Below are 138,696 nucleotides of genomic sequence, written 5' to 3'. Positions count from 1 at the left end.
TGTTTTTAGCTTCCTTAGTCCCTTATACTAAGGGATATCTCTAAGAACTACGAAATCAGGCCACGCTTCGCGATAATAGTAGCCTTTTTAAGCTTTACTCTTACTATAGTAGGCGTATTAAAAGTCCCTAAGCCTTCTTTATTATATTCTCGTATTTTATTATAAGTATATTTTTCCTAGGATATAAATATCTCCTTTCTACTTTAGTTTATAATTATATATATTCCTAAGAAGTCTTTTAGTTCGCTTAGAGGCTAAACCTTTATATAATCTACTACTTTTTTAAGTAGACTATTTATTATACCTCTATTAGGCCCTATTATTAAGAGGTTATCTACGTAGATTACTATCGCAATTTTATATTACGTATTTATAAATACCCCTTTATCTATAGGAAGGGCCGAAAATCCTATGTTAGCTAATATAGAGCTAAAATAGTTATACTAGAGCTTTAGGCTTTATTTAGGGCCGTATAATACTTTCTTTAATTTTGCTACTAGCCTTTTTTTTTTATATAGCTTTAGAAACTATAAATAGCTAATATTATACTTATACTAGTTTTTATTAAACTAGTCTTTAAGTATTAGCTCTTCGTAGCCTATAGGGATTTTTATATAAATATCTATATCTATTTAGGTATATATAAAGGTATTTTTTATATCGTATTATAGTAGAGTATAATTATTAGAAATAGCTATTATAAGTAGCATTCTAATAGAGTCCGTATACTACGTAGCGGGCTTTATATTTAATAATATATTATTATTATCCCGCTTTATTTTATAGACCTAACGGCCGCCTAGGGCCTCCCTATCGCTAGGAAGAGGCTTTAATTCCTAGGTATTTTAGTTTAAGAGCTCTTTTATTTCTAGAAATATTACTCTTTTCTATTCTATAGCTTCTAAGCTATTTATAGCCTATTTAAATGTTTTAGGCTCTATAAGATCCTTATTTTCTAGTAAAGATAGAATAATATCTTTACTTTTACTATTTAATATAGTATTTATTTCGGGGTATACGATATAGTCTTTATAAAATCCGTTTAGCTTCTTAGGTATATTAATACGGATTTTTAGGTCCTTATTTAATCCCTTTTCTAAAAGAGGATTATTTCCCTTTTTTATAAAAGGGTTATCTTCCTTCTCTATAAGAGGGTTATTTTCCTCTTCTTCTAAAGAAGAGTTATTGCCTTCTTTATATATAGGTTCCCTTTATAAATAATTATCTAGGACCTTATTTATAGAAGGTAAGGTATTAAAGTCGAAGTCCTTAAGGTCTTCTTCCTTTTAATTTTCTATAAATTTATTTTCTAGGATAATAATATCTCTAGAAATTATTACCTTTCTTTTCGAAAAGTTATATATTTTATAAGCATTTTTAGTATAGCCTATAATAATACCCTTATAAGCTCTTATCTCTAGCTTATCTAAGGGGTCTTTATTTTTATAATAAATAGTACTTCCGAAGGTTTTAATTTTCTCTAAGTCTTTTAAGGCTAGAGATTTATTTTCCTTCTTCTCTATAAGAGTTTAGAAGCTTATTCGTAAGTAAGGGGTCCTATTATATAAATAGGCTGCTATTAGAATAGCTTCTCCTTATAGATATTTAGGTAGTTTTGCCGTAAATAAAATAGCTTAGACTATATTTAAAATAGTCCTATTAATCCTCTCTATTACTCCGTTTAATTTAGGAGTCCTAGGAGGGCTAGTATAATATTTAATTCCCTTTCTTAAGTAGTAGGGTTTTATTTTATATAGGAATTCTTTTACGTTATCCGAAAAGACTTCCTTTATAGTAATATTATCCCGGTTATTTTTAACAAAGGCTTTATATTCTAAGAATTTATCTAGGCCTTCTACCTTAGATTTTATTAAAGATATTTCTAAATATCTTATCCTTATATCTAAAAAGGATATAAAGGAGGTATATTTATTATAAGTAGGGGTCTTTATAGGTCCCTAAATATTAATAGCAACTCTATTAAGGTAATTATATACCTTATTAGATAGGGATTTATTCCTTTTATTAGTTGCCTTTACTTTAATATAAGCCTCGCATTCTTTAATTTTTATAATATCCTTCTTAGGGATAGTTATATCTTTATTATATCTTTTAAAGGTTTCTAGTAAGGCTTTAAGACTTATATATCCTAGCCTTAAATACTATAAATAAAAGTTAAGGTCCTTTATATTATTCCTTATACTATTAATATTATATAGGAATGTCTTTTTCTTTAAGAAAGGAATTTCTAAAAAGAAGATATAAAGGTTATCTTACTATTTTCCTTTAAATATAATATTAGCCTAGTTATTTAGTAGGAAAATTTCCTTACTATTAATAAAGGTATAAGTATTTTTAAAATACGATTAGCTTATAATATTTACCCTTAATTTAGGTATAAAAAGGTAGTTTCTTAAGATAAATAGCCTTTTATTATTCGGAAATCTAAAAAGAAGATCTCTATAGCCTTTAATAATTATATAGGATGCCTTTCCCTAATTAACCTTAGTAGAGATAGTTCGAAAATTATAGAAATTTCTATTCTCTAAGGTTTTATAAGGGATTTCCTTCTCTTTTACCTTATATATAAGGTCTTTAATTCGAGAGGAATTTAAAGGTCCTATTTGCCTATTATTAAATACGGCTTTTTTAAGGATATTCGAAGAGATATATACCTCTGCTTCTTCTTCGGAGCTTTTATAACCTCTAAGGGTAAGAGGAGGAATAGAAAAATCGATTTCCGATTCTTTATCTATTTAATTATCGATTTCTATTTTTTCTACTTCCGATATATATAGAGAAGAGGGTTTTTTCGTCTTCTTATCGACGTAAGAGTCTAATTCGATAGGATTTCCTTCTATAGAAGGTTTTCTAAGCCTCTTAGAAGGTATTCCTTTATTTTAATTTTTTAAATTTTTAGAAAAGCCTTTAAGGGCCTTTTCCGGGTAAAGATAGTAGCAATCTTTAACTAGATACCCTTTCTTCTTATAGTAAGTATATTATAATATAATTTTTATCTTTTTTTAGGGCTTCTTAGTAAAGAAAGCTTACTTAAGAGGATTTTCTAGAGACTTAGTCCTCTTAAATTCGTCTATAAGACTACTAGAGAGAGACTTTAGATTAAAAGCTTCTAAGTTATTTCGATAAGCTTACGTTATATTAGTTATATAGCTAGAAAACGAGCCCGAAAGGCTGTTTAAAATCTAAGCTATAATAACTACTTCTAGAATTATAATATTCCGTGCTTTTAGCTCTTCGAATACCTCTTTTACCTTATTTAGGTAGCCTTCTAAGGATTCTAAATCCCCTACCGAAGTATTAAAAAGCTCCTTTATAAGTAGGTAATTTAAGGTAAAGGAAATAAGGTTATATAGGTTTTTTAACTTATCCTACGGCTATTTAGCATTTATTATATACTTTATTTAGGTTAAAAGACAATCTTTAATATAAAGAAAAATTAAAGTAAGTGCTTCTTTTATTTTCGAGTAATTTTCTTACTATATAGTAGTAGAAAGCTTTTCCCTAACTAAAAGAGCCTATATTTAAATAGCCTAGAAGGTATAGTTAGAACTACCCTTAAGTTTAGTAAATTCGAACTTATCCCTAGAGCCTATTTTAGATAATTCGAGGTCGTATAGTTAGTATTAGAATTTTAAAGTTATTACCCGACTTATAGAGAAGCCGGGCTTATAACCTATAAGAAGGTATAAGCAATAAGGGTAGAATTAGGTAATCGATAACGTAAGCGGAAAGAGCGGTCGAAGGATTATAAGGTAGGATTTCGTCCGGAATTTATAACGAGTATATAAGGGGCTAAATAATATATTAAAAGAATAGCGTTATAAAGGATGCTTATAAACTTACTTATTCTATCTACTACTCCTAGGGAAATCCTTCGTCTTTTATAGATTATTGCTCGCCTACTAGTAGACTAATTAGTTAGCTTTCTAGTATATTCTATAGTGCTTAAAAAGCTCTATCTATAGTATATCTTCCTAACTTAGTAGGTGGTCTAATTATAGCGTGATAGTTAACGTAAGACTATAGGTTCTAGTATAAGTAGTGGATTTAACTAGAATATTCTATGCCCTACCTATTCTCGTATCGCGGATATCGTCGGAACCGCTAGGCTAAAATAGGCAATAGGGTATTCGTTCTACTCGTAATTAACTTATGCATTTTATATAATCTTTTATTTATAAGGATAGGCTTATCCTAACCCGCTTTTCCTAGAGGAAGGTATAGATATCTAGTAGAGGTCTTTATCTTTTAAGGGTTATTCCCTTAGACTATATTATAGAGCCTCTTTTTACTAGCTTATTCTATAAAGCCTCCCTATGCCTATTATTTCTTTATAATAGTAAAATAGGAATATAAAGGTATATTTTTATATACTTAATTAAGAAGTTAAAGTATAAAAGATACTTTACTTAGTAGGCTTACCGCTTTAAGAGGTACTAGCGGGTTATAAAGTACTTAAGGTTCTTATAGTCTATAAAAACCTTAAAGCTCTTATAGCTTTAAAGCTCTACTTACTATTATTTAAGGTAGCTAATAATTATAAGTATCTCCTTATTATAAATAGCGTAATTCTACTCTACTAGGGTTAGCTTATAAGAGTAGAACGCTACTAGTTACTTCTACCTATTTACCTCTTAAAAGAGCGTTCCTTTAAGTACCTAGCCGCTATAGTCTACTTCGACTAACGTAGACTAGTTAAAGTCCTACTAAAGTAGTACTAAGGCTTATAAGAATAGGTCCTTAAGCGTATAAAACGCCGCTTCTTATATAAGCCCTTAATAAAAGGCAGTTTATTTCTTAGTAATCTCGTTTAAAGGTATTATAATATAAGAGAAGCCCTTAATAAATATCCTATAATAGTTCGCGAACCTAAGGAAGCTTTATATACTTATTTATATAGTTAGGGCCGCTTAGTCTTAGATCGCCTAGATCTTTATAGGATCCGCTTATATACCTATTTTAATAGGTAAGATCGCACCCCTATAGATATTAGCCCGTTAAAGGGATAAGACCCCTAGCGCCCCCCCCCCCCCTTCTTACCTACTTCGAAGTATACTTAAAGGCTTTATAAAGACCTTAATTATCTAATTAGGTATCTTCTAAAATTATAGTTAATTTAAATTTTTGTTTTTCCCCTTTAAAGTAAAGGCTACTAGTTACGCGACTCTAGTAGAGATAAAGAGGCATAGAGTAAAGAAATCTCTAAGACTTATATCTATAACCTAAGGCCCTTAGAGCTATATATAGGACCGATAATTAGATAATTGCGTAGTTAATTGCTCTGCTAATCCTTAGCTACGTACTACGCGTGCTTTAGGTATATACCCTTATCCCCGTTAAAACTAGTCTCTAGGGCGTGAACTCGTTATTCCGTTCTATTTATACGGCGACGAGTAGCTTTATAAAGCCGAGAATACCTAAAGGACGACGGTACTATTTAGAAAAAATAAAATCTAGGGATTTAATAATTAAAGCAGCAACTACCTTAATAGCTAGAGTTAGGGACCTAATAAGGCGATAGACTTACCGGGAAATAAATAATTAGATAATACCTTCGCTAGTAGTAAAGGAAAAGCAATAAGCTAATACTAAAAAACCCTAAGCTCTTATTATCGGGGCTACGACCCTTAATACTAGCGACTCGGTTAAGAAACTACGATCCTTATATAATGCTTTAAAAGATATAAATAATAATAATAGCGTAATCTAGACCGTTCTAGAACCCTACCGAGACCTCTTACTTATATACGCACTAATAATACTAATATAGGTACTAACGAGGGACACCCTAATAACCTTAACCTTAGCTCTCCTCTACGCGGTAGCTTATAGAGAACGCTTACCTCCCGCTAATAGATAAGAAAGCAAGTAATAAGATAGTTATAATAAGATATCCTCTAACTCCGAAAACTCTAACTCTAAATTTCGTAACCTTATAATCTATAGGCATACTATATCTAGAAACGCTAGCCGTTAAGAGGGATTATCTAATCCTACTACTAGCGATATAAAGAAAATTAAGGTAGATATTAATAAGATTGCTAATAGACTTAGAGATATACTCGCTAGAAGCTAAGATAACCTTATAGGAAGACTCCGCTAACTACGACTCCTACCTATTAGTAAATTTAACGGTAAAAACGTAACTAAATTCCTTAAGAAGTTCGAATAGGAGATATACGTTAACCGTATCTATAACGAGGATAAAATAGACTAGCTTAAAGTCTATATCTCCTCTATATAAGCCCCTACTATTAAAATTCTTATAGACGGACTTACCTAGGAAGAAGTAAAAAAGAGACTCCTTTAATACTACTACGTATATAATATTAAATAACTAGAAACTGCTAACGACCGCTTAGACTATTATAATACTAAAAAGCCTAAGACTATTACGGAAGTTATAGAATAGCTTAGTCTCTACTTATACCTATAGCGTAAGGTATAACCCGACGGCTAGAAAGAATCTATAGTCTAGTTATACTTTATTTACTATATAATGCTAAAGGAGCTTATTATTAACGTTATAGAGAGAAATAGGAAGATATCTAAAGTTATCTCGAAACTCCTATATAAAAGCCTTATCTATATAATTAATAACTACTTAGCACCTCGCTAGGACGTTAAGCGACGAGATATAGTATCTAAAGTCTATAATTAGAAGCTTAAGAACCTAAAGAAAGACTAGCTCTTTAGGGAAATTAACGAAGTAATAAAGGAAGCCGAATCTAACGAGGGCGAAGAAAAACTTCCTAAAGAGTTAAAGAAAATAGATAAGAAACCTAGATAGCCTATAAAGGAGATCTTAGACTTAATAAAAGCCTTTAAAGATATAAAGATTAACCTTACTCGCTAGTAAAAGTAGATATTTAACTAGCTTAATAGGGAATAGAGACGCGTTAGTAATAGAGGCTACTCTTTAAGTCGTAGATAAGAAGGTAGCGTAAATACTATTAGATTTTACTACTTATCTAATTAATATACGTAGTTTTAGGTTAATGCTTTTAACTAGCTTAAGAGATACTTCTATTATAGTAAAGAAGGATACTACCCTAATAAGTACGAGGTATACTCTTAAGACTACGAGATCGGATTTATAATATATAAAGTAGTAAATAGGACTCTTTACCTTAGAAGAAAAGATAATAAAAGCGTAATTCCCTTAGTACTTACTAATAGGTTTTCTTAAATAGGTATATATATTTAAAGGCTTATTATATACTAGGTAGATATATAGCTAGACTCCTTTATATTACTACTTATAAAATAGGTTAAAGCTATAGTTATACTATCTTACTTAAATTAGGCTATTAGTAAAAGAGAATCTAGTTTCCTAGACTAGTTTTAGAGATATAAAAGCCCGTATAAGTAGAAGCTAAGGAATCTAGAAGTAAGCGATATAAGAAAAAAAGTAGGAAGGATATCGGTTATTATAATTATAGATAATATATAATAAAGCGATATATATAATTAGATAATCTATATAACTATAATAGGGATTAATGCCTATAAGGGGAAAAGATAAAGAGTTAAAGAGGATATAAAGGAAATTAAGATAATAAGAATAGTAAAAACTAGCTTAAAGATTATCCCTATATACTATAGATATAAAGTAGATCTAAATAAGAAGTTCGATAGACTTATAGATAAAATCGTCGGAGAAATTATATATAAAAGAATCCTAATCCCTTTAAATTACCTAATTAACTTTATTCCCTAACTAGGCGAGAGACTTAGCACGAGATATATAGATATAGCCTAAGGTATAGAAAATACTAAATTCTAGACCTTAGAGAAAGTAGAGAGTAATATAAGACCTTATAGAGCTATAATAATAGTTATAAAAGTAGCCGAAGATAATATAAAGAGTAGTTTACTCCTCCTCGAATATCTATAAGGAAAACTCGCGGTAGCTTTAGTATAAGTTAAAGAATAAAACGAAGAATGCTAAGTTAAACTAATTAAGCTTACTTGCCCTACTTATAAAGAATCGGATTATAAGTGCCTTAAAGTCTAATAAGCACTAAAGGAAGTTAGGTTTATAACTAATATAATTAGCGTAACGTAACTAGCCTAAGGACTATTTAATTAATAAACTCTAGAGGTAATAAGACCGGAGAAAGACGAATTTATTATATAGGAAGTAGCACTCTTAATAAGATACTAAGAGATAACTCTAGAGGACCTTGTAGCGATTCCTATAATATATATAAATATAGTCCTTATACCTTTCCGCTCGCTTAAGTATATATAAGACCTACCCTATATTTAAGTATAGCTCGGTAGCTAGAAAGCTAAAGTTCTAAGCGCTCTAATCGATACTAGGTCCGAAGGAAACCTTATTACTAAAAGATACGTAAATATATATAGGCTTAAAATCCTACCGATAAAAGCATTAATAACGGCGTATACCGGGTCCCCTATAGATATAGTTAGGAAGGTAGAGACTAATCTCTATCTAAGCACGGCCTAGATACTAATCTATCTTTATATTACGCTAGATAGAGTCTTAGTCCCCTTTATCCTAGGCATACTATTTATTAAAGCCGCGCGTATATTATTTAATTATTCCCTAAGGAACGGCGATATATAGGTTAAATATTAGATCGGTACTATCTAGGTAGTTACGCTAGCGGTAGGAGCTATTAGATAGGAGCTTCCGGATAAGGTCGATATAATAAAATCCTTTTAGACTACGACCTTAATAGTTAATAAAGATATATATAAAAGACTAAAGCTTAAGGAGACTATATAGGAAATAGCTACCTAGCTCCTAAGAATTTTTTTTTAGGCTTCGGTAATAGAAGTTAAAGAAGATAACCTAGGAGCTACCTAATAATTACGGAGAGAACCCCTTATAGATACCCTAACGGCCGAGATTCTCTTACTAGGAGGCAAGATCCTTAGTTATAGAGGGGGCGCTAACTAAGTCCCTAACCTAGCCTACGCTAGCGTAAACGAGCCCTTAATAGTACTAGTATAATAGCAATTAATTATAGATAAAGGAGATAAGGCGATTCTAGCTATTAGATCTAAGATAGTAGAAGAGATTACTAAAGTTATAGTTATAGAGGCTATAGGAGAATTTAAGAAAAATATTATTAGAGCTAGAAAGAAGTTTAGAAAGATCTAAAAGGTTAAAGTTAAGATAGGGAGGAAACGACCTATTAGATTATATAATCTAAGAGTTAATACTCTCTTTAAAAGAAAAGCAGATAAAATTAACCCTATTAACGATGCTCTATTAGATAGCTCGACGCTAGAAGGGGACCCTAACTAAAAGAAGACTAAATAAAATACTATTAAAAATAAGATATAGCCTAGACCTTACCTAGAACACTTAATAGGAAATTTCTTAAGTATATAGAAAGGAAAGCGGCTAATATAAGAAAGACTTAAAGCAATTTACGAATAATTTAAGGGCTTTCTTATAAAGGTAGAAATCCGGATCTTTAATAGTATTCTATTTAATAGGGAAGTAGCGTTATCCTAGGACTTTATAGAAAGAGGTAAAGTCGACCTAGCTATAGCCCCCCTATAGGTTATTAGGATAATAGAATATAAGGCGTAGTAAGTAGCCTTAATCCTAATCTTAAAAGCGATAAAGTAGAAAGTTATCGATATCCTTAAAATTAAACTAGAAATAGGAGTCCTTAAAGAAGGGTATAGGCCCTATAGGAACCCTTTTTTTCTAATAGTAAAGAAAGATAAAGGACTACGCCTAATTAATTCCGCTATATATATAAATGCTATTATAATAAGAGATACGAACCTACCGCTAAATATAGACGAGTTTAGCGACTACTTCTTAATATATAAGATCCTTTCCCTCCTAGACCTTTTTTTAGGCTATAATTAGATCCCTCTTAATATTAGAAGCCGTAACTTAACGATATTCGCGATACCTATTAGCCTCTTACGTATATATATACTCCTTTAAGGGGCTACGAACTTAGTCGGCTAATTTATAAGGATAATATAAAGAATCCTATAAGACCTTATACTAAATATCTATAGGAATTTCCTCGATAATATAGGTATTAAGGGGCCCGATACGACGTATAATAATAAAGAGGTAGCGCTAGGAGTAAGGAGATTTATCTTTAAATACCTTATTAACCTCGATAAAGTCCTAGTTAACGTCGAACTCTCTAGTTATATAATTATAGGGGCTAAATCGAAATTCTATTAGTAAGTAACCGAAGTTATTAGTTATATCTATAGAATAAATAGAAGGTACCCTATAGAAGCTAAAGTTATTAAAATTAAGGAATAGATAAGATGCCTTAATATAATATATATTAGAGCTTTCCTTAGTATTATAGGATACTATCGAATCTAGATTAGATAGTTCGCTGTCTTAGTAAAACCCTTTATAGACTTACTAAAGAAAGAAGTCTATTAGGAATAAGGAGATAAATAAGTAAAAGCGATAGCTGCCCTTAAGGAAGCTATTACTAATCTAGTCTTTCTAGTATCCCTCGACGTCGGCCTAGGAAGAGGAGATATTATTCTAATATATAATACTAGTCTACTCGGCTAGGGGGCAGTCTTAATATAAATCGTCGACGGAAAGAGGCGCCCTATAAGGTTCGAAAGTAGAACGTAGTTATTAGTAGAAGCTAAATATAATATAATAAAGAGGGAGTATAGGGCTATATTAAGTACGCTTAAGAGACTAAGAATATACCTATATAGTATATATTTTATCTTAGAAACTAACGCATAGGTCTTAATCGATTAACTAAAAGGTGCCCTTAAAGACGTCCTTAGAGCTATAGTAACTTACTAGATAAGCTATATTTTCCTCTTTAACTTTACTATATAATACGTCGAAGGTAAGAAGAATAGCGTAGCTAACGGACTCTTAAGAAAGCCTAAAGGACCTTCTAACGTATTAGATAGGGAAATAGAAGGCGATATTAAAGAATTTATAGACTTTTACTTAAACGTAGTATAAGGGACTAAGCTATAAGGGGACTACTTAAAGGAATCGAGGATAATTATAGACTTCCTTTAAACGTTAAAACGGCCGGAGGGCCTTTCTAAATAAGACTATAGGAAGCTATGTCTAAAGAGTCTAAATTTCTACGTTAAAGATTAAAAGCTTTAGCGACTCCCTAAGAAGGAAGAAAGGGGACCTATACTAGTTATAGACGACCTAAAAGAACGGAAAAGGATTATCGTAAAGTACTATATATAAATAGGATATAAAGGACGATAAGTTATATATACGTTCGTAAAGAATAAGTATTAGTAGGCTAGCCTTTAGAATAATATTTATAGCGTAATCTCTTCCTATAAAGAATACTAATACTTTATAACTAAGAGACCCTAGGAAGTTATAACCGCGACCGCGCCTAGCTACCCTATAAGTAAGATTTACTTCGATAGCTAGTATATACTATCTAATTATAAGTATTCGTACCTTATAGAAGTATAAGACGACCTTACTAAATAGGTAGAAGTAACCTAGTTAAGGAAATTACCATGGAGCTATAACTAAATTTATACTCTCTATTATTTATAGGTATAGCGTAATACTATACGCTATAATTAATAGAGGGCCCGAAATAAAGAAAGACTTTAAGTATATCCTAGAGGATATAGGCGTTAAAGTTATCTAAACTTCGGTATATAATTTAAAGGCAAACGTAGTAGTAGAATAAGGGCACTAAAGGTTAATAATAGCACTTATAAAAATAGTAGAGAAAAAGGGTAAGTAGATTAAATACCTTAACTAAGTAATCCTTATAGACCGAATAGTAGTTAAAGAGTCTTATGGAATATTAGCTTTCTACCTACTATATAGATAGGAACCGGTACTACCTCTTAAGGTAGAATACCTAACTTAGCGACTAATCGACTAGGATAAAGTAAAGATAAGAGAAGAATTATTTAAAGTATAAGTATAAGTTTTAGAAAGGAAAGAAAAAGATATAAAAGAAGCTAAGAAAAGAGTAATAAGATATCGGAATTAATTAGTAGAGAGGACGGATAAAGCTAATAAGTATATAATAAGGAAAGAAAGCCTATAACCTAAAGACCTTATCTTACTATTCGACGTAAGACGATTAAATAATCTAAGGAGGTAAGCTAAGTATTAGATAAGGTAGAACGGCCCCTTTTAAGTAGTATCGCGCTTAGAGTAGTCTAGGGTATATAGGATTAAGACTTTAAATAGAATTATACTTAATAAGATAATCCTAGGAGAGTATCTAAAGAAGTTTAAAAAGGATAAGGAAGGTTAGTAGTGCTTTACTAAGGACGACTAGTTGCTCTAGGATAAGATTACTCTTAATAAGAGGAGGAAGGAAGAAATAATAGATAAAGTAGATAATTTACTACTCCTACTAAGTAAAGAAGCCTTAGATTAGATAGTACTACGGTCGCAACGACTCCGTAATAAACCTTAGAAGGATTAAAGCTAGGAAGAGGAAGAAGAGTAACTATAGATACCTAAGAAAGGCCTAAGGTATATAATTAAGGTTTAGCTACTATAACTTAGTAAAGTAAAAAAGGATCTCTACGTAAGAGCCCTAAGGACGCTAATTTAATAAGAAAAGGAGGAGGTAAAAAGGAGCTAGGGAGGAAAAGGCGGTAAAGATAAAAATCTATAACTATCGTAAGAAGCACGCTAGAACCTAACTAGTAACCTAGGCACCGTCTAACTATTTAATTAAAGGACGACTATAGTAGCTAAGATATTTACGAGCGACCTACCCTTTACTACCTTAAAGAAGATAAATAGAGATATAATTAAATAATAAAGTAAGAAAACGAATATTCTTATTACTTACCTTCTTTAAGAATAGGATTTTTTACTTCGTAGATAGGGACGTCTATTCTTTATTATAGAAGGAGAGACCTACCGTAGCGAAAATAAACGCGCCTATAAGATAAATTTTAATATATTTTTAACTTACTAAATTAAACGCGTATAACCTTAAGAGAAAAACTTTTGCCGCTAAAGATAGCGACTAAACGAGGCTACTTACTCCCAGTAAACCTACTATAGACTACTATAAAGCAAACTTAAAGACTATCTAATTATTACTTAAGAGAGAGCTCGTTAAACCTATATAATCTCTTTCTAGGTAAAATAGGTATAAGGTTAATTTCCTCCCCTTCCTCTAAATCCTTAGTAGGACTAAAGGGATTAGGGATATTATAAAGAAGATAAGGGGCGGTCTTATTACTAATATACTTATCGTAAAATTTATTAATCTTAAGGTCGGTGCGGAAATTATAACCGTATATACGGTTAGCGAATCTATTAAGGTCGTAAGTAGCCCTATAGTATCTAAGGAAGTGCCGCTATTTATAAATAGGCGCCTTAGTCGAATCCTAGATATAGTTAGCGTAAGAACCGCTAGTAGTACCTAAAAGAGAGATATACTTATAAAAAGGAAATATAACGTGCTTATAAGCGGAAGTTATAGTTATCTAATAAGTTTAAATATACCCTTAATAAAGGCAAGGATTACGAGTTCTATATAAAGTAATTAAGACTACTTAAGAGTATTCTTACCGCCCTAAACTAAGCTAAGAAAAGAAGTATCCGCGCGGATAAGCGATTTCTATAGGGATATAGGTTACTAGCCGACGTTTATAATAAAGGGTATAGAAGACGATTTAATTATACCGACTTAGCGTGCTTTCGAGAAAGTAAGAGAGAGGAGAGCGACCGCGCGCTTTAATCCTAACGATATTAGGAGCTTTTAACGGAACCTATAACTAAAAGGCAATTTCTATATAAATTAGAAACCCTTAGTAACCGATATTATTTCTACTATAGACCTAGGTCTCGAAGTAACTATAGATCTATAGAAGAAGACGGTTAGAACGAGCTAAGCGAGATTAAATAAGTTAGATAGTCGTTACTTAAAAGTACTCTATATAAAGAGGAAAGACCTTAGTACGATAATTCTAAGTAAGAAGAGTAGTAGTAACGAGGGAAGGTCGTAGAAGAGTAGTTAAAAAGAGGTTAACGATATCTAGTAGCTCTTTAGTTTCGAGCTTAGCGGTCTTATAAGATATAATAAGGAAGAAGAGGTAGTTATAAAAGGAGAAGATAAGAGGTAGCGGTCTAGAGAAATAAAGAAGATAGAGGAGAGAAGAGGAAGAAGAGGAATAGAAAGAGTAAAGAGGAGAAGAAAAGGGCGGAGATTAGATAGCTTACTAATCGATAACTAGTAAAAGAAGCTATTTAGGCGTAACCCCTAAATACGCCCGAGACCTTACTACTATAAAGGCTAGCTAAAGTAACTAATAACCGCGCGCTCTAATAACTATTTATTCTTCTTACTATATCCTCCTTCTTTCTTCTTTCTTCTTCCTTCCTTCTTCTTCCTTCTATATATATATATATATATATACTCCGCACGCTTCCTTACTTATAACGATCCCCTCTATTAATATAACTCTTATATATATATATAATACCCTCTTAGCCTCTTAGCGTTATAACTTAGAACTACTTACCTTAACTATCTAATCTTATCTTCTCCCTATCTTTCGCTTACTTTACCCTTTCCTAAGATATAGCGGCGAACCTAAATAGCATCCTAGGCCCGGCTATAGACCTCCCTAAGAATGCCGCTATCTTCTTTAGCGTACTACTATTTAAGAGTAAGAGCTTTATTTTGCTTACTTACTATAGCGAAGTTAAAGTAGAAGGCGGCGAAGGGCGCTTCTACGCCGAAGATAAGGAAAAGTTCGTAGACTAAGACTAACGAAACGTTTATAGGTAGAAGCAACCTCCCTAGTACGTCTATAGAGATCGTTAGCACCTAATACTAACGGGCCCTATTAGACAGCGGGATATTACCCTTAAAGACGCTTAGATAATATATAAGGGCGTTAAAAAGATAAACGGATTTACTAAGAATAAGGCCCGCTAAGAAGAGTATATCGTCGATATATATAACTTTCTCCGTAGAGCTATTAATAAACGATAGGCTATAAGCTTTAGCCTTAGCACGATAATTAAGATCTTAATAAGAGGTATCGAGAACGCGGTATACCCCTTACCTTACCTACTATCGGTTTATACCGACTACTAAGGGGAACCTATCGAAGATATAGAATATAGATATATAAAGTACTACGAATGCTTAAACGACGGGGAGCATTTAATTAAGTTTACTGCTCCTACCTTTAACCTTAGTCGCTTTACGTATAAATAAAGGTATACGACTAAAGTTATTAACTTTTCGGTAGGACTAGACGAAGGGGGACTCTACTAGGGAGCGTTCTTCTAGGACTATAAGGAAGGAAACTTAGTCGTTTTCGATGCTTAAAAAGAGGGACGGCACGCTAGACTCTATACGTTCTTATAAGTATAGCGGCAGTTTCTTTATATCCTCTAAGTCCCTTATAACTTTACCTATACGCTAGTCCCTTATACCGCTTAGTAGGAAGGGTAGGAATACGGCTACTTAGCCTTAATAATAATCTAATACTAAGTTAGAGGTATAGTTAAGCTATACCTTAAGATAATTAAGTAGCGATACTTAAAGGTTAAAGTAATTCTAGAGTAAAGGTATAGGGTAATATAAGAAGCCTCGTAGATAGATAAAATCTTATACTAAGACTAGTATTTCTTTAAGCCGGATAAGAGGATAAGTATAAAAGGCTATATCGATAGGCTAATATATAGAATCTAAGCTATCGCGGCGAACGAACTTAATTATATATAAGCGATATTATAGGGTAGCGGAGTTTCCTAGTAGTTTAATAGCGGGGTTAGACGACTATAAAGAATACTATCTAATTAAGGTTTAATAACTTTCGGCGGAGTCTTTCTTATAAGGATTCCTAGGTATAAACGGATTTATTAATATAACCGTATTATTCTAGGAGATTAAGAAGAATAAGACCTCTAAGAGGTCCTAGAGGTAGTTAACCTCTAAGATAGGCCTAGTAGATAGAAACTACTACTCTAAAAAGACATATAACTAGCTTATATAGTAAGGAGAGCAAGAAAAGAGCTAACTATACTAGCTACCCTTACGGAGTAACTTAACCCGATCGCTTAAGCTATACGCGGTTTCTTTACGAGACTCCTCCTTAAAAAGACCCTTAACTATTTAATCGCGCTAATAGGGATTAAGAATAGGCCTAGACCTTTATTACCTTAAGCGTTAACTAAATTAAGCTCCTTATCTAAACTAAGTAGCCTTTCCCTATGTAACCTTAAGATAAGATCCTTACCCTAGAATCTATAAAGGAGAGAGCTAAGCGCCCCTACTAGTCCCCTTATCTATATAGAAACGACGCCTTTATTTTCCCCCTTAAATATATAGCTAATTAGGCCTACTCCTCGCCCGCTACTAACGATCCCTCTAAACGTATAGAGGAGCGAAAGACTTATAACCGTACCCCCGCCGATAGCCCGATAAGAAGCTAGCAGGGAAGAAAGGTAGATAGCGCGGCTGCTAACTCGCCCTAGGACTCCGAAATTACTAGGCGCTCGGTTAATTACCCTAAGGCCGAAGACTCTAGTAACGCCTATAGCGCGCCCCGTTACTCCCTAGAAACGAAGTATAGTAATAGCCTCTCTAGCTATAGTCCTTATAAGGTTTATACCGGGCTTTAAACCCTCTTAAGTTAAAGGAGTTAAAAACCTAGGAATATATTAAAACTACCGCTAGGATATTAACGACTATAATTCTATATATTTACGTAGGATTGCTAGTAACGCGATAACGACTAGTCTATAAGACTCTATAGCTTATCTAATCTAGCTATACCTAAAGCTATAGACTAGTAAAGATACTAACTACTTTATTTCCTTAACGCCCCTAGGAATAATAAGCGCGAATACTTAAGAGCGTATACGAGGGGTAGTAGATAATTATCTAAAGAAGGAAGTACGCGAGTAAAGATAAGAAAGAGCTAAATAAGTAGCTTATAGGTAAAGGGAGGAATAAATAACGTAAAGGGAAGGGATTATAGTAAAGGAGAAAAGTTCTATCGACGGTTTATTTACTTACTTACGTGCTTAGGAAGAGAGCCTTACCTATTATTATCGCGCTCTTTCCGTTAGCATCTTAGGTCGGAAAGTCGCTAGGGAGGAGTTTAACGGGTAAGATCGCACCCTTATAGATATTAGCCCGTTAAAAGGATAAGACCCCTAGCGCCCCCCCCCCCTTCTTACCTACTTCGAAGTATACTTAAAGGCTTTATAAAGACCTTAATTATCTAATCGGGTATCTTTTAAAATTATAGTTAATTTAAATTTTTGTTTTTCCCCTTTAAAGTAGAGGCCGCTAGTTACGCGACTCTAGTAGAGATAAAGAGGCATAGAGTAAAGAAATCTCTAAGACTTATATCTATAACCTAAGGCCCTTAAAGCTATATATAGGACCGATAATTAGATAATTGCGTAGTTAATTGCTCTACTAATCCTTAGCTACGTTCTACGCGTGCTTTAGGTATATGCCCTCGTCCCCGTTAAACTATACTTATATAGATAATAAAGCCTAGGTACTTAACCCTCTTAACCTAAATTCGTACTTATTTAAGTTAAGGTAAAGCTTATAAAGTTAAAGGCGCTCTAAGACCTTTTATACTTTCTATATATAGTCCTTATAAGAGCCGCTTATATAAATAAGGATATTATCTATATATATAAAGGCGAACTTATTAAGGAAGTCTTAAAGTATATTATTAATATAACGCTAAAAGGTAGCGGGCGCTCTTAAAAGGCTAAAGGGCGTTATAAGCTACTCGAATAAGCTATAGCGTATATAGAACGCTATCTTCTACTTATTACCCTCTAAGATCTATACTTTATAGAACGCTTATTTTATATCTAGCTTTATAAACTACTTTGCCTTTAAGAAGTTATAAAGTATATCTAAGATTAAGGGTAAGGGGTAGCGGTCTAGCCTTATAATTATATTTAAAGCCCTATAGTTATAATAAAACTATATCCCGCCCCTTAGCTTATATAGGTTAAGCTTATTTACTTCCTAAAACTTAAATAGTAGTAGGAGGTTATAAAAGCGCTTTAGTATCTACTACTATAGCTTAGAGGGCGACTTTAGCTTCTTTATTTAAAGGGCCTTATTAATATCCGCTAAGCTAACTATATAGACCGCTATATTAGCCGCTGCCTAGCCTTACCCTTACTTTACCTATTATATAGTTCCTATAAAGATAAAGGTAAGGACTTCTTATACTAAGTATAAAGCTTATACGCTTAGTCCTATACTTATAAAACTATTATTATAGTAGACCTACTATTATATAAGCTTAAACTATAGCTTCCTTTAGTATAGAACTAAGTATAACTCTATATATAATAACTAAGGTTTCTTAAAGATTAAGGGAAACTTTAGTTAAGGGATTATATAGGCTATAATAAGCTTATAATAACCGTCGACCTCTATAGCTAGCTATATAATACCCTTAATTACTATACCCTTTATCGCGCTTAAGGCGCCTTTTACTTACCTTAGGGTAATCTTTTTTACTAGTACTTATATTTCTTATATAAGCGCCTCGTTAACTATAGCGTAGTACTAGTAGCCCTTATTTATAAGAGCGGTAATAAGTAAGGAGTTATTAGTTATAACCTATATTAAAGTAAGCTCCTCTTTTATATAAGCGGATAATTCCTCTTTTTCCTTTACTAATACTAATAATTAGGGCTTTAGAGCCCGATTTTACTCTAGAGCTACTCTTTTTCCTTTAGGCCTAGGGGGGCGGAGTCCTCTTTATCGTCTAAGGTAAGAAGCGGTTCTATCTTTACTACTTAAACCGCTATAGGCCGCTTAGCTAAAAGGAAGGGGTATTTTAATATAAAGTATATAGATATACTATAACGTAAGTAGCGGCTATTAGCTTTCCTCTTTTTAATTTCCTTACTTATTACCTACTTCGCCTACTACTTAGAGTATAAAGCGGTATAAGGGGTAGTTAACGGCGTCTTCTTACTACGTTTAGCCTAGTCTATATTAGTAGCTAATATTAAGGTATCCCTATTTATATTAATAGCTAGTTATTTATCTTATAAAGGGGCGGTAATCTTATTACTACTATATAGCGTATACTTATAAAGCTTTTAGAAATATAGCGTCTACTTATAGCCCTATACTACCTTTATTAACTAGCTTATATACTTACTATAGTTAGTAGGTATAATTATAAAGATAAGTAGCTCCTATAGGGCTAGCGTAATTAAATTCTATAGCTATATATACTTTACGCTATCTTTTTATATTATAGTCCCTACTACTTATAAGAGCGTCTCTTTAAAATTAAGAAGGAATTTACTAAAGGTTTATCTATCTTTTTACTTAAGGGTCTATAGCTTATCTTATACTTTCTCCCGATCCTATATATTACTAAACGTATATATAAGGTATTAAAAGAAGTCTTATAGGTCGCGTTTACCCTTAAGGCCGCCTTTATCTTAGAATCTAGAGATCCGCTATATCTAAGGCTCTAATAGTATATAAAGGAGTAAATACTATACTATATCGTAATAGCTATTTAAGCCTTATTTCTTATTAGTTATAAACTTTATCTATAGCCGGCTAAGGAAGAGGTAAAAGGACTCTAGCTTACTATCTTAAGTTAGCTAAAGGAGTAGCTTCTATATTAGTAGTATCGCCGCCGTAACTAGCGTTATAGAGGTCGTAAGGGTTAAAGCTAGTCTTATAGACGGCTCCCTTAATATAGCGAGAACCTTATCCTTCTCGCTAGCTATCGCGCTTTTAATCGCTTTTAAGATAGCTATAATACTTTCTATCTATCTAAGGAAGGGCGAAGTACTTCTTTAAAGAAGAGGCGCCCTCTTTAAAGAGAAATCTATTAAATCTATTAGTTAATAGCTTATACTATTACGGAGTAAGTAGAAGTATATATATAAGTACTATCTATAAGATAATATTAATAAGCTATATAAAGCTCTCTTATACGCGGCTAGCTTATATATATATATATAGGATCTAGCCCTTTATATATAACTATATAGCTTAAGCTATAGCTTAAGCCTATAACCTATAATAATTAAAGACTCTTATACTTATCCTTATAATTATACCTACTAACTATAGTAAGTATATAAGCTAGTTAATAAAGGTAGTATAGTATAAGAGTATTTACCCTTAATATAAGTCTAGGTATTAGCTTAGACTTTAGCTAATAGCGTTATAAGGTAAGGTAAGCTATATATATAAACGCGTATTTAGTAGTAGTAAGTATAGTATATAGTTAGATCCTATATAGCTTATTATTATAATATAATAAAAGGCACTTATAGTATAACCCTTTACCTACCTTATAATAATATAAGCTATCTTTATATTAAACTTAATACTAAAACCTTAGTAGTACTAGCTAAGGTAGTAATAGTAGTAGTAGCTACTATAAAAAGAAGCTTAGTATTAATAGCTATAGTAATAGGTAAAAGAGCTATACTAATAATACTTATAGAAAGAGGCTTAGTAGTAATAAGATAAATAAGCTTAATTTATAAAGCTATTCTACTAGATATTATAAGACCTAGACTAATAAGTAACCCTATACTAGATCCTTAATACCCTCTTAATACTAGTACTAATAAATACGCCCCCCGCTACTAAGAGGTTAGAGCGCGAGGCGGCCCTTAGTAAATAGAAGCTACTACCTTAGCTTACCTAAGATAGTAAGCTAGAGACCTTTTACTTCTTCCTTAACCGCTTAATAGTAAAATACTATATTAATAAGAAATAAGGCCTTAATAGCTATAAGGAGACGGCTTAGTTCTCGCTCCTCTATATACTACTAGAACCCTAGATATAGCGAGTAGCGGGCTTTTAAGAGTAAGGCGGTCTTAAAAAAGCAAAAGACCCTTAAGTATTCTTTAACTACTTAGTCTATACCTTTAGTAACGTATAGGAATAAGAGAAGGCATAGGATAGGCTATAGACCCTTACTTAGTAAGAGGGGTAGTCCTTTAAGGAGTTCTTACTAAAATTTAAAGAGACCTTAACCTAGGCGGCGGGTAATACTACCTAAGAGGATAACGCTAAGCTTACTTAGCTATAGAACTTAATCTCCTTAGCGCTCTAAGAGCTACTTATCCCTATTATAATACCCTTTACTTACGAGGGCTAGATAGTTCCTCCCTACTTAACCTATTTATACTTAGGCCCGCTCTTAAGTCGGCGGTCGATATAGACGGCGACGTTTAAATAGCGGCTATACGCCTTAGGGGGCGCGGTAGTAGTAAGACCCTAGCCGCTCCGCTAGTAGTATAGTCCGGTAAGATAGCTAAGTAGGTACCTTATAAGGAAATTAGTAAATAATATAAAGAGGGCCGCTATATATATTATAGTATAAGTATATATATAGTTAGGTCTTACCCCTACCTCTTAGTAAGGAGGCTAGTAAAGATATAGGTTACCCGCGCTTTATTAGATTCCGATAATAAGGGAGATAAGGGAACCTCCGCTATATATAAAGCGGAGGGAAAAGCTTAGCTCTAGTATAAAGGTAGGCCCTAAAGCCTAGTAAGCTAATACTAGCTAAGGAGGACTTAGTAAGGCGTATTAAAAAAGAACTTACTTTAATACTAGTTATTATTAACTAAACTTACCTTTTTTTTACCCTTATAAATAAGGGTTACTAGTATTACGCTATAATTAACGAAGCGAAAGCTATTAAGCTATACTTACTAGTAAAGAAGATTTACCTTAAGCGTATAAAGGGCGCCTTAGCCGCGATAGAAAGCGCGGTTATTAAAGGTATTACCTAGGTAGCTATAGAGGTTAATAGCCTCTTATAGCTACTAGTAGTATATATAGTCCCTTAGCTTAAGTTTCCCTTAATTCTTAGGAAGCTATAGTTAATATATATAAAGTTATATTTAATACTATATAAAAGGAGGCTATAGCTTAGCCCTATATAGTCCTAGGTCTAGTATTATAGTAAGGAGGGAGCGCTAAACGCCCTACCTAACTTATAAGACGCTTAGGAAGTCTTAGCCTTAGTATTTATAGGCACGATATAGTAAATCTATAAGCGGAAGGGGCCGGCTATAGCTATAGCGTTAATCTACGCGGTTAGCTTAGTAAATATTAAGAAAGCGCTATAACTAAAGTGCCTTATATCGGAAGAGGAGCTATAGTAAGCTATCCTACTATAGTTCTATAACTTACTACCGCTCTTTTAAAAGAGTAAGGCTAATAGGTTAAACCTATATAAGCTAAGCGTAGACTACTTAATACTACTTTATATAAAGGATAATAGTAAGGAGCTTCCCTTACTATTTAGGCTACTATATAGTATATTATAAGAGGAACTATTAGTATTAAAGAGGACCCTTATAGACCTCCTTAATAAGGGATTTACTAAGGCTAGCTCCTTTAAAGTAGCGGCTCTAGTCCTATTTATATAGAAGCTAAGGGGGGGGCTTTACTTTTATATAGACTACTAAGCGTTAAACGCGATTATATACTTAGACTAGTACCTCCTTTTACTTATAATAGAGACCCTCTATAACCTAGTAAAGGCGAAGTAGTTTATAAAGCTCGACGTCGTTTAAGCGTTCTATAAGGTATAAATAGTATATAAGGAAGAGTAAAAGACAGCGTTCTATATAAGATATAGCTTATTTAAGTAAATAGTTACCCCCTTTAGCTTAGTAGGCGCCCTAGCTACGTTTTAATATTATATTAACTAGGTACTTAGGGGTTTCCTTAATAAGTTCGCGTTTATATATATAGATAATATTATTATTTATTTAAGCGGGAGCTATAAAAACTATATATAGAAGGTATAGAAGGTACTAAACTACTTAGCGGAGTATAGCTTATACTTAGACCTAGATAAATATAAATTTAGTATTAAGCGCGTTAAATACCTTAGCTTTATTATTATTACGGGCGTAAGTATATAAGCGGACCTAGCTAAGATTTAAGCTATCTATAACTAAGCGACCTTAATATCGTAATAAGGCGTATAGAGCTTCCTTAGCTTCGCTAACTACTACTAAGTCTTTATTAAAGGGTTCTCGCGGATTATACTACCGCTTAATAAGCTAATAAGGGATAGGGCCCCCTTCTCTTAGGGACCTATATAAGTAAAGTCGTTCTAAGCCCTTAAGGACTTATATTTATAGGCCTTAGTACTATTATAATAGGACTTTAATAATCCCTTAACTATAAAAGTAAACTATAGCAGCTATATACTTAAGGGAACCCTATCTTAAAAAGTAAAAGGGTAAAAGAGGCTAGTAGCGTTTTACTTATATAAGCTTACCGCGGTAAAAAGGAAATACTTAATTTATAATAAGGAGATATTAGTAATTATTAGCTACCTTAAGTAATAGTAAGTAGAGTATCTCTTATACTTTTAATTTTATATTAAGTATAAACTAAGTAAGAAGGCTATAGTCTTAGACGCCCTCTTATAAAGGGAGTAAGATCGGCCTACCTTTATAGACCTTAATATATAAGATATATAAATAATCTTAGATAAAGCGCTCTAGACTTACTTTAGCGCTACTCTATTAAAGGCAGAGGGTAACCCCTTAAGAGCGGCCGGGGTCCTAGCCCCCCTTAAGGGTACGCTTAATATCCCTCGGCGTATCTTCTAAGATAAAGAGCTCTAACGCTTATAAGACTAGCTAGCGGTATAGGATAGTATATATATAAGTATACGCTAAGCTATAGAGGTAGGGGCGCGCTCCTTTAACCGCGGCCTTAGGTTAAAAGTCTAAGTAAGCGACTACTATATTAACCCCTATAGCTATATTTACTATAAGGGCAAGCTATAGGTCCTAGGAGCGCTAGCAATAATAGAGGCTATAGTTAGGGCGGCCTCCCTAAAAGTTAAGAAGTAGGATAAGTTAAGAGGGCGGATCGTATAGATAATATATAACTTAAGTATAATTAGCTATCCTAGCTACGAGGGTATACTAGTAGCGATTAGCTAGGACTTTTACTAGCTACTTATAGTACTATACGTTTACTATTTCCTTTATAACTATAATATTTATAGCTACTTAAAGATCTAATAAGCGCTTAAGAAGGGACTATTAAAGTTACTATTAGTCCCTAACTAGTTCTATATATATATATAAATAGACTTTATTATAGACCTCTTTTTTATAATAAGTAGTAACTATAATCTCTAGGTAATTAAGGACCGTTTAAGTAAGGAGGTAGTACTAAAGCTAATACTATCTATAAAAGTAAAAGCTTATACTAAGCGCTTCCTTTAGTACTATACCCGCTTTTATTAATAGCTAGCCTTAATTACTAGTAATAAGGGCACTAATTAAACCGGCCGCTTTTAATAGTACCTTTATAAGCTACTCTAAGTTACTTAGTTACTAAGTATAGCCTACTACCTATAAACTAATAAAGGGCCTAAACGCCTTAACTAAGAAGTATAAGCTTACCTTTAATAGGTAATAGCCTATAACTAAGCGGACTAAGATAAGTAGCTTCCTATAGCTTAGATAGCACTTAATAGTAGGTTAAACTCCTTTCTTAGTATATCCCTCTTCCTCGCGCTATATAGGTTTAAACCGCTATTAGTATAGCTTATTACTATAGATATAGGCATAGAGCGCTACCTAGCTAGCTCCTTAAAGGGTAGGGCGTCCGCCTTTATATAAAAGCTATAATAAGTTATAAAGTTCTATTAATCCTTAATAGCGTCTACCGCCTAGGACTAAGAGCGGTAGGCTAATAAGTTATAAGATCTTATAAATAGGTTTACGGTAAGAGATAAGGTCTAGCTAGACCTTTATAACTATAAGTTAATAAGGCCGAAAAAAAAGCTTAACTAGTTATACGATAAGTATATAGTAAATAAAGTACTAAGTTTATAGACTATAGAGCTAAAGGGGCTACCTTTTAATATCTATAGTATAATTAACGTTAACCTCCTTTATTATACTACTATAGACCCCTTACTAAGCTAAGAGATAGCGGATCCTTAACTAGCCGCTATCCTTATTAAAGGGGAGGAGGAGTTTTTAATAAAGGAATTATAAGTAGCCTATTAACAGAACGTAGGCCGCGGTAGGAGGCGTAAAGTCTTCGTTAAGTAGCGCGGCTACTAAGACCTAATATAAGAGCTAGCTTTTAAGTTTAAGGGCGCGGTAGCTCTAAATAAGTTTAAGGCCCTTTATAGGCTAGTAAAAGAGAACGATAGCTTAGTAATAGAAGCTACCCCCTTAGCGGTAAAGCGGCTAGTACCTTAAGATATAAGGGAGATTATATCCCGCCTTTAAGGAAGAGGCAGGGTACTAGGCCTACGCCGGTCGCTACGCTAGCGTAAGCTATAGGTATATATTATAGATACCGCGACTATAGATAATAGGCGAGGTATACTTAGGTCGGCGGCAGTATAAATAAATCGTATTAGCCCTTATAAGCGCGCTTAAGGGTATATAAACTAGGCCTAGCGGGCCTTCTTCTTTAGTAAGGTCTTAACTATTAAATAGTTATCCTTATCTTCCTCCTTATCCTCCTCCTTATCCTCCTCCTTAGTATAAGGCGCGGCCCTAGCCTCGAGGGCGCGGATCCGGCCCTCTAAGCTACCTAGCTAAGCGGCGATAGCGGCGGCGTTAAGGATAGCGGCGGCAGCAGCGGCGGTACCGGTAGTAGTAAAGGCGGCGGCGGCGGCGGTACTAGTAGTAGTAAAGGCGGCGGCGGTAGAGGTAGCGGGGGCGGCTAGGGCGGCGGCGATAGTGCCCTTAAGAAAGAGAGAGAGTTAGCGCTATAAAGAGTACGGTAAATAGAGCTTACGTACTTAGGTATAAGGGTAGCGCGCTTAAGGAACTATAAGTTATAGTAAGCGGCGGCGGTAGCGGTTAAGGCATGCTTAGCCTTATTTTAGTCCTTACCTAGCTCCGCGGCGCTCTAAGCCGCGGTAGTATAGGCAAGGATAGGCGGCGTAACCTTATAGGCGCGGCTAGCCTAGGCGTATAAGAAGTAGCTGCCTTAAGGGCGGCCGGCCTAGTTAGCGTAAGGGAGGGACTATAAGGTATACTATATATAGGAGGAATCGCGGGTAGCGCCCTAGGCTATAGCGCGCTTATATTAATATAGGGAGTTAGTAATACTTATAAGAATAATAATAGAGGGGCGTATAGAGGAGGGCGGCGAGGACCTATGCTTATTATTATTATCGTTATTATTATCGTCGTCGTTATCGCGGCGGCCGGTAGCGGAGAGCGTAGCGGGGGCGGCGGCGGCGCGGGTAGTAGAGTTAACGGCCGAGAAGCTAGGTAGCGGGTAGCGCGGAGTAAGGGTAGGCGCGACTAGGGCGGCGGGGGCAGTAGGTAGGGTAGCGGGCGAGGTAAGGGCGCGATTAATAAAGTTATCGATCTTAGTAAAAAAGTAAGATAAGGCAGAAGAGGATATATTAAATTATTTAAAATAACTAGCGGGGGTATAAGTTAGCTTATATATAGGCGGTAGCGTATAGCTAAGCGCTAAAAGACTTATAGTTATAGTTATAGCTACTACTACTAATACTAATAATAATAGTAGTTAAAAGGAAAGAGTAATAAGGGCGCGCTAGTAAGTTATTTACCTTTTAGCTATACGCTAAAGTATAAGATTAACGTTATAAGGGACCGCCTATAGAAAGAGGAGTAGGGACCTTATATAAAAGTATTTACCCTTAGTATAGGTCTAGGTATTAGCCTAAACCTTAGCTAATAGCGTTATAGGGTAAGGTAGGCTATATATATAAATATATATTTAATAGTAGTAAGCGCGGCGTATAGTTAAATCCTATATAGCTTATTATTATAATATAATAAAAGGCACCTATAGTATAACCCTCTACCTACCCTATAATATATAGGGCTATAAGTAAACGCTACTTTTTTAAAAGCTTTATAAGTATATACTATATAGTAGTAATAAGATTACTACCCCTTTATAAGAGGAATAACTAACTATCGATACTAATAAGGATACTTTAATATTAGCTACTTATATACACTAAGCTAAATATAGTAAGAAGTTATTATTAAATATCCTTTATACTATCCTATACTTTAAGTAGTAGGCGAAGTAAGTAATAAGTAAGGAAATCGGGAAAAGAAAGGCTAACGGCCGCTACTTATATTATAGCGCGTTTATATACTTTATATTAAAATACCCCTTCTTTTTAGCTAAACGGCTTATAGTAGTTTAACTAGCGAAGATAAAACCGCTCCTTACCTTAAATAATAAAGAGGACTCCGCGCCCTTAGGCCTAAAGGAAAAAAAGTAGCTCTAAAGTAAAGATAAGTAGATAAGCTCTAGAGCCTTAATTACTAGTACTAGTAAAAAAGAAAAAGGAATTATCCGCCTATATAAAAGAAGAGCCTACTTTAATATAGGTTATAATTAATAACTCCTTACTTATTACCGCCCTTATAAATAAGGGCTATTAATACTATACTATAGTTAATAAAGCGCTTATATAAAAGATATAAGTACTAGTAAAAAAGATCGCCCTAAGGTAAGTAAAGGGCGCTTTAAGTATAATAGAAGGTATAGTAATTAAGGGTATTATATAGCTAGCTATAAAGGTCGACGGTTACTATAAGCTTATTATAGCTTATATAATCCCTTAACTAAAGTTTCCCTTAATCCTTAGGAAACCTTAGTTATTATATATAGAGTTATACTTAGTTCTATACTAAAAGAAGCTATAGTTTAAGCTTATATAATAATAAGTCTACTATAATAATAGTTTTATAGGTATTAAACTAAGTATATAAGCTTTATACTTAGCCTAAGAAGTCCTTACCTTTATCTTTATAAGAACTATATAATAGGTAGAGCGGAAGGAAGGCTAAGTAGCGGCTAATATAGCGGTCTATATAGTTAGCTTAGTAAATATCGATAAGGCCCTTTAGATAAAGAAGCTAAAGTCGCCCTCTAAGCTATAATAATAAATACTAAAGCGCTTTTATAACCTCTTACTACTATTTAAGTCTTAGGAAGTAAATAAGCTTAACTTATATAAGCTAAGGGTAGACTATAGGATTATACTTTATACTAATAAAAAGGGGTAGGAACTACCTATACTATTTAAACCGCTATATAGTATATTATACGTAGAGCTATTAGTATTAAAGAAGACGCTAAGGAACCTCTTAAATAAGGGTTTTATTTAAGTAAGTAGCTTTAAAGTAAGAGCGCTAGTCTTATTTATATATAAACTAAGGGGCGGGATATAGTTCTATTACGACTATAGGGCTTTAAACGTAATTATAAGGCTAGACCGCTACCCTTTACCTATAATCTTAAATACGCTCTATAACCTCTTAAAGGCAAAGTAGTTTATAAAGCTAGATATAAAATAAGCGTTCTATAAAGTATAGATCTTAAAGGGTAATAAGTAAAAGACAGCGTTCTATATATACTATAGCTTATTTAAGTAGCTTATAACGCCCTTTAGCTTCTTAAGAGCGCCCGCTACCTTTTAGTATTATATTAATAATATACTTTAAGACTTCCTTAATAAGTTCGCCTCTATATATATAGATAATATCCTTATTTATATAAGCGGCTCTTAAAAGAACTATATAAGGAAAGTATAAAAGGTCTTAGAGCGCCTTTAACTTTATAAGCTCTACCTCGACCTAAATAAGTACGAATTTAAGGTTAAGAGGGTTAAGTACCTAGGCTTTATTATCTATATAGGTATAGGTATATAAGTAGATCCTATAAAGATCTAAGCGATTTAAGACTAAGCGGCCCTAACTATATAAATAAGCGTATAGAGCTTCCTTAAGTTCGCGAACTATTATAGGATATTTATTAAGGGCTTCTCTTATATAGTAATACCCTTAAATAAGATTACTAGGAAGTAAACCGCTTTTTATTAAGGGCCCGCGTAGGAAGGAGCGTTTTATACGTTTAAGGACTTATTCTTATAAGCCTTAGTAAAACTTTAACTAGTCTACGTTAGTTAAAGTAAACTATAGTAGCTAGGTACTTAAAAGAACGCTTTTTTAAGAGGTAAATAAGTAGAAGTAACTAGTAGTATTCTACTCTTATAAGCTAACCTTAGTAGAGTAGAATTATACTATTTATAATAAAGAAATACTAGCGATTATTAGCTACCTTAAGTAATAGTAAGCGGAGCTTTAAAGCTATAAACTATAGGAACCTTAAGTACTTTATAACCCGCTAGTACCTCTTAGAGTAGTAAGCCCGCTAAGCGGAGTATCTCTTATACTTTAACTTCTTAATTAAGTACTAGCTAAGGCGGGACTTTATAGTCCTTAACGCGCTTTCTTAAAGGGATTAAGACTAGCTAACGGGAGCGGATATTAAGGCCTAGGATCTATAGCTTATCCCGTAAGAGGCGCTATAAACTTATATAGGAGCTTCCTTAGTAAAGGGAGGCATAGTACTAATAAATAAGCTTTCCCTTATACCTTTACCTTAGCTTAATAAGGAGGGATAGACTAGCCTAAGGGCGTATATAGCGCGGGTATTCTAAGATAAGGTCCTTTAACGCTTATAAGATAGAATATTATCTTTAGACTATACCTATAAGTCTCGTAAAGAGAGATACGAGAAGTATATAAAAAATATATAAAGGTAAAATTAAAAGTAAGGGGTCGGATAGGTAGGGCAGAGAGATATAATTCTTATAGGAGCAGCAATAAAGGTAAGGGAGTGATTATTATATTGCCTTAATTATCCTTCTTTCCTCTATCTAACGCCCCTCTTTATACCTATCTAGCATCTTAATTAATAAAGAAGATCCTACTTAAAGAAGCTACTAATATCCTTTCGACTACCGAGCTTTTTACCGGTTTTTCCCCTCTTTTCTAGCCGTTGCCGGCATATCCGTCTTATCTTTCGCTACCTCTATAGGAAGCTATCGCTACTTTTGCTTCCCCTTATGCCCCTACCCTCCTTTCTATACCTCTTTTTAGCTCCTTCTTCCTTTTTCTATACCGGGTGTTTTTAGCTTCCTTAGTCCCTCGTGCTAAGGGATATCTCCGAGAACTAAGAAATTAAGCTACGCTTCGCGATATACCCCCTTAGCTATAGCCTGCCCCTTAAGGGTATAGCTAATACGGCTTCAGTAGTAATAAAGGAGGTTCTTAGCTCTATACTTCTCCCTTTACTTAAGGAAAGTAAGGGCCCTTTTAGGTCCCTAGGCTCTTTTAGACCTACTTAAGGAAAAGGGGCCTAAAGAGGGGAAAGTCCTATAAGAAAGGGGGCCTTCTTAGAAGGGAAAAACCTAATTAAATAGGGGGCCCTTTAAAGGGAAAAACCTCTTCCTTTTCTTTAGCTATAGACGTTACCTTCTCGTACGTACTATTAGCTCCTCTCGTAGACTCTTAAGGCGGGCCTCTAAGGATAGCTTCTCTCGAACGTCTTTTAGCCTAATTTACTATAAAAAGACAGCTAGCTTCTACTTCGGTAGGGGCTTCGTAAGACCGTCGGCTTTTATTAATGCTATTAGAACCTAACGGATAGAAATAAGTCCCCTTTAAACCTCTTAGCGTAACTAATGCTAGTAGATATCGATATACTATAGCCGGGTTAATAACTTACTGTTTTCCGTAAGAATTTATATAGTTTACGTGTTATCGCGTTCTATAGCTAATAGGGACGGAATTTATAGTCGTAACGATATTAGTAGCCGGCTAAGGAAAATCGCTTCTTTTAACGCTTTTAAAAGAGCTAGTAGCTCTGCCTTTATACTCGAAGTCGTAACGGTAGCCTACTTCGAAGCTTTCTAAGCAATAGTTCCTCTAAAAAGGGATATAATATACCCCTATAAGCTCTTTCTATCTAAGGAATTATCTATAAAGGACGAATCGCTCGAATAAAGGAAGATTTCGGTAGCTTGTTTCTTCCTTTCTAGCCCTCCTAGGCGTAGACTATATAATCTCGTTAAATAGAGATAAAGGATAGCTCTGTCTGCTGCTTCTTAATACCTAGGGCTAGGATTCTAGTTATACCTAGCTAGCCGGGAGACCGTAAAATAGATATCCGGTCTAGTAGAAATAGCTAAAAAAAGTAGGGAGCCTACCTTTTATTAATATTAGTATTTCTCTTACTCCCTAGCTTAAGAGGACGGATTAGGTAAAAGCTCTTCGTTTAATATAGGCATAGAGGGAAGCTTCTTATCGAGGGAATTAGGGAGGAATTTATAAGCGACCTTATTGATATAGGCGTCTTAGGTAAGCTAGATAGTCCGTTAGGACCTATTCCTAAGGATTCGTATCCCTAGGAACCACTTTAGCTCCCCTAGCTTAGTTATCTTATACCTTTATTATAGGCCTCGTATAGCCTCCCTTATAGTAGCTTCTTCATCTTTTAGGTATACCTAGATAATATCGTCGACGTAGAAGAAGACCGTGATTTTACCCTTCTATATTATATATAGTTCCTAAGGGACTTTCGTAAAGCCTAGGGCTTCGAGGGAACCTATTAAATACTATTACTAAAGAAGGGGTAATCTTCGTAGTCTATATAGAGCTTTCCTAAGCTATAGAACCTTTCCTAGTTATTAGAAACTAAGAGGAAGTTATATATAGATAACTTCTTCTTCCTTAAGTAAGCAGTTAATAAAGGCGTTAACTATATCTATCTAATCGAGCTCGAGGTCGAATTCTGCTACTATAGCTATAAGGGTCCGAAAAGACATCCTAGCTAGGGTGGTTGCCCTAGTAGGAAGATCCCCTTTTTCCTACTAGTTCCCGCAGACAACTAGCCGGGCTTTATACTTTTAAAGGAAGCTATGTTTATTAGTCTTATAGATAAAGACCTACTTATAGCTAAGGACCTATTTTCCTCTTACCTTTTCCTTAAGGACTTCTTCGAAAGACCCTATCTCTTCGTATAAAGCTAGGTAGTCTTTCTAGGCCTAGAAAAACTAGTCTCTAAAGGGGTGTTTTTCTAGCTGCTTCTAGTTTACTAGTAGGTCTAGGAGGTCTCTTTTATATACCTTCCTTGCTAATAGTAGCTTAAAAAGCCGGCCTACTATAAACGCTCCGTAGGAACCGTCTTCTATTAGCGTTAAGTAGAAGTCGGAAAAACAATCGAAATAAGAGAGAGATTAGTCTTCTTTAGTATTTATATCGGGCCCTATACCTTCCTTTGCTTCTCGAAGTAGGGATAAAAAGGCAGCCGGGTAATCCTTCGAGAGAGGTGCCTTTCCTACCCCCTTAGGGGCCGAGATAGGAAGACTAACTAAAAAAGCTACTTCTAGATCTTCTTCTTATTCCGTAAGAGGAGGCGTAGGGAGGTAGGCGTATTCTAGCTCTACCGCTTTCCTATAGTCTCCTTCTTCGTCTAGATTATCTAATCTAGTAGCTTCCTCTTCTTCTTCTTCCTCGAAGTTAGCGTTATCCTTTACTACTTTAACGTCGGTTTCTTCTTCCGTTTCCTCGTCTAGGACCTCTTCTTAAGACTATTAGGAAGGGGGGATTTAAATCTTTTAAATTAGCTAACGTTAAGAGAGTAAGAGGGGCTATTAATCCCTCTTTCCGTCGAAGAAGCTAAATTCATCGAAAATTATATCCCTAGTCGAAATAACCTTCCTTAGAAGAGGAATCTAGATCCGGAAGATATTCGTAGAATTATAACTAACGAGGTAACTAATAAAGGCTCTAGGATTAAGCTTTCTTTTCTTCTTCCTTTTTAGCTATATATCGGTAGTTATTGCGTATACCTTATAGCCATAGGCATAAAGGTAGGCTAGCGAGGCCCTCTTCTTCGTAAAGAGCTCGAGGGGGGATTTCTAGTCTATTCCTTAGTTTAGTCCCCTAGGGTCCTTAGGGTCCCTCGGGGTCCGGTTCCGAAGGTAATAGGCGGTCTTAACGACTTCCCTCTAAAGGTCGTATAGAAGCCTTATAGTAAGTCTTATCGTATAGGCCCTTTCTATTATAGCACCCCCTAATCTTTCTGCCCCTCCGTTCTAGGCCTAGGTATTTAGTGCTAACGGGAGGGGTAAAATGCCCTTTTTTTAAAGCTAATTTAAGATATCCTTTATAAATAGCTCTCCGTTAGACCGTATCTTCTTTACCTCGTAGCTAAAGTAGGATTTTATCTAGTTAACGAAGTCCTAGAGGGCAGACTAGTTATACTTACTTAAGTAAGTCCGTAAGAAATAGGGGAAAACCATCCCTAAAAAGGCGTCTATAAAAAACATTACCCTAACGAAGCTTTCCTAATCCCTAGAGACGTCGGTCTAGTCGACTTAAATTTCCTTATACGGCTAGTCCGGCCGTAAAGGCGTTCGTTTAGAAATTCGTCTCTTAGTCTTTCCTTAGCCGCAGTGTTTGTATTCGACGGTCTTTAGGCCCCTTATTCGTACGCCCTATTATTAGCCTAGCTTATATAAAGCTAGGGGGCCCGGGTAACTAAGTCGTGCGTGCTAAAGAAGACCGTCTCCTTAGGCTGCTAGAAGAGGGTCCTTAGATCCTATCCTCCTAGTAGGGAAAGCTAACTTCTTAAGTAGTTCCTTCCTAAGGATAGGTCGGAATTCGAGAATAAATTAACCGAATTTTTCCTCGATAAGCCTAATCGTCTAATTCTTCTAGACTAGCCTCGTAGGCTTAGACGTCGTATCCTAGAAGATTCCTTCCTCTCGAAGAAGGCGGAAGGAAATTAGGCTCGTTAAAAAATAAGGGCAAAAAGCTACCCTTTTTTATCGAAGAATTCGTATAGATCCGTTAGGCAATTTTATTATAAAATTTACCCTTCCGTATCCCTCTATTCGTACGGTTAATTCCCCGGCAATAAGATATTCCCTCCGTGCTTTCTTAAAGGACCGGAATCGTAAGAGTATATTATAGATATCGAGGGAAGCACTAGAGTTAAGGATAGCTAATTTTCGTAGGGGATAGTCGGAGGGTCCTAACGGTTAGTCTTAGCCTTATTAATCTATAGGGAAGACGAAGGCCGGATTTACTATACTAACGATTTTTCCTCGAATTTACAGCTCGAATAAGGGCAGCGGCGTTATTAGTTACTATTTCTTAGTAACCCGAATCTTATCTATCTTCTTCTATAACGAGGGGTCCTCCTTAAGAGACTATTATACTATTTCTTATAGCCTCTTTAAAGGGTTAATTCCTTTAGGTCGGTTTTCCTCGAAGACCTACTAGCAGTCTTCTAGCCGATAGGGCTTTTTGCACGCTTAGTAGGTCGGTCGATTCCTCCTCGTACGTTGTTTCTTCGAGGAGTCCTCGTCCCGGTCTAGAAGGTCTGCTTAAAAACCCCCCCTTTTTACCCCTTATTGCTAATTCTAATAAAGAGGTTCGATTTCGACTAGTTCCCTAATTTTTCGACTAACGGGCTAAAAGGTCTATTAGGGGACTAGTCGGGCCGGTCTAACTAACGGGACCGGGGCCGGGCCCGGAGCAAGAGGCGGAGCCGGGGCCGGGCCTAGGGCCGTAGCTATAGTTAACGACGACGTTAAGGCTCTCGAGGGAGGAGGAACCAAAGGAGCAACAGCCGCAGCAGCAGGGGCTATAGCAGCTATAGGGGCAGTAGGTCGAGCCGTCTAGGTCGAGTGCTAGCTACGAAGGAATAAGACTGCTTATTATTATACTCGAGTAGCCTCTTCGTTTAGTTCCCGGCTAGCCTCTCGAAAGATAGTCGAGTAACCGTTACTAATAGGCTTTATTAGCAGAGATATATCCCGTAGCTACTAGCTAGAAAGAGCTGCTATAAGGAAGTATTAGTTAGCTTCCTCGAGGATTTCTTCCTACTTAGCTAGCTACGAAGAAGCTAGCAGGTTCCTAGCAGAAAAGGCTCCTAGGTAGGCCGTATAGGTCTTCCTAATACGGTTAGTTATATAACCTCTCGATAGAGCTATCGAGGTCTCGAGCTTTAAAAGCTACTGCCTAGGAGTCTTTTCTTCTCGAAGAGTAATTAGCTTTACGGCACTAATAGATTCCGTTATCGCCGTGCGTGCAGCAGTTAATAGCTTCGTCTCGTAAAGGTATTCCTTACGGTAACTCTCGTAGTTACCTAAGGCAGCAGAAAAAGCTCTCTATTATATAGAGGTTAGCTCGGAGAAGAGGGAAGCTCCCTCTATAAAGTCCGTCGCCCTAGGATAAAGAGGGGGCTCGAGAGGGTCCTACTTATTAAAGAAGACTAAATTATAGATAGTTCTATCTATACGAGCCCGTAGCTCCTTTACCTATTTATCCTAATCTTAGGGCTCTATAAGAATCGTCCTATAGACCGTAGGGACGGTAGAGGAGTCGGTTTTCGTTATCGTTGCGGGGAAGGGTAGAAAAGTCGGTTAAAAATCGGCTTTTCTAGTAAGAGGGGTAAAAGGAAGCTACGAGGGATATAAGAAAGGTGCCTTTTATAGTAGCCGGAAGGTATAGGAATTCTATTCCTCCCGGGCTTATAACTCTCGCGAAGAGAGATATAAGAAGTATATAAAAAATACACGAAGGTAAAATTAGAAGTAAGGGGTCGGATAGGCAGGGCAGAGAGATATAATTCTTACGGGAGCAGCAATAAAGGTAGGGGAGTAATTATTATATTGCCTTAATTATCCTTCTTTCCTCTATCTAACGCCCCTCTTTATACCTATCTAGTATCTTAATTAATAAAGAAGATCCTACTTAAAGAAGCTACTAATATCCTTTCGACTACCGAGCTTTTTACCGGTTTTTCCCCTCTTTTCTAGCTATTGCCGGTATATCCGTCTTATCTTTCGCTACCTCTATAGGAAGCTATCGCTACTTCTGCTTCCCCTTATGCCCCTACCCTCCTTTCTATACCTCTTTTTAGCTCCTTCTTCCTTCTTCTACACCGGGTGTTTTTAGCTTCCTTAGTCCCTCGTGCTAAGGGATATCTCCGAGAGCTACGAAATTAGGCCACGCTTCGCGATAATAAGAGTATATACCGCGCTATTAAGTCTAGCGCTTAATACTTTAATCTAAAGCTAAAGTTAAAAGTATAAGTAGCTAACTATTATATTAACCTATAGGGGTATTTACGTTAGTAGGGGAGACTATAAGTACTAGGCGCGCTATATATTATAGAAGCTAAAGAGAAAGATAGACTACTAGAGCTAAATAAATAAAATAAGCTTTAAAGGAAGCTAGTTTAGCTTATTTATAACTTTAGTATTATAGGCTACCTAGGTTAGTAAGGTATAGTAGTAGGCCTTATAAGGGATTTTTACTAGCCCCTCTTATAGTACTATATTTACTACTTCTTTTATAACTATAATATCTATAGCTATACTAAGATTTAAAGGGTATAGCTTAAAGGGCTACTTAAGTAGCTTTTAGTACTTAACCGGTTCTATATATATATATAGATAGACTTTATAATAAACCTTCTACTTATAGAAAGCGGCAACCGCTATATATAAGTAATTAAAAACTATCTTAGTAAATTAATAGTACTAAAGCTAATACTATCTATAGATATAAAAGCTTACGTAAAGCGCTTTATATAGTACTAAGCTTACTTATATAGCTAGCTAACTTTTATTATAAGTAATAGAGGATTAAACTAAACTAGCCGCTTTTAGTAGTACCTATACTAGCTACTTTAAATTATATAGCTACTTAGTATAGCCTATTACCTATAGACTAATAAGGGACCTAAGAGGGTTAACTAAGAAGTATAAGTATATTTATAAGTAGTAGTAGCTTATAACTAAGTAGACTTAGACCGCTAGCTCCTTATAGCCTAGCTTACGTTAAATAATAAACTGTAAGCCTCTATTAAGATAGCCCCCTTCTTTACTATATATAGCTTTAAGCCGCCCTCCTTAATCTTATTTACTATAGATATAGTAATAGAATAATATAATAGTTTATCCTTAAAGAGCTATGCTTTTACGTTTATATAGAAGCTATAAGAAACTATAAAATATTATTAATCCGCGATAGCCGCCTTAGTATAAGATTAAAAGTAGTATACTAATAAGACTAAGGCCCTAGTAGATAGGTTTATAGTAAGAGATAAAGTATAGCTTAACCTCTAGAACTATAGGTTAGCGTGGCTAAAGAAGAAGCTAGATTAGCTATATATAAAGTTTTTATAAGGAACGGTGTTCCTACTATAAATAAAGCAGCTATAATATGCTCTCCCGATTATATAAGCTAATAAGTAGTATATTAATTATAGATAAAACCTTATCCTATAGAGTAAGAATCGTTCGTTATTTTACATGTTATTATGCATTAAACGGGTTGCCGGTTATCGTATAATCGGGAATCGAAGGAATAGAGCTAGCTTAGAATGCTAGCTAGGACCTCTTAAGAATACCGGCACGACCAACCTCCTTTAAACATAAATATTAGAGGAACTAAGACACTTCTAGATTCACTCGAGGTATCACGGAATTCCCTAGTCTTAGGGCTATACGGCAGCCTAAATCTGGTCCCGAAAGGTTCTTCCGTTTAGCTATAATTGTCTATATAAGACAGCATGTCCGCTAGTAGATAGAGATAGAATTATTAACTTTAACACCTCTTCTATATACTAATACACTACTAATAAATTCCGTTGAAAATCCTACCTTATACTCCTTCTTCCCCTCTATTACGTAGTCTTACGTGATTCCTTGATTTCCTAAAATTCCGCGTTTGCTTATATACCTTAAGAAGTTTATAGTATAAAGGGTTATTAGCCTATAAGTAGTAAAGCTCGATAATCTTTTAATAAGGGTCTATAATAAGATTAACGTTAACCTCCTTTACTAAGCCTCGTTTAACCCGCTACTTAGATAGGAAGTAGCGGACGCTTAACTGCCTACTATTAAGGTAGAGGGAGATAATAAATTCGAGGTCGAGGAGATATAAGCTATACGCTAAAAGAAGGTTAGCTAGGGAAAACGCTAAGAGGTTCTCGTAAAGTAGTATAGGTACCTCGACTTAATATAGGAACCTATATATAGGTTTATAAGAGCTATAGCCCTCGATAAGTTTAAGGCCCTATATAAACTAATAGATAAGAATAATAGACTAATAAACTACTAGTAGTAGCCTAGGCTAGGACTATAAAGTAAGTAAAGTAAAGGGGGTAGTTATAATAATATAAGTATAATAGTATAAGTAAAGATAAAAATAGCGTTTATTATAAGGCAGAGCCCTTAGACTACCTAAGCTTATTCCTTATTATTATTATTACCCTTATTATTATTATTATTATCCTTATCCTTATTAGCTTCCTTCTTTTTATTAGCGGCGGCGGCGCTCTTTAAGGCGCTAAGGCAGCCCTCTAAGCTTATAAGCTAGTTAGTGGTAGCGGTAGCTTTAAGGGTAAAGGGGTAGCGGCTAGCGTTAATAGCGGCGGTAAGGGTAGTAGCGGTAGTAGTAGCGGGCATAGCTAAAGGGACCGCTAATAAGGTAATAGAGGCGGTATCCCTAGCGCTAGGTATATTAAAGGCAGAAGTAAGGGAGTAAAGGAGTAAGGACTTACTTATGTATAAGGCCCTATCGCTTAAAGGCGTAGAGGTTACGGTATATAGTAGCAGCGGCGGTAAGGCGCTTCTTAGTAGCCCCCCGCGCCTACTTATATAAGCCGGCCTTCTAAGCTAATACTATAGCGAGTAGGACGGGAGGCGCTGCCTTATAAGCGCGACTAGCGCGCGTATACTAATAGTAGCTACCGCCGCGGCGGCGCCTAACTTAGTTAGAGTAGTTAAGCTCTTATAATATATAATATATATAAGGGGCCGCGTAGGCGGCTCTAGCCTATACTTAGCGTTTATACTTTAAGAAGTTAGCGGAAAATAGCTACTACGCTCGCTAAGTAGCGTACTTATAGGGGTAGTAAAGGTAGAGGTAGGGGTAGAAGGGCCGGGCGTTATAGCTAGCGGCGGGGATAGCGTCGTTACCTAGAAGGGCGACGTAGAAAAGTAAAGGCAGCGGCGGTAGGCGCGGTTGCGAGGGCGCGGGTAGGAGTAGTAGTAGCGGCGGAGCTATCGTCGGCCGTGCTTAAGATAGCGTTAACGAATAACTCTATACGCTTTAAGAAGAAGGAAGTAAGGGAGGAGGAGGTAGATATATTTATCGCGGAAGTTAATATTATAGATTATAGCCTCCTACTTTATAAGGTAAGGAGCTTACTAGTTAAATTTATTATTATTAAGGCTATTATTACTACTATAGCTATTATTATAAGTATATATTAATAAAGCGGCCTATATAGCTAAAAATAAATTAATGCCTTAAATAAAGTAGAACTTACTTATTACTACTATTACTATAATTAAAGAATAAAGAAAAGGAAAAGAAGGAGAAAAAAGGGGATGCCGCCCTATATATTATAAAGTAGGTAGAGGTATAGGCTTAGGTATAGTCCGTTAAAAGAAGGTTAATAATTTATAAAGGGGCAAAGGAAGAAAAGTATAGGCCTAGCCTATATAAGCACGGAGGCCGCTTATATATAGACTTAGCCTAAACCTTAGTTTAAGCTTATATAGGGCAAAAGCCCTTATATTATACCCCTACCTAGCTTTTAAAGAAGCGCGCCTTTAAATAATACTTAATACTAGGCTTAAGGGGACGGAACCTTTACGCGGACTACGTATACCTAGTCATAGAAAAAACGTTAGTAAATAACGTATAATACCCTCCTAAGCAAGCTTCTCGGATAAACTATATTATTAGTAGGGGCCGCGCCTTAAGAGTCGGGCTTTAGTACTTCTAGCTAAGAAGTAAAGGTAAGTAGAACGACGTATAGCTAGCTTTAGTAAGCTTATAGTATCCCGCCCCCCTTATATTAGCGTACGGTAGTAGCTCCTAGTACTATAATATATGGGATAGTACTTTAGTATATAAGGCTTTGCTCCCTCCTATATAGGGCTATATAGGCACTTCCTTTCGCTATAGTTATATTATATTAGCGGCCTTCCTATATCTTAGCCGCCCTTTTAGTCGCTATAGGTATACGTCCTATCTATATAGTAGCTACTACCGTACGCGAGGGGACGCTAATAAAGCCTATAAAGGTATTACTAAGATTACTCGTTACTAGAGTCGCTATCGTCGAACCTAACCTCCTTTTTATCTTAGCGCGTACGCCCCTCTACTACTTAGAGTACGTTTACCTATACCTCCTAGCGTAGGCACTTTAAAAACTAATAGGATTTACTACCGTAGCCTATATAGCGACCCTCTTATTACTATATCTTTCTATCCTTAGTCTTCGAGGTAGAGCTAGAGATATCTATAGTATTACTAGCGTTATCCTTTTCTTATACTATAAAAGAAGATAAAAAAAGAAACTTATTACTACTAAGCTCGCGAAGAAGGTAAATAAGATTAGTATACGTATTTAGTAGTATAGATCTTTTACTTAAACGGGTACGCTAATCTATATTTAAGCTTATAATAAAGTAATTATACTTTACTACGTTAAGCTAGCTATATATATTTACTTAATAAAGCACCTCTTTAAACTATATAAGGTAGGCCGGAATAGCTTTACTCTGCTTTTAATAGAGCGTTATAAGCTCTTAGCCTACTAACTTAGCTATATTAGGTTCGCTATAATTAGTATAGAGCTTTACGAGGAGGTTAGCTAGTCTATTTATACTAGTACGCGTAAATAGTAAGAGATACCTTTATAGGTATAGGGATAGGCTCGCGTAAAGATAGTTAAATTAAGCGCGGATATCCCTTATTATAGCGCTATTAGTATAGAGCTTTACTTTTATATAAATTAGCTATAGCTCGAGCTCCGTAAAGGAGCCTTCGAACTTATTAAGGTATAGTAGTACCGCTCTTAGTTATATAGAGCCCTACTATTATAAGAGGCTCTTAATTACCTAGGCGAACTAAGTATTACGTTCGCCTTAATTTTAAAACTATAAGAGTATAGATATTTCGCGTATATATATACTAGTATAAGCGGTTTAACTAAACTAGGTAATTAAACGTCGGCTTTAAAGGCAGCTAAAAATAGCTATTTTATATATAGGGATATAGAGAAGGTAAAATAAAGGGTAGATTATACTATCGCGGAGTAGGTAAAGGCATAGGCTTAGGTATAGTCCGTTAAAAGAAGGTTAATAATCTATAAAAGGGAAAAGGAAGAGAATTATAGGCCTAGCCTATATAGGCGTAGAGGCCGCTTATATATAGACTTAGCCTAGACCTTAGTCTAGGCCTATATAAGGTAAAAGCCCTTATATTATATACCCTTAGGTAGAGGAGGCTACTTAAGGCTAAGGGGATAGGTAACCTAAGGCTTATATAGGTCCGGGCCGGCCGCTAGCTACTTAGGGGTATATATAATAGGTTATGCCCCTATTTAAATAGCTAGCCGGCTAATAAGTATAGAGCTTAGTTCCGGCTACCTAGGCTAATAAGCGCGGGGATAATAAGACTAGTAAGGCTAGTATAATTAATAGGAAAGGGTAGGGTAGAGCTAGCGGTATAGGCCTAATAGTATAAAAGCTATTAATTAGGTAGCGCCGCGCCGCGCTTAAGGAAGGGCATTATATAAGAGTCTTTAACTATTATAAGTTATAAGCTTAAGCTATAGCCTAAGCTATATAGTTATATATAGAGGGCCGGATCCTATATATATATATATAGGCTAGCTATATATAGGAGAGCTCTATATAGCTTATTAATATTATCTTATAAATAGTACCTATATATACGCCTCTACTTACTTTATAATATTTAGGCTAGCTATAAGTTCTTTTAATTATCTATTAATAGGCTAGAAATTAAGTTAATCGTTAAGATAATCTAGCTATAAAAAAAATTATAAGCTTTTTCTTTATTTTATAAGACGCGATAATAAACGGCTCGCTAATACTAAAGAGTATTATAAAGACTATAATCTTTATAGACTCCTAATATAATATCTAAAAATATATAGAATATCTATAAGAATAGTTATAAAAACTATTAGCTAGGGCTATAAGAGCCTATAACTATAAGTAGATTATTTAGGTCTACTTCTTATATACTACTCTAAATAATAAGAATACTATATATAATAAGTTTTTTAAGGCTAACTCTAAAATCTAAATTATAGTAGCTATAAAATTACTAAGAATAGGAGTAGATCTCTTAGATATTATATAAGTTATTTAGTATAGCTTCCCCTTAAAACGACTTCTATATATCCTTATTTAATAGTTTAGTTTTATAGCTAAGATAACTAGTATTAAAGGAGATACTATCTTCTTAGTAAAGAGTTAAGCTATAAGTAATAAGATCTTATCGATAAGACCGATACTAATCTTTAGTACTTAAACGCCGTCGTTATTAAGAAGGCCTTTTAATATAAGCTAGTTAGCTTAATTATACTTTATTAAAGAAGGAGTATATAGTAATATCCTAAATAATAAATCGGATATTACTAATAACTATAACGTATTAAAGGAGTAGTATAGACGTAAAATAAATAGAGAGCGTTAAATAGACCTATATAATAACTACCCGGCGCTATTTAATCTTATTAATCGATCTATATACCTATACTAAATCCTAATAGATTAGCTATAAGAGAGTTTATTAGACCTAGTATCGAGGTTACTTACTCTTAGACCGGATAAGTATTATAATATCTATAATCCTAGCTTAACGTAAATAGTACCTTTCCTATAAGATACTAATATTAGTATTTAAAAGCCTTAGACTAAAACGGCGTCGGGCGTATTTTATAACCGCTTAATCCTTTAAGTAGATAATATTATTAATTTAGTATATTAAATAGTAAAGCTAGAGCTCTCTATATTATTATTTATATAGAAGGGAGAGTAAATATTAATATTAATAAAGTATATAAATATCTACTTAGTCGCTAAGTTAAAGGAGCTTATAAAATCGACCTAGATAAAAAATTACTTTAATAAGCTATTTAAAGAGTTTAATAAAATTAAGTCCTATATAGTAAAGAACTAGCTTAGAGGCTATAAGCTAGGAACTATAGCTATAGCTTAAGTCTTAATATAAAGGGCGTTATTAGAATAGTAAGCTCGTTTTATCGCTAAATAGTAAGGATCTTAATAAAGAAATTAGAAGAAAAGAGCGTTTACTAAAGTAGAGACTTTAATAACTCTTAATTAAGAATAAAGAGTATTATTTATATATAAGCGAGAAGAGTACGCTTCCTTACTAAAGCGAATTATTACTTAGGTAAGAAAGGTATTAGCTTTATACTCCCTTATCCGCTTACCCTATTAATACCTATAGCGTTAGCGAGCTCGTCGGTTATATATATAGGTAGGTCGATAATATCGTTAACTATAGACTATTCTTCTTATATATTAGTTATTATTAAAGGCGGAGAAATTAAGGCGCTAGGTATAATAGGTAGTAATAGGACTTAAAACGTCCTATATTAAGTAAAGGAAAGAAAGTAAGGATAGAACGGGTTATATTTAGCGTCCTAGACTTTAATATAAGGTAAAGTCCTCGTAGTAAGAAAGGGAATAATAGCCGCTATAACTATAATAAGTAGATATTATAAATAGGTTACTTTAACTTAATATTAAAAGGTAAACCCTATTTATAAGTTATATCTTAGTTTTTTAAAAGCTAGTAATATCTATTAGTATAAGACGAGAAACTTTATAAGTATATATATACTAGTATTACTATTATATTACTATTAGGATCTAGATTAGCTATAGCTCCTCCCCTTTTATAAGGTAGTATAACTATTCGATCTTTATCTCTTATAACTTTTATATTAAATACTTTTAGTTTTTAAGTTATTACTCTTTTAAGGCCGATTATATATATATCTAGCGCTTAATATCTCGCCTTCCTACCGCCGTTATAATATTTAATCGAGTTATATACTAGCTTAAAGGCTAATATATAAATATCGTTTACTAAGGAGGGCATAGAATATATAGGGTTATTCTTCTAAGTAAATGCCTTTTTTATCGCCCTATATAGATAGATAGTATATTCTACTATTAACGAGGTAGTCTTAAATAGAGTATTTAATCTAAAAGTTAATATTCGATAGGTATAAAGCTCCCTTTTTAGCTCTAGACTTAGATATTTAAGGCTACGATTAACTTCTTACTATATATTCTAACGACTATATAGATTAACTAGGCTATTTAAGAGTATTACCTGCTAAAGTTCCTTATTATAGGCTTTAGTATTAGTAAGCTACTTTAAATAGAGTATCTTAAATACGTAATTTAATTATCTAGTTCCCTTAAAGTAAAAGTAATAGACCTTAATAACTTAATTAATAAGTCTTATATCTCTATTCTTAATACTATACTTTAAGGTCTTATAGATAATTATCTATTAAAGATATTAAGTATAGCTAAGGAATTCTTTATTAACTATTATATTAGTATACTTCTCCTTATATAGTCGCTAGGCTTATAACTTAAATATAGATCTATAAATATCCTCGACTAGCTCTATAAAATCTCTAACCTTTATCTCTTAAATTACTTTACTAACCTTATCTTACTTTAATATATTAACGCTACGCTACTTAAGGCGGGTATAAAGTAGCTTAATAACCTAAGCGTTAAAACTATAAAGTACTAGCTCTTTTAGAACCTAAAAGGCCTTACGGTCTACTAGAATATTCTTATACCCCTAGAAGTTAATATTATAGTAAAGTATTAAAGCGTCTTATTACTTTATATTTCTATAATATATCCTCTATATAAGCTAGAGGAAGTTTATATATAAGTAAAATAAAGTAGTAACTCCTATTAACTAGTCCTTTCTATTATACGCCGTAAACGCATCTACTTATTTAGCCTATATAGACCGGATAAGTAAAGAAGTTTTTTAATCGCTAAACGCTAAGAATAGATAGGTATTAAATTCTATATCGGCTAGTTAAAACTATTGCTTATAGATACTCTCTATAACCTTATAGGAGCTATCTAAAGTACTATCGTTAAAGAGAATCGGGCTAAGTATCTTACTATCTATCTTTTAAAGCTCGAGCGACTTAATTATTAGGATACTAAGGTATAGGATATCGGAATTAAAGAAGATAGATTTAACTAACTTTAAAGTAAGTATTAATCTTAGCGGTAGTCTAGTTATATACTACTATACCTAGAGAGTATAGTAGATCTTCTATTATAAAGGAACCTCGCGATATAGTATAGACCTTTTTAATCTACTTAGAGGGATATCGGCGCTTTTAAAAACCTTTCCTATTATTATAGAGCGTATTTCTACGTAGTTTAAAATAAGTTAATACTTAATACCTTCCTAGTAGTCGAAATTATTATATATAATATAAGCGTCTAGCTATCGGCTATATTAACTGACTATCCCCTATATATAAATTAGTCGATAACGTTTATACTTAGAGATAGTAATAATGCCTTTACTTATTTTAATATAGATTCGAGATACCTATAGACCCCCTTATAGCCTTTATAAAGCTTAAACTAGTAAAGTAAATTAAGAATATATCGTTTTACGCCGTTTAAGTATAAAAAAGTACTAAATATATAGGGGAACTTATTACTTTCTTTAAAGGCTCGAGAATAATAAAAGATTAATATAATTATTATAATCCTATAGTTAAACTTTTAAAGGATCTTATAGTAGTCGATCCTTTCTTTTTACTTTAGGCGCTATAAGACTATTAAGTAGCCTAAAAAGGAGAGGAGCCTATATATTAACTTACTTATATATATCCTTAAGGTATATATCGCTAAGTATATACTTATAGGCCTCGGATTCTTTTTTATCTTTAAGCTACTCCTTCTATTTAAAATTAGACTATAAGGCATTCCCTAGCTTAGAGTCGACTTAATAGGTACTAAATATCTTACTTACTTTTTCTAGCGCTATTATTTCCTTTCTTAGCGCCTTTATAGAGATAATTCTAGCTATACTAAATATAGGATATTATCGTATAGCCTTTAGTACCTTTAGCTAAGTATATATCGTATCTATAAAGCGTTTAGCACGTATAGTAGGTCGATCTCTATAGCCGTTATCGCCTTAGGTTATTATATATACTTAGATAAACTCGCCTAGCGTTAAGTAGTACGTTTTAAATATATATCTATATATATTACTTACTCGCTTTCCTACCGTCTATACCCGAGATCTAACGGGTTTACTACGGCGGCCGGGGTAATTTAAAGCAGTAATCCGCCGCTATTTATCCCCTCTGCCTAGAGTCGTCTAGTTTAGGCGTATACTACGCCGGCGCGACGTTTAATCTAATATCGTCTGGATTTTACTAGGCTATTAAGAAAGAATAGAGATTTCGATTAAGCCTATTAATTCTAATATACGATAGCTAGTTATAGAGGAAAACGAAGTTAAAGCGGTTGGTATACTTCTATATAAACGATCTTAACTTAGGCTAAAAATCCAGGACACGGCACTTAGGCCATTTGGTCGAGGAGCGCATGTGACTTACCGATTAGGTATAGTCCGCTCCGGTGGCGTAGTCACGACCAATGGCCTGAGCTCTGCTGAGGTAACAGAGGTATGCGTGGGGGTCACATGCAATGTCACGTGTAGCTCCCAGCCCCTGCGCTACCCTTCGTCCGGTGTAGGAAAGGGGGCTGCCAGTGCCTCCTTCCCCGCCCCCTGAACCCGAATATAGGTACTCCGTATACTTCTTCGGCAATCTCACCCATCCAACACGCTGCTTTGACCCCAATTATCAGGCTCGAGTCTACGGAGTATAACTAATGCTTTTGTCTCATTGGGCACACCGTTCGACAACCGCCCCCCGGGTGCTTGCCTTTTCGCCCTTACTGTCTTTGCTGCCTCAGGCGGCACGCCTCCTCTGCCTACTCTGGCGCCTGCTATAATTAGTACTGAGGTTAAGTTAGTACCTAGCATTCATTATATGCTCTGGCCACCACACTCAGCCACAGGGGGCGCGACGGGTAACGGGTGGGTGGCTATGCAACCTGTGCCAAGGTTCAGGCAGAGTTGGCATTGTCCAAGGTCCGCATCGTACGGTTGAAAACCGCGTGCAGTGGAGAGACGCGGTAGAGGCCCAGCTACGTATGTACAATGAGAAAACCGGATGATGTGCAGGGATCCTCCAGAGTAGTGACAGACTAATGTGGGCATCAGCCTTTCTTCACCTCGCACCGGTCAATAACGCGGCGGATATAGCTGGGGACGAGTCATTCGCCGTTCGGCTTAGATGAAAGTATCATGCGCCCTACCGTGCGATCCACTGCTGGGTTCCTTGTCTCTACACTGTAGGCCCTCTGCTCAGCGAGTAAGTGTTCGATATGACGATTCAACGCGGGCCTCTGTTGTGTATTACGTACGCGCGGGAGTAAACACTTCATCTTGAGCATTATGCCTGTTTAAATGGGTCCTTTCTCCATTGGCAATGCCAAGATGTTAATGCTGGGTTTTCCGCCGCCCACGCGCCCTTTTCCTTCCTCCCCCAGCTTGGCTCCTCCCTCCCCATTCCTGTCGTTTCTGTTCATCTGTCGAATAACTCTAATCGGCATCACTTGCTTCCTGATGCTTCTGCTTGGCGACACGGCACTTCCTCTGCCGGTCCCATCTGGACATTCGCACCCAACCCAGCACCGAGCGGCTTCAAAAGCCCCCGTCACCTGATGATGATTGCCGCTGGCGTGCTTCTCTTCACCCTCCTTGTCGGAGCTCGCAACGCCCTTGCAGCGGGCTTTCAGGTTGACTGGGAACGCGATGGTTAGTGCAACCTGCCCAGGCCCCGTGTCAGCATTTGTTCTCATGTCCAGCTAGCCTCCATCATGGAAGCCGCGAGCACCCTCGCGGCCGATTCTATGAGCTTTTACGATGGCGACGTGCCTGGTAAAACGCCGGGCCTTCTGTACAAGAAGCCCGACCCCGAGCTCTGGTGGTGGGCAGGAGGCGTTCTCTTTGGCACCATCATTGAATACTCTCACTACACAAAGGACACGAAATATAACGCCGCCACCAAGGCGGCCATGGTCCACCAAGCTGGCGCGAACCAAGACTTTCTCACGCCCAACTGGACTGCCCACATGGGAAACGACGACCAAGGGTTTTGGGGATTGTCTGCAATGTCAGCTGCCGAGACCAACTTCGATAACCCCGAACCCAACGAACCCCAGTGGCTAGCAACTGCCCAGGGTGTCTTCAACACAATGGCGGCTCCTGAACGTCACGACCAAGTATGCGGAGGAGGCCTCCGATGGCAGCTCAACTTGTATAGCAAGGGTTACAACTATAAAAACAGCATTTCCAACGGCCTCTTCTTCAACCTGGGCGCGAGACTGGCCCGGTATACCGGGAACAAAACGTACGAAGAACGGGCCAACCAGGTGTGGGACTGGGAGCGCAAAGTGGGCTTGATCACCGACACCTACGCCGTATACGACGGGGCTTCTGATGCGGACAACTGCGCCAATATCGATACATCCGAGTACACATATAACTCTGGCGTCTTCCTTCATGGTGCAGCGTTCTTGTATAACTTTGTGAGTCCTATTCATGACCGTCCGCCCGCCGCCCATGTTGCGTCATGGCTGATGATTTCCACAAACAGACCGACGGGTCTCCGATATGGCGCGAACGAGTCGAGGGGTTGCTGGATCATATGCTCGCCAAATTCTTTCCCAATAAGATCGCCGTCGAGGTTGTCTGCCAGAACGACGAGACAAACCTGTGCGAACGCGACTCGTTGATCTTCAAGGGTGTAGTCCATCGTTGGCTCGCCAATGTCGCCCAAATCGCCCCCTTTACCGCCGAAAAGATACTTCCAGTGCTGAAGGAGTCAGCCAAGGCTGCCGTGAGCCAATGCACGGGCGGCGACAACGGCCGTATGTGCGGCTTCCAATGGTCGTCGGGGAAATACGACGGCAAGACCAATGTTGGCACCGAGATGAGTGTCCTGAGTGCCGTCGTTTCTGTCTTGGGTTTGAGGACACACGCTCCCGGGCCAATTACTGAGCAAACGGGTGGGACCAGCCAAGGAGACTCTACCGCCGGTGCCGGCGCTGGAGGGGGAAATACTCCGGTACTGTCGCCCATTACCGTGGGAAGCAAGGTGGCCGCCAGTTTTCTTACCCTGGTTGTTCTCCTGGGTATTGTCGGTATTCAGGTGTGGATGATCTTAGAGTAGTATTAATGTTTTATCAAAGGAGTGACAATCTGCTCCAGCCCACATTGACAGGACAAAGACTCCGTTAAAGGTGAAATGCTTGCGGCACTCGTTTGATATTGATTATTGCAATAGCCAAGCTGTTGCCGTCTTGGTGGCTTACCCAAAGGACGGTTCTTGTGGGAAGTCGCTCAGCTAGGAAGTAACAGACGTTATTCCCCCGAGGCCCCCAGCCAATCCAAGAAAACAAGACATAGGCCCGTTCCTTTCTTCCCGCTGATAGAGTAGTCGGATAGGTATAGGTGTTTTCGCGATGGTAAGATTCACGCGGGATTCTCAATCTTCTTTCTGGTCGACCTCCCTTCCTCGCTATAGTGCTTCCATCAAATTTACGTCCTGCCTTGGCCTTCGCCAGATGCTTGGCCGATACGTCTGGCATTGTGCACTCCGGGAGTATTTACTCTTTACTCGACTTACAGATATTGAGCACCAATCTCCTTGTTTGCTCATGAATTCGACGGGCTGTCACAAGAATAGCAACAACAGTTCGTTCGGGCCGAATTTAGTGCAAGCCTGATAACATGCATTCCCCCCGACGGAAGTATGCCTTGCATTGGGAGAAAGCCCGACACGCTGATATGCAAACGCCCCTCCCTGTTCTGCGTTGCGGGATAGGTTGTGGCCTTGTCAATCATGTGGTTCATTGCCGAATGGTTTCCATTGTATGGACCTATAATCCGCGAGTTAATTTCCCTTTACTTATACAAGTATGCAGATGCTGGTTCAACAGTCGTCGCAAACTTTACCGGGTAAAGGACAAAACAGCCACTGGCGTTGAGAGGATGTCAAAGTATAATCACCACACTTCAATAAAAAAGCCCCTTCTTGCAGGTTACTGCCGCATGCACTTGTTGGAACCGGTTGCTTCACGCACCCCTACCGTGTAAGCCGGCTTTCTTACATACATACGATGCACGCTGGAAGGACCTATGGATGCTCGGCTATAACATGCAGATGAATATTAAAGTACGAGTATTACACGCAAGTTGGGAAAGAGACTGCATTTCTCGCCTACACTAGACAAGCATGGTCTCTACTTAATGGAGTCTTTCCCCTGGTCCGTGGCCCAAGGTCGACATACAATCATCAGACTCCACGACCAGCACAGGTTCATACTAGGGCACGCAGCCAGACCGGCCAGTCAATCATGGAGACACTGAGCAGGCTTATCGCCGGGCGCAAGGCCAAGAGGGTCACCCAAGCCCGAGTGCCTACGGATGAGATCCTGCCCGTCTTCTTCTTCGACGACACCCCCATGCTACGAAATGCCGTCATGTGCTGGACCATGCGCTTCAACGATGTTCTCGATCCGGAGAAGCTGCATCAAAGCCTCGCGCGATTGCTGGAAAGAGGAGATGGATGGAGGAAGCTCCGAGGCCGCATTCGGCTCAATGCAAGTTGCACAAACGCTCACTCATGAACTATCCGCGCTGACTCGGCGTGCCAGCAACGCGATAAACTAGAGATTCACGTCCCTCAACCCTCTACGCCGGAGCGTCCGGCATTGACCTTCTCTCACGTTTCGTTCGAGACAAGCATCGACGAGCACCCGTTGGCATCCAAACTCCCAAGACCAACTCAGTCTCCATCGCTCCAAGCCAACCATGGCGATTTCAAGAGTCTCGGCATTTCCCCCAACGCGCCGCGCACCATAGACGACTATCTAACCACCGATGCTCCTCAGCTTTCGCTTCACATTGTCTCTTTTACAGACGCAACCTTGGTCTCGTTGACGTGGCCGCATATATCCTCTGACGGTGTGGGCCTGCGAGATCTGGTCGAAGCTTGGAGCTTGATTCTCGCCGGCCACGACGATAAAGTGCTGCCAATGATGACCGCTTGCACAGAGGATCCCATGGCAACTGCAGGCTTGGATCCGAATTTCCAGGAGAAGCACATCCTCGAAAAGCACCACATGAAGGGGTGGAGAATACTCGTCTGGGGCCTCCGCTATCTCCTGGACATTGTCTGGTGGCCAAGGATGGAGACGAGGACCGTGTATCTTCCACGGGAGGCTTGCGAGAAGATGAGAACAGACGCAATGGCCTCGCTGCAGGCCGCTGCACGTCATGGCCCAGGAATGCCAACCCCATTTATCAGCGACGGCGACGCCATAGCGGCGTGGATATCGTGCATGGCGGCCAAGGAGCTCTCTGCATCTTCAACAAGGAGTGTGGTCATCCTGACCCCCGTTGATGTCCGAAGCCGCATGCCCTCCCTCTTTCCCGTGAAGCAGACCGAGGGCGTCTATATCCTCAACGCCGCTCCTATCGTGTCCACCATTATCAATGCACAGGACATGCTTTCTGGAGATGACGCCATAGCCAAGACGGCACAATGTCTTCGACGCAGTCTGAGGGTTCAGACCTCTGAAGGCCAGCTCCACGCGCTGAACCGCCACGAAAGAATATCAATCGCCGAAAATGGTCTCCCAGCCTTTTTCGGAGACATGAGCAGCTTTGTTGTCATCTTGTCAAACATGACCAAGGCCCAATTCGTCGAGAAACTGGACTTTGGGCCGGCCGTGATTCACAAAGGCACCGGCAGTAGTCGACTCAAGGAGCGCTGGGCCGGCTCATCGGACCAGATCTCCCTTCCTGGGAGAATGGTTTACTATCACATGCAGGGGCTGGGCGATGAAAATATCTTCATGCGGAACAACTTCTTTCTGTTTGGGATGCCTGGCGGAGATTACTGGATCAATGGAAGTCTTCCCCCTGCGATATGGCGCAAGGTTAGGGACTCATTTTCATCTATATATGTGGAGCCAGATGATATTCATGCCTCCGCCAACAGAATCTAGATGATGCTTGATTCTCAGACGAAAACAGAGGTGCAGGTGTAGCGAAAGCGTCTGTTCGTCAGTAAGAACGGTCCGGTATCAAGGTCTATGATTGCATGCCCCCAGGTGCCTCGATACAACCCAGCGCATGTATAGTAGACCTACCTCCCTGGGCTCTTTCACAGAACAAGGTACCGTGGAGAAGGAAGGGCGAGTGGGATCGGGTCTACTTGGGCAGATATGGCGGCACATATAAGCAGCCGGAGCAGATTCAGGCCATGTTCCCAGCAAAAGCTGTAAGTTGGATTGAGAAGACAAGGTAGAAGCCCCCCTTTATACGCTTGTACGCTTTACTCAGTCACCGGGAATACAAGTGAGACACTGGGAGCATGGAGGTGAACGACTACGGGTGACTAATGCCGGCAAGTCCTTTCGTCTAGGTAGCTCAGACGCTTGAGTTTCTCCCTTGACTTCAGTCAGTCAGTGCGTCATATCAAGCAAGGGCATGCTCGGCAGTTGGGACTCAGAGCTTAACAGCCCTGAGACAATTCTGCAAGAAACGTATCCTAATCCTCTCGCCACCAAGCGAAAGTCCCGCGGAAAACAGGTGCCTGGAAGATTGACCTTGACGGTCACTCAGAGGGGGCCGGCGTTATTACAAAATTCAACGACGGCAAGCCGATAGTCCAGCCGGGCCACAAGGTCGACTTGACGTGGAGCTGGACAGTGCTGTGTCGCGGAGAGCAGTGGCAAACGCCAAGTCTCTGCTGCGCCCCCTTGGCTTGGTAGAGGTCCAGTGTGTGGCATTATGCAATGCAAGACACGCTGGCAGGATGACGAAACGGCCCGGCTTCGCAATGTCGGGTTGGGGGCAGAGAACAAGGGAAACAATCAGCAGAAAAAGAAAGCCTGCAGAAATTGCCGCAGACAAAGGAATCGAGCATGCCGGCACGTCTGCTGGGCATGTGGAATGCCAGCCGGGCACAAACGCGCGCCAAGTGACGTGCCGTTGTCAGTATGGCCAACAACAGCAGCAGGCGGCCTTTGTGGGGGGCGCTTTTGCTGCGTCGCTAAGAAACAAAAGTGCGTGCGTGCGTTGGGCCATGGGAAACAGGGAGAAGCATCAATCGAGAGAGTCGACGATGGGCTTCACGTGATGCGGCAGTGGGTGTGCCGCAATTTGCACTCTTGCACCCTCCCCAAAACTACCTACCTACTGTACGGATACCTACCACCAACCTAGGTAATAATCTCTCCCTTTTTTTCCAACGCCTCGCTGTCAACATCCAGTACCCGTCTTCAGCACAGCTAGCCGTTGCTGATTCCCTGCCACGGCCGACGGAAAAAGGAAAAAAAGGTGCGATGCTGTCCCTGCGCGATGCCTCCTCCTCCTCCTCCTCCTCCCTCCTCTACTGCTTCAAAGCTGACTCGCCCCCCTTTCCAGTCCAGCCGACCGGATCGCCGCCCACCATCTTGGCCTACGCCAGAGCCCTTTGTCGACACACACCTTCGAACCCCGCCGCATTTGTGACACTTCATCCTGCATTGCCACACGTCGTCAAGCTCGTTCAAAAGGGCTCCCGACTGCTCGCCCCTTGCCTCCACCGCCGCGACCTCCATAGCCGGACGAGACCGGACACACGATTGCGCCAATTGGCCATTCTGGCGCCTTGTCGACTCCGAATCCCTCGCCGCCCAAGAAACCGACGAATCCCCTTCCGCTCAACGAACCGACCGACGCTCTGCATCTCCGGCCTTGTCCTCCGAGCGCCCGACTCCCGAGACCACCAACATACCGCGCCGTCGTCGCCGACCGCAGGCGCATGGATCGCTCATAGCGCCGCGCTATTTCATACACGGACATCCGGGAAACAAGACAGCCACCTGCTGCCTCCAGCCACCGGCTCGGGGAGAGCATGAGTGGCGAGGAGGACGGCGGCTCCCAGAACGGGGCCGAGACGAAGTCGGTCCTGTCGCCGATGATTCCGTCGTCGCCTGACACGCCTTCTGGCTCTTCTTTCGCGCCCCTCGTCACCGTCGTCGGCTTCCATCATGCCCGCGGTCCCGAGGTGGAGTCTTGGTTCGGCGTCGACCAAGACGTCGACCCCGCCGTCGACTTTGGCTGGTCGCTGCTCCCCTTCATGGCCCTGAGCGATGGGGCGCACGCGTCAGTTACCTTGGCCGTAGCCTCCGTGCGAGCTACTCTGCTGACCACCCCCAAGTTCCGAGGAGGATTTTTCCTACTTTACTCTCCTGAGACCAAGGACGGACACCGAACCGGCCACTTCGCTCTTTGGCATCTCCTGCACCCGCCAGCTCGACTCGTCGCAGCTCATCAACCGCCCTGCCGATGTGACCCGCTCGACGGTGCAGAAAGCCGTCGTCGTCATTGCCGACAGCCCGCAGTTCTTTGGCATGCTGCGCGAACGCCTCAGTGTCGTGACCCAAGCATGGTTTGCCCAGCGCGAGTTCGCAGACATTGAGATTCTGCGCAGGTTTCAGGAGAGCCTTGCAGACGAAAAAGCACGCGGCGCCATGAAGGCTGACAACGACCGTAATGAATATCTCGGCATGAGCTTGCGCGAGCTCATTCACAAGTTCAAGTGGCAGACGCTCGTCCTACTCAAGTGCTGCCTCCTCCAGCCAAAGGTACACTTCCCTGCTCGACGGCTAAAGAAGAAAGCTGACCCCTGTCAGATGCTATTCTTTGGCTCCCGCTGCGACCGGTTGTGCATGGTCCAATTCTCCCTCATCTCCCTGATACCCGGGCTTTTACGCAGTCTGCAGGACTGTGCAGACCCCGAGCTGGATAATTACGAAAAGAAGTTATCGCGGCCAACAAGTCTACAGAGCAGCAACCGCACCTCTCTCTTGTCCTTCATGGGGCTTCCCTTGCAGATCTTTGGCAAGGTCAGGACGGCAGCTGTGCCACCTCCCGAAGCTATGGCTAACGCGACCGCAGGGCAGCTTCTTTGGTCCTTACACTCCCCTGCAGCAACTCGATATTCTGGCCGACTTTGGCACAAAGTCATATCTGGTCGGAAGCACAAACTCTCTCCTCCTCCAGCAAAAAGACCGTTACAGCGACATTCTCATCAACCTAGATGAGGACACCGTCACCATCACATCGCCCTCTCTGAGATCGGCGCTCGCCCTCACTGCGGCTGATCGGAGATGGATAGATTTTCTCACGCAAGAGATCAACGAGACTTGGGACGAGACGAACCCGAGCAGGCCCAAGACGATGCAATATGTCGGGAGCGAGGAGTTTATCCGCTCGCAGTTTGAAGCTTACATCCTCGGTCTCATATCGTCCGTCAAGTTTCACAACTTTCTCGTCGCCAACGCCGACGTTTCCAAGGGCAATGCCGCGGCCGAGGACCCCGCCGTGGACTACGGCATGGAATGGATCGAGGCCTGGATGCGTACGGAGAATTACCGCATGTGGAACGATCACACCGATTCAAACTTGTTTGCCGTCTCGGAGCCCAAGCATCCCTGCGCCGGCGGCCTGAACATCGACGATGTCCAGAGGCGCATCGCCGAGCAGGTCAAGGAACTCCACTTGGACGAGCGCTTCGCCCAGGGCCGCGAGATACTTGGTCGCAACTTTGCATTTGGTCGCGAAAAGGCCTCGACCATGCTCAACAGGCTCTACTCGGACGTGGAATACCTGCGAGAGTCGCAGCGCCGCCGGGGAGAAGAGGCCAAGGCCGAGGTTGCTGCGGAAAAGGCTCCTGCTCCGGCTCAGTCGCCGGTGGACTTGGGCAAGGCGCAGCAGACGATGCAGTCGGTCGGTGTCAAGGCCAGCGCCTACATGTCCAGTTGGGCGGCCTGGGCGGGCGAGAAGCGCAAGTCCGGAGGCTGGGGCACGGGCTGGGGCCGCAAGACGAGGTCCGACAAGTCGGCGTCGACCCCCACGAGCCCCCTGCCCAACCAGACGGCGGCGAGCCCACGCTGGTCCAAGTTGCCGTCGGTAGAGGACCCGGACCTGCGGCCCACGACGCAGGCGAGCTTCAGCGAGAGCATTCTCTCGGGCGCCAGCGACTCGCAGGATGACCGGCCCGAGTCCTCGGAATCCTACGCCGCGGCCGTTCTACCAGACAAGGACAACCCCTGGGTAGCCGAGTTAGACAAGCCCGGCACGCGGCCCGCACCGGTAGTCGTGGACGCCAGGGCAGTGGAGGACGGGTTCCAGAGTGAGTCCGTGGTCGGGGTCAAGAGTCCGACAAGCGACGGCGCCGGTGATGCCAAGAGCTAGAACCAGACGGTGGACGGGACGAGCCGTCGAGCCTGAAGGCTGAATTAATGGAGCAAGGACTGCCACACTGCGTCTTGCTAGCGGCAGCGGCGCCACGCGTCAGCAGCGTGCGTCGGTGGTGGATTGTGGAACGTCGCGAGCATTTATGTTGAGTACCAAAAAGCATTTCAAGAGATGAATTGGCGTGGCCGGGTCATGAGGGACACATACATTGATTACACATTGATGCTTCACTGTCATCATTTCCTTCACGAGCAGCTGTTCTTGACTTGTGATTTGTGAAAAGCTCCCTAATTCCCTCGTACTCCCGTCCGACACCCGGCACCAGCTGCCATGCTCCATGTCCCACCCGCATTCCCCTGAAACCCGACATGAGGCCATGGCGAAGGCCTTCCCACCCAGCACGCAAATTTGAACCGAATGCATTGCCCCGCCTAGATAGATGCAGGGCGTGCAGAATAATGAACCAGAGGGGCAAGAGGCCGAGAAAGCAGCCGCCACTGGGAGAATTGTATCTATTTCATACTATCCGCTTCCATCAACCTCCCGCTCGGCTGCAAAAGGGCAAAGTCCCGATATGTCCGGTTCTGCGGGCAACGCCGATGCAAAATACACAACAAAGGTTGGGGATCCGTGTACGGACCTGTTTGGAGGATCAACCATCCGTGGTGCCGAGCCACGAGCCCATGCTGTCCGACCCTAGGCGAGATAACCCAGGTCGTCGTCGTCCATGCGCTCCAGGTATTCCTTGTCGAGAAGTATTTCTATGCACTTCTTGATGTCCCCAACCTTTGGCACGAAGCGTGAGCGAATCTGGTTGATGGTCTCGCTCATGAGCTGCGTGTGCTTCATCCTCTTCCGTGCCTTCATGATGCGCACAATGGCCGACTGTTTCCCCACTGTTAGCGCTAACTTCCTCAAATGTCATAGAGGGATAAAGAGAGGAGGGCCTGTGCATACCTGAAGGACCAGCTTTCGGTCCTCTTCAATCGTCTTGTTTGTCTCGGCCTCTTCCTGCTTGGTCTCCCTGATGCCGCCCAGATTCAGGTTGACTCGAATCTTCTTGCTCTTAAAGTCGTAGTTGAGGCTAAACGTCTTGCCGGGGCCGGGTTTGTCCCCTGCCCCGCCGGGCATGAGGAGCACCTTGGCCTTGAGAATCACAGCCAATGCTTGATCCAGCACTTCGCTGCTGAGCTGCGTTGCGCTGAGCATGTCTTCGTACGTGTAGACATCCTTTTCGTTGAAGAGCAGGAGTATCGCCATCTGATAAATGGACACCTGGAAAGTAAATGGCGTCTTGCTGCTTTTGCAGTAGCCCGTCCTCATCTCGCCCTTGCAGAGGTGCCACAGCCACGTAAGTTTGCGGCCATCGTGCTTGTGCTTGTAGAAGCGGGCAAAGCGTTCAATCTCAGTTGCGATTTCGGCCGGAGGGTGAAAGTGTGTGCTCGGCGGCGTGAGCGGCCAGAACCCAGTCCCGAGTATGGAAAAGGTAGAGTCAACGCCGCTCGTGGATCCCACACTGGAAAGGTGGTCGCTGAATTCTTTGTTAAGGTCCTTGGATATCTGCATGTCCTGGAACATGCGCTGCAGCTTGTTGGTGTATTCGAAGCCGCATGCCTCCTTCAGCTTGCTGATCATGCTCGTCTCGGCGTCGTCAGACGACGAATTGCTATTCACCAGCCGCCTGGCCAGCATGCGCGAGTAAAACTTCTGGAACACATCCTTGTCCTCGATGTATCGGAAGACAGTCATGATTTGAGTGAGCGTCCGCTCCAAATCAGCCTCCTCGATGCTGGTGCTACTCTTGCGTAGGAGCACATCCGTGTACTTGGCCAAGAGTTCCGGCGACTTGCTCGACGCCGACTTGCAAACCTCGTTTCGGTTAACGAATTCCCTGCACGCGTTGTCGAGCGATCGGGTGAACTCGGCCTCGTCGTTGAAGGCCTTCTTGACCAGCATTTGGTACTGGCTGTGGACCTCAAGGAGAGCATCCACATACACCTTTGGCTCCAACTTGTCTCCTTCTGATGACTGGACCTTTTGAACGGCCGCGAGCCCTGCTTTCCGCACGTGGGTCTCGAACCTCGCCCTGAGCGGCTCGAGACCGTCGGGGATTCGTGACAAGAGGTTGTACATTCTCGCCATGTCCTCCTCCCGGTCCGTGTCGAGCAGAACCTGGAACTCCTCGCGCAGCAGCGCCGAGTGATCGGCAATCAGAGCCATGTTGCATGTCCTCTTGAGTGGTACGGCGATGTCATGGTGAAGGTACATGCTGACCCTTTCCTCCTCTTCGGCCAGTCGGGTCTCCGCCTTCTTCATGTACTCGACAACGCTATTCTCGGCCACAAACTGCTTAGATTCGGCCTGGTAGAATTCTTTGGTGGCGGCGAGGAAGGGCCGTTCGAAGTGGTAGCGGTACACGTCGAGAGTAGACTTGGAAGGGTCGGCTTCGTCGAGACCCAGGGACACAAACGAATCCACCACTTGCTTGATCTGGCCATGTTCGATGGTCTCGCCGTTTCTCTGCTTTTCCACAAGTTTCAAAACGGCGTCCATGACCTTGGAAGACACCTGCTCAAACAGAACCTTGCGCCACTGGACCAGGTGCAGCGTGTAGACATCGTAGATGTTTTTTTTTCCCTCGTCAATCTCTCGCTTAACCCAGTGACGATTGAGGTACCGGAAAAGATGGTGGATGTACTTCGCTGCAATGGTGTATCGGTTCCACTCCTTGATGTAGTAGGCGAGGAGGGCCTCCTCGGTGTGTGACTTTGATTCCTCGACAAGCTCTCCCAGGTGTGTCCGCAGGTAGGAGATGAGCTTATTGTACAGCTCCTCGCCGAGGAGGTGCGCTGGGGTAGAGCAGACTGGGTTAGGCCCTGGAAGTCGCGTATACGTCGGCGCGCTAGACTTACCTCCACGGTGGTTGGAGTGCATGGCAGGACCGCCGAGCCCAACAGATTTTTGAGACGTGCAGAAGTTGTGGACGGCTCTGCGCGGCATTAGCATGGCGTCAGCAGTAAAGGGGGGAGGGGGGGTAGGGAAAGACCGCACGTGTAGACTCCCATGTACATTTGCATGTCGATGCCCTGCTCGAGATCGTTCATGATGCGGGTGATGCCGGCCTGAAGATAGTTCCAGCTGCTTCGGTAAGCCAAGGGGACCTCGCAGGCGAAGCATTTCTGAACTCACGTAGCCCCGATATCCTCGCGGTTGGGCACCGGAGGCATCTGACTCGGACTCGCCATTCTCGCCGCCATTGTCTACGCCTGATGGGCAGAGCGCCGTCGCGGGGAGAGATGAGGCGGGGTCGCGCGTGAGGGGCGTCGTGGTCGAGTCGTGGAAAAGCTGCCTCGCGAGGGTTAGCGGCTCGATCGGACAGCTGGCAAACACCCGCCGAAAGGGCGTGTCTGCGGGGCTGTCGGTCGGGAGAGCACAAGTCGCGGGAGGAGCTCGACGCCGGGACGAAGAGGCGGACGCAGCCGGCGGAAGAGGCGATGGCCGACACCGGGGTCGAGGAAATGGGCGCGTGACACACGGATGCAGTGATGACTGCGGCGACAGACGGCACGAGCAAAGTCTCAACTGTCTGCGCCCTCGGTCCTGGGCTGCAAGGGAGAGGAAAAGGGAGAAGGCGAAGCGCGGCGAGGAGAAGAGATGTTGTTGGAGGAGAAGGACTATGGCAAAGGATTCGGGCGTCAGTCCTCAGCGCCGCTTTCCCTTTGTTAGCCTGCTGAGTGGATGAGGCAAGCACGGCAAGGCAGTGATTGCGGGAGGGAGCGCTAGGCCCAAGCCGGCTTAGCGCACGAAGCTGCCATTTGTACGTACGGAGCACAAAGTTAGAATCGATGAGCCAAGAAGCAAGGTAACTTATCCGCTCCGACAATAGGCTACCCGCAAGCCTTCGTACGACTCAAAGATGCGATGCCGTGACAGCAGCCGGAAGAGGCTTTCAAGGCCTGGTGGGAAGCCTCTGCGCCGGAGCGATACAGAGACCTGAGGCTTAAAGCCACAACCAGCTGCCCGTCAGAATTGGCGCTCTCTCGGCCCCTGCTTCGTAACTTGCTTGCAGCAAGAACCCACCATGGGGATTTTGCTGACTACCACGAAAGGTTTGGTCACGACAATGCGCGACTGACGTGCTCGTGCGGAAGACGAAAAGAGCCAGCACACATCTTTTACTGCAGAAAGGTTGCGCCACGGCATCGTATGCGGCTTGCACCTTGGCCGGCTGCAGCCATCAACCGCGCAATCGGCAAGGACTTTGACAAATTCGTCAGGCTGGCGAAAGCGAGCTCCTTCTTCGGAGGATCTGCCCACGCCACTAGACGGTCATCATTCTCTCTCTCACCCTACCTTTCCTCTCAATCCTTTCTGTTACCTGCTCCGATCTCGGGCGGCGTCAAGGTCTCGCGACCATGCGATCGCCGAGGTCATCAAGGGCTGCAAGGCCCCAGAAGCAAATTGGCTGATCTGACCACGGGACAGCTTTCTCTTCATGCCTGGACGTCCCGCTGACGGGCAACAGGTTTGTCATGAGCGCCGTTGAGCCGATGAAATGCTGGATAGTGGGTGAAGTGTACGATATGTAGCATGTAGACACCTGCTAGCTCAGCACGTCCTGTGCTCCCCTGCGGAGACCTGAGCGACCAAAAGTTGCTGGACGGAAAATACACTAAACTAAACTAAACTAAACTATGCGATGCCGTCCCGGACTTTCTCACGAGGGGGCGCCTTAATTCAATGAAGTCGCCTTCTGGGTTATCATACAACATGCCCGAGCTCCTTCGCGGGTAGACTCCGACACAGCATCTGGAATCCCTCAAACGGGTCGCCCCGCGATGCAAGCCGACAACAAAGTTATGTGCGGGTGCCCGACGCTCGGCTCTGACATGCTCCGGCATAACGATGTGAGTTACAAAGAAGCAGACCAGGCCCAGCCCCCCTCGCCCTCCTCCGCCATCATTATTTATCGACGTAAGTGGGTAATTAAGGTATGTACTTGGCCCTGCGGCTGTATCATCGCTGGAGCCGAATGCACCAATGTGAGCTGAATGTATGCGGTAATGAGACGAGGGGATCGCAGTCGTAACATCGTTCAGCATGCAATGCAATGCAGTTTCGTAACCTTTTCCTCTTCGAATCTGCTTGAGAAGGGAGCTCTCCGGTTGCTCGACCCCTGAAGCCTTCGCCAACACAGGCCTCCCTTTGCAAGGCGTCCTCCCGTCCCGTACAAGTTGGCCAAAACGGAAAATACTCTTCCTCAAGCGAGTCCGCTGTCGTTGTCGGCGCCGCCGCCAAGCCGCTCCACGGTGCGAAAGATGTTGACGGTGAAGGTCATGGTCCAGGATATAAGCCCGACAAGCTCAAAGACTCCCAGCGCCGTCGAGAGATGCAGGAGGTTGCTCTCCCTGACGTTGTGAAAGACGAGGCTCTCAAACGCCAGAGCCGTGCTGGCCGACTTGAAGATGACGAAAAAAAGGTCAAGCAGGATCAGTCGTACCTTAGAGAATCCGGAGCGCAGCCCGACCGGCTTGCCCGTATACTCGTCCCAGATCATGTACCCTATGTAGGGGATAGCCACACAGTCAACAGCGACTGCCACGGCCGCCTGAGTTCGCTCCGCGCTGTTCCTATCAATCGAGTCCTCACGTTGGTATATCCGTGTGGCGATGCCGAGGGCGAGTATAGACGTGACCATGACGGCCAATCGGAAGAGCAAAGGAGACAGCGAGTTGCGCATGATGGCGTTCCAGACGCGCTTGTAAAACACCATGGTCCTTCGCCTCCGTGACCCCTTGGAGTCGAGCGGGTGCAACGGCACCTCGGCGTCGCGATCAAACGACGGTTGCAGCTTCTTCAAGACTTCGTAATCGACCACCTCGGACTCCTCGTTGGGCATATGCCCCCACGCCGACGCATGAAGAAAGTCGTTCCAGGCCAGCGCAGGCTGGGATGTCGCAGGGCTGTAGGCAGCGACGATGACGGGCTCGGCGGATCGCAGGTGGTCCCATTTCCTTCCACGCATCGACGCGCGGCCGTACCTCAGAAAGTGAGGGATCTTGGCGCGGACATCTTTTGCCGGTCCCAGCTGGGGGTCATCCCAGGTGACGAATCCGTCCTTGGAGACGCGTCGCTGGAGCTCGTTGGGGGTCGCATTGTGCTGAGGTCGGACGACGCGGGCGGGCGGGTTGAGGAGGCGGAGCTGGGACTCGGGCGCGACGCCATATCTCTCTTCGTAGGAGTCAATCCAGGCTGCACACGACGTCAGCCTCGAAAGAAAGGAGCATCAAAGCAGGGGACCAAGGTGGGGACCGAAAAAGCATCGGTGACGTACGGGGCAAAGATCGTGGAGGCCGCAATCGTAGAGCCGCCTTGTCGGCTGCGCTTTCGACAGACTTTTCGGATTCCGAAGGAGCGTAACGAGCGTCAAGTGTTGACGAGGACGCCATGGCCAGAGGGCCGCTTGCTCGCTTCAGGCTAGGAGAGGCGGCCGCCGGCTGCCCAGACATTTGGGAGCGACCGTTGCGAGGCGCCGAGTCTCAACAGCTTGGCATGGTTCTCGTGGTCGCCAACGCTTCCAGGGGGGGCGCGCGCGGAGAGGGCATGTGTCGACGGAGGAGAGGATCGTGGAGAAGCGGTGCAAATTCGGAGCCCGTTGCTTGCTGATCGCGCGGCGAGCGCGCGTCTGCCGAGTTGGAGGATGCAAACAGGCTGCTTTTAACGACACCTCGGAAGTGGAATGAGCCCAAGAGATGACTTTACTGGTGGGGCGGGGGTATTTCACGTGACAGCAGCATGCTTTGACCAAGTCTTCAAGAGCCTGGGGTACTTGGGACGAGGCGTGAAAGACGGCGCTTCAGCCCGCTCCGACAGTATTTTTAAAGGAAGCAGTACTTTTTGTCATTGATCGGCACTTGGACGAGCTGCTGAGAAGTTTCAGCATCAGTTCAGAGCCAACTGGCTGAGATGAACAGTCCTAGCCCTACCTTAGTAGCCTACCTGAGGTGCTTGCAAACGCTATTCTGAGCCCAAGCAAGTACCAGCCCAGGTGAAGGAGCACGTGGCTTCCTGATGGCTCGATAACCCAGGGTGCTTGTATCTTGACCGTGCGAATCGAGGCTGCTTCACACGGAGCATTCGCTTTCTCGACCTCAGCTTTAGCTCGACGACGGTCAATTCTCTATCTCAGCCTGCCTCGACACTAGCCATTCCTCCGCGGCACGCGACGCTGCCCTTTCACCGTGCATGAGTTACAAAGTAACAGCCCTTATCGTCGTGGTTACTTGCGGCATGGGGCCGGCGAGATGATGGTTCCCCGTCACGTCGACCCATTCACGCCGGCAGATTAACTCATGACCTGACTTTGTGCACGCTTGCGCACCTCAAGAGCTCGACCACCATCGGCACGCTCTGCCTGGACGAGATGCCGCTGAGCTTAAAGGACAGAGGTGGCAGGCTGCAGGCTTTCGCCCGCAAAAACTCGGACAGCGCCGCCAACTACAACGCGAGCGCCCCAAAGAGCGATACTCTGGTCGAGACCGGATCAGACACGCCCCAGGATCCGTCACATGCGCCTACCAGACAGGAACTGGCCGAAGCTGCCAGGCTTTCCCTGCCCGCAAACTACCGAAACGGCGCCTCGCATCAGCAACACAATGGCCAAATCACTAGCCATGCGCGCTTGGCGTCGCCGCCACACGTCTCTCAGACTTCCCCGACTTCACACCCGGCCAGGGGCAGCTCGGGCCATCACCACCACCCAGGTCTCTTCTCCGGCTCCCAGCTCGGCGACAGCTTCATGAACTCGGGCCTCTCGACTCCTCTGAACGAGCCTGAAGAGGGGTCCGAGGGAGAGGCAACCCCCAATGCCAAGGGGCAAAGCAACCGCGGCCCTCAGGCTCACGTTCAAAACAGCAGCAGGGGCTTTCAAAGCGCCCCTCCTCCGGCTGCTTTCCGCATCGGAGAAAACCTCATGATGTCGGTTGTCCCGGGGGCCGATCGCCGCGGCCTGCCACAGATGATGGACGGCTTCCACGACGATGCCGTACTCGCAAACAGGAGGCAGCCGCAAAGCTACAGGCCCCACCATGACCGCTCATCAGCAGCTGCTGCGGTTCAGCCGAAGCTTCCTGTACGCGAGGTAAGGATTAAGAGGCTGCCCGCACCTAGCCGAAATGTCATCCATGAAACGCGTGAGACTCCCAGCCCATCCCCGTCCATTGAGAGTACACACTGGCCGGGGCGGCGGAACCTGGACGATGCCCGACAAAGCGCTCCCGCCCACGACCTGGACGAAGAGCTCGACTCCCTGTCCGCGCATGAGGGGCCCCCTAAGATGGCTGCTGCAGACAAACCCAGAGGCGGCACGCGGCGCTTCAGGGAAGGGAGTCCGGTGCCTGCCAACATTGCGCTGCAGAAGCTGCCCCGGGAACGGAAGCGCCGCCGTGGCAGCCCCGACTACGATGACAGGATGCTGAGCTCAATGTCATTCAGCGATCTCACAGACGAACCCTTTGACCTTGACCCGGGCAAAGCAACAGCCCAGGGTGGACAGGACGCATCAGCCAAGCTCCCCCTAAAGTTAGAGCAATACCGACAGCAGGGGGAAAAGGAGCAGCAGCACATGTTTGCCGCCATGGCGTTGGATGATTGGGAGGCCGCTGGCGACTGGTTCGTCGACCAATTCAGCGGCATTATGACACAACTACGAGATGCCAGACGCAGCAAGCGTCGCATGGTTCAAGGGTTTGAAGACGAGGCTGCTAGACGTGAGGAGGCTGTTCGGCTTCGCTCGGAGACGATTGATCGCAAGCTTGCCAAGATGAGGCAAGATGGACAGCGCGTGGTGGATGACAAGAGTCTGTAGAGAGGGGCTGGAAGCTTGCTTTGCTTAAAAGACATGTACCATGTGCGTTGCGAAGCTGGCGTTTTGGGGCGTACGAGGAGTCCTCGGGAGATGAATCTATACCATGAAGACAGTTTGCCTGGCCCATGACATGCTTTCCAGCCGTGGAGAGATTGCCCTAAATGCGAACGACTTGATTCACCCTTCTGTCACGACCAACCACCAGGCGCAGTTGGCATCCGGGACGGTTTGCAAAGATGCCTCTCCTCAAGCCATCCGTGTAAAGCTCGTAGCCGGGAAAGTAGCCATCGACAAACTTAATGACCTGGTCCGGCGTCATGCCAGCAGTCGGATCTCGCCTCTGGGCTCGGAGGCTGTCTTCCTGCTCCAGGCGCCAGCTGTAGACGTACTCGACATCTTCCGAGTCAATGTGGATGAAGGCGTCAAAGAGGTCCGTCAGAGGGTCGTAGTCCTTGAGGAGTTGGTTGAGGAGAAGCAAGTACTCCAGGCGATGCTTGTGCAGGGTACGGCTCGGGGCGCTCCATCTCCGCTCGACGTCGTCCAAGCTCAGGGGTCGGAATCCGACCAGCCAGCCCTCGAGGATGACGACTTGCACGGGCGGCTGTCCAGGCTCATTGACGGCCTTCCACTCCGACCCGGGCCGGCGGTCTCCCTGACCGTTGAAGGCGCCCTTGTCGTACTGGGGAATTTTCGTGGGCTCTCCGCGCATCAAAGAGGCAAAGACGGATCCTGCGAGAGCAATGTCATGGGTTCCTAGAAGAAGCACCCAGTCAGCGCCGTCCCGCCTACCTACCCTAGACTCCCTGGGTACGCAGGTCCGGTGTTCACCTGGCTCGCCGCGGTGCTGCATGAGCGCATTGCCGGGGTGCTCGCGAGCCAGGGCGGCTTGGTCCTCGTGCGTCAGATAGAAATCGTCTATGCTGCAGGTCAAGGTGCGGATGCCGGCCGCGTCGAGCACAGCGGCTAGCGCAGTGACGAGCGTTGTCTTGCCCACTCCCTGCATGCCGTTGAGGCCAATCATCAAGGGCCCGCGGGACTGATGGGCCTCGAGGCGCTCGCGGATAAAAGGGATGCATATTGGAGCTTTGTCATTGTGCAATTCCGACAGCATTGGGGCACTTGGATGCGCAGGTCAGAATGGCGATGGACTTGGACGTTTCTGAGGCGGGGGTGTATGCAAGTGGCACTGCACCGACAACGACCAGCAAAAGAATGTCCAAACAAATACAGTTACGGGCTGGCTTCGGAACTCACGGGCTTGCAAAGGCAGCAAAAAGCCAGCAATGTCGAGTATACCAAAAAAAAAAGACTATATTGCTACTGGACAGCAAAAAGTGGGGCTTCACCGGGATTCGAACCCGGGGCCTCCTGCAAAGGCGATTCTTAGGAATCGGGGACTCCAGGTTATTTCCCGAACTAGGACTTATTAGCTTACGGTCGGAAGGGGTACTGTATGTCGGTTGAACGTACGCAGGAATCATACCACTAGACCATGAAGCCATGTGAATTGATGAACGGGGACTAGTTGTTAGTCCATATATTCTGCGCAACAGCTCATCACGGTACTGCCATGCATCCGGTCGGAGAGACAGATCTGATGAAGCTCCATCACTGCATCAAGTCGCTCCTTGTCTGCCATTCAAGCCTTTGTTTGTCGGTTGACAAGAAGAAACGCAAACCGCGTCGGTATCGGGAGCGTCGAGCGGTCCAATTTTTGGTTCTTTACTAACCAGCCGCTGCGCACGTAATTCGTATCTACCGTCCCGGTGCTTCTGCTCCCGCGCTGCTGCCGAAGCTCGTCTTCGCTCAACACCGGCGCACGTGGCATCCCTCATCTGAGTCATCCGACGACAAACGACAACCTCCTCCTCCTCCTCCCGCAAACCGTACCTTCTGGCGGCCAGCTTGCGCGACCCAGAGCGACAGACATGCGCGTTCATCCAGCATGAGAATCCATCATGGTCTTCTCGGGCCTGCTCTCCTCCAGTAGCAGCGATAGATCGCCCGCCAGCAGCCGCACCAAGCCAAGGCCCGCGCCGCTGCCGTTGTCCTCGTCGTCCTCGTCGTCAGAGCAGCAGCAGCACCGGCGGCCGGAATTCATACACGACGAGGCCCAGCTGCCCTGCATCCCGCCCGAGCGGCCCGACCTGCGCGACCTCAACAGCAGCCTCGAGGCCCTGGCCGCCGTTTTCCCCGATGTCCAGATCGAGGTCTTCCGTGAGCTGCTGTCCAGCTTCGACGGCGAGTCGCGCCTCGCCCTCGTCGCCGACGCACTGCTCAAGAACCGCGTTGCCTGGGTCAAGGGCAGGTGGAGGACCGTCGCCGACCGGGGCTCCGACCCTGCCACGCCCCTGTCCAGGACAGACGTCTTCCGCAGCCCAGAGTACATCCGGGCCGTTCGCTCACTCGCTTGGCTAGAGTTCAGGGGCCTGTCGCGGTCCACCATCAACGCCGTCCTTGCCGAGTCAAACCACGCCTACCTCGACGCCCGCCGCACCCTCGTCTCGCTCTCGTCAAAGTCCTGGCGCTTCACCATCTCCTCTCTCTTCCTGCGACGGAAGCCCATCGGCACCGGCGAGGCCGAAAACCACCCCCTCGTCGTCTGGCGCTCCACCGGCCACGGCTCCATCTTCCCCGCCGTCCGCAGCACTGGCAGCGCCGAGCTCGACCGCGAGCTGTACGATACCCTCGTGCGTCCCTTGAAAGAGAGGGACAGAGAGGAGAGGGAGGCGGCGGACCGCGGGCTCGCCGTGCGCCTCAACCACGATGAGGCTGAGCGGGCGGGCGCAACCCACGAGTGCACATGCTGCTTCGTCGGCGCCCCCTTTGAGGAGTTTACCAGCTGCAACCAGGCCGGCCACATGATTTGCGTCCGCTGCGTGCGGCACTCCATCAAGGAGGCCCTCTTTGGCCAGGCATGGCTCAGCAGCATCAACACCGACACGGGCACCCTCAAGTGCCTGGCGGTCGAGGGCGACGGGTGCGCCGGCTACGTCCCGTCCGACCATCTACACCGCGCCCTGATGGAGGACAGGGAGGGCGCCGACATGTTGCACAAGCTGGACCAGCGTCTGGCGGAACAAGGTCTCGTGGCGTCGGCGCTGCCCCTGATCCACTGTCCCTTCTGCAGCTACATCGAGGTCGACGACGTCTGCGTGCCGTTGAGCGGCAGGCGGCCCCGGCTGAGGGTCGACAACGCCTACGGACTCGTGCTGCTCGTCTGCTGCGCGGCAATGCTCATCCTCTCCTTCCCCGTCGCCCTGCTCTCCTCGCTTGCGTGCATCCTCGTCAGCTCCAACCAGAGCCTGTGGCGCCGCCTCAGCAGCGAGTGGAACAAGGCGCTCAACCGACACTGCCGGCGGCGGCGGGGCCTGCGCTTCTCGTGCCAGAACCCGCGGTGCAAGCGCGTGTCGTGCCTGTCGTGCCACAAATCGTGGGCCGATATCCATGTGTGCAACGAGTCGTCGCTCGTGGCGCTGCGCACGCAGGTCGAGCAGGCCATGAGCCTGGCCATCAAGCGCGTGTGCCCGCGCTGCAACACGTCGTTTGTCAAGAACGCCGGCTGCAACAAGCTCACCTGCCCCTGCGGCTACAAGATGTGCTACGTCTGCCGCGCCGACCTCGGCGACGAGGGCTACCGCCACTTCTGCGACCACTTCCGCCCGGACGGGGACCCCCGCCCCTGCCGCGACTGCGACCGCTGCAACCTCTGGGAGGCCGAGGACGTCGACCGCGTCCTCGACCAGGCCCGCTCAGAGGCCGAGCGCGCCTGGCGCGAGCGCGAGCACCGCGACCTCTCGGGCGCCGAAAAGGCCTACCTCGAGACGGGCGTGGCCCAGCAACGGGGCCGCGGCGAGCGCTTCCGGGGCCGCGGCGCCGGCGGGCTGACGTTTGCCGATTTGCTGGACTTTGTTGTGGATGCGCTGTATGCCTGAGGGCCGTCCGGCCATGTTTCCTTGGCCCTTTTGTTTTGGTTTACTTTATTCGTGCTATTATTTTCATGGGCAAACAACGCATGGCAAACAACGCATGGCAAACAACGCATGGGTTAAACGTGGGAGCAGGAGCGGGCATGGGAATGGGGGCAAATGGCCCAGGGGTTTAACGGGGACATGTCGAGCATGGCAATCCGAGCGCATACAACTTCCCATTGCGTACAAAGCACAAATCATGAGTAAGAGGAAACAGTGTCATGTATATATATATATATATATATATATATATAGTACAAGCGCGTCTGGACTATCCAACCATTCAATCACTCATTTCCCATCCAGATGGGAGACGAAACCCGCCTCCTTCCTTCTCGTCCTTGTCCAATCCCAATCTCTCTCCTCACAGGCTGCTGCCCGTGTCGCCGCCAGGCATGAGCTCCGCGGCGGCGCCGGCAATGGCGGGCTTCCCCGTCTCCTTGACCTTTGACTGGAAGACGACGCGGTTGCCCTCGCGCCACATCTCGGTGACGAGCGTCTGGCCGGGTATGACGGGGCCGGCGAAGCGGACCTTGATGTTCTTGAAGGGGCCGAAGCTGCAGGCAGGGCAAAGGGGAAAGGAGCTTGTTGTCAGCTGGCGGGCGAGACCAAGCCAAGGCAGGGGGCTTTCACGTACCGGTCATAGACGGCCTTGCCGGCAATTCCAAAGGTGCAGAGGCCGTGCAGGATGGGAGCCTTGAAGCCGCCCATCTTGGCAAATGCAGGATCGATATGGAGGGGGCTGCAGGGTCGTCCGTCAGTAAATCATTGCCATCATCCTCGTCGTCACCAGTACAGCAAGCACGAATGACGTGTTTCGCGTTCTTCCAAGGAACAAGATCAAAGACGTACTTGTAGTCGCCGCTCAGGCGGTAAATAGCCGCCTGATCTTCCTTGGTATGCTCCTCAACCACGGCATCCGGCGCCCGCTGCGGCGGCACATTCGCCGCCGTCGCCGCCCCGCGATCGCGCCCCTTGGCAGGCCCGTCGAAGCCGCCGCAGCCCCGGAGGAAGACGGTCATCTCGTTGTAAAAGACGTCTTCGCCCGTCTCGGCATTGACCGTCGTGATGCCGTTCTTTGCAATGGCGGCGCTGCCCTTGTCCACCACCTCGAGCAGGCGGCCGCGCGAGACCAGGCGCGCCGTCGTTGGGATCGGGAACTTGCGGATCTCGAGGTACTGCTCGCCGTGCAGCAGCATCATGGGCGAGAAGTTGGGCACAATGGCGTTGTAGTCAAACGCCATTTCCGTGCTAAAGGGCGGGATCACGCCGTACGTCGGCAGCACCTGAAAGTCCTCGTTGCCCTCGCTGCAAAGAGGTGCGTCGTCGTCAGCGGCGGAACAGAGGAAGGAAAAGAGAGACCAGGCACGCCGTGCTTCCTCTCGACTCACAAGACGTATTTGAGCTCGGTGCGCTTTGCCCCGACGCCCAGGTTGTACAGGATGGCGTCGCGCTCCTCGTACTTGAACTCGGACGGCGGGCCCTCGGTCTTGATGGCTTTGGCAATAGCGGCGAGGTGCTCGTTGCCAGCCGCGCCAGAGCCTCCCTCCTGGAAGAGCCACGAATCAGCCACCAAAGTCCGCAGCGGTGTCAAGCCAGCCCACATGTGGTCTCGACTTTCAGGTGTTGGAGAAAGGACACAAGGAAGAGCAAAAGGACGAGATGCAAATCACATTGCTGGCACTAGCTAAAATGTACATGGCAGGCGGGAGCCTGTCCTATCCCGCCGTGTCCGCGCCCTCACCGTCTGCCAAGACAGACAGGGCAGGGAACCAAAGAACAAGAACGAGGGGGAGGGAGCATCATACCTGGCTTGAGGACCCTCGCTTGTTCTCCATGTTTGCCATAATCTTCTGCAGTGAGTCCTGTGTCTTCTCCGGGTTGTCGGTGCGGCCGTCGTCAAAGTTGGCAATGTCGCTCCAATGCTTGAGCACCTCCTCGGGCACCAGCTCCACGTCGACGGGGAAGCCGTGGCCGCCGGTGCGCTGCCAGCGGGTGCGGCCGCACCAGCCGCTGCCGACCTCGTAAAGGCCGCCCGTCGGGTCCGGGCACTTGTCGCTGCAGAGGGCGAGGACGAGCGGGGCGATGTAGTCGGGCTTGAAGGCCTGGACCATCTCCTCGGGCATGATGGTGGCCGTCATGGCCGTGCCGGCGTTGGGGGCAATCGTGTTGACGTAGATGCCGTACTTGTAGCCCTCAAGGGCCAGGGCACGCGAGAAGCCGAGGATGCCGCATTTCTGAGGGAGTGGTTGTTAGCATGTCCTTGTCCAGCTCTCCGTCTTCTTTGCGGCTTGACGGTGGACGACTTACCGCGGCGGCGTAGTTGGCCTGACCAAAGTTGCCGTAGATGCCGCTTGTCGACGTCGTGTTGAGCACGCGGCCGTACTTTTGCTTGAGGAAGTAGGGCCAGGCGGCCTTGGTCACCTTGTAGGTGCCGTACAAGTGGACGTTCATGACGGGGTCCCACAGATTGTCGTCCATGTTGGTAAAGGCCTTATCACGAAGGATGCCGGCGTTGTTGACGATGATGTCGATGCGGCCAAAGGCATCAATGGCCGCTTTGACGACGGCGTCACCGTCCTCGGCCGAGGCTTTGACGCCGACAGCCTTGCCGCCCATCTTCTTGATCTCGCCAACGACCGTGTCCGGGTCGGCGAGATCGTTGACGACGACCGAGGCGCCGTGGCGCGCAAAGGCGAGGCAGTAGGCGCGGCCAATGCCGGCGCCGCCGCCTGTGACGAGGGCGACTCTGCCGGAAAAGTCGAGCTTCTCGCCCTGCTCGTTGGGGCCCATCTTCATCGACTCCTCGAGCAGGGTCATGAAGTCGTTGGGGCCCGTAGGATACTGGGGGTCCGAGAAGTCGACGACCTTGTTCCACTTCTTGAGGATGGCACCGGGCGTGTACGAGTCGTCGGCCTTGAGGAGCAGACCGCCGGAACGCTGCCAGCGGAGCTTGGCGGTATGGCCACCACCGACCTCGAAGATGCCGCCCGTCTCGGACGTGTTGCTCTTGTGGACGAGGACGGCGACGAGGGGCACGACCCACTGGGGCCGGAGGTTCTCGAGCACATCGGGGGGCATGACGGTCTCGGTCATGCGGCTGGCGGCTGGGGCCAAGTCAGTCAAGGGCGGCCTTGGGGGGAAGAGGGGTGTCGCCTACCGATGGGGGCAATGACGTTGCAGAGGATGTTGTACTTGGCGCCCTCCTTGGCGAGGGTCTCGGTGAAGCCGACCATGGCGAGTTTTGCGGCCGAGTAGTTTGTCTGGCCGAAGCTGCCGAAGAGGCCGGCGGCCGAGGCGGTGTTGATGACGCGCCCGAACTTTTGCTTGCGGAAATGGGGCCAGGCGGCGCGGGCGCACTTGTAGGCGCCCTTGACATGGACCTTGATGATGAGGTCCCAGTCGGCGTCTTTCATGTTCTTGAAGCTGACGTCGCGCAGGATGCCTGCGTTGTTGAGGAGGATATCGATGCGGCCAAAGGCCTTGATGGCGGCGTCGATGATGAGGTTGCCGCTTTCGACACTGTTGTAGTTGGCGACGGCCTTGCCGCCGGCGGCTTTGATTTCGTCGACGACAACATCGGCGGCCTGAGGAGTCGGTCAGTGAGTGCATGGGTGCTTCGAGCGAGTCTGCCGGCGCACCTTATTGGAGTTGCCCTCGCCCTTGAAGGAGCCGCCGAGGTCGTTGACGACGACGCTGGCGCCGCGCGAGGCGAAGAAGAGGGCGTAGGCTTTGCCGAGGCCGCCGCCGGCGCCGGTGACGACGACGACCTGGCCGTCAAATCTCAGCTGCTCAGCCATTGTGTATGTGAGTGCGAGGATGGACGCAAGGCGGACGGAGCTCTCGGGCCACGCGGACCTGCTGGAGGGAGGTCAGATGTGGAGAGGGCTGACAAGAGAAACCAGTGACGATGGGAGGAGAGAGAGAGAGAGAGAGAGAGAGAGAGAGAGAGAGAGAGGGTGTGTAGATGAACGACGGAGATGAAGGGAGGGAGAGGGTGGATATGGGGAGGAAAAGAGGGAGAAGCGGCGGAGGAGAGGAGGTTAAGGTCATCGGCTCAAGGGCTGCAGCGGCCTCTCGGCAGAAGGGCTACAGCGGCCTCTCGGCAGCTCGACAGGGCGAGCCTCGGCTGATGGTTGGCGTGCAGCGCCGAGGAGTGTGGGGGATGCGCAGGCCAGGCTAGTCCGCTTTGGGCGCAGCCGCTTTCACATGCTCGCCTGGAATCTACAGAGTAAGTGCCATTCTAATTATCTGGTCCTGCTTTTGTGTGCTGTACAGTAAAGTAAGTGGCTTGTACTCTGTGCAGACACCTTGACACAGAATGGCGGGGTCCAGCTCCAGAAGGCCCTCGTGGTGCTGTCTGGCTATAAGCCACTATAAGAACCAAACCCCGCATCCAATCGCTTGCATCAGCGGTCGCACGCCCACTTTATGTGTTTGGTTTGGTGTGCTGGCGCAATGGTAGCGCGCAGTCCTCCTATTGTTGACTCCGACAATTGGAACATATTCTCAAGACTGAGGCTCAGGGTTCGAGTCCCTGGTATACCGCGTGCATTACTTTTTGCCGCGTCGTCTTTGATCCGGTATCATCTTCATTCTGATGCTGCGATTTATTTGCTCAACTTTTTTTTTTAATAACGCCGTGCATTATGGCTGCGTAGAGTCCCGGCCTCCACTGTAGGCAATGCACACGGCCGTCGCATAGTCGCCGTCGTGACTGATGGACACGAGCGCGCTCTCGTCCTCGTCCTCGCCCTCGCCCTCGCCCGCCTTGATCCTCGCCACCGGTGGTCCACTGCTGCTGCTACCGTTGCTGCTGCATCGCCGCCGCTCAATCACAATGTCGTGCCAGCCCAGTCGCCGGTGCTGCTGCGCGTGCGCCTTGATGGCCGCTTCCTTGGCCGCGAATCTGTCCACGATGCCGTCGCGTCAGTTCCCCGCCATCAACCTTGGCTAAACGCGTTGCATCAGTGGAAAGAAGGAGGGGGGGACTCACCGCCCCGCCACAAAGACGGCCATCTTCCACAGCCCCGTCTTCCGAACCGCTCCCCCATCCCCATCCCCGTCTCCGTCTCCGGCGACGAGCCCCCCCTCGGCCGTCAAGCCCGGCAGCCGGTCGTCGGCCGCCGCCAGCTCCTCGGGCGCCAGGATGCGCCGCACGAAGCGCCCCCGCCGCGGGCCCCGGAGGATGGCGTGGATGCGCGCGATGTGGCAAATGTCGGTGCCCACGCTGAGGGCCAGCGGAAATGCCCGCAGCGGCCTCATGGGGCCTTTGGAGCGACCGACGTCCTGAATCCCTCGTCAACGTTTGTCGTTTCGACTCTCTGGCCAGTGTGTCTGGAAGCCGTAGCACGAATCTTTGGAGGCTGAGTGAGTGGTGTTTAGTGCGGCTTATCGATAGGACAGGACGATATAGCTGCACGTTGAGGCTTTGAGCCATGTCATGTAGCTGTAAAGATAATAGATATTCTCGCGTCGGTCATCGCAGCACCATCTTGTGCCATCTTCCCAATCACCTTACTTCTACTATTTATACTCTATACCCCCTATGCAATATCGCCCCCATTAAACCCGTATCCCACTCGAAAGACCATGAAGCCTTGGACATGATATGCCGTCGAGCAAGGGGTCCACACCAACTTGCTCAAAAACCACCCGACTCACGAATACTCGGCCAAAACATATAATAGCATCATGCATATTTCTCTCGCGCTAGTCCATGGCAACAGGCTTTTTGCTTGTCTGTTTGGCGGAAACAAGCTCCCCCCAAGCGCATAAAAGAGCCAGCCACGAAACGTAAAAACACGACGTTGAGCAGAAAAAGACGGCCTTGTGTGAGATTCCTTCCTTTCCCCCTTGCCTCTCTGGCCGGAAAATTAACACTTGCGTTATACTAACCGACAGACGTCGCTTGTTCAAGTGTTGCCCTCCCTACCGAACTGTCCCGAAATCAAAAGGCTTCTCTTGCAATGGCTCGCCTCCAGGCTTTCTTCCTCTTGGCTCTGTGCAAGCAGGTCAGTCGTGATACCTCGAGATTAGGAACGAACAAAACGCTCACGCTGCTCCAAGGCCTTTGCTCTCATGGCCCCGATCCCAGCCTACGTCGCCTTCCTCCCCGGATGCCAGGTCCGAGCTGTCCCCGGTGGCCCTCTGGTAACCCTGACTGGCACCGTCCATGACGTCCAGAAGCGTGCTACACAGTTGAATCCCAACTGGGCTGCCAAGTACACGGGCAACAACTCTACGGACAACCGCATCGAGAGCCACGGGTCTAACAAACGAACCGACTTCTCCGTTACCTGCGATAACCCCCATGGCTGGTTTGGTGCCAACCCGGCATTCATTGATAACGGAATTCGCTATCTCTCGGGTGTCCAGGGCCGTCCAACCAACGAGGCCGGCCCAGGAAACTGCGGCAGAGTCAGCTGCTCACTCGACAGTGCCATCTGGTGGTGTAACCATGCAAGTGCCCGCTGCTCATCATTCGACTCCTTGGGCCGACGCCCCTTAAGCAACTGCTAACCCGTTGACATAGGACTCGAAGCCAAAGACGCTTGATTCGTTTGGGAGCATTGCCGACGGCGCTCGCCATGTTTTGGAGACGTGCCTTCGGGTAAGTAATTGGCGGCTCCAACCACCCGTCGTTGGTCAAGCATACCACCCTGCAAATTGGAGCGTCATTGTGAGAAGGGAAAGCTGTTAATTTGACGGCTGGGTGAGTACACATCAAGCAGGCGGTGGCAGTAGCTCGGCGACCGAGCGTTCGCGAATCAAAGCAAAAGACAAACAGGAGCTGGACAGCGTCCATTCAGCCATCAGGTACAACCGCGTGTAAATCAAATTGCAATGTACCGCTTCATTACGACACAGGCTGCCCAAGCGAGCAGCCATCCCAAGTCCTTCCAGGTTCCGCCAACAAAGCTTGGCAAGCAACCTCGTATCCCGTTCCCTGGCTCCCCTTAGGTCGAAGACAACGCCTTCAATGGGTTTTCCCCTCCAATCAACCAAGTCCGACATAATCTTGCAGTCAAGTTGCCCGCACAGGTGTAGACGAGAGTACTTGCGTTCTTTAGTGCAGCATGATCATGATGGTCCTCTCGCAATCAAAATAGGCCCTCGCCAGTGAGAATGGAAACCGAGATCCATATACATGAGTGGGGGATTTCACACCAGCACGCAATGCCCAAAGACACAAGCGCTGGTTCTTGCGGAACACCTCGTCTCCTTTAGTCGTTGAGCAGTGGAGCGCGCTCCTGGTCGGCGGGCGGGTTGCGCCTCCACTTGAGGTCACGTCCAGCCCAGGTGGGCAGGGCAATGGCGAGGGTCATGACGAAGAGTAGGGCCATGATGACAAAAGCAAAGATCCACTGCAGGGCAATGATCTGGCGCTGGAACTGGGCGACGCCAATGGCGGCAGAGAGGATGCTGAGGGCGAACCCCATGGTATAGTCCTGCGAGAGGTTAATACGAGAATATCATGAGAGAAAGAGACAGGGAGAGCGTACCTTGTAGGCGACGATGAAAAAGGAGCCATAGGCCAGGATAGACCAGATGAAAATGTTGCCAAAGACGCGGGCAACAAGGTTGTGTTGGTGGGGTACCATGATGGCGCCGTTCCAGTAGATGGCGACAAAGGTCCAGGCCAGAGGTCCGGAGACGGCCGGGGCGTGAATGAAGCGCGGGTAGGCGTTGTGGCGGAAATAGAGCGAGGAGAGGTTGATGAAGTTGAGAACGAGGATGAGCTCGGCCCAGTGGAAGTGGGAGCGGACGAAGAGCATGATAAAGGCAAAGTGGAAGAGATTGTTGAGGATGAAGTGGCTGCCGACACTGGCGGCGGCATAGGCACGGTCGGCATTGCTCGAGAAGAGGTGGGCAATATAACCGATTTGCAGGATGAAGAGGCCAATCCTATATATCGGTCAGCGGAGAAGTCGTGAGCTCGGCGAGAGGACGACGGACCAGTAAATGTCTGCGAGGACGTGGTTCATGGTAAAGGCGCTTGGGTAGAGGTAGTTTTGGTCCCAGACGCGGTTGCGGATGTTGAAGCCATCGTGAGGCTCGTGGACGGTGTAATAGACGGAGACGACGACAGAGAGGAGCCAGGAGAGGAGGGTGAGGACCTTGTAGGTGAGGATGGAGCTGGAGGTGTGCGTCTCGCGCTTAATAAAGGGGTTGTCTGATGAATTATTGTTAGTGGTGTGAACATGTGAGAAGCAAAGCCTTGGAGGCGACGTACAATCTTGCCACGCCATCTTGGCCGATGACTTTGCCCTCCGCTAGGGGCGTGGATGTCGGTTGGAGGGAGAGATCAAGGCCGGTGGAAGCCAAAGCAAAAGGAGTAGGTCAAAACAGCTGGGAGCCGGGGCGAGATGATTTTCCTGTCGACGGCGGGCTGTACAGTAGCAGCGGAGAGGGGAAGAGAGGGAGAGGCGGGAGAAAGGAGAGGAGAGGGGAAGGGCATGAGTTTTGAGCGTAGAAAGGCACAGTATCATATATACGTCAGCGTGCGAGGTAGAGAAGAGGTACCTCTGCCAAGGTATCCTGGCGCGGGTGGTTGGTGGCACACAGGGGCCGACGCGGCACCGACGGTACATGTTTTCATGTAGTCATTCCCGGCACAGTACAAGTACCACCACCCACAGCAGCGGCGGGGAAGAGCATGATGAGACAGGCCAACAGGAGAGAAGACGCCACCCTGCACGAGGGTGACGATGATGGTGGTTCAAAGAGGCAAAGAGGGGGTTGAGTGAGAAGAGCAGGGGGGGTGGGCCAGTAAAGACAAGAATAGTGGTGGTGGTGGTGGCCTGGTTCCTTTTGTTTTGGCCCTCTGCCGTCACACGCCGTGGCTGTCTCGTGTGTGGCAGCTTCTACAGTGCATGTGGCTGTCTTGTGTGGCAACTTCTACAGTGCATGTATGTGGCTGTCTTGTGTGGCAGCTTCTGCAGTGCGTTCGCTTAGTGCACCAACCCCCCTCCCCCCTTTCCCCACCCCCCGCGCCAGCACCCGCAACACCCCCTCCGCTTCCCCGCCTCCCGCTAATTAGAGCACGTTGGCGGCCAGAATCCGCGTGTAGGTACAGCACTCTGCCCTATTCCTTATTGGAACATACGCGCCCGCACCTTGAGACAAACAATTCATCAATACCGCCATCCGGAGTAGACAGCATGAGAATGGGCCATGGAAAAAAAAAAGGAGCCATGAACCTTGGCAGGCGCTCTGCGCGGGGAACCACCCGGCAAGGTGCACGCACCGTGCGAGGGCCAGCAGCTGACTGACTGCCCGTGACGCAGCTCCCCTTGGCCCAGCCATCACCGAGGACCATTTCCTCCGCCTTTGACGACGACGACCGTTGCAGACTGCCTACCAACAGTAGGTGTTGTACGTACCAGAAACTTGCCAACGTCATCGCCATAGGTAGGAGTACCTTGGGTAATTAATACTGTACAGCACAGACGCGTTGCAAAACCACCTGACCCTCCTCCCTCCACCATGGAACCTGTATTCGCCCATGCATATGCATACGCGCGCATACATACCTTAGACACTGTAGGTATATACAGTTATTAGTGTGTACTGTACGGTATTTGGTACAGCCCAAGTCAAGCAATCCTCGCTCTCCCTGTAAGTTACAGTAGCCCCCAAGTTGGCAGACCCGGAGATACACATGCACTTGGCAGAGCGTCAACCCGACCAAGTCTCGGCCCTCACTGATCCCTCCTTCTTCCAACGTCCATCGTCGTCAAAGCCATCTTCACACCCATCTTCACACCCACTACGGAACGGACATCCGACTTGGTTGCCACCCTTTCTTCTTCCCCTTTCACCTCAAGTTGCTTAGACTTCACATACTAATTAGCACCTATTGCTTTAAGCCATATGAATCGCCCAGTTATACCAGCCAGCCCCCCCTCTGCAAAGTCTCCCGCACCCGCACGTCTTAAAATCCCATCAATTCAGTCTTCTCAATAACCTTCACCCTACAACTGATGCGAACAAGGCCAGGACTGCTTCGTCCTCGGGGTATCACTGCAGTCCCGTCGTCTCTCCCCGGCCCTCCCTCACCAGACGCCCCATACAAAAGCACGATTAATCAGGCCCAAGAAGGAAAACAAGAGCTGGCATGGCAAAGCCCCATCAAATACTAGCACCGCACTTTGTCACGCCGCTTCACGACTCCGTCACCAGCTGCTCTCCTTGGTCGAGCAGCTCCGTCACCCTGCCCAGGTCCTCAATCAGGCTACGCCCCAGCCCAACCAGCAACAGCTTCTCCGCGTTGGCCGGCAGCCCCAGGTACGTCGGCGGCTCCCGCTCCGGCAGCTGGTGGATCCACGCCGTAAACTCTTGCAGGCTGGTTCCCGACGGGACCAGCAGTCCGCCCTCCGGCCCGTCGACGAGCTTGTGGTCCACTTCGTAGGCCGCCGGCGTCAGCAGCGACGTCACCAGCTGCCCGAGGAGCCTGAAGTCGCCCTCGTCGTCAATCTTGCCGCCGTACGTCTCCGTCACCAGGTAGCGTATCATGTCCCACGGAATGTTCTGCGGCGCAATGTTGGTTCGGTTACCCGCCACGCTTTCCAGCCACGTGTCGACAATAAACGCCGAGCATTCGTACTGCGTCCAAGGTTAGCTTCATGTCCATAGCTTCCCAACACTCCCATCGCCTGACTTACGTCGCTGTCATTGAACTCCCAGAAGCCCTTCCACCCCAGCCTGGGCGCGTACCGCAGCCGCTCCTGGGCCACAGCATGCAGGAACGAGATGAGCAGGTACAGCCTCGCCCTCTCCACAGGACTCTTCGCCGCCCGCGTCGACAGCGACGACATCGAGTCCTTCATGTTGGCCCTCACGCCCGCTGGCTGCTCGTAAATGAGGACGCGGGATGCCCGGATCAGGTTGACCGGGATCTTGGGGCTCGACTCCATGGACAGGAACAGGCGGAAATCTGCTTGCGGGCTGAGTGCCTCCATGCGCTTCTCCAGGCTCTGGAGCCAGGTCGGCGCCAGGTGGACGTTCTTGACCAGGACCCACGAGCCCGTCTGCGCCGCGTTGCTGATGGCCTTGTCGGCGCTCGCCAGGCCCTCATTGGACCCCATGGCAATGTTTGTGCATCTGACACCCATTCTCTCTACCAGGCTGTCGACCTTGTAGCTGGCGTCAAAGCCCGGGCTGGATACGAGCGCGATGGGCAGCGTCGCCGAGACCTGGCTGACCGTCTCCTTTAGGTCCTCGACGTATTCAAACATCTCCCCGCCAAACACTCGACTGACGAATCGCTCCGCCGCGGGCACGAACCGGTCGATGCGGAACAACTTGACCAGGAGTAGAGACACGAGCGCCTCGTCAATTAGCCCGGTGCTATCGTCCCAGACCCTGGGGACGCTGGCCTCGGCCAGCTCTTCCGTCAGGAACTTGTCCCACTCGCTCGCCGGCACGTCGTCAAGCTTCTCCTTGAGTATGCCAATCTTCCTGGCCTGGGCAAAGGCCTCGTCCTTGGCGTCGGGATCCGACGACAAGTCCCTGCCCTCGACTCGGGTATCGAGCACGACGTCAATCAGGGACTTGTCCATCTTGTACGGCGACGCCTGCGCGAGGAGCATTGCCAGCGTGATTCGGTCCTTTTGCAGCAAACCGAGGGCCGTCCGCTTAAACGTGTTGGCAAAGAGGTCCTTGACGATTATGTCCCGGCGCACGTTGTGATTGGTCTCGCTGGCCAGGTTCTTGTTCCCGTGCAGCACCGATTGAAAGATATCGAGAAAGTACTGCAGCGAGAACTGATAGAAGTGGTTGAGGAAGTGCAACTGATCCAGCACGGCAAAGACGGCGCTGCACGAGTTGGCAATGACGCCGTACTGCCGGGTGATTTCCTCCACCTCGGCCATGACGCCCTCCGTGTTGCTCATCTTCGCCGAGATCTCGGCCGCCTCTGTCTTGAGCGTCTCGAGCGTCTCAATCACGTTGTCGTCGTCGAGAATGTTGCCTCGGGACTCGTTGAGAGCCAGCAGGAGCTGCTTCTCCAGCTGACGCAGGTGAACCTTGAACTCGCCCTGGAGCTTGATGAGGTTGGTCCGGCGTTCGTCGACGTCGGGACGCTCCGACTTGAGCACGTCGTTGAGCGACTGCGTCTGAAGACTGCTCTTGGTGACTGTAAAGTTGACAAATGTCGTTCGGCTGCAAATGTCCGGCGCAAACTGCGCAGACGGGTCCCGCGTGGACAGGTAGAGCTTGAACGACGGTGAAAAGTCAATTTCCTGCTTGCCCAGTTGGATCAGGACGCGGCCGCCGGTTCGCTGATACTCCTTGTTCAAGACGTGGTTGAGGATTGGATCCAGGTGCTCAGCGTCTTGGATGAGAATCGGGTTGCCGAACCGCAACGAGCTCTCGAGTTGCTTGGTAAAGTTGTCATCCAAGAAGCTTGTGACCGTGAGTCGGCGGTCTTTGCACTCCTTCTGCAAGAACTCCGTCACTCGCCCGGACGGGTCGATGATGAGCGGGTAGCGGTTGAAGCGCTTGAGAACGATGGCGTTTTCGGTGCACAGGTCGTCCACTGGCAGCGTGTTTTCTTGCCAGCTGAGCCGTTCGTCCGCGCTCGACAGATACTCGGTAACCGGGTTCGGGGACTTGTACTGGATGCCGGAGAGGTGGAGCTGATGGCACCAGTCGTCCATCATGGACTTTCGAAAGGTCTGATCGTAGAGACCGCTGTACGCCAAAAAAGCAGCGGCAACAAGAACATCACCCACGAGCGTACTAATCTGCGTCTCAAACGACTTGCTTCCCTCCTCCCAGCGCGTTCTTTCCGACGACAGGCTGTCGAGCAGGCGTACGCTGCGGTCGACCTTGAACTGGACCTTGGACATCTCGGCCTTGATCGCCTGCGTCTCGCTGACGAGTGCGGCGTATTCGGTCTTGTACGTGTCGATGCTGGACTCGAGCTCTGCAATGTTGTTCTCCACGGCCTTAGCCTCGGCCTTGGTCTGGAGCGCCTGCTCCTCGAGCTGCGTCACTTCCTCTTTGAGCGGGCCAACGCGGTCGAGTATGTCCGAGTAGTTGACCTGGGCAGCCACCCATTGCACGAGGGGCCCGCAGGCCTTGGAGGCCCTGTTGACCTTTTCAAACGTGAACTCGGGGTTTGACAGGAACTCGTTGCGCATCTTGATCCTCAGTGCCCGCGTCATTTGCTTGGCATTGTCGAACATGATGATGCTGGCAATAAAGTCATCCCTGCGGACGACGGCCTGGACCGCTTTCCAGTCGTTTATCCTGTGGCCGAGCAAGGTGCAGACCGCGTCGAGCGCCAGCCTCACGCCCTGCGGCGGGTTGCCCATGGACCGAACTTCGGTCAGGTGCTGTCGTTTGATGTTGCTGACGCTGGCCTTGGCCTCTTCGACGGCCGGCTCCGCCTTGTCGAGGTCCTCCAGCACCACATTCCTCCGCATCGCCACCTCGGCTTCCTGCTTCTCCAGCGCCGCCTGAATCTCCAAGGACGTGTTCTTTCTCTGCTCCGCCTCTCTCTGGTCGGCCACCATACGCTTGAGCTTCTCGTTCGCCTCGTTGTCTTTTTGCTCGAGCTGCGTCTTCTTCTCTGCAAGGCTGGCTCGAAGGTCGCGGACCTTGTCCACTGTGTCCCTCAGTTTCTCGAGACCAACGTTCAAGTGTCGCTGTTGCTCCTCGAGATCTTCGCGCTTCTCATTGTACAGCTTGACGTACTGCCCCACAAAGTCCAAGAAGTGGCGGGGCGTCAGGAAAGTCACTTTTTTCTGCTGCCTGTACAGCTTCTCGTTGTAACGCTGGAGCGAGTAGTGGATGTACACCATCGAGTTGATGACGGCCTCGCGGTGCGTCGGCGGCAGGTTGAGGCCGCGATAGGCGACAGGGATCGTGTCGGGTGCCGCAAAGCTGCTTCGGTCCAGGTCGACGGAGTAGGTGAGTTCGTGTCCGACTTGGAACAAGGCCTGGTCCGACCAGTCGCCGAACCAATTCAGCACGCATCGGTTGAACAAGGCCGGGCTAGTGGCGGCCTTGGAAGACAACCCGCCCTCCGGTGGGTTCATGGTGAATACAACGTGGAGGTTATTGACAATCTGTTGTGTGAACCACTTGTACAGCTCCTCCGGGGAGTCAAGATGCAGGTTTTGCCGTTGCGCGCCCTCTTTGCAGGCAGTCATCAGGGCAGCATAGTCGTCGCCCTCAAAAAGGCCGGGCACCTCGGCGTTGGCGAGCAGCGTGTTCATGCGCTCCAGGAAGCCAGAGTCGAGGACGTTGGCCTCGTCCATGATGAAGCAAATCTTCTCTCCCTTGCAGCCGCAGCGACGGAGAACGTCGCGCAGGTCCTCGTCAAAGTCTTCGCCCGAGTACTTGCCGTGGACCTTGATCTGGAACACCTTGAGGCCGTTCATCCAAGCAACGAATCGAGAAAGCGTCGTCTTGCCGCTGCCACTGACACCAATCAGGATCAGATGGCCCTGGGGCTGTCTGAAGACACGGTCAATGCGGAGCACGTGCTCCAGGACATCGTTAAAGAGAATCAGAGGCACGTCCACCTCCTCTTCACAGAACGTTTTGAGTCTGGCCTTGACGAATTCTCTCAACTGCTCACGGTCGACAGGGACGTAATTCTTGGACAGCCAGTTCGAGAAAAGGATGGGGCCTCCCAGAGCCTTCTCCTCGTCAATGGTGGGGAAGAACTCCAAGGCGATTCGCCGCACTGCCTCGTCGGTCCATGTCCGCTCCTCCTCGGCAACCAGACGATCCTGGAAAAGTCGTAGGGCCTCGTGGGCCCAAATGCGGATCAGGCCCTCGACGGACAGAGCCTCGAGTGGCTTGATCGCTTCATACAGGCCCCGGACCCAGCGGGTAAGCTCGCGAGGACTGTAGACGTAGTGAGGCTGAATCTTGGGGGTAAACCTTTGCTGCGACTCGAGATAGAACTGAACCATTGCGTTTGTGAGCGGCTCGGCGTAGCCACGGAGGGATGGAATGATCTTGAGAACCGCCGAATTAAACGTGCCATATATCTGCTTGAGGGACAGCTCTCCGGGATAGTCAACCATGACGAGAGGCGCGTGGCGGAGAAATCTCGCGCCCAAGGGCGTGCGTCCGGAATCCGTGGGCGGGTTGCAAGCCCCGACGAACTGGATGCGGTCCAGAGTAACCCACGACTTGTCAGATGTGCGCCAGAATCCATTGTGCTCGACGAGCTGCCGCAAAAAGGAAATGGCCCGCTGTGTTCCATAGTGATCAGGAGCCGGCAGGTTGATTTCATCACAAAAGACGACGAGCCAGCGGCCAATCTGCGTGGGCGACAGCATGACACCGTTGAGCGTCTTTTTGTACTCACAGTACTGCTCAAACGTCTTGATCAGGAGGTCTGGCGTGGTCGCGCTGGAAAAGTTGAGGCCCACGACCTCCATGTTCGGGAGCTTACGGAGAGCGCTAAACAGTGTCATTGTTTTACCCGAACCTGGCGGACCGCAAAGTAGGAGTGGCTTGTGCTCGGCCAGCCACGAGTACAGCACATCTTCGTGACGAACAGTGTCTAGTGTGGGAATGACCACGTCCGTCTGGATGATGGAGTGGGTGTTGACCTCGATGCTCGGCACCTGGTTTTGCCAAGGAGTCCATTCGGCCTTGGGCAGGCTCACGTCAAAGTCAATCAGCGAGCTGACGCCATCCAAGGGGGGGGATCCGAAGCTGGCAAGGGCGCATATGTCATCCCCAAAAGCCTTGCGATCCGTCAGAGGACAATCTCCGGTGAGTGCCCAGACCAGAGCGAGCAAAAGCTTCTTGGGCACAAAGGCCTCAACTTGGTCGGGATCCAAGGGGAAGTCAGAGTGCTGGCCGTTGTACTCGATGACGTCTCGAACGGCCTTGTTCAGCAGCGAAAAGAGCGTCGTCAGGACACGGGCGATGGTAAACTCCATGATGTGGTTGTAGCGTTGGGCACGTTCCAAGGCCTGGAAGATGAAGTCATCCGAAGTCAAGTACACTTTCAGCAGCTCGGCAACTTGGTCCTGGACGGCCAGGATCTTGGCTGGAGTTTGTCCCGTCGCAACGCTGTCTTCGTCCAAGTCCTCAAAGGGAACCTTGCTCAGGGTCTCGAGGTAGTTGGCGACCATCATGCTCGGCGTGACGGTGTCCTCGCTAAACCAGACCATGCCGCATCGACTGACGGTGGCGAGGGTTGCGTACTTTAGCGTCTCGACCTCAAACATGATCCGGACATTGGCTGGCAGGTTGAGACGCTCGCCGTTGGGAAGCGTCAGCAGCTTATTGTCATCAAGCACGCTGTTCAAGTTCTCCACCCATTCGGGATCAACGTCGCCATCGAAGACGATCCAATGCCTCTTCGAGTCTTCGCCGCGGAGGTTGTCGACAATCTTCCGAAGAATGCTTGTGAAGAGACCGTCGGTCCACTCGCGGGTGGTAGAGTCGAGGCTACCATACAAGGCCTCCTTGGACATGACTTTGGAGTCAATCACATGGGATACGCCCTCGATGGCCTCGACCTTTTGCAGCGCGTCGAGCAAAAGTCTCCAGGCGGCAGACTTGCCGCTGCCCGAGTTTCCCACCATCATCACACCGTGGTGAATATTCTGGATCTGGTACAGCTGCAGGACCTTGGTCATCCAGGTGTCGGTGACAACTAGGTGGCGCTCGGCGGCGAGGCCGCGGATGGCCTCCTCCAGTGCTTGAAGGTTTGCCGGCACGTATCGAACGCCGGGGAAGCACTGCCCCTCAATGGTCGTCATGATCTCGACATCCGACTTGATCAGCTTGGGAGCGATAGTCTCCCGGATGCTCTGCACAATGATTTCAGGTTCAACGACCTCTTCGGCGCCACCTAGGTTCCCATCGGTAAGGCGAGCACGCTTGAGACCCCCCGAGCTGACCAAGACGCTTTTTAAGGCCCGGAGACCGAAGTCGTAGTGTGCCTGCTTGGAGAGCTCGCTGGAGCACTGGTCAAAGAAGGGGACCGTTTGCTTGGAGAGCTCTTTTGCTTGGTTGAACCCCTGCGAGTAGAGCATGACTTCGGCAATGAGCTCTTTGTCAGGCTTCGACATGGCCACGCTTCGGAAGAGCTTCTTCAGGTTATCGGGCAGGTTGGAGCGGCCGGCATAGCCCGGATTCATGGTGATGAAGATGCCGGTGTTCTCGTTCACGCTCAGCTGGCGGCCAACCAGCTCAATCTGGGACGTGCTCTCCTCTGCGCCCTGCTTGAGGCCAAGCTGAATGTTTTGAATCTGCTGCGAGACGGCCGACAAGATCCTTTCCTCGAGACGATTAAACTCGTCGAAACAGCCCCAAGCACCGACCTGGCAAATTCCGAGGAAAATGCGGCCCATGGCCTGGAAGTCGAAGGTGTCGTCGCAGCAAAAGACGAGAGTGAACCTGCCAAGTTGAACGCCCAGGGCCTTGACCGATTCCGTTTTGCCGGTTCCGGCCGGTCCATAGGGTGAACCTCCAAGGCGCTGGCAGAGGGCCTGCGTGAGGGTGAGGAAGCACCGGTCGGTGAGAGGGGTTCGGACGAGACGTTCCGGAACGCCCAGGTACTCGAAGCCGTAGTTGAGCTTGGCATTGGCCATTCGGACTTGCAGGCGGTCGAGGAAGTTTCCCTCGGGCAAGTAGATGTATCGCATTTGGAGTAGCCAGAGGTAGTGACTGGGAGAGTCAGCGCCGGCGCCGATGAGCTTCCCGATGGCATCGCGCTGATGTACGCATTCCGTGATCATCTGCTCGCACTTTTTCCGCAGAATGACTTCCAAATCACCCAACACGGTGTCTGCAAGGACGCGCAGCACCTCGACCTCCCGCTCGAACAAAGTCTGCAACGACTGGCCACCTGCGGCCAGCGACTTGTCCACAGCCGTCGTCCATACTGCCTGGGTGGCCAAGACGACAATCTGGCTGGGAAACTCCTCCATGAACTGCTTCAGTGCGTCGCCGTCGACCGCTTGAGACTCGAACAGGGGCGTGTACCGATCCACAGCCTCGGCCAGCAATTCCGCGAGCGTGGCCTTCATCCCTCCCTCAAGAAGCGCAAGCCAGTCGTTGATTCTCGGCGTCTTGGCAAGGGAAATTTCCTTCTTCAGAGTCACAACCTCGCCCTCCTTGGAGGTGAAGCCGGAGATGACGGACTCGTCGTCCATCACGAGGCCGCACAGACCAGCAAACATCTTTTTGAAGTGCTTGGCAATGCGCAGAGTGTCGTTGCTGTTGCCAATCATCTCCAGGAGATCCTCGTCGCCAACAAAATAGAAGCGGGGGAAAGAGACCCTCTCCTTTTCCAAGTACTCGCCCAAGGCCTTCTGGATCTTGTTGAGCATTTCTGCCAAGCGCTCAAGCGACTTTTGCGCGTTGGGAATGTTGAGTACGTCCAGGACGTATGGCGTCTTGTTGGCCTTTTTCATGACGGCCAAGAACTCGCTGTTGATGTTCTGGAACCGGCCGGACTCGATGGGAAGTAGGTGCTTGATGTCCGCGTTGCCGGTGAAGACGCCCTCAAGATAGACCCACTGGCGCTGAACGTCGATCCATACGTCAAACAGGACGTGGACGCGGTTCAGCTTGTCCTCCCATGCCACGGCTTCTTCCTCAAACTCCTTGTAGTACGGAGAGTGCTTCATGGCTTGCAGCGAGTTCAGGTTTTCGCTGCATTTGGCAAACAGATCGTCCCAGCCGCGGATGAGGCGACATTTGTTCTGATAGTTGACCATTTCCAGAGCATAGTTCTGCCACGTCTCGCGGACCTGCTTGATGAATTCCTCGAGGGCCATTTCGCCTTGTGCCTGAGCAATGATATCCTTGACAATGGCCTCGGTCGCAACCAGGTTGAGGTCCCATACATCGCCAAGCGTCATGGAGCTGGGGGAGAAGCGCTTCTGGGGCTTTATTTGCTTGTAAATCTTGTGCCAGTGCCGCTCGCGGATGGCATCTGACTTGAGATCTGACAGAATGGGGTTGACCTTGAGGAACCCACGGAGAATGCCCTGGACGTGCTCAAAGGCGGCATACTGTCTCATCCGGCTGGGCATCTCCTTGGTGCTCTTGATGAGGTCGTCCACCTTGGATCGAACCTTGCGCGGCTGAACGGCGGTCCACAATACGTCACGCGTCTCGTTCAAGCTCGCCCAGATGGTCGAGAGATTGGACCAGACGGATTGAAAGTCCCGGACCTCTTCAAGCGTCGCTTCCAAGGAGCTGTCCTGGGAGGCGGGAATGTCCAGGGCCTCCTTGGCCTTGACGACCTGCAAAAAATCATCCTGAAGGCTGGCGATGCGGGTCTCAAAGGAGTTCAAGGTAGCCGAGGCAGCATCGGGTTGAATGGTTCCAGACACTGGCTTCTCTTCGTTCCATTGAGAAATGGTCACTGCAATTCGCTCATTGACCAGCTTGTCCTGGGCGGTTATGTTGGCTCGCATAGCGTCCGACTGCTCTTCCATGATTCTCGACTTCTTCTCGAGAATTTCCTTGAGAGCCTCCCACTGGCTGTCAATTTGTTCGATGTGGAGCCAATCGCTTGGGAAGTGATAGCGCTGCCGCACGAGCGTCGACTGCCCCTGGCGAAACATGTCAATCTCTGGCGCCCAGAGCTTGACGTTGCGCTTGCAGCTCTGCACAGCCGTGATGAACTGGACGGCCTGCGCCGTCGACGACGTGTCAGAGCTCTGGCCCTCGAGGTGCTTGCGTGCCTTTTCGATCTCGGCATGAACATCTCGCATGCGGTTCCCCAGTCGGCTGGCGAACTTGATCAAGATCTCATGCTGCCACTGGTCGTACTTGGCATTGACTTTGGTCTGGACCTGGTCGTAATCGACGGTGATGTGTCCAAACGAGCGGCTGACCTCTTGGGTGTCAAATGTGGTGCGGACCTTGCGAATGTCCTGCAGACACTCGAGCCACCGCGGGAGATGGTCACCAAGCATGTCGTATACCTGCTCCGACTGCAGATCCCAGAGAGACTGGAACTGAAGCCATTTGTCGACGTACGCGCTAACTTCCTGCAGCTTCTTCTCCACGGACACGTACACCCGACGAAGCATGCTCGCACAGTCGGTGGGCAGATCAGTGAAGCGCGGCTCGTCGTTGGCGGACGTGCTGAGGCTCATCTGATATCTCGCAGCCTTGATTTTGCGCAGATTGCAGACAATGCCAAGCCAGTCGTGAAGGTGCAGAAACCAACTCGCTCTTGCGTACTCCAGGGGAGGGTCCAGGTAGATGACCTGGTTTCGCATGGCCAGCTCAAGAACCAGCCGCTTCATCGTCGGCCCGTCAGGCTTGCTCTCCTCCTCAGCAGGCTTCTTGCGCCGCCCGTCATCCAGCATGTCGTCTTCAAAGGCAGCAATCCAAGTCTGGACCGCGCCGTGCAGGCGCTCGAGTAGGATGGCCTGAATTTTCTGGTTCAGCTCCCGGACCCAGAAGTCGAGGTTGACGTATTGCTCAAGGTTCAGCTGGTCGACGGCAGACTGAATGGTGTTGAGGCGTGACTGGAACGCCGAGGCATCGTAGGGGCAGGTGCTGAGCTCTTTGAGCGCCTGCTCCACCGTCGCGTGGATGTGGATCAACGACATGGCCTTGCTCTGGAGCACGGAGACGGCGGCAGCAAAGCCTCGGATGAACATGCCGTGCTTGCTCTCCGTGCTCTTGGACAGGCTGAACTCGGTGCCGCCGGGCAAAATCGGCCGGGCCTGCCTCTGGTCGGCATAGAAGAGTTCGTGCGAGTTGACAAACGACTCCCATCGCAAGGGCACGCCCTCGCCAATCAACCTGTACACCTCGTTGCGGTAGCCGTTGAGCAGGACGGACTCTTCACCCATGCCGGAGACCTGCCGCAGGGTTTGGGACAAGGTCCTGACGCTCTCCATCAGGCTGACGGCGTAGGGGTACACCCGCTTGGCGTCTTTGGACACGGTCGTCACGGCGTGGGGGACGGAGTAGGACTGCCACATGAGATTGCGAGTCTCCTTGAACAAGGTGATGACCTGAGGGTCAAAGTTGACTGCCAGCTCGAGGATGCCGCCTGCAGACCTCACCCGAGCAATGTCAAAGAGCTGGCCGGCGATGGAGATTTTCCGCCGGCTCACATCAGACAGCCACGCCTCGTAGATGCGAGCGGTGTCGAGCTTGTGCTTGAAAAGGTCGCTCTCCTCCTGCAGCTTGTGGCCCTCGGCGTGCAGATGCCAGTCCGGGCCAAGCACCGCTTCGACCTTTCGCATGTACCCATCGAGCTGGAACTCGATCTGACGCGCCCAGATGATGGCGCCGGAAACGGGCGGCAGGTCGCGGAGCTGGGCCATGGCGTGTGTCTCCGAGTGTCCATACTGCTGCTTGAAGCGCTCGTGCAAGCCGTTGATGGCTTGCTTGACGTGGTCCATCAGCTGGTTCTGGTACTCCTGGATGGCGCCGCGGATCTTGGGCCGCACAAACAGGGCGTTGAACTTGGAGAAGACGCGAAACATTTCGTTGGCAGTCTTGGCCGTGGCGAGGCGGTCTCTCAGTCGAGCAATGATGGAGTTTTCCACCCGCGTGGTGCGTTCGTTGTAAAGGTTCTCAGCTCGAACCCACCGCTCCTTGCCCTGGTCAGTGACGTCGAGGAGGTCGACGTTCTGCAGCGATTCCCAGGCCTGCTTCACTTCTTCCACGGCGTCGACATCACCCATTTCTTCCATGACAGCGCCATTGGTGCCGGCGGCGTCGGCCGCGCCCGAGAGGGTGGCCCGGGGTCCCAGCACGTTGACAATGGTCCGCTGGAGCTGTTCGTGGTTGTCACGAAAGGTCCCGACGTATTTGATTCGCGACTCGAGTTCCGAGTGCTTCTTGTTGATCTTGATGGGGATGAACTTTTCGTTTCTGCGGCGAGTGACTTCGCGGGCGACATTGGTGAACTCCTTGAGGTTGTCTTCCCACGTCCTGAAGATGCCGTCGCAGGTGCGCATGAGAGCCTGGAACTGTTTGTAGTCGAGGTTCACGAGCTCGGTGCCGGGCAACAGGCGGTGAAGCACGTCGTCCAAGTCGGCTGAGATGGCCTCCACTAGAGGAAGTGCCCGACGGATGGGATAGGGGCATATCCGCAGCTTCTTGTTCAGGTGGCCAAAGATCTGCGAGATGGCCTCCTGGACCTTGGGCAGCGACGTGGCAGACAGCAGTTCATCCAAAGGAAAGTCGCGCATGAGCTGATTGTACTTTTGCACCTTTTCCATGGCCTCCTTGAGACCAGTGTCGGCGGTGAAGCTGACGGTGGCTTGGAACCGCTTGGCATGCTTGAGGATCTCGAGGGTCAAAAGGACACCTTCGCTCCTCAGCTGCCCCTCGATGCCCTCAAGCGCCAACTCCATGGACAGCCAAAAATTGACCTCTTGGCTCGCCGTGCTGAACTCCTGGTTGGCATTGGAGGAAGGGTCCTTTGTCATTTTGGTGATGCCCTGGATGGACTTGATCCACGTATTCACGTTGGCCTGCAGCCTGTTGAGAAAAGTGCTGTCCTGCAGCAGGTTGGCCGGGATGACATCAATCGACGGCTTGGAGTGGTGTGCCTCGGCGTCGTCGAGAGCGTTTTGAACAATCGAGTGGAACGTCAGGGAGATTTCAGGGATGTCGACATTCTGCTGGAGATGAAGCAGGCTGAGCTCCAGGTCGTTGAGCCTCTTCTTTGTCACGGGGATGCCCGTCTTGGCATCGACGTCGGCCCGGCCCCTCGTGCCGTTGGCCAACTGCTGACTCCTCGTGTTGGCATCAAAGTAAGGGACCAAGGCATGGTGAACCTGGGAGTGGAGGACCTCCCACGGGGACAGAGAGGCGCCCTGTTCCCCAACAGCAGCATTCAGGGACGCGGGGCCGGGTAGATTAGTGATGAAGATCTGAGATGTAAGAGGTCGAGTCGGGTCGATAGGCTGCGGCGTCTTGAGCAAGACAAGAGAAGCCACCGTAGTGGGCGACGAGACGATTTCGGTCGAGAGAGTGTAGGAGAAGGACGAAGGCGCTGCATGAGGTTCAAACACCAATGTCAGCAAAAGTCCAGCAAGTACAAGCAAGGGAACTAACCAGCCGAGTCAGCGCCGTTCTCGACGACGGCTGAGGAAGAGGGCGCAACGTCCTTTTGGATGTAGAGGACATTCTGGGCGTCGTTGGCGAAGCGGGTACAGCGCGAGGCGGTCTCGCCGTAACGGCTCTTGTGCAGCAAGCTACCCGGCTGCTCGAGGTCCTGCCGCGTGGCCCCGAGGGCAATCTGGCAGACGGCAGCCAGATGCTCGACGACGCGTTCGGGCTCGATGGTCGGGAACGAAGGCGTCGCTACGCCGTTGGCCGCTGCCGGGCCCTGCGCAGGCGAGGAAGACACTTCCATGTCGGAAGATGGCGGCGAGATGAAGAAATCACCCACGAAGTGTCATTTCCAACGGGCAGGAGAAGAAGACAAATCGTTTGGCTGGCGAGGGAGCAGGCAAGGACGAGGGCGCGCGGGATGGGATCGGCCGTCCGGATTCAGGGGGTGGGTGGCAGCTGGCTTGATGCTCTGCAGGAGAGGCGAAGGGGCGGGGGAGGAATCGGATGAGTCGTGCCGTCGTGCCGTCGTGCGTCGGTCGTCGTGAGGCCAGATGAAGATTCGTCTGGGCAGCGTCGATGGGGTTTGGCTTTTGTGTAGGAGGACGGACATTCATCAAGCCAGGATCGCGGTGCTAACTTACTTGGTACAGATACAACATGCAGGTGCAGCTGCGGATACAGGTACCGACCGCACAGCTTGCTTGCTTGCTGTCCACTTTGATTCACAGACGCGACACCCCGGGCCCAACCAAGAGCCCCAAAGCCCCACCCCTGTCGCGACACACAACCTGGAAGTTAGGCAAGCTGTCCCGTCAAGTGCTCGATACTTGAAGAGCGTCCGGGTGTTACACGTAAAGTCAGGTACTGAGTACAGCCTTGAAGTCCAAATGAAGGGTAGAGTTCGTCAGCTCAAACATTATGTAAACGACCCCCGACATTCGATTGGCCACACCCACTGCTGGGCACTAAGTACTATACAGTACTAGGTATCCGTGGATAAGTAAGGTAAGTTACCATTTCCCCGGCCCTTCGTCCCGGCAGCCACGCCAAGGCTTGGAAGCGCTGGTATTCAACAGGAAAGTAGGTAGGTTGAGTCCCAGGCCATGTTTTACCTGCTGGCCATATCGAAGGCGTCTCCTTTGGTCTCCTTTGAACCGCCGCCTCCGACATCGCTCCCATTCGAGCGAGCGAGCACTGCCTCCCGTCCGTGGGGGGCGTGGGTTTTGATAACACCAAGTTTAAAGTTCCGTCCGTCGTGCTGCCTCCAAGTCACGCCGCCGTGTGCTGCCAAAGGAGCCAGCTACACGTGGGTCCCTTTTTGTTTGTTTGCTCGAGTCAGAGCTGTGTTGGGTGTATACAAGGCGCACGATTCCACATCTTCCCATAGTCCACGGCGCAGACTGCTTATAGACACTCAAAGTCCCCGCCAAGTCGGGTGCGTACATAGTATATTTCCGACGTGCCGATGTAATATAACTCGAAGCCGTCGAGCAGTCATCGAGGCCAAGAAGAGAAGAACAGCCAAAGAAAAAAGCGTCGATCCAAGCACACCCACCGTCCGCCGACTTCCCCCGGACGCTTCTTACTTTCCGAGGCCCTTGGCACCTCAGGCACCTCAAAGGTACAACATCTGTCTGGCCAAATGCTTGCCACACAACTCCCAACGCCGTCTTCCGTAAATCTGAACCACTCTCTTCTTCTTTTTTTTTGTCCACCGTGCTCATGCCACAGAGTTCTGCACACGACGCGCAACATAGGAGCTCATCCCGCAGGATTTCCTCCCGGCGCCGCGCTGCCGTCGGGACCCGCTAGCCTCTCCCGCTGGACCATAACCCGCTGGTTGCAAATGTCGATGAACATTTCAAACTTTTGGATGAGTGTCTCCTTCTCCTCGAGCTTGGCCTTGAGCTCGTCAATTTCCTTTTGCTTTTCGTCCTCAATCTTCTTCAGGTCCTCGCGCGCCTTGGCCAGTTCTCTCCTCAGGTCAGCTCGAATGCGATCCTCCGACGTCTGCTGAGGCTTCGTATAGATGGCCGGCCGATCCTCTGCCAAACCCGTGGCCACCTTTTGCGGATTTCGATTAATGGCCGCTCGTGCGTTGTAAATGTCTCTCGGGAGCAAGTGGCAGTCTGGGTTCTCGTTTTGAAGAATCTGCAGCGTCTCGGACACGCCAGCACCTACAACATTGTCAGCCGGGATCAAACTGCTGACAACATCTTTGGGCGTTATACCATTCTCCTTGAGCTGTTTCACAGCAGCCACCATCTTGCTGTCCAGCTTGCGGGCGGCCGGGTGGTGCGACGGGCTCTCGCTCGGGCCGTGGTTGTGCTGCAGGTGTGCCGGGTCGGGACGGTAGCGAATTGTCCATTGCGTCCGTTGCTCGATGGCGAAGAAGCCAAAGGGACAGTCGCATTTTCGGGACGACGTCTTGCGCTTGCGGAACTCGGGGCTGACGCGGCTCGGCGGTTTTCCGGCCCGATCGCAGACGAAAAGCACCTTTTTCAGGCCGGGTACCGTCTTCTTCGACCGGCCGATGACAATAGCGTAACCGACCGAGGTGCAGTACCGCAAGACGGCCTTCTGAACAGCCTCCAAGGTCGGATAGCTCCCGCCCTCGGGGGGCGGCGACATCATGTCACCCATGGGCTGCGATGGCACGTACGACGGGTCGTTGAGAAGCTTGGCGTCCAGCCCGCTGGCGTCGTGCTCGGCTTCGTTGTGGCTGTCCATGTCCATGTCGTCGGCAGCCGGGTCGTCTTGCTGCTGCGCGAGCTGCTCGGCCTGCTGTTGCGGCGAGGCCTGGGCCTGCTGACCCTGCTGAACCTGTTGTACTTGCGGCACCTGGGGGACCTGCGACACCTGAGGCGGTTGTTGTGGCTGTGGTTGGGTTTGGGGCATCTGTTGCGGCTGCGGCTGCGGGGTGTGCTGCTGTGGCTGCGGCGCTTGAGGCGGCTGTTGTTGATGCTGGGGGTGCTGCTGGGGGTGCTGGGGATGCTGAGGATGTTGGGGTTGCTGTGGTTGTTGCTGCGGCAGCGGCTGTTGCTGTTGCTGCTGCTGCGGCAGCGGCTGCGGCGTTTTACGATGTTGAGTATGAGGATGGCCCTGGTGCGACTGACGTCCCTGGTGGCCCTGATGGCCCTGGTGAGCTTGGTGTCCCTGATGGGCCTGGTGTGCGGGGTGCCCCGGGTGAGCTTGATGGGCCTGGTGCGTCTGATGGGCCTGGTGTGCCTGTTGCTGCTGCTGGTGTGCCTGTTGCTGGGCGTGGTGTTGATGTTGCTGCTGGTGCGGTTGCTGCTGCTGCTGCTGCTGCTGCTGCTGCTGCTGCTGCTGTTGCTGTTGCTGTTGCTGCTGCTGCTGGTTGGGATGCCCGGGATGAGGCTGGTGGGAGGGATGCGGGTGCTGCGGGTGCTGCGGGTGCTGCGGATGCTGCGGGTGCGAGAGGATGGTGTCGTGTTGAACAGACTGGTTGATGCCGCTGGGGAACATCATGGGGGGCGGATTCGGCTGGGGCTGCATCTGCTGCCTCGGGGGCGCGGCGCGCTGTCGCTGGACGTTGATGGCATTGGAGACGTGATTGTTTGGGGTTCGCGACGACGGGTGACCGTTGGCATTGACGGGCGCCTGAGCGGCGAAGAGATGCTGCGTGTAGGCGCCCTGAGGCGGCTGCTGCTGGGGCGCGTAGGCCTGGGGTTGGTAGGGCGACGCGGCATGGGGGGCGGGCGACTGCTTGTTTGCTTGGTGCTGGTTCGGGTGCGAGGGTGCGAAGCCGGCATTGCGGCGGAGGCCGGCCTGGGAGAAGTTCAAGCCGGCGTGGGCGTTGGACCCGGATGGCCCGAGGCTCGACATTGTTGGCTCGTGAGGGGCCCCGAAGCAGGATGGCGACGAGGAGCGGTTGCGTCGGCTCACGATGCCAGCGCGGAGGCGGGCAGCGGCAACGTGGCCGGAGCGGGAGGGCGAAGCCGGCGTGGAGGAGGAGCCGGGATACGAAAGAGTGACGACAACGAATCTTGTCGTCCGAAGCGAAGGCCGTCCGAGGATCGAAGAGTCTTGTCCGAAGAGTCCCAGGGGAGCGCAGAAAAAAAAACACTGCAAGCACGTACCAAGCACCGCCCGCACACACGAGGCCCGATTTCCTCTCCCCCCTTTCGTGAGCCCGAAAGCTGGGAGGCGGGAGTGCTGGCGGAGGGCGGCGGAAGCAGGCTCCTGTCGTCGTCTTCTTGTCGATTCTCGATTCCCCCGAGTCGAGCAAGCGACTGTCGTTCGACGAGGCCTGCGCGGCTCAAGCAAAACCCTGGACCTGGTTTTTTTGGGGGTGTCGTTAAATGGAGCTGGGCTTGGAGGAGGCGTGGAGTGCGCGCCGGGCAGAGGTGTGGGCAGAAAGAAGGGAGGAGTGGCATGGAGTGGGTTTTCTTTGAGGGGGGGGAGGGGGAGGGAGGGGGAGGAGGGCAGGCCACCTCAGGCACCCTGACCTGGGCTGGCGGCCTACTTACAGTACTGTACCTAGGTAGGTAGCGGAAGGTGCCAGTCACCACAGTGCAGCCCAGGGACCAGAGTTAGCGGTACCTGCTAGAAAGCCCGGCGCTAGGGGCAGCAATCCGCCCGGCGCTAACTCGAGGTACTATCTCCAGCCCCAGCCTCCCCAGCCTCGAGCAACGTCACCAAACATGGAGAGCTTTTTTTCCAACCGCGCTCTCACATGCACCCAATTTTGCATGCACATGTACAGTACGCACAATCGCATGTGAAACTTGATACAGGTACACACTGTACTGTACAGTACAGTTGCTTCGCGTCGCCAATGGGTGCCAACGGGAATGGCCGCTAGCAAAGATTAGTGGCCTATCACGGGGCCTGCATGCCGACGCGGTGGCTTTGAGGCGGCCCCCTTTTTATGCGCTCTTTCGGCGTGCCAATCGATGTGTGCACTAACAATTTCTTGTCTCGCCTGACAAGTACTGTACTTGTCCAACAGGAGTACCTCTCTTAAACTCTCCAAGTGCGGGGGCCGTCTGGCCGGAGAGGCAGTACCCCAGATAGGCACGACTCCCAAGACCTAAGGGCTCCCTCACCTCCCGGTGGGAGGCTTGCATTTACCAAGAGGCACACAGAAACCGGGAGCTAGCTGCCCGCAGTAAAAGACGTTGCAAAATGACATTATCACCGCCTGGTTTATGCTAATAACCGTTTTGGGTGGCACCCAAGCCGACCACGCTCTTTCTCGGCCAGCCGTTTACCACAAGCCCCATCAACGACTCACTTATATCCAACTGACGTTGCTTCCATCGGAATACAAAAACGGACAAGAAAGACAGGACAACAGCCGCCATTTCACATCCCTCATTCCCGCACCTCCTCCCTCGCCATCCATCACCTGTACCGCCACTCCCTGCTTCCCGCCCCTCTCACGTGACTCGCGCACATCTATCGCACTACCCTCCTCTCTGCCACTGGCCGAGAGAGAGATGCACAAGCATAAGGCATCAAGCCAGCGCCCAACGCCTGCACGATACGAGGCCATCCGTCCAATCCGCCTCCATCAGACCAAAGAAGCTAAATGCATGTGCAACAAAACCACATCGGCATCGTCACCGGCACATACGCATATAACATATGACAGGCCCTCCGCCGATCCCGCCCGACGCGCAACACACTCCTCATCGACAGTCACCGAATCTCTCTTTTCCGACCTCTCTTTTTCTCTGTCCTCTGCCATCAGCCATGTTGTGCAACTTGATACTTTGATCCATGACGCAGCATCCTCGCATCAGCCTCCCTCGGCAACCCTGCAAGGACATGCAGTCGTTGCCCCCCTTTGACTCTCCAGATTTTGCCCCCTGTCTCGTTCGAAAAGGGCAGAAGCAAAAAAAAATTGATGGGGGGAGAGTTGGATAAAAATAAACTCGAGCAATACCCGTCGACGCCATGCTCACTCTTTGAGACGGCCGAGGCAAGAAGTCGTCATATATACACCAAAACTCCCAGGCACATACATCTCGAGCCCAACCCGCAACCACGCTTTCAGGAGGCTCCGCGTTTCCTTGCCCCCTTCGTTTACAGTACTTGCCTTGCCACCTAACCACTCGCCCGTCATCCCTTCATTCCATCCTTTTCCGTTTACCGCCCCGTTGATTCCCACCATCCTCCCAGTTGACAAAGTGTTTTTTGTCAATCTGGTGCTGCCTGAGATTGTCCTTTCGGCTTCGGTACTGGCTGTTACAACCGGGGTACGGGCACCGGTATATGGTTGGCGGGCCAGTCCCGTGCTGCAGCTTCTTGTGCTTCGCCATGCTGCCCCCGAACCACCGCGGGTCGCCTCGCGGCCGGTAGCCGCATATCTCACAGCAGCTGACGGCGGCAGCGTTTCTCGATGCTGCTGCTGCTGCGGGAGATGCCGGTGTCGTGGTGCAGCTCGGCCAAGACCCTGTCGTCTGCTCGAGCCCAGCGGTTGACCCCCCCTCGTCTGGGGGAGGCGGGTGGATAGCAATCTCCGGAACGGGAGGCCTCGAGATACCAGCAGCAATGTCGACCATGTCCGTGGGCAAGGCGAAACCGGATCCAGGCATGGAATCAAACGCAGAACTGTGACTGTCCACATCCATCCTCGTTTGCTCGTTGGCGAGGGGTTCCAACAGCCCATCCGCTCTCGAGGCTCCCGAGGTGTCCTGGAGGGCTTCGTCCCCCAGCTCAATCTCTTGGACAATCAACCGCATGAGCAGCCGGATGTCGAGACGGTAAAACCTCCGCCGTGGGTCCACCTCGACCGTATGAGGCGTTTGTCCCTCATAGAGCGTGTCGACCTGCTTTCGCACCGACAGGACGTACTCGTCTATATCAATGGACGGGTGGAGAAGCATCTGCTTTTGCCTGTCAGCCTTGATCAGTGCGCTCAGGGGTCGAGCGACCGAGGAGCGACCTTTCCCGCTTGCACGAGGTGCAGTTCCAAGAGGCGAGGCGTAGCTACCGGGCCCGACCCGAACTCGTCGAGGACATGCTGCATGGCCGACTCGAAGCCGGGGACAGCGTTGTATTGTCGAGCGAGCGACGCGGCGATGTTGTTTGCGGTCATGGAGAAGGGAGAGCCATTGCCGGCTAGCAATCCGCCTTCTCGCAGGTGCTCCATGCACAGCTCAGAAGCTTGGTCTTCTAGCCGCTGCGTTTCGCAAAGCGCAGTCATCTCTAACTCTAAACCAAGCGACGCCTTAGCCACAGGGCGGAGTGTCTGTCCACGGGGTTCTTGCGCTTACCGTCCAGGACGTGCTGAGCAGCCAGCAAGAGGGGATCGCACCGGAATCGGCCCGGGACGTCAGCGCGCTCCTTGCCCTTGGGGCTGAGCGACTTGGATCCCGACCGAGACAAGCTCGCCCGCTGGAGCTCCGCGAAAGCATCATCGGCCATGCTCTCAGGCTTCCAGAGAAGGCCGACGGCCAAGATATAGGACTGCATGTCTTGGTGAGGCAACCAGCAACTATACGCCACGGCCTGGGCGAAGAACTGCATGCTGCGATTAAAGGCGTCTTGTTCGTGGACCATCAAAGAAAACGAGTAGACTACGTGGACAAAGCAGAGCAGCTTGACGGGTGACGTCTCCGGGTGGCCTTCAAAGATGTTTTCCATGGCCTCAAGACCGGCAACGGCAACGGAGCAGGCCGTCATTTGGCAAAACTCCTGGGCCAAGGGGTTCTCGTCGTTCCCGAGCCTGTCTACGGAACTTTCGACATGCACTTGCAGTGTTTTCCGCACTGACTGGGCCAGTAAATTCGCGCTGACATGCTCGTGGCGCGGGGGCTCGGCTTCCAGCGGCGTGGTCTCCAGAGAGAAGTTGGTCACGTCAGTCGACGGTAAGGTCATGCTCGCATCCGCAGACCGCACAACCGAGGTGGCTGTGTCATTAAACGCAAAGTCGGGCTGTCCCAGGTCCAAATCGCCAGAAAACGGATCATCGGACAGGTAATCAAGCATGGGCACGTCGGCAGTGGGCTCTGCGAACGGGTTGTCGGCAGCGAGCTCCGCCATGACGATGTCGGGAGCATGCCTGGCCAGGTTCATTTCCTGGCCCTCGCTCGCCAACCAGTGTCCCGCGTGCTTGGGCTGTGGCCAGAGATCCGCCAGGTTGGTCAGGTCGTCTGCGGGAGACGTCAGCGTCGACTCGAAGCCATGGCCCCTGCTCCAGGCCCCGGACCAAATCGACAATGGCGAGATTTCGTGGCTGGCCGTGCTGGTGGCGCTCGAGGTCGATCGGACGGACGAGCTCGGCGTCAGGTCCTTGCTTCGGCGCGGCCGGCGGACCTGGCGATGATCCAGGCCGTGAGTGTTGACCTGGAGCACGGGTCTCTCGGGCGCCCTGACCGGAGGAGGGTTCGACGGGCCCCTGGATACGATTGGCGGGGGGGTCGGAGATGGCTCCCAATTGATGAGAGATTCGTCAAAGCCAGACCTACTTGGTTCGAAGGGCACCGACGGTTGAGGAGGGGGTGGAGGAGACAGCGGAGGAGGCATGACGGGCTGCTGGATAAGTCGCGGAAGAAAGGCGGCAATGGGGTCTGATTGGCACAGCCCTTGAGCCTCGGCGGCCGGGGAGGCAGCGAGCTCCGGCTCGGGAACAGCGAGCTCCAACGAGTCGGCCTCGAAAATCTCGTTGGCCTGAAGCTCGGCTCCCTCAGGCACCGCAGCCATCACGGACTCATAGCTGGGGGGCATCTGGCCATCGACGTCCGTGTCCACGTCGGCGAGGCCGCGATTTCTCGACTTGTGATGGCCAAGGGAGCCAAAGAAGCTCTTGGCCATTGACATGACTTTTTTCCTCTTTGACGCATGGCCCAGGCAGCAGCGCCTGCACTTGGCGTCGCCGAGTTGCTCAACCCGATCGCAGTCGTAGCACCAGTACTCGCCCGAGGCCATATGGGGGCACGAGTAGAGGTGCTGGAGCATGAGCTCGTGGTCAACGAACTGCTCGCGGCACTGCAGCAGCGGACAACGGCGCTTGTCGGCGAGCGACATGTGGACGCTGGCATTGCGCTTGACGGCGGCCCAGACGACGAAGCTGTGGAGGACGCAGTCGTTGCCGGACGTTTCGCGGGCCCTGCCACGGATCTGTAGGGTCAGCGCTTTCTCTTCTCCCTCTGTCCTCAGCTCGTCGTCTCCTGGCAGGGGTGTGTATGTGTGTGTTTCTTACACGCAAGTGGCCGCCTGCCGCTCGCTGCCCTCGACGAAGCTGGCCGACGCCGAGTCTGACGAGCTGGCTGTCGAGCGCCTGGCCCACGATCGATTGGCGGCCGAGGTGAGGCACCACCGTCGCAGGCTGGACGAGGTGATGCTGGCTTCCTCAAACGAGGTACGCCGGGGGCTGTCCATGGTGATGAATCCGAGTTTCCCCTCTCAGTCAATGGGAACGAGCGAGCAAGGCCAGCAAGAGTGAGAGAGCGCGAACAGGTGCAACCATGGCGGCAGGAAATCAAGGACAGGACACAGCCGGCTCATGGGTAGATGTAGGCCGGTGGACCCCTCTCTCTAGAGCCGCAAGCCAGCCGGAGGCAGCGCAAAGCACCGAGAACGAGGTCCTGCGCGCCCTGGAGGGCATTCGGAGATGCCTGGGTAGTTATGCAGGACAACTGGCCTAGGACTCGGCGTGCGGGGTGAGGAGAGTGTTGGCTGCCGGTACTGCGGGACGCCTTGTCCTCTAGGACTCGGCGTGCCAGCCAACCACATGATGATGTCTGATCTTGCTCGGCGTGGCTGACGGCGGGAGATGGAGGGGGGGGGCCCGGCCTTGCCTCGCCTCGCCGTCTCGCCTCGTCGTGCCCTGCCTGGGTGGTACCTCGCCGTAGTGTCACGGCCTCGACGGGAGGCAGCCCATGGTCATCATCATCAATCAGTCAACTTTTGGTACCAGTAAATAATACCCGGCCCCCTTCTCCCGGCATGGCGTGATGTGCGGCATGAACAAGCCCGTCGTCAGCCAGCCACTCAACCCTGCGGCGCTGCTGGTTCCTTCGACCCGGGCCTCTGCGCTGCAGGTCATTCGATCCGAGCCTCTGCGCTGCAGCGGCAACAGCTCTCAGCTCATGCCAGTACTGGGTAATAGAACTTGGTAGAAACCGGCACAAGACACACAGCAGTCTGCTGACATCTGCCGACAATGCCTTGCTTATCCGCCAAGTCCTACCATCCGAGACCAACGCAAGCCACCCCAGTCTCGAACATCGCGGCAGACGCCTCTTTGCCTTGTACGGGCTACCGCCTACCCATGCTTTCTACCGTCTACGCCCGCCCACCAACCAATGGACCCGACGAGCTCTGCCGAACCTCGCACAAACCGTGCTCCTCACCTAGTACTAAGAGTAGATGATGTACAAGAGAAACATGCTCTGCCCTTCCCGTCATCGGCCCTCTCTCCGTCCACCTCCGGCCCGCTGCTGGCTCCGGCTCGTTTTGGCCACCACGCCCCGGAGCACCTTGAGCTTCTCCTCCGTCACCCGAATCGCCTCCTCCACCTCCTTCTCGTCCATCCGCCCTTCTCTGAGCTTCTCCTCGATGATCCGCGGCTCCGGCGTCTTCTTTCGCGCGTGCGAGCCCTCCGACCCGAGTCGATCCAGCCCGACGCGTTCCTCGAGCCACTCCCACAGCTCGCTCTCCTCTCGTCGCCACATCTCCTCGTACGCCGCGACCCGGTACGGGCTGTAAAAGCCAACGCCTGGGCCATATGTCGCCGAGCTCTTGCTGGGCGCCGACCCGAATCCGAACCACATGGCAACCAGCAAGCCCACCAAAAGCCCGTACATGACGTTGCCTGTCAGCAGCGGGCGCACCACATCGACGCATGGCTCCACCAGCCCCCGCACCGGCTCCAGGAGCCCCCAGTTCTTCATGGCCGTGTGGCTTGGGCCGCCGCTGCTCTCGGAGCCGCCATCGGCCGACTGGAGCGCCTTGCTCCTCTTGAGCTTCTTCTTGATTCTCGGGGGCCCGTTCGGCGTGGTGTTCAGCCGAGACCGCGACGAGACCGAAGCCTTGAGTGCCGCAAACAGGTCCTTGCAGTGCTGCGTTTGGCCGTCACTGACGCCCTTTTCGATCGGTCCTGAATAAGCAAAAAGGTTAGCGCTTATCGTTGACACGAGGACAATCCCCAACCTTTGAGCCAGCTCTTGCCCGTCCATTCGACGGTACAGTTGACCTGCAGACGCGTGGCATTGTTCTCGGCCCACGAGAGGCAGTACTTGGTCTTGACGGAAAACACGTTGCCGCTAGGAACGTCTGGGTTCTGCGTCGAGATGCTCAGGTTGACCGCCTTTTCCAGGTCGAGATTCTCCAGCGTCTCCGCCACGATGCACTTGGTCTGTCTCGGGCCAATTGAGGCGTTGAGGGGCTTGATGTACGTGTAGTTTCGCGTTCGGTTGTCTAGACTCAGGCCCTTCTTATCTTCCATCTGCAAGTCGCTGCACTTCTGGTCTCCCGTCAACCACTTTGTCATCCAGTCGACCGAGCCGGGGCCGAAAACAAGGTTGTACACTTTGCCGAGGGGCGCGGGTATGACGTCGTCACCGACGATTTTCTCGTAGTGAGATGCCGAGTCGCCGCAGTCCGTCGGCGCATGAGTCGCCGGCCCCGGAAAGTCGGCGGCGGTGCTGGGCGGCGACGGGGCTTCCTTGGGCGCGTCGGCCGGGGCGCCGTTCGGGGCCGTCATGCCCGACGCCTTCCTAAGCAGCGGCTTCTCCGACTCGGCGTCAGCGCCCGACAGTTCGGTGGCCTGCGTGTCTGGGACGTGTTCGTTTTCTTCCTCGTCGTAGAAGTCGTCTTCGTCATCGTCGCCGCTGTCATCATCCGACTCGGAGCCAGCCGGCACGTCGTTGTCTGGGGCCGACGGCTCCGCGTCCACCTTTTCCGTCTTGTCACCGCCCGTGCCCTCGAGCCGGACCCCGTTGAGGGTGCTCTTGAGTGTCGGGTGCCCGAGCTTCCAGATATTGACAATGAGGTCGTAGGTGGCGTCTCGGCTGGTAAAGCTGGCAAACGTGTGCTTGGCGTGCAGGGTCGAAATCATGAGCCCGTTCTTGAAGACTAGCGCGGTGCTTCTCTTTTCAACGGACACGATTTCGTCAAAGCCCATGACCAAGGTCGTCGTCCAGCCCAGAATGTTGCTGCTGAAGCAGAGATGGCCTTCGGAGACGTAGAGCCGGCCGTGCGCGAGAATCTCGCGCTGCAGAGCGCAGCTGTAGTCCTCGATGAGATAGTCATCGTCAGGCACGCTCTTGAAGAGATTGTGAAAGTCGCGGTTCCGCCTCTTGCTAGCAATGGCGAAGCCCGTGAGCTTCGGGGCGCCGAAGCCGGCGCTCGGATTCATTACCGAGCTGTTGGCGGCTGCAATGGCGGCCCCGACCGCCGTCCTCGTGCTTCCCGTCGTGGCGGAGCTTCCTCTCTTCCTGTGCGGCCGCATGGCACTCCGGATGCTTGAGGCGCGCTGGACGGGGGATTTGGAGTCCAGCTCGGCCGGGGGGGGCGTCTGATCGCCGAGCGTCGCCTCCACCAGGGATCGCGGCCTGCTCGACGGTTCCTCCTGCAGGGTGTCTATTGCCCGTGCCTGGGACTCGACGGGTGCCGAGTCGGACCTGGTTCTCGCATCGGCGGCCTCGGAGATCTTGGTGCTGGCCGGAGAGGCCATGGAGCCAGCAGGCTCGGCGATTCCGAGCTGGCTAAGGCTCAAGTCGCCCCTTCCGAGAGTGCGGACCGCCAAGTCCTTTTTCGGGTCCATGCCTTGGTCAGGTCGGGGCTCCGAGGCCGGCGGGTCGAGCTCGGGTCCGGCCTGGCTGGGAGCCGACGAGCCCTGCGACCTATTCAGACTGGAACGGCTCTTGTTGCCGGCAACTCCGATTGTGGTGCCGGGGATGTTATTGCTCAGTGTGCTGGCGGCGTTTTGGGCGGCGGAGAGGACGGAGGAAAAGAAGCTAGGGGCGCTTGGCGTCTCCTCGCCGCTCTCGGCGGTGGGTGTGAGCGGGGCGAGGGTGGTGTTGGACAGCTTGCTGGGTATGGTGGCGGACGATCCGGACTTGGACCTCCAGTGTGTGCTCATGCTCTGGGAGGGGCCACTGCCATCGGGGCTGGATCGGGGACTCCCGCCGTTCAACGGCGACGTCTTGAGATTGTCGGACGGAGGGCTTCCAGCGGTGTCGACTCGGTCGACGGGGGTCGGGGGCGTGCTTACGATGACGGGGGCGGGATTTTCGGACGCGGGCGGAGTTCGGGGCGGTCGCGTATCGATGCGTGGCTGCGGCCTGGACCGTCCTTCCGGAGGAGCTACCCTGGCGGGAGGCGGAGGGTCGAGGGTCGAGGAACGGGCAAGGGCGTTTTGGCTCCTTGCGGAGGCGGGCGACGAGTTATGTCTGTCGTCAATGCTGCTGAGATCGCTCTGCGAGCGCGAGGGCGGCTGATAGAGCGGTCGATGGGAGTCGAGGTGGTTGGCTTGGATGACGGGGGACGAGGTTGTCAGGTAGCCAATTTGAGACGGATGGGCGGAGATGGCGGGAGCTGTTGGTGGAGCGGCAGATGCGGGTCGTCGCCTGTCCAGACCGGGGTTAGGGACTCGTCAAAATGACCTTGTCGACGAATTGTGGAGATGGCATGGTGGACGGGCCAGCCAAAGTGAAAGAGGGGAGAGGAATTGCAGACAAGAAGAGGTTGACGAGCGAGCAAAAGGAGGGGGCAGGGAGACGTCAGACGGGCTGGGCTGAGGTCGAGCATCCAGCATGCGCCATGTGCACCGACAAAAGAGAGACACTTACGGGTCTGCAGAGTCGACGGCAGCAGCGCTGGATTCGTGCGAGGCAAAGCTGCCGCCGTCGTCGCCAGCCTCGTCGGCCTCGTCGCGGACCCTCAAGTCGGTCGAGGCAGACGAGGGCCGGCGACTGGCCGCGTCGTCGGCGTCGGCGTCGGCCCCGCGCGCAAGCTTCTGCTTCCTGCTCTTCCGCTTGGCATTGATGGCCTTTGGCAGAAGCTTGCCCAGGCCGTTGCTGTCCATGGCTATCGTCTATGTGTGTATTCTCGTAATGGTCACTTTGCTTCTCGCCTGGAGGAGCAAGGAGGGCGACCGAATGCAAGGGGGACGGGGGCCGCGCCGCGGCAGCAGTTGGGTTGTTGTCGATGCAGTCGTCGACGTCGTCCTGCGCAAGAGGCAGCGAGAGAGAAATGGGCACGGTGAGGGTGACACAAAGGGCGCCCCCGGGAGGTTGCTTGATGATGTGCAGGCAGAAAGAGAGATGCGTGACGTGACTTTGACAGCCTGTACAGGCACCTGCGAGATGGTGACATGGCGATGCCGGTACTCTGACCCGCTTGAGCCGCGCATGCCAATACTTGCCGTTCATGTCCCCCTGTACCCACTCAGCAGCCACTCGCACCCCGGTGAGGCATGCGTTCCTGTACTGTAGTGCCACCTGTAGCAGTAGTAGTAGTAGTAGTAGTATTGATTACCGTCTGGGACATCCCTATAAGGGCAAAAGACGTGCTAGGCTAGGTATAGTACAAGATGGGGATGCTCGTCGGAGACCCGTCGCGCGTTCCTTACTTCTACTCCCCTATCTAGCAATTCTTGGACTCTGTGGCCGCTCGGATTCTCAGGTCCCTTCCCCCGTCAGCGGGTTCCGGGCACGGCGGCGAAGCCGTAATATTAGTCAGTCTTCGGTCAGAGCCGGGTGACTGAGAAAGCCCACAGTGCCACCTGTAGCGAGGCCTCGGCCAGGGCATTTAGAGCGGGGCGGGAGCAAGCCAACTACCTAAAAAGGCGAGGTTGCTGCAACAAACTTCTTCAGCGACCAGAGACCCGACTCTTGACTCGTCCCCCCTTTTGAAACAGCCGCGGCTATAATCGTCGGCGCACCTTCTCGTCAATGGACGTTCTAACCCCCCCCCCCCGCTCCCCCTCTGGAACTCTGTAGAGAGGGCGAGGAGCAGGCCTTTGGACACAAATGCAGGCGTAAACAGCCTACCTAGATACCCTGGTACCCTATACATACTTCGTCCTCGAAGCCATGCAGTCAACACCGTCACCCGCGTCAGTGACGTCACACATCACAGGTATCCGGATCATCTTGATTTACATGCAGAAGGCGTCATGCCTGTGCTCCGTAGAGCCATCTCGATTACCCATCTTCGTCCTATCGGGGCATCTCGCTGGAAACAGTGGACCACAGGTCGCCCGAGCCAACCTGGCCACGGGTCGCCTCCGTACAGCACGGTGTGCTCACCACGCTCAAGACCCCGCTGACCGGCGTCTAAGCCAGCTATGTAATATGGACGATTACAAGTATATACAGTATATGCAATATATGCAAATGCAAATCATGTGCGGCATCAAGCCAACTCCTTTTCCCTTATCCAAACAAACGCCCTCTCAGCCCGGCGCCCAGTTGCTGAAACTGCTCGCCGCCGTTGACCCTCCCAGGCTGTAGGGCACATGGCCCGAACTGCGGTCCATGCTGTTGATGTTCATGAAGCTTGGTCGTACCAGCCTCGAGAGCCTCGTCCTGAGATCCACACTCCGCACGCTCTGCGACTCCGAGTCGACGCTGGCCCTTGGCGACGCCACCAGCGTCTCCCTGTCGGCTTCCACCGCCGCCTTGTCCTCTGCCTCTTCCCACACCTCCTCCTCCTCATCCAGCTCCGCCTCCTTGTACCGCAGCGGGGGCAAGGAGCCGAACTTGTACGCGTTCTTGGTCCCGGCGCTGAGAGCCTGCTCCGCGCGCATCTTGGCCATGTGCCACTGAATCCAGTACATCTGCTCGTGTTCACGCAGGTAACGCCGTCCGTGGAAGCTGTGCAGCACCACTTCTCGCGACAGGAGCCCAAGCCGGCGCCGGTCGTCGCTCCTGTCGTACATGCGCTGCGACAGCCACTCGACGTCCTCGGCCGAGATGTCCTCCGGCAACCCTCCGACCCCGCTCGTCTCGCCGTCCTCCGTGAACCGTGCCCACGGTCCGACCATGCTGAGTAGGCTCAACTGCGCGCGTGCGAGGGCCACGGGGTCGTTGGGGGCCACCACCTCTCCGTATCGCTGCGCCGGGTCGTCCGGGTCCGTCACCACCAGCGCCGTGGCGCCCACCTCGGTCGCGACAATGGGCACGCCTGCCAGCGCCGCCTCGCCAATGGCCAGCGGCAGCCCTTCCGAGATGGACGAGTTGACAAAGAGCCAGGCGTCTTTGAGCACCTCCTTGGGCTTGCCGAAGCCTGCCAGGATCACATTCTCCGACAGGTTGCACTTGACGATGAGCTTGGCCATTTCGAGCGCGTACGATGGCTGACGGTCCTTGGCGCCGTACACGAGCAGCTTGTAGTCGTGGAACCCGTAGCGGTTGACGATAATATCGGCCGCCAGGATAGCCGTCTTGATGCCCTTGATGAACTGCACATTGGACAGCATCACCGCCGTCGGCGTGTCGGTGCGCACCTTGTCGACAGGCATAAACGAGTCCATGTTGCTGATGCCGTTGACAATGGGATCAATCTTGCGCGCAAACTCATTGCTGCTGCAGAGCTTGCCGCTGTCGGTGCCGATTTCAGTTTCCCACATCCTAACGATTCGGTCAGCACACATTCAACATTCAAGCAGAGCAACAAGCCAGCGTGGGGCCAGCACGAGAGCAAGGAAAAAACGTACGGATTAAAGAGCGACGTGCACGGCACGACAATGTCGGCGTGAAAATAGGCCAGGCGACTCGCCAGCCGGATTCCCGCCAGAAGCATCGACTGTACCGGCACGGACAGCTCGCACTGCGCCGGGCTGATGTTGAGGCAGCTCTCCCGCCACAGGATGGCGTGGTCCCAGATGCCAAACGTCACGCCGCGGCGGTACTTGAGCAGCATGCCAAAGAGGCTGCTGATGCCGTGGTGCGTGCTCTGGAAGACGCGGGGGCACTCTTCGGGGATGTTGACGGAGAAGATGAAGAAGTAGGCCAGGTAGATGCCCAGCGCGTCCTTGAAGTCGGCCATGCTGGGCCGTTGCATGTCAAAGTGCTGCGAAGGGTCCGTGATGTTCTCGTCATGGTAGGGGATGAGCCACGCCTCGGCCCATGCATCCTCGACCACCTTGGAGCTCCACGTCTGGTTGTAGTCCTTGTGCTCGTAGTACTTGGACATGGAGAGGAAGACGTTGGTGTACTTGACGAGGTCAGCGCGCGAGTAGCTCTTGGTGCGCGCCCCCTTAACAAAATCCTTGAGTAGGGGAATGAAGACGCCCACCACGTCTCTCTGCATGTCCGTGTCGCGAATCTTGTCGTCGACTTGCGACTGCGTCATGTTTTCCATGAGCCCGTGGTAGGCAGTCTTGCCGTCAAGACCCCACAGCGGCAGCAGCTTGAGGGACTGCACGTTCTTCTCCACCTGGAAGCGCGGGATACCAAAGTCGTTGGCACACTCGGCCAGCACGTGGTTGCGGATCGTGCTGTGGCCGTTGACCAGATCTCGCCTGCAGTTTGACACGCCGCCCGGCGCCTCGGGCCAGCACCCAATGTCGTTGACGATGACGGACAGCCGGTCCTGCGTGTCCTTGTAGGCGTCTTGCGGCCGGTTCGTGACCTCGGTGGCGTCCCTTCCCAATCCCATCGCGTACAGGTCCGCGGTCCTGATGGGGAGTAGGCAGAGCTCCGAGATGTCCGTCTCGATGTCAATGGCCGACACGATCTGGTTAATGTCGTCGTCCAGCGCCTGTTTGGCGTCTTGGAACCTCCCGCGCTCGCGGGCACGCCAGTACTTGCGAAGCAGCGGCTCCCCGCGGATGATGAGCTCGTCCATCCAACAAACGGTAGCGGCGTCGAGACCGCCGTTTAGCCAGCCATTCCACAGCTCGGTTCGGATGCGCCAGGTGGGGACGGAGAGATGGACCTTTCTCTTCCACAGGTGCAAGGGACTCCAACGCGACGCCATGGATAGCCCATTGCCTGCGTACTGCCTCATGCGCTTCACCTGGAGTGGCCTGTGGTGAATGAGCACGTCGTCCCAGTCAAATGACAGGTTCTTGGGCTTCTGGAGCAGAAAATCTTGCTCAAAGGCTAGTCTGGGCTCCTCGGCGACGGCGGTCCTGTGATTATTGTCTCCTTCCAGAATCGTCGTGCTGACGGGGTCGCGGCGGTGGCGATACTCGAACTCGGTGACGAATCTCTTACCGTTGATGACCCTGACGATGCGGTAGACCTTGTCCGACGGGATCCAGTCATAGTCGCCAGCGCCGGTCTTGGGGGGCGGGCCCCAGAAGACGGACAGTAGGTCGCTGGACCCCGATTTGCTGACAGGCATGAAATCCGCTGCGAGAATGTTGGCGTTGCCCTTGGGGGTCGCCTTGTAGTGGTAGCAGAAGTTGAGCATCGACGAGTCGCCCAGGGTCAGGATCCCGTGCTTGATGCGCCCGTGGCAGTCATAGATGCCAATGGTCCTGTACTTGTCGCCCACAGCCTCCTTCGACTGCGGCCTGCGCTGCCAAACTCGAGCGCCGTAGTTGTAGGTCGCCATGGTGCCGTCTCCGTCTTCGCGGCTGGTCAGGCGAAGGTGCTCATCGTACCTGGCTTTGAAGGCCGGCTTCTTACCCTGCGGAAGGGTTTGCGGGAGCCCGTCAAATGCCTCGACAGTCATGTGGGCTTGCTCGTCCTCGCCGCTGGTCGCGAAGGCGGTGACAGACTTGCGGGCCTGGTCCATAACGATGGCGTTTCCCGTGATTTTGCGCCGCTCACCCTTATGCGCAAGCCGGATAATGTTGACGAGGGTGGGCCGGTGATATACAAGCAGTGCATAAATCAACGAGTCCTTCAGCTTTCGGCACGCCTTCCACACGAGCAAGGTAGGAAGGAGGATCAGACGGCCGCAAAACACATTGCGCAGGCTATACCAGAGCTCTCTCTCGACGTTGGCCCCTCCGCCCGAGATGACGGCTATCCATTTCACGATGGAAAGGGGAACCGCGGTGAAAGCCCGGACCAAGGGCTGCAGAACGTTGCCTGGTCCCCGCCGACCGTGGACTCGAACGGGCTTCAACTCGGCAGCGGGTTCGAAGGTGTTGGGACCATCACCATCGGAGAAGAAGACGGTTGACATATACCTCTCTGTGCAATTGTGAAAGATGTTGAGAGAGAGATACAGATGGAAATCGACAGTCTGTATGTCGATGCGCTCCTGCGACGTCCACTCCCAGAGCTCTTCGGAGAAGACAATGGGCTGCCCCGTGATGCGAGAAATGATGGCTTCTCTGCCGCTCTGGGGGATGGATTGCCAATCAGACTCAACATCCACGTTCCAGCAGAGATGGCGCATGAGCTCGGGGTTGGATTTGCGGATCACACGCTTCAGATCGCTCGCATCCCCGGACGCCAGCTCGACCTCGATTCGCTTGGAGACGGTGGTTGTCTCGTGGATGAAGTGCTCGGCCTGTACCGCTTGAGCGTGCGACCGCATAAGGTCGACTCGGGTCACATGGTAGAGCACGGCCTCGGCAGACACAGTGGCAAGCAGCGAATGCCATGAAGGCGAGCGAAGCTCCGTCTTGCCAAACAAGCCGACCTTGATGACGAGGACTTCGCCATCGATCTGACTCAAAGAGCAAATGTCGCCCAGACCAGACGAGGAAAAGCTCTCACGGTCGACGGCCAAAACCCGGACGCGGCGCGCGTTCCACATGGCGATGGCGGTGTCGAGAAGCTCCTCTGACCATGGGGCTTCCTTGGCCATGGCGTTTTGGTGAGCAAGACTTTTGTGTAGAAGCTGGCCGATCCTCTGCGCGATCAAGGAGCCATCCTCATGCATCGCCGTGACCCCGTTGGCCTTGCGAGACTTGAACAGGGGCATCTTCGACTCGGCATCGGCATCTGCCCTGAGCATCGGCTGGGCCCAGATCTCTCGATCCTGGTTGGTCTTGCCGGCACTGCGGGTAAGCTTCGTGGTGCTGGGCGTGGAGAAATCGCGCCAGGCCCAGGCAAAAGTCCCGAAGGCCGCCAACACGGCTGCGCAGTTTTGGGATAGAACATCCGAGTAGAGCCAGCCGGCCGTCGCGGGGACCGCGTGGAGGACACATCCCAGCACAAAGCCGACAATGGCAGAAGAAAAGATGATGACGATGTGCGCGTGAACGTTTGTCGTAAAGCAGCGGTTGAACTGGAAGACGATGACACATGTGTAGCCGAGGACGTAGAGGTAGTACAGCGTCATCGTCTCGGAGCTCTCGACAAAGACCCAGAGGAGGAGGGTAGTGGCGCCGAAGACGGCGAGAATCTTCAGGAAAAGCTCAGCCAGGGCGCTCATGAGCGTCCTGCGGCGCATCCTTTCCCAGTCCTTGGCGACTGTTTGCGCGTGGTAGAAGTCGGCAAGCGGTTCCTTGGACGAGGTGAAGCGGAGGCTCCAATACTTTTGCAAGACAACGTCCAGGATCATGACGGAGAAGCTGAAGTACAGGATACAGAAGCAGATGCCGTAGCGGGCGCGGGAGTCAGTGTAGAGGCTGGCATGGGGAAGCCGGGCACCCATGATGACGCTCACCCAGCGGTCCATGAGGGCGACGAGGAACAGGCCCAAGTTCTGTCCAATGTCGTAGCGGGCCATGCGGAAGAGAATGAAGACATTGTGTTCTTTGAGGCCTCGCGACAGCTGCTGCTGCTGCTTCTTGGCATCGCTGAGCTGGGTGAACCAGCCGCTACTGAAGGTGGGCGGAAGGCTGCCGTCTGGCACGGCCTTTTTGAACAGCCAGCCGACGTAGGGCATGCCCTTGGCCACACGACCGACAAGGGCGTCGACCATGAGACCCGAGGTGACGGCGTCTCGCGTCCGGCGGCTATAGGACGAGACGGCCTCTCGAAAGGCATCCTGAGCATCTTTGCCGCGGACCTGCGACGTTTCCCCGGAATCTGGGCCTGACTCGTTCTTGGCCACGAACCATTCGAGAACGTCCTTGTCGGAGAAGTCAGGGATATTACTCATCCAGCAGGACCACTCGTGACACAGCTTACGGTGCTGGTAAATGAGGGCGAGAAGGAAAGTGTAGATGATTGGGAGATATATCTTAATGTCGTGGCCGTTGACAAAGGAGGAGATGAGGGGCGACAGCAGGAGTAGGGGGATGTTGCGCCAGACGACGGTGCGGCCAGATGTCATAGGGCTATCTTGCTGATGCATGGTCGCAAGGATGCCAAGCAGGTTGAGGTAGGTGGTGATGCCAAGGAGGAAGGCGACGAAGATGAAGCCCACGGCGACAGAGTAGACGAGGGAGAAGACGACGAGACCGCAGGCGGCTACGGCGAGGGCCAGGACAAAGCCGCCCGAGAGGCGCTGGACGTGAAAGTGAACCATGTTGTCGTAGGCATAGTGGGCGAGGTAGTAGTTGCCGGTGCTACCGACCCAGCCAACGATACCGGCAGAGAGGAGGAGGGATATAAGCAGGGCGTAGACGGCGGCGCGGAGGTGGTCCGGCTGCATAAATGCAGTCATGAACATGCCACGGCCGATAAAGGTGAGCATCACGACATCGAGAATGGCAGGGAGGCAAAAGATGGACATGGCGCCAAACTCGGCGAAGCGCGTCTTCCACTTGTCGAGCTTCTCGAACATGGTCGTCTGACCCCCAAGCGTGGCTCGCCACTTGTTGCGCTTGGCGACGCTTTCGGTCTGCGGGCTCGACTCGAGGCTCGAGTACATGGTCATGATCTCGTTGGTCCGGTCGCCGGTGTTTGGCACCCGCCCCTCGAGGAAGAGCCGGTAGCGGTCGTAGATTATCTCGCCCAGGTCGCGCGGCAGGATGCCAAAGTAACCCTCGCACTGCGAACCCAGGACCCAGAGCTCCGAGAAGACGGCTGCTTGGTCGGGCTGGAGGAAGAGCGGGCAGCGGTCGGTAGCCTCGTTGTAGACATCCTCAAACGCCGCTCTGCGCAGCACACCGAAGAAGACGAGGGCGAAGAGATCGGTGTCGACGTCAACGTGGCTGTGTGGGCTTGAAGACTCGATGTCAAAGGCTTGGACGAGGGCGCCGGTGAATGCGTTGAGGGGCTCCTTGTCCCCGTAGAAGAGAGCGTCGCGAACGGCTTCGTCGACCAGGCGGTAGAGCTCCATGATATTCTCAAGAGGGGGCAGCTTGTGGGCGCCGAGCCGTACCAGACTTTCGAGCCGGACGGCAAGGGCGTCGCGCATGGTCATGGAGCCATCGAGGAGCTTACGGCCATATGTCCGCATCCGCAACGTCGTCGACGTCTGGTCAACGAGCAGGAAGCGGCACAGTTCGACCATGGGCTTCCTCAGAGGCCCGTCAAGCCGCGCCACCTGGATCTGCTGGAGCAGCTGGAGCGTTTCCGCCCGCGTTGCCCTTTCGATGCCAGCCTTGATGCTCATGGGCAGACCGCTGAGGGCAGCGGCACTGCCGGTGCCAGTCTCGAGCAGGGCTTCCGAGTGGTACCGCAGGTCGCGGGGCAGGCCGTGGTGCGCCAGCCAGGTGTGAAGAACGGTGGCTGCATCATCTGGCGCCTTTTGCGAGATGAATATGTCGACACAGAGCCTTTTATCAGGGTCTCGAGTCTTGGAAACGCCCCAGAAGGAGGCATCTCCGTCGGGCAGTCGGAAGCCGGTGTCCAGGCCCCTGTAGACACGAATATGCTGCGACTCGAGGCCATTGACGAGGTCCTGGACCAAAGGGCCACAACCATCCAATGCGGCGAGCGACCGCAGAGAGCCGAGAAGCTTGAAGGAAGCTACACTGTTGACATCGTGCAGCATGTCGAGCTCCTTGAGGTGCTGCTGAGTCTCGACGATGGCGACGTAGTCTTCGTGGGACGGCTCGGAGCAAATGGAGTAGCAGCCGTATGGCGAGAGGGTATTGCCGTCGCGTGACGTGTTCCAGAAGTCGTCACGGCTCGGGGCAAACGAGACGTACTCGGGCGGATCACAGTACGCCGGCTTCTCCGACTGCAGCTTACTGAGCGCGAGTGGCAACGGCTCGTGACGCAGAAGCTTGGGGGCGCCGGGGATGATGGAGCCGAGCTGCTTGGCTTCGAGCGGTGCCATTGGCGGCGGTGCTGCTTTGCCATCGGGGATCCAGGTTTTACGCTGCTCCGCGGTCCAGCAGCTTTGCAACTACACTCAGGGGTCAGCCACCAAGACAGCAATAGGAAGGGAATTTGACAGCCTCGTTCACCTTTGTCACGTCCGGGCGCTTCAGATACTCAAAGGCGCTCAATGTGCGACTTGCCGGGACCGAGGGCACTTGCGGGTCCGAGCCCGAGTCCGAAGAGGCGTGCTCGACGACGGCGCCGAAATGGTCGGCGAGCTTGACGGCTCGGCGGACGATGGACGGATGCGGCCGTTGCCTCCAGAGCTCGAGAAAGCCAAGGAAGAAGTCGGGCCTGGTCTCGCGCTCCTTGGCGCACTTGGCCGTGATGTCACGGAGCCCCTTGGCCTGAAAGTAATCTCTGCGCTGGCCGTCTGGGAGGATGACGGCATTTTCGACGACGATGCCCGCGGCGTGCTCGAGGCTGATGGAGTCGAGGATGCGCGAGCCATCGTGGTGGAACAGGAGCAGGGCCGAGACTTGACTCGAAGACAGTCTATGCAACAGCTTCTCGACTTGCTTCGGCTTAGTGGAAGACGAGGCGCGAAGGGCGAGGCCGGCGAGGTTCCCGTCCACGCACATGGACACCAGAACCGCCGTGGTCCGCTCCAGCTGGGCATCTCGGAGGGCCTCGGGGCCGAGGTCATCAAGGTTGACGCAGGCCAGGGGCCTCTTTGGCGGGAGTACGGTGCCAATAGTCCAGCGGGTGGATTTCCGCGCGCCGACGTCGTCCTGGTCGGCGCCGGGCGGAGAGAAGTCGAGGGGGAGGACGGTCAAATGGTAGGGCTCGTGATGCGGTTGCAAAGAGCCATCCGAGTCCGATTCATACGGGAGAGAAGTGCTCGTGTCGCAAGTTAGGGGAGCAGTAGTCCCATGGCCATCCAGGTCTTTGAACTGGCCCCCTTTGTTGCTTGAACTGTTGCCCGGTGAGCGTGCTGCGATGGAAAGGGGAGGAAGCTCAATATCTGCAAGAGCGAACATACCGTGAAGCCCCGGCAAGCTGTTTGAGCCTGCTGCTCCGCAGTAGCAGGAAGAGCCATAGCAGGAGAGGCAGGGCAAGGGCAGCTGTGCCGAGGACGAAGTTGACGACCTGGTAAGGGGACTGAAAGCGGCGGTCTGCTGGGACGATGTTGTTGCAGTAGACATCAAAGGTTGACGAGCCGCACTCCTCGATGGTGGGATCAAAGGAGTCGGGCTGAAAGAAGGAAGTCATGCTAGCGAGAGACTAGAGACGGACGACGGCCTCTGGCGACATGAAGACGAGACGCACGAAGGCGAGGGGGGGGGGATGGGATCAAGGGTTGCCCATGAGATTGAGTGTGTGTGTAGGCGGCACCTCTATCCTTCTGGGCTGGAAGGCATCTATGGGCAGCCTTGGGCTGTTGATGAGTACTAAGAGAAACGACGACGAGAGTCAAGTCCAGAGGTGCAAGGTAATGCTGCTAGACGGCCACTATAATGCGTCCCCGGAGGGCCCCTGGAGGAGCGCTGGAGGCAAAGCCACTGTGGGTGCTTCTAGTCGAGGCGCTACCAGCTCCGTAACCCACGGGCTCTCGGCGGGGCATTCCAGTGAGGCACCATGACCTTTCTTTCTTGTCCCCGCCGCACAGCACAGCAACGACGCAAAGCTCGTCGGCAGGCCGCACCCTCGTATGTCGATAACAAAGCCGGCGTGGCGTCGCCTCGACTCCAGTCGCTACCGCCTGATGCAGTGTCCAAGGGTTGGCGGTTCCACCCGTGCACGCTCCAACCGAGGCGAGAAAGAGACTGGGGAAACGTCTCCACGCCGCCAAGCTCTGCCGACAAAGACGATGCGCGAATCTCCGGGGTAAAGTTCAACCCAAGTTTGAGTTGCCGCAAGCAGGCCTAAAAACGGAGCTCATGATGGAGGCAGCTGGAGTAGGGGAGACGGCGTCTGGGTCGTGTTTCAGGTCCAAGCGGGAGCGCCATCGCGGCGGAACTCTCTCCCCGTCTCCACGAAGGCCGCATGGCTAACCAGCTTTGCGCAGATACGGTAGCTAGCCGCAGCCGGCCGAACCTTGTCTTCGAGGCTTGGGTTCAGCCTTGAACGGACAAGTAGACGACAGATGGCACCTGAGATGGAGGAGGTGTCGTTGGTCTGCCCAAGGCCAAGCGCCGTTCAACTCCGACTCCACTCCCTCAAGCCCCGGTCCCTGCTGACGATACGCCCGCTGGCTACGGTTCCTGTCCCCTGCCTGCGGGGCCCACGTGGACGGCAATGGCCATGGAATCCATCCGTCCCTTTGCCCTGCATTCTCGGGCCTCTCTCCGACGGCGGGCCCACGGGCAAGGCCTGCGCCGCCGTTCCTCGGCTGCCGGCGTCCAAGGCAAAAGAGCAAGCGGAATTGAAGCAACGGGCCGAATCAGCTCTCCAAGCATTGTCCTTTGACTGCTTTGAGGCCCCTGCCAAGACAACAGCTGGAGCCAGGTCCCGACTTGTGCGGAGCGCTCCAGCGGCTTCTATCTTTGGCCCGTCCACCATTCATCAATATCCCATGTCAACAAAGGGAATGACGTCGGCTCCTCCTGTTCGGTGATCAACGGCCACGACGTCAAATCGTCAACTTTCGACTCCTGTATTCCGCCGTTGCCCCAGCTCAACAGCTTCGTCTTCGTCTAGGCGCGTCCTCAATCAGGCTTGTTCTCATCTGTCTATACGAACTGCGGACAGCATCGCGACATGACATTGCATCTATTGGAGCGTTCCACTTTTGCCTAGTTAAGCCGTTAATGCTTTCAACACGAGCTTTCTCGCGCCCACCCGTGGCGGTTTCAATTGGCCTGAGCGGCTGGGCTCGGGTGCGCACGAACATCGACGGTCAACTATGGGGGAGGGCTTGAATTCATCTCCAGTCCATACGGGGACTGGCAAGAGGCCTCTCGTAACCCGTACTCGTCCTGCCGCCAGTCTTCGCCCTGCGGCTCACGCCCATCGATGTACTCACAACTCGAGACACACCCTCGTTTCACCGCACGCTCCAGGTTGATACGGGTGCTGCGAGGAAAGCTCATGCCACCACGCCAGCCGAGGTTAAGTGGCCGGTGCGCAAAGCAGAAGACAGAGATCCGGGATGCCTCAGCGGAGCCATTGCCTCTTGCACGGCTGTCTATGCCAACTTGTCGGCTCGCAACGCGGCAAGTCTGTCACGTCGGGAGCGTTCTCTCTCTCCCCGTCAACCTCCTAGCAATCGGGTTCCGTTGAGTCTTTGCGGTTCCCGTATGCTCATTAGTCCTAGCAAGCTCACGGCCCACGTCTATGCAGTGGTGGGTTCCATTGTCTCCGCTCGATGCCTCTCTCCATCTACACACTCCGGCTTTATAGAGCAGTCTCCCTTCCCACGTCTTCGACGAGAAATCCCATCTTGGACTCATGGCTTCTCGCTCGTTCTGATATAGCCAAATATCTTTTTCGTATCCCTCGTTTGCGTCTTTATTCCTCCGTATCTCTTATTCGTTCCTCTCTCGACGGTCCGATCCTACTTGCATACCCTGCCTTTCATCACAATCCCTTGCTCTGCGATCATGCCTGCCCACTCCTGCACGGGATCCCAGGCATCATCGGCCCAGGGAACGCCTCCGAGATCGCCCCAAAGCTCCCGTCCCACCACGCCCACCTCGGGATCCGAGGACGGCGAGGGTTTCTTGGGACTGGATGCGAGCAGCCGCAATGCCAACCGAAAATTCATCCTCGTTATCGGCGGCCTGGGGTTTATCGGATCCCACACCTCTCTAGAGCTGCTCAAGGCAGGACACAGCGTGGTCATTGTCGATAACCTGAGCAACAGCTTCGAGTCTGTCTTCTCCCGCATCCAGATGCTGGCCGCCCACCACTACCGGGAAAAGGGCGGCGACATGCCGGCCCTTCACCTGCACAAGATTGACTACCAGAGCAAGGCCATGCAGTTTCTCCTCGACATGTACTCCATCTCCGAGGGCTTCAAGCCGCAGCAGCACCCCGGCGCCCCTGACCACCAACAGCCTGCGCCGGAGAGACAGTCACGGATCAGGGGCGTCATCCACTTCGCCGCCTACAAGTCCGTCTCCGAGTCCATTTCCCGGCCAATCCAGTACTACCGCAACAACGTATGCGGGCTCGTGGACCTAGTCGAGTTGCTGGGCGAATACAACATTCGCACCTTTGTCTTCTCCTCGTCGGCCACCGTGTATGGTTCCAAGGCGGATCAGGGACGGCCGCTGCGAGAGGAGGATCTGGTCCACCATACCGAAGAGTACGTGGACGGCGAGGGCCGCAAGACGGTGGCCGAGCCCAAAGTGGTCGGGTTGCAGAGCCCCTACGCTCGGTCCAAGTACTTTTGCGAGGCCATCCTGGCCGACATTGCACGCTCGGATTCGGCCTGGCACATAGTCTGCCTACGCTACTTCAACCCCGTCGGCTGTGACTCCTCGGGCCTGTTGGGCGAGGACCCCAAGGGCATCCCCACCAATCTCTTTCCCGTCATCACCCAGGTCCTGACGGGCTCCCTCGGAGAGCTCAGCATCTTCGGCTCCGACTGGGACACGCGTGACGGGACGCCGGTACGCGACTTTGTGCACGTGTCCGACGTGGCGCGCGGACACATTGCCGCGCTGGCCTCGGACGTCGACGCGCCCTTCCGCACCTACAACCTGGGGTCCGGCACGGGCACGACGGTCGTTGAGGCGGTGCAGAGCCTCGAAGCCGCGGCGCGCCGGCCGATTCCCGTGAGCCGCGTCGGGCGCCGGGACGGCGACGTGGGCTTCTGCGTCGCATCCAACGGGCGGGCGGCGCGGGAGCTTGGCTGGACGGCACGCGAGAGCATCCCCAAGTGCGCCGAGGATCTGTGGAGGTTCGTGTCCAAGGCCCAAGCCGAGGCGACGTGAGAGAGCTCCTTGGTCCTCTTCTCACATGGTGGCGCAATCGGATTACGATATCTACGTTTGGCGAGGCGCAAAACGAGCACGGCCGTTGGCCGAGGCATGGGCCTTGGCGGTTTTTGGGAGACTGAGCTGTGTGGCGTTTGCTATTGGGGCAAAAGGGGCAGAAAAGAGCAGTATAATGCAAAATATGTACAACACATACCCTAATACGACATGCTGGACTTGGCTGGATGCCTTTTCCTTCCCTTTGCCACCACAGCAATAGGTGGTAGATGCTATCCTGCATAGATGTGAGTTACACTTGGAAAGACCGCATTCTCCCGATATCATCTCAATCAGAGAGTTGGATTGTAGCTGTAGGTAGGAGTCGAGGCTGAGCGTCCAGTATGGCGAACTCCCCTTCTTCCACCCATGCGAGCCCGCGCTCGTCCTGCCTTTCATCTGACAGCTAGGCCGCTGTTTCTTGGAAGCGGAAATAGAGCGGCACAGCCACATGGACGAGCGGCGATCTGCCCTTTGTCAATCTAGGATGAAACAGGACAAGGGCTTTGCCGCCTCACCGGGTGGGCTAGCCTGGGTCGTCGAATTCCTTTGACGCCATCCTCGCGCACGGTTGCCGGATGTGGAAGTTTAAATGCGATATTCTTGCAAGTTCGTATTTCTGTAGATCATTGTCAACCACGCCAGAGATGGGGATGCGGGAGGAGATGAGGAGCAGCACCTACCTCTCCAAGCTGGACATGTCTTAAATTCAAAATGGTAGATCAACAAGAATCACGTCACGCCTTGACCCTAGGTTCGTCGAGGCCGGGCCATCCTGGGATCAAGCCAACGCCCCGGAACCTGGTTTCGGGCATGGGCAATCCATTGGCTTAAAAATAAGAAGAAGACAATGAACTCGGTACCGACAAACCGGAAGAAGCGCGTGTTGGGTGCTGTACCGAGGGACCAACAAAGGCCGCTATCGTCTGTATGCAAGGGCCCGAGACATGAATTGCCTTTCTTTGGCCCGACATGGCCACCCTTTATTTTGACATTCAATTGCCGTTATCCAAGAGGCTGCGAGCCCGTATTCCTCGGCGCAAGTCGCTTCGCACAGGCGCCGTGGTCGAAAGCCCCCGAGCTTGGACTCGGGGGCCCCCTTTTCCGAGACTGCGCCATACCGGCTTTGTATAACTAATTCGTCCGGTTTGGCAAGCCTCCCCTGCTTCACCATATCTCGCTCTCGCTATCACTTTCTCGCTCGCGCTTCGTCTGGGAGTCGTCGAAAACAGTGCGTGATTCTCGTCCATCGAGGCCCCGTTCACGTTGCGCTTAACCCCCCCCCCCTTCTCCCCCTTTTCCACTTCCACTACCGGCAATCAAGCCAGCGGAGATTAAGCCCATCTCTCCAATGAAAACACCATTTGTACTCATTCCGCTGTACATATACCCATTGGAACGGGCATGGGAGCCGCTCCTGGAAGCGGCGCGGGCACACCGCGAGGTGCACTTTGTGGCCATCATCAACCCGGATAACGGGCCCGGGCGCGGCCGGCTGCCCGACGGGAGCTACACGGCGGCGCTGAGCCGGCTGGCCGAAGAGCCCAACATCAGCACGCTGGGCTATGTGTACTGCAGCTACGGCCAGCGCGCCGTCGAGGCCATCCAGGCCGACATGGACATCTACCGCGGGTGGTGCCGGCAGGGCCAGCTGGCCGTTGGCGGCGTCTTTTTCGACGAGACGCCGTCGGACCCGGCGTATGTCGAGTACATGGCGACGCTGGCGCACTACGCCAAGGAAACGTGGAGGCGGGACATGGGAGATGGGGAAGGCCACGGCGGCAGGGAGGCGACGGTCGTGTACAACCCGGGGGTCGTCGTCGGGCCGGGCTTCTTCTTTCGGGGCGCTGACTACGTCGTCGTCTTCGAGGCCTCCGAGGATCAGTGGAACCGGCTGCGCAAGCTGGGCCAGGACCTGCGACGCATGGACGACCGCACGCGGCCCAAGGCCGTTGCCATCATTCACTCGAGCCGCGGCGGCAGCAGTGGCTCCGGGGCCAGAAAGGTACTCAAGCAGACGCGGTCCCTTGGCCTGACGGGCGTCTACGTGACGGACCAACAGGAAGGGGGGTATACGAGATGGCCCGCCGCATGGATGAAGTTTGCAAAGGCCGTATCGCAATGCTGAGGCGGCCTGAGGAAGACGGAGAAGGTGTTTCAGGCCCGGGGGGGTGCTGAGGGGGGCAAGGGTTCAGCTGAGCTCAGACCGATGTTTCTGTAAACACTTTTCAAATAGCGCACCGGGTGGAAGAGCTGGGGAGAGTGTGGCAATGTGGCCAAGGATCTCATATTGCATCATAGTTTGCCGCCCAAGGGCCGTCTTGTAACTGCTGTATACGACGTATATACTGCCTCCCCCTTTTCACTTACATAAACGTGCTCATGCAGGAGTGCTGGAAAGCACGAGGTAAAACCGTGGCAGCGTTCTTGGGGAATTGACTCTTCTTATTATGACTTTTTGTGAGAACTTGTTGTGAGAACTTGTTACAGGACTGAAGGCTACCACTAAATAAAGCCGAGGGTAAATTAGAGGAGCAAAAAGGCGAGGTGAAAGAATACGATATGAATAGGACATAACCTTCAGCTGCTGGTCTTTGTGGTAAACGTGCTACCGCCGCAGTACTCAACCCAGCCATCCAAATCCATCTTCTTGATGACGGTGCTGAAGCCGTCCGAGTCGGCGGCCTTGCCGGCGCGGGAGCAAATGTCGCCCTCTGCCTTTGTGGCGTCTTTGGGGTACTCGATGTGGAAGACGGGCTTGCCTGCCTTGATAAAGGGGGCGAACGTTGCGCACTCGCCATACTGCACGCACTGCTCGTTGACGGAGAAGGCGACGGCGTCGAGCACGTCGTCGATGATGGAGGCGGCGTTTTTGAGACCCGTCGACATGTTGTACGAGGCGGCCTCGCGCGAGAGGAAGCGCACAAAGTCGGCGGCGCCCTGGGCGGTGAGGTTGAGGCCGTTGTCGTTTTGCTGGGCAGGTGTCAGCTGTGTCTGTCGCTTCTACACGCACTGAAGCATATAGGCGTATGTGTGTATGTGTGTATGTGTGTGACACAAGGGGTGTAAAAACTCACGTAGCCGTCCACGTTATCCGGGTCAATCGCATCGCAGCCCTTGTTGGCGGCAACTTTGATGCGATCCTTCATGATATCCCTCACACCCGGACTCGACACGTTGACCCAGCGCTCGCCTTTCCAGCCGTCGAGGCCCTTACCAAGGTCCGCGTCGGCAAAGCGGTCCTTGTCATCGCGCCAGTCCTCACGCGACCCGGCACTGAAGTAGCACACAACCTTGACACCCGCAGCCCGCAGCGCAGCGACAGTGTTAGCGTCATTGTCAAAGACGTCAATGTCGAGGATCTTGACGTCGGGCGGCATGACGGCGGCGGCGGCCGACTTGGGCGAGCCATCGGCCTCGACGGCCTTTTTGAGCACAATCTGCCACGGCTCGCCCACGCCGGGCTTCCACACGCTGGTGCGGTTGGGCGCAATGCCGCCGTCGGAGCCTTCATCGTCGCCGCCGCCGCGTCCTCGCGTCAGGCCGACACCGAGACCGATGGCAAGGCCGATGACGATGAGGACGGTGGTGGCGGCGAGGGCGATGATGGCCTTGGTGTGCTGCTGCATCCAGAGAGGGCGCCTGCAGCCCTTTTCTGTCTCGGCTCCATCGCCGAGCCTTGGTTTTTCCAACATCGAATGGATGTAGTTGTGGTGGTGGACTTGGGGATGGCTAAGTGACGGGTTGCTCGGGTGCAAAAAGGGACGGGGAGTCCCAACACCGGGATTAATGCCGACGTTACATAAGCAGATGGATCAAGCAGAAAGAAAAAGGAGAGACCCGGAGAGAGTGAAAATGGAAGCAAAAGCAGACAAGAGTGACGACGATATTTGGGCGCGAAGACGAAATTCTTGGTGTTGCTGTTGGTTCCGGCCTCCCTCTCCGCCCTTTGTTCTTCACTGAGCCCCCCTGCCCTATCAATAGACGGGCTCTGCTCCAACCAGAATAGCCCGAGCGGTCCAGGGGTGTGCAGGAACAGGCTCTCACGTGCATTGCTTGCTGGCTCCCCCCCTGGAACTAATAACGATCAATGTCTCTGTACAGGGCGCTCGAGTGCGGTCTGGACCACGGCCAACGAGGTGGCTCCTCGGTTGAAAGCATGGACGCCACGTGCAGAGTCCACAACGCCACACGGCACTTGACTTTTCCTGTGGGCTTGGGGAGGGTCGCGGTTGACGGTGAGCCGCAAAGAATGAGGTGGCGTTGATGCTGTAGATAAGTTTCCGAGGTACGTACCGAGCATGTACAGATGTTCTTGATATAAAGTTCTCGTTTAGGTACGTTACAGCCACGTTGGCGTTTCTCCACAGCCCCACCCACACGCCCGGACAGACGATCGTCTAGCTTGGCTCGGCCGGAGCCCGCCCCGCACCACCGAGGACCCACTTAGCCGGCCGGGCTCAGCCCCGGGGACGCCGGGGCCACCCCTCCTGACAGGCTGGGCCCTCTTGTGCTCCGAGAACAACGGCCCCGGCCAACGCCCAGGAACAAAGGCGCTGGCTCTGCACGGACCGCAGCACGCGCCAAGCCCATTCCGCGCCAAATAGAACGGATAGGAAATAAAGGCAAGATCCCGACCCCTCGAGTCCATCTCGCCAAGCGTGGGGCGCCGCCATGCTGTGCACAGTCCCCTCCGCATCTCCTCCCCCTTATCCCTCCACGAACCAGGAGAGCATGAAGACAGAGAGCCCTGTGTGCCGTACCCGACCCACTGCCCATCACAGGGCCCCGGTCTGCTCTCTGCGCGCTCCCAGGCTGCCAGAAAAGTAACTTTCTTCGATAGGGGACCACCGGCCCAGCTAGCACATTCCCGAGCTACTCCGTTCTGCTCCTCCTCCTGCGCCTTGCTTGCTTCAGGTCTGTCCAGAAAGGGACACGATGGATGACTGTGCGGGAGGGCCAGCTATAGTTCCAATGCGGGGAAGAGCATGGTGAAGAGCGGCAAGGCTAGCCCAGAGCTCTCTCTCCCCCCTGTCCCCTGGCGGGCCGACGCGATGGCATCCCCGCGCACCAATGGCAAAGCTCCAGCATTGGCCCAAAATAGCTCCGCGCAAAGGGCGACCTAGAGACTCATCAGCTATGCCCGAGCCTGCTCACGTCCCCTTCCCTAGCATGTACGCGGCTGTTGGTTTACTCCCATCTGAGAGCCCGTACATCCAGGCTTCCGTCTGGATAAATAAAGCTCAGCGTCGCCACCCATTACAATGAGTGCCCATCACGGCTTGCCTTCTGTCTCTGCTCCCGTCAACCCGCAGACGCCTCCGTCTTTGCGTCTAGCACTCACTCTCGTTTGCCATTCCGCGCGCCACTTCATGCCTGTTGGCTCTCCTTTCGTTTATTCTCTCGTCAAACACACCCCTCGCTTGTGTCCTTGACGTTGTAGTCACTATGCTCAGTCGAGCTATCCCCGGCCATCTGGCCAGAGCCTTTACCCTCATCGGGGCGCTGACCGGCCTCGCTGCCGCCGCCAACTCCGTCGACAGCACCGTCCTCATCGTCGCTCGCAACGACGGCGATGTGGCCAAGGCCAGCTTCGGTCTCGACGGCTACGGCATCCCCTGGGACAAGGCTCTCATCTCTCAGGGCGGAACCAATCTGCCTGCCCTGAACTCGTCCGGCACCGAAGGCCGCTATGGCGGTATCGTCGTCATTGGAAGCGTCTCCTACGACATGGGCGGCGGGCGCTTCGCCAGTGCCCTTACGGACCAGCAGTGGAACGACTTATATGCCTATCAGGCGGCCTTTAGGGTGCGCATGGTCCGTCTCGATGAGTTTCCTGGACCTGCCTTTGGTAAGCAATACCGCAACTGTTCAGTGCCGAGACCAAGGCCGATTAGTCGGGACATGCTCGCTGACTCTGCTTCATAGGTGCCAGTACCGTCATCGCAAATACTGGCTGCTGCGATAACAGCCAGGAACAGCTTATTAGCATTACCAACACCGATGCATTTCCCGGTGCCAATCTCAAGGCGTAAGTGCTTCCTTGCTTCGCTCCGCCTCCCCAAAGCAAGTTGGTCAGTTGCTGACGCCACCAACACAGCAATGCCGGGGTGAGCACAAAGGGACTCTTCCACTACCCGGCCAACATCACGGAGCCGGGAAACACGACCGAAGTTGCCGGCTTCGAGCCAGCCGGGTCCTTTACGTCCAAGTCGACGGCCGCCGTCATCAACAACTTCAACGGGCGCGAGCAGATGGTCTGGTTCATCAGCTGGGCGCCCGAGTGGTCGGCCACGTCCAACTTCCTGCAGCACGCATACATCCACTGGATGACGCGCAGTCTGTTTGTTGGCAAGCGCAAGGTGCACCTCAGCACCCAGGTCGACGACGTTCACCTCGACACGGATTTGTACCGGCCGGTCAACACGACGTTCCGGCTGCGGACAGGCGACCTCGAGGCCCACGTCGACTGGCAGAAGAAGCTCAACGCCCGGCTGCCCGCCGGGTCCAACTTTTGGCTCGAGCTGGGCCACAACGGCAACGGCGACATCATCAAGGCCGTCGAGAAGCCCACGGCCGCGGCCCAGTGCAGACCCGCGCGCGCCGTCGACTACGAGTCGCCACCCGACATGCCGCCGGGCCAGCTCGAGTGGAAGAAGCCGCCGGGGACGGGCGTGGATCTGTGGCCGGCCGATTTCACCAAGTACGGCTGGAGCGAGGCGTGCGCCAAGCTCGACGACCTGGCCGCGTGGTTTCTCAACACGGCCAACGTCAACGCCTTTGCGCACGTGTCGCACACGTTCTCGCACGAGGAGCTGAACAACGCCACGTACCACGACGCGTCGCGCGAAATCTTCTTCAACCAGGCGTGGCTGAAGCAGCTGCGCATCGACCAGGCGCAGCGCTTCTCGGCGCAGGGCATCATCCCGCCGGCCATCACGGGCCTGCACAACGCCGACGCCATCCAGGCGTGGACCGACAACGGCATCAAGTTTGTCGTGGGCGATAACACGCGGCCGGTGCTGCGCAACCCACAGAGCCAGTTCTGGGCGCTGCCGAGCAACGTGGAGAGCAACGGGCGCGAGGGCATCCTCATCATGCCGCGCTTCGCCACCACCATCTACTACAACTGCGACAAGCCCGACTGCACGCTGCAGGAGTGGAAGGACACGTCGGCCGGGCACGGCGAGTTCAAGGACCTGCTCGACGACGCGCGGTCGACCAACACGCGGTACCTGCTGGGGCTGCAGGCCGATCCGTACATGTTCCACCAGGCCAACATGCGGCAGACGGACATGGAGAGCAGCACCGTCGGCAGCGAGACGGGCAAGATGTCGCTCATCATGACCTGGGTCGAGACGATTGCGCAGGAGATGTACCGGCTGACCAACTGGCCCATGACGTCGCTCAAGCACGACGACCTGGCCGGCTACTTTACCAGCCGCATGACGCTCGACGGGTGCAAGCCCAAGGCCAGCTACGCCTACTCTGGCGACGGGCGCTCCATCGAGTCCGTCACCGTCACGGCCTCAGGGAACTCGTGCAGCGTGCCTGTGCCCGTCACCATCCCGGGGGGCGTTGCGTCGGCCGATGGCGGATCGCCGCGGACGGACAAGGTCGGCAGCGAGCCGCCAATCGTGTGGGTGACGCTGTCCGGGTCGCCGGTGACGCTGCGCCTGGGCTCGCCGGTCAAGGTCTGAGGGTATCAGGATCCAACGATGAAGGATGGGAACGGATGCTTTGGTCAAGTTTTTTTTCTTCATTGGCAACGGTCTGGAGTCACCGTATGTAATAATCGAGACGGTTGCTTGCACAAAAAGGGGCGCCAATGGCACGTCTTGTACGGGGCACTATCCGGGGTTTTTATTCTATTACTTATTATTTTATGCACAACTTAACTTTTTGCCCCATAGCCTCAAGTCTGGAGCGAGGAAATAGGGCGTAAAGATAAAGAGTCCTTTCCTTCCTTGAAGATGTCTTTCTACAAGCTTGTCTTTCTGGACTAACCTCGTGCTAGTTCTCAATCGTTCTAGGTTCTAGCACTATCATGATAAACCGGGGCCTCTGCTCTGAAAACAGGCCGGAAGCGTTCATTCCGACTGCAGTTCTGCTGCGACTGCCTTTGCCCAAAGCCTACTAGTAATGACCGGCCCTTGTTGTTCTGCTCGCGTATGAACGGCTCGCGCTGGGCCCAAGGGACCGGCTGGTTGCTTGCATTCGCTGAATGCGCGGCTATCCAGTCTCTTTCGCCTCCAGCATCAACACCATTCATATTGATGTATAGTCGCCCAGAGCTACGAAGCAACGACTCAATTCCAGGGCCTTCTCGGCTGCCCAACCATCCCATGATAGACGGCCGAGACGGGCGGCAACAGTATGGCCGAGTGCCGGGGCACGTTGACGGCCGCCCTCGGGTAAGGCACCGAACCCTTTCATTACAGGCTTAAAGCCTCCAGTTCTTGACAAAGCCATCATGTTACTAACAGTCCTTGCAAAAGCGGGCTGGTCCTCTCGTGCTTTATCCTGTCCAACAGATACTATACCAGCGCTGCTTTTGGTTTGTCAACTGCTTCTCTCGACGCCTCACCAGGCTAACCCGCCACTCCCTAGAGCGTCCACTTCATCTCAGTCTTGTTACTCTGCTGTTGACAAGCGGTGCTTTTCAGCTGTTGCGTCGAACCAGACCACCAAGTGAACCGCCATCATCTCTCGCCAAGGGGCCTCCGCCGCTCACTTCAGTGGCCACTTGGACCAGTTCGGAGCGCGTGTCAGACCCGATCCCAGCCACAAACGGCCTCCTTGGCCGTGTTCGACGTTCGTCTCCCCAGCTAACCATCTTCGTTGGCTGCGTTGTCACGCGTTGTCTGCTTTTCGGGCTGGTCACCCGGACATCGCAATGTGCTTGGCCCGGAATCGAGGCCCTGCTGCCCCTTTTCTCACTCCTCCGCGGGCTCATCTATCCAACCAATGCGAAGCCCGCTGACCTAGGAGCAACCAATCCCGGGAAGCCTTGTCGGCCTGCTCGGTCGCCTCCGGCAATCACGTACGCCTTATTATCCCTAGGCTGGGCGGTCTCTACCATACTGGCTTTGTCTTACTCACGAATCGAAACTGGAACCATTTGCCCAGCCGGGTGGCCGTGGGCGCGGCTCACAAAATGTGCCCAGTTCGGCATCTGCGCTCTCGACGCCGCCGCTCTTAGCTACGGGGCCCAGCTTCGCAACCGCGACGTTGAATCTGGACACGACAGCTCAGGAAAAGTCGCCACGAGCTTGGTCGCTGCAGTCGGGTGCCTTTTCTTCCTTTGTTCCCCGTTCTGGATCGCACGGCAAGGTCTCTGCCTGACGTTCAGCCTCGGCTCACTCGACCTTCGCGACCTCGTGGTTGACTCGCTGCTTGCCTCCATCGTCTTAGTATCCGGCTTTTTACTTTTGGCAGACTTCCATCCAACAAGCATTGCCCTATTAGTCTCTGAGACGAGCCTATTTGGCTACTGGTGTCTAAACTTCAACTTCCCATCTGGGCACACGCCACCGTATCCGTCTTTGGACGACTCTTCCGCCATGTCATTCCTGGCTGCCGTCCTTGCTGCGCTGTTGTGGTGTCTCGCCGCCTCTCCGAGCCACGCTCCACGAACTCGTGTCTCCCGGCTGCACCGTTGGCTGCTGATCTCGCACGCTGGATTGGTCGTCTACACCCTGGCCAATTGGAAACTGCTATCAGCTCCATCATCCGACCCATCTATATCCCAAGCCATCGAAGCTCTCGTGGCATCTGCTCGCAGTGACAGAGCAGCTTGGGCCTCTCAGGCTGCCTCGAGCACGACTCTATCAGAGGCAGTGGCAGAGTACAAGAGGCGTCATGGGATGCCGCCGCCTCCAAACTTTGACAAGTGGTACGAGTATGCTGTCAAGAGTAAATCATCCATCATCGACGATTTCGGGCAGATTTATAACGACATACTTCCGTTCTGGGGCGTCGAACCCTCGAAAATCCGGGAGAGCACAGCGCGGCTTATGTCGTACGGTCATATCGAGATGGGAGGCTTGAGCATCCAAAATGGCACCATTCACCAGTCTCCTCACATTCCAGGGACACACCGCTGGATGACAAACATGGTTGAAAAGATGATTGAGCCTTTTGCCCAGTGGCTCCCTGACATGGTGCTTGCCATAAACTTGGCAGATGAATGTCGGGTTTCCGTCCCGTTTCAAGACATGGAAGCTCTCAAAGCCACCGCTCAAAGCACCATGTCACGCGTTGGCGGGAACAACAAGACTGCCAAGGCCAAGCAGGCGACCTGTGGACCAGACGGAGAGCACGGGTGGTCGTTTGATTTTCCCGAGTCAACGCCATGCAATCGCAAGGGTGCAATCAGCCCACGGCCAGCCACACCAGATTTAGTTGATTATCACGGAAGACAGGTATACTACGACTGGATAGCTTCCACATGCCCGCCAGGCTCTGCCGCACGGAGCAGCCGCTGGTGGGACTGGAGCTCGGTCTGCTCAGCCTGTCTGGCGCCGCACTCTCTCATGACGCGCGAAGGAGCCATCGTGGCAAACAATACGCTGGCCCACGATCTCTGCCACCAGCCTGATGTCGCCAAACTAGATGGTTTCATTTCGTCTCCCACCGTGCTCATGGGCAGCAACAGACTGCTGCCGGTCTTTAGCCAATCTCGAGTCGGCGGCTTCTCTGACATTCTGATTCCTTCGCCGTGGGACTTTGAAGACAGGAGCGCATACGTCGATGAAGAGGACGTGCTCTGGTCTAACAAGACCAACGGGTTATATTGGCGCGGCTCGAGCACCGACGGCTTTGCGGCGCGGGGTCGTTGGGCTGGGTTTCTGAGAGCGAGGTTCGTTCACGAGGCATACCAAAGGGCAAAGGGAATGGACAATACGGGTTCGCAGGATCAGCTGCGCATCAATGTCTCTTTTGTCGGAGACATACCGAGGTGCAATTATGTCGACTGCGTGGAGGAGCTGCATACTTTCAGGCAATGGACCACCGTGACCACGGACAGGAGAGAGGCTGCCCCTCAGGAGTCTCCCGCAACCGGGTTGCCCTCGCCATTACCCTTCAAAGAGAGCTGGCACTTCCGACACCTCATGGACATGGACGGAGCCGGGTTCAGCGGGCGATTCCTAGGCTTCCTGCGAAGCCACAGCCTAGTCTACCGCGCTGCCCTGTTCAAAACGTGGTACGACGAACGCCTATTCGGCTGGCACGACTACGTGCCGGTGGATGTGCGACTGGGCTCGGGCTTCTGGAGTGCGCTCTATTACCTTGCTGGTGTCTCTGAGACGACGTCATCCGGCAAGCTAGGCGCCGACACGGCACGGAGGATGGCAGAGCAGGGGAGAGAGTCGGCGTCGAGCGTCTTGAGGCGAGAGGACATGCACGTCTACATGTTTCGGCTGTTGTTGGAATGGGGAAGGGCGACGGCCGATGATAGAGAGGCGTTGGCGTACAGATAAGACTAAAGGATAAAAGGCAGAGAAGAGGTTTCTCGGGCAGGTCCTAGGTATAAAGAAGCGTTAATAGAAGCCTTTATTAAAGTCTATATAAAATAGAATATATAAGAGTCTTTAACTATTATAAGTTATAAGCTTAAGCTACGGCCTAAGCTATATAGTTACGTATAGAGGGCCGGATCCTATATATATATATAGGCTAGCCGTATATAGAAGAGCTCTATATAGCTTATTAATATTATCTTATAGATAGCACTTATATATATACCTCTACCTACTCTATAATAGTATAAGCTATTAACTAATAGATCTAATAGATATCTCCTTAAAAAGGGTGCCGCTTCCTTAAGGGAGTACTACGCTATCCCTTAGGCGGATAGGAAGTATCGTAGCTATCCTAGAAGCGATTAAAAGCGCGATAGCTAGTAAGAAGAACGAGGTTCTCGCTATATTAAAGGAGCTATCTACGAGACTAGCGTTAAACCCTATAACCTCTATAACGCTAGTAATAGTAGCGGTACTACTAACGTAAAAGCTACTTCTTTAGCTAACTTTAGGTAGTAAGTTTAAGTCCTTTTACTTCTTCCTTTACTAGCTATAGATAAAGTTTATAATAAATAAGAAATAAGGCCTAAATAGCTATTATAATATAGTATAGTATTTACTCCTTTATATACTACTAGAGCTCTAGATATAGCGGATTTCTAGATTCTAAGATAAGGGTGGCCTTAAGGGTAAACGCGACTTATAAGACTTTTTTTAATACCTTATATATATATTTAATAATATATAAGAGTAGGAGAAAGTATAGGATAGGCTATAGACCCTTAAGTAAAGGGATAGGTAAACCTTTAATAAATTCCTTCTTAACTTTAAAGAGATACTCTTATAAGTAGCGGGAACTATAATATAAGAAAATAGTATGAATCTTATATAGTTATAAAACTTAATTACGCTAGCTTTATAAGAGCTACTTATCTTTATAATTATACTTACTAACTATAGCGAGTATATAAGTTAGTTAATAAAGGTAGTATAAAGCTATAAGTAAACGCTATATTTCTAAAAGCTTTATAAGTATATACTATATAATAGTAATAGGATTACTACCTTTTTATAAGAAAAATAGCTAAATATCGATATTAATAAAGATACCTTAATATTAGCTACTTATATAAACTAAGCTAAATATAGTAGGAAGTTATTATTAAATATCCCTTATACTATTCTTACTTTAAGTAGTAAGTAAAGTAAGTAATAAGTAAGGAAATTAAGAAAAAGAAGGCTAATAGCCGCTACTTATATTATAGCGCGTTTATATACTTTATATTAAAGTACTCTTTCCTTTTAGCTAAGCGGCTTATAGCGGTTTAAGTAGTAAAGATAAAACCGCTCCTTACCTTAAATAATTATAAGAATATACCCTTATATTCCTATTTTACTATTATAAAGAAATAACAGGCATAGGGAGGCTCTATAAAATAATCTAGTAAAAAGAGGCTCTATAATATAGTCTAAGGGAATAACCCTTAAAGACAAAGACCTCTACTAGACATCTATACCTTCCTTAAGGAAAAGCGGGTTAAGATAAGCCTATCTTAATAAAATAAAATATATATAAAATACATAAGTCAATTACGAGCAGAACGGATACCCTATTGCCTATTTTGGCCTAGCGGTTCCGAATATATCCGCGATACGAGAATAGGTAGGGCATAGAACATTCTAGTTAAATCTACTACTTATGCTAGAACCCACAGTCTTACGTTAACCATCACGTCACAATCAGACCACCTACTAAGTTAGGAAGACATGCGATAGATAGAGCTTTTTAAGCACTATAGAATATGCTAAAAAGCTAACTAATTGGTCTACTAGTAGGCGAGCAATAGTCTATAAAAGACGAAGGATTTCCCTAGGAGTAGTAGATAGAATAAGTAAGTTCGCAAGCATCCTTTATAACGCTATTCTTTTAATATATTATTTAGCCCCTTATATGCTCGTTATAAATTCCGGACGAAATCCTACCCTATACTCCTTCGACCGATCCTTCCGCTTACGTTATCGATTACCCGATTCTACGCTTATTGCTTATACCTTCTAATAGGTTATAAGCCCGGCTTCTCTATAAGTCGGGTAATAACTTCGAAAAATCTTCGAAATTCTAATACGACCTCGAATTATCTAAAATAGGCTCTAGGGATAAGTTCGGATTTACTAAACTTAAGGGTAGTTCTAACTATACCTTCTAGGCTATTCGAATATAGGCTCTTTTAGTTAAGGAGAAGCTTTCTACTACTATATAGTAAGAAAATTACTTAAATATAGAAGAAGCACTTATTTTAATTTTTCTTTATATCGAAGATAGTCCTTTAACCTAAATAAAGCATATAATAAATACTAAAGAGGCGTAGGATAGGTTAAAAAACCTATATATATCGCGAAGCGTAGCTTAATTTTATAGTTCTCGGAGATATCCCTTAGCACGAGGGACCTAGGAAGCTAAAAAACAGGTTTTAAGGAAGGAGATAAAAGGAGGTGCAGAGAGGAGGGTAGGGGTAAGAGGGGAAGCAGAAGTAGCGATAGCTTCCTATAGAGGTAGCGAGAGATAAGACGGATATGCCGGCAACGGCTAGAAAGGAGGGGAAAAACCGGCAAAAAGCTTAGTAGTCGAAAGGACATTAGTAGCTTCTTTAAGTAGGATCTTCTTTATTAATTAAGATGCTAAATAGATATAAAGAGGGGCGTTAGATAGAGGAAAGAAGGACAATTAAGGCAATATAACAATTACTCCTCTACTTTTATTGCTGCCCCCGTAAGAATCAAATCTCTCTGCCCTGCCTATCCGACCCCTTACTTCTAATTTTACCTTCGTGGATTTTTATGCACTTCTCGTATCTCTCTTCGCGAGAGTTATAAGCCCGGGAGGAATAGAATTCCTATACCTTCCGGCTACTATAAAAGGCACCTTTCTTATATCCCTTATAGCTTCCTTTTACCCCTCTTACTAGAAAAGCCGATTTTTAACCGACTTTTCTACCCTTCCTCGTAATAATATCGAAAAACGACTCTACTATCCCTACGGTCCGTAGGACGATTCTTATAGAGCCCTAAGATTAGGATAAGTAGGTAAAGGAGCTATAGGCTCGTATAGATAGAACTATCTATAATTTAGTCTTTTCTAATAAGTAGGACCCTCTTAAGCCCCCTCTTCGTCCTAGGGCTACGGACTTTATAGAGGGAGCTTCCCTCTTCTCTAAGCTAACCTCCGTATAATAAAGAGCTTTTTCTACTACCTTAGGTAACTACGAGAGTTACTATAAGGAATACCTTTACGAGACGAAGCTACTAACTACTATACGTATAGTAATAACGGAATCTATTAGTGCCGTAAAGCTAATTACTCTTTAAGAGGAAGAGACTCCTAGGCAGTGGCTTTTAAAGCTCGAGACCTCGATAGCTCCCTCGAGGGGCTATATAACTAACCGTATTAAGAAGACCTATACGGTATATCTAGGAGCCTTCTCTACTAGAAACCTACTAGCTTCGTTATAGCTAGCTACGTAGGAAGAAATCCTTAAGGAAGCTAACTAATACTTCCTTATAGAAGCTCTTTCCGGCTAGTAGCTACGGGATATATCTCTACTAATAAAGCCTATTAGTAACGGTTACTCGACTATCTTTTAAGAGGCTAGCCGGGAACTAAATAAAGAGGCTGCTAGAGTATAATAGTAAGTAGTCTTATTCTTTCGTAGCTAGCACTCGACCTAGACGGCTCGACCTACTGCCCCTATAGCTGCTGCAGCCCCTATTGCTACGGCTCCCGCTGCTGCTGCTGCGGCTATTGCTCCTTTGGCTCCTCCTCCCTTAAGAGCCTTAACGCCGTCGTTAACTGCAGCTACGGCCCCGGCCCCGGCTCCGTATCTTGCTCCGGGCCCGGCCCCGGTCCCGTTAGTTAGACCGGCCCGACTAGTCCCCTAATAGACCTTTTAGTCCGTTAGTCGAAAAATTAGGGAACTAGTCGAAATCGAACCTCTTCGTTAAAATTAGCAATAAGGGGTAAAAAGGGGGGGTTTTTAAGCAGACCTTCCGGATCGGGATAAGGATTCCTTAAAGAAATAGAAGACTAGACGACGAAACGGCTGCCTAGTATATAAATCCCTAGGTCATCGATTATTATAATACTAGTAGGTCTTCGAGGAAAACCGACCTAAAGGATTTAACCCTTTAAAGAGGCTATAAGAAACGATATAATAGTCTCTTAAGGAGGACCCCTCGTTATAGAAGAAGATAGACGAGATTCGGGTTACTAAGAAATAGCAACTAACGCCGCTGCCCTTATTCGAGCCGTAAATTTAAGGAAAAATCGTTAGTATAGTAAATCCGGTATTTATCTTCCCTATAGATTAGTAAGACTAACCGTTAGGACCCTCCGACTATCCCCTACGAAAATCAGCTATCCTTAACTCTAGTGCTTCCCTCGATATCTATAATATACTCTTACGATTCCGGTCCTTTAAGAAGGCATAGAGGGAATATCTTATTGCCGGGGAATTAACCGTACGGATAGAGGGGTATAGAAGGGTGAATTTTGCGATAAAATTACCTAATAGATCTATACGAATTCTTCGATAAAAAAGGGTAGCTTTTTACCCTCGATTTTTAACGAGCCTAATTTCCTTCCGCCTTTTTTTTCGAAAGGAAGGGATCTTCTAAGATATAACGTCTAAGCCTATAAGGCTAGTCTAGAAGAATTAGACTATCGGGCTTATCGAGGAAAAATTCGATTAATTTATTCTCGAATTTCGACCTATTCTTAGGAAGGAACCTCTCGAGAAGTTAGCTTTCCCTACTAGGAGGAATAGGTCTACTATAAAGGACCCTCTTCTAGCAGCCTAAGGAGATAGCATTCTTTAGTACGCACGACTTAGTTACCCGGGCCCCCTAGCTTTATATAAGCTAGGCTAATAATAGGGCGTACGAATAAGGGGCCTAAAGACCGTCGAATGCGAATACTACGGCTAAGGAAAGACTAGGAGACGAATTTCTAGACGAACGCCTTTACGGCCGCACTAGCCGTATAAAGAAATTTAGGTCGACTAGACCGACGTCTCTAGGGATTAGGAAAGCTTTGTTAGGGTAATGTTTTTTATAGACGCCTTTTTAGGGATAGTTTTCCCCTATTTCTTACGGACCTACCTAAGTAAGTATAACTAGTCTACCCTCCGGGACTTCGTTAACTAGATAAAATCCTACTTTAGCTATAAGGTAAAGAAGATACGGTCTAATAGAGAGCTATTTATAAAGGATATCTTAAATTAGCTTCGGGCATTTTACCCCTCTTATTAGCACCGAATACCTAGGCCTAGAACGGAGGGGCAGAAAGATTAAGGGGTGCTATAATAGAAAGGGCCCGTACGATAAGACTTACTATAAGGCTTCTATACGACCTTTAGAGGGAAGTCGTTAAGACCGCCTATTACCTTTAGAACCGGACCCTAAGGACCTAAGGAATAGACTAGAAATGCCCCCTCGAGCTCTTTATAAAGAAGAGGGTCTTACTAGCCTACCTTTATGCCTATAGCTATAAGGCATACGCAATAACTACCGATATATAGCTAAAAAGGAAGAAGAAAAGAAAGCTTAATCCTAGAGCTTTTATTAGTTACCTCGTTAGTTATAATTCTATAAATATCTTCTAGATCTAGATTCCTCTTCTATAGAAGGTTATTTTAACTAGGGATATAATTTTCGACGAATCTAGCTTTTTCGACGGAAAGAGGGATTAATAGCCCCTCTTACTCTCTTAACGTTAGCTAATTTAGAAGATTTAAATCCCCCCTTCTTAATAGTCTTAAGAAGAGGTCCTAGACGAGGAAACGGAAGAAGAAACCGACGTCGAAGTAGTTAAGGATAACGCTAACTTTAAAGAAGAGGAAGCTACTAGATTAAATAATCTAGACGAAGAAGGAGACTATAGGAAAGCGGTAGAGCTAGAATACGCCTACCTACCTACGCCTCCTCCTATATAAAAAGAAGATCTAGAAGCAGCTTTTTTAGTTAGTCTTCCTATCTCGACCCTTAAGGGGGTAGGAAAGGCACCTCTCTTAAAGGATTACCTAGCTGCCTTTTTATCCCTACTTCGAGAAGCAAAGGAAGGTATAGGGCCTAATACGGATACTAAAGAAGACTAACCTCTCCCCTATTTCGATCGTTTTTCTAACTTCTACCTAACGCTAATAGAAGACGGTTCCTACGGAGCGTTTATAGCAGGCCGGCTTTTCAAGCTACTATTAGCAAGGAAGGTATATAAAAGAGACCTCCCGGACCTACTAGTAAACTAGAAGCAGCTAGAGAGACATCCTTTTAAAGACTAGTTTTTCTAGGCCTAGAAAGACTACCTAGCCTTATATAAAGAGATAGGGTCGTTTAAAGAGGTCCTTAAGGAAAAAGTAAGAGGAAAATAGGTCCTTAGCTATAAGTAGGTCTTTATTTATAAGACTAATAAACACGGCCTCCTTTAAAAGTATAAAGCCCGGCTAGTTATCTATAGGAATTAATAGGAAAAGGGGGATCTACCTACTAGGGCAACCACCCTAGCAGGGATGTCTTTTCGGACCCTTATAGCTATAGTAGCAGAATTCGACCTCGAGCTCGATTAGATAGATATAGTTAACGCCTTCGTTAACTGCCTTCTTAAGGAAGAAGAAGTTATCTATATACGACTTCCTCCTAGTTTCTAATAACTAGGAAAGGTTCTACGGCTTAGGAAAGCTCTATACGGACTACGAAGATTACCCCTTCTTTAGTAATAGTATTTAATAGGTTCCCTTAAAGCCCTAGGCTTTAAGAAAGTCCCTTAGGAACCGTGTATAATATAGAAGGGTAAAATCACGGTCTTCTTTTACGTCGACGATATTATCTAGGCCTACCTAAAAGAGGAAGAAGCTACTACTAGGGAGGCTATATAAGGCCTATAATAAAGGTATAAGATAACTAGGCTAGGGGAGCTAAAATAGTTCCTAGGGATACGAATCCTTAGGAATAGGTCCTAACGGACTATCTAGCTTACCTAGGACGCCTATATCGATAAGGTCGCTTATAAATTCCTCCTTAATTCCCTCGATAAGAAGCTTCCCTCTACGCCTATATTAGACGAAGAGCTTTTACTTAATCCGTCCTTTTAAGCTAGAGAGTAAGAGAAACACTAATATTAATAGAAGGTAGGCTCCCTAATTTTTTTAGCTATTTCTACTAGACCGGATATCTCTTTT

At 49.7% G+C, this 138,696-nt stretch overlaps 22 protein-coding genes and 1 non-coding gene across 23 annotated transcripts; 11 read left to right on the top strand and 12 right to left on the bottom strand.

Annotated features, from left to right (window-relative positions):
* Positions 1–47,664: 47,664 nt before the first annotated feature.
* Positions 47,665–49,019, top strand: HRG_03553 (glycosyl hydrolase family 76 protein; the record flags this gene model as incomplete). Its single annotated transcript, XM_044862024.1, has 2 exons — positions 47,665–48,375; positions 48,444–49,019. The coding sequence occupies 2 exons, from the start codon at positions 47,665–47,667 to the stop codon at positions 49,017–49,019; spliced, it is 1,287 nt and encodes a 428-aa protein (XP_044723050.1).
* A 1,186-nt stretch (positions 49,020–50,205) lies between these two features.
* Positions 50,206–51,861, top strand: HRG_03552 (transcriptional regulator sdnM; the record flags this gene model as incomplete). Its single annotated transcript, XM_044862023.1, has 2 exons — positions 50,206–50,451; positions 50,506–51,861. 2 exons carry the CDS (start codon positions 50,206–50,208, stop codon positions 51,859–51,861), a joined length of 1,602 nt encoding a protein of 533 aa, XP_044723049.1.
* Positions 51,862–53,756: 1,895 nt separating this feature from the next.
* Positions 53,757–56,101, top strand: HRG_03551 (transport protein avl9 domain-containing protein; the record flags this gene model as incomplete). Its single annotated transcript, XM_044862022.1, has 4 exons — positions 53,757–54,007; positions 54,063–54,489; positions 54,538–54,750; positions 54,803–56,101. 4 exons carry the CDS (start codon positions 53,757–53,759, stop codon positions 56,099–56,101), a joined length of 2,190 nt encoding a protein of 729 aa, XP_044723048.1.
* A 699-nt stretch (positions 56,102–56,800) lies between these two features.
* Positions 56,801–59,349, bottom strand: HRG_03550 (cullin family domain-containing protein; the record flags this gene model as incomplete). Its single annotated transcript, XM_044862021.1, has 5 exons — positions 56,801–56,989; positions 57,062–58,953; positions 59,017–59,093; positions 59,156–59,242; positions 59,294–59,349. 5 exons carry the CDS (start codon positions 59,347–59,349, stop codon positions 56,801–56,803), a joined length of 2,301 nt encoding a protein of 766 aa, XP_044723047.1.
* A 2,015-nt stretch (positions 59,350–61,364) lies between these two features.
* HRG_03549 (uncharacterized protein) lies at positions 61,365–62,613 on the bottom strand (the record flags this gene model as incomplete). The annotated part of the gene is made up of 2 exons (XM_044862020.1): positions 61,365–62,356; positions 62,439–62,613. The coding sequence occupies 2 exons, from the start codon at positions 62,611–62,613 to the stop codon at positions 61,365–61,367; spliced, it is 1,167 nt and encodes a 388-aa protein (XP_044723046.1).
* A 914-nt stretch (positions 62,614–63,527) lies between these two features.
* Positions 63,528–64,970, top strand: HRG_03548 (extracellular mutant protein 11 domain-containing protein; the record flags this gene model as incomplete). The annotated part of the gene is made up of 2 exons (XM_044862019.1): positions 63,528–64,244; positions 64,302–64,970. The coding sequence occupies 2 exons, from the start codon at positions 63,528–63,530 to the stop codon at positions 64,968–64,970; spliced, it is 1,386 nt and encodes a 461-aa protein (XP_044723045.1).
* A 157-nt stretch (positions 64,971–65,127) lies between these two features.
* On the bottom strand, positions 65,128–66,081 carry HRG_03547 (putative kinase mug58; the record flags this gene model as incomplete). The annotated part of the gene is made up of 2 exons (XM_044862018.1): positions 65,128–65,723; positions 65,799–66,081. The coding sequence occupies 2 exons, from the start codon at positions 66,079–66,081 to the stop codon at positions 65,128–65,130; spliced, it is 879 nt and encodes a 292-aa protein (XP_044723044.1).
* Positions 66,082–66,928: 847 nt separating this feature from the next.
* On the top strand, positions 66,929–68,905 carry HRG_03546 (IBR domain, a half RING-finger domain-containing protein; the record flags this gene model as incomplete). Its single annotated transcript, XM_044862017.1, has 1 exon — positions 66,929–68,905. One exon carries the CDS (start codon positions 66,929–66,931, stop codon positions 68,903–68,905), a length of 1,977 nt encoding a protein of 658 aa, XP_044723043.1.
* Positions 68,906–69,305: 400 nt separating this feature from the next.
* Positions 69,306–72,741, bottom strand: HRG_03545 (short chain dehydrogenase domain-containing protein; the record flags this gene model as incomplete). The annotated part of the gene is made up of 8 exons (XM_044862016.1): positions 69,306–69,498; positions 69,579–69,683; positions 69,794–70,249; positions 70,333–70,490; positions 70,750–71,178; positions 71,252–72,048; positions 72,102–72,528; positions 72,583–72,741. 8 exons carry the CDS (start codon positions 72,739–72,741, stop codon positions 69,306–69,308), a joined length of 2,724 nt encoding a protein of 907 aa, XP_044723042.1.
* Positions 72,742–73,385: 644 nt separating this feature from the next.
* HRG_12074 lies at positions 73,386–73,489 on the top strand. The gene has a single exon. It is a non-coding gene; the product is annotated as a tRNA-Arg (tRNA).
* Positions 73,490–73,588: 99 nt separating this feature from the next.
* HRG_03544 (4'-phosphopantetheinyl transferase superfamily domain-containing protein) lies at positions 73,589–74,206 on the bottom strand (the record flags this gene model as incomplete). The annotated part of the gene is made up of 2 exons (XM_044862015.1): positions 73,589–73,850; positions 73,938–74,206. 2 exons carry the CDS (start codon positions 74,204–74,206, stop codon positions 73,589–73,591), a joined length of 531 nt encoding a protein of 176 aa, XP_044723041.1.
* A 704-nt stretch (positions 74,207–74,910) lies between these two features.
* HRG_03543 (uncharacterized protein) lies at positions 74,911–75,776 on the top strand (the record flags this gene model as incomplete). Its single annotated transcript, XM_044862014.1, has 4 exons — positions 74,911–74,955; positions 75,011–75,361; positions 75,477–75,554; positions 75,732–75,776. 4 exons carry the CDS (start codon positions 74,911–74,913, stop codon positions 75,774–75,776), a joined length of 519 nt encoding a protein of 172 aa, XP_044723040.1.
* Positions 75,777–76,167: 391 nt separating this feature from the next.
* Positions 76,168–77,193, bottom strand: HRG_03542 (ATP synthase F0; the record flags this gene model as incomplete). Its single annotated transcript, XM_044862013.1, has 4 exons — positions 76,168–76,392; positions 76,447–76,849; positions 76,901–77,117; positions 77,178–77,193. The coding sequence occupies 4 exons, from the start codon at positions 77,191–77,193 to the stop codon at positions 76,168–76,170; spliced, it is 861 nt and encodes a 286-aa protein (XP_044723039.1).
* Positions 77,194–79,108: 1,915 nt separating this feature from the next.
* HRG_03541 (dynein heavy chain and dynein motor domain-containing protein) lies at positions 79,109–92,276 on the bottom strand (the record flags this gene model as incomplete). The annotated part of the gene is made up of 6 exons (XM_044862012.1): positions 79,109–79,549; positions 79,609–85,078; positions 85,127–85,327; positions 85,382–91,695; positions 91,747–91,913; positions 91,976–92,276. 6 exons carry the CDS (start codon positions 92,274–92,276, stop codon positions 79,109–79,111), a joined length of 12,894 nt encoding a protein of 4,297 aa, XP_044723038.1.
* Positions 92,277–93,736: 1,460 nt separating this feature from the next.
* On the bottom strand, positions 93,737–95,821 carry HRG_03540 (Mutator-like element transposase; the record flags this gene model as incomplete). Its single annotated transcript, XM_044862011.1, has 1 exon — positions 93,737–95,821. One exon carries the CDS (start codon positions 95,819–95,821, stop codon positions 93,737–93,739), a length of 2,085 nt encoding a protein of 694 aa, XP_044723037.1.
* Positions 95,822–98,070: 2,249 nt separating this feature from the next.
* Positions 98,071–101,326, bottom strand: HRG_03539 (zinc finger protein; the record flags this gene model as incomplete). The annotated part of the gene is made up of 5 exons (XM_044862010.1): positions 98,071–98,829; positions 98,889–99,157; positions 99,220–100,343; positions 100,410–101,054; positions 101,148–101,326. 5 exons carry the CDS (start codon positions 101,324–101,326, stop codon positions 98,071–98,073), a joined length of 2,976 nt encoding a protein of 991 aa, XP_044723036.1.
* Positions 101,327–102,351: 1,025 nt separating this feature from the next.
* On the bottom strand, positions 102,352–105,977 carry HRG_03538 (GRAM domain-containing protein; the record flags this gene model as incomplete). Its single annotated transcript, XM_044862009.1, has 3 exons — positions 102,352–103,046; positions 103,100–105,519; positions 105,742–105,977. 3 exons carry the CDS (start codon positions 105,975–105,977, stop codon positions 102,352–102,354), a joined length of 3,351 nt encoding a protein of 1,116 aa, XP_044723035.1.
* A 1,371-nt stretch (positions 105,978–107,348) lies between these two features.
* HRG_03537 (glycosyl transferases group 1 domain-containing protein) lies at positions 107,349–116,235 on the bottom strand (the record flags this gene model as incomplete). The annotated part of the gene is made up of 4 exons (XM_044862008.1): positions 107,349–108,525; positions 108,612–115,048; positions 115,110–115,938; positions 116,006–116,235. 4 exons carry the CDS (start codon positions 116,233–116,235, stop codon positions 107,349–107,351), a joined length of 8,673 nt encoding a protein of 2,890 aa, XP_044723034.1.
* A 2,330-nt stretch (positions 116,236–118,565) lies between these two features.
* Positions 118,566–119,903, top strand: HRG_03536 (NAD dependent epimerase/dehydratase family domain-containing protein; the record flags this gene model as incomplete). The annotated part of the gene is made up of 1 exon (XM_044862007.1): positions 118,566–119,903. One exon carries the CDS (start codon positions 118,566–118,568, stop codon positions 119,901–119,903), a length of 1,338 nt encoding a protein of 445 aa, XP_044723033.1.
* A 1,390-nt stretch (positions 119,904–121,293) lies between these two features.
* On the top strand, positions 121,294–122,070 carry HRG_03535 (spherulation-specific family protein; the record flags this gene model as incomplete). Its single annotated transcript, XM_044862006.1, has 1 exon — positions 121,294–122,070. One exon carries the CDS (start codon positions 121,294–121,296, stop codon positions 122,068–122,070), a length of 777 nt encoding a protein of 258 aa, XP_044723032.1.
* Positions 122,071–122,522: 452 nt separating this feature from the next.
* On the bottom strand, positions 122,523–123,637 carry HRG_03534 (glycoside-hydrolase family protein; the record flags this gene model as incomplete). The annotated part of the gene is made up of 2 exons (XM_044862005.1): positions 122,523–122,915; positions 123,020–123,637. 2 exons carry the CDS (start codon positions 123,635–123,637, stop codon positions 122,523–122,525), a joined length of 1,011 nt encoding a protein of 336 aa, XP_044723031.1.
* Positions 123,638–125,390: 1,753 nt separating this feature from the next.
* Positions 125,391–127,642, top strand: HRG_03533 (extracellular serine-rich protein; the record flags this gene model as incomplete). The annotated part of the gene is made up of 3 exons (XM_044862004.1): positions 125,391–125,793; positions 125,871–125,973; positions 126,043–127,642. 3 exons carry the CDS (start codon positions 125,391–125,393, stop codon positions 127,640–127,642), a joined length of 2,106 nt encoding a protein of 701 aa, XP_044723030.1.
* Positions 127,643–129,808: 2,166 nt separating this feature from the next.
* Positions 129,809–131,425, top strand: HRG_03532 (putative capsular associated protein; the record flags this gene model as incomplete). The annotated part of the gene is made up of 3 exons (XM_044862003.1): positions 129,809–130,287; positions 130,363–130,902; positions 130,945–131,425. The coding sequence occupies 3 exons, from the start codon at positions 129,809–129,811 to the stop codon at positions 131,423–131,425; spliced, it is 1,500 nt and encodes a 499-aa protein (XP_044723029.1).
* Positions 131,426–138,696: the final 7,271 nt, after the last annotated feature.

The sequence above is a fragment of the Hirsutella rhossiliensis genome (assembly GCF_020360975.1).
Source record: "Hirsutella rhossiliensis strain HR02 chromosome Unknown scaffold00003, whole genome shotgun sequence".
Taxonomy (NCBI): Eukaryota; Fungi; Ascomycota; class Sordariomycetes; order Hypocreales; family Ophiocordycipitaceae; genus Hirsutella; species Hirsutella rhossiliensis.
The sequence above is the reverse complement of the archived record's forward strand: the minus strand, read 5'-3'. Positions and strand labels throughout refer to the sequence as shown.